General features: G+C 37.4%; 4 protein-coding genes across 8 annotated transcripts in view; 2 read left to right on the top strand and 2 right to left on the bottom strand.

Annotated features, from left to right (window-relative positions):
• The first annotated feature begins 11015 nt into the window (after window positions 1-11015).
• itgb8 (integrin, beta 8) lies at window positions 11016-38629 on the top strand. Of its 2 annotated transcripts, none has more exons than XM_079879718.1 (15): window positions 11016-11785; window positions 13044-13126; window positions 14791-14962; window positions 16243-16489; window positions 18356-18521; window positions 21768-21926; window positions 23474-23569; window positions 25084-25173; window positions 26390-26533; window positions 27284-27641; window positions 28761-28983; window positions 30457-30560; window positions 30693-30803; window positions 34956-35116; window positions 36472-38626. In XM_079879718.1, the coding sequence occupies exons 1-15, from the start codon at window positions 11692-11694 to the stop codon at window positions 36595-36597; spliced, it is 2334 nt and encodes a 777-aa protein (XP_079735844.1). In that variant the 5' UTR covers window positions 11016-11691; the 3' UTR covers window positions 36598-38626. The 2 variants fall into 2 exon arrangements, with proteins under 2 accessions (XP_079735844.1, XP_079735843.1); XM_079879717.1 differs by having other exon boundaries at window positions 11017-11785; window positions 13041-13126; window positions 36472-38629.
• A 3590-nt stretch (window positions 38630-42219) lies between these two features.
• Window positions 42220-44496, bottom strand: sp8a (sp8 transcription factor a). The gene is made up of 2 exons (XM_079877896.1): window positions 44421-44496; window positions 42220-43767 (listed from the first exon to the last, which is right to left on the bottom strand). The coding sequence occupies exons 1-2, from the start codon at window positions 44439-44441 to the stop codon at window positions 42559-42561; spliced, it is 1230 nt and encodes a 409-aa protein (XP_079734022.1). The 5' UTR covers window positions 44442-44496; the 3' UTR covers window positions 42220-42558.
• Window positions 44497-82394: 37898 nt separating this feature from the next.
• Window positions 82395-105994, top strand: sp4 (sp4 transcription factor). 4 transcript variants are annotated; one of them, XM_079878746.1, is made up of 6 exons: window positions 82395-82432; window positions 90674-90759; window positions 92475-93915; window positions 96535-96739; window positions 98298-98497; window positions 102994-105994. In XM_079878746.1, the coding sequence occupies exons 2-6, from the start codon at window positions 90691-90693 to the stop codon at window positions 103242-103244; spliced, it is 2166 nt and encodes a 721-aa protein (XP_079734872.1). In that variant the 5' UTR covers window positions 82395-82432; window positions 90674-90690; the 3' UTR covers window positions 103245-105994. The 4 variants fall into 4 exon arrangements, with proteins under 4 accessions (XP_079734872.1, XP_079734871.1, XP_079734870.1 ...); XM_079878745.1 differs by lacking the exon at window positions 82395-82432 and adding an exon at window positions 89750-90324; XM_079878744.1 differs by lacking the exon at window positions 82395-82432 and adding an exon at window positions 90355-90571.
• A 753-nt stretch (window positions 105995-106747) lies between these two features.
• Window positions 106748-107500, bottom strand: part of cdca7b (cell division cycle associated 7b) — a 10409-nt gene continuing 9656 nt past the window's right edge. The window contains exon 10 of the mRNA XM_079879499.1: window positions 106748-107113. Within this exon, the coding sequence (XP_079735625.1) occupies window positions 107092-107113 (22 nt within the window). The 3' untranslated portion in view covers window positions 106748-107091. The remainder of the gene's footprint in view (window positions 107114-107500) is intronic.

Genomic DNA, 107500 nt, shown 5'->3' with positions numbered 1-107500 from the left:
TGTATTGTTCCTGGAATAAATAAATCAATAAACTATATAGTAGTATCAACCACACTGAGAACCGTGTGATGTAGGGAAAATTTGCTGGAATTTCTATAAGTTGTTTTACGCACAGACATCTGACAGACATTTGAGTTATTAGCGGTAAAGTTCATGAAATGCCATGACTGTCCTGTCACTCACTTCACTCTTGAGTGACGCTGTGATTCCCCTTACTTTTGACTCGTCATTGTGAAAGACATCTAGTGGTCATTCAGCGCTCTTCACGCTCCAGCGCTCACTCCTGAAACATTCATAGGTGTCCAGGAAATGTGGGGAGCATTACAGGTGTAGGACAGGGATCATCTGCTACGTGCCTTTCTTTTTCTCTTTCAGAGGAAAGTCCCTCACACTCCTTCATGCGCATGCTGACACAGAAAACCCCTCAGTAAAACACACGGAGATGAAAACAACTAACCGTGTAATTCTTCCTCAGAACTTCGGTGAGATCAATGCTAAAAACACGTGTTGCCCATTTCCAGACAGAAGGTGACTGAATGTTTCATTTACCGAAGTTATCATCATAATCCACTTTATTTTGCAACGCGGAAGTAGCTGTTTTCTGTGATGTGCGAGACTTCCGATTCATCAGCATCTATAGTTGAAGGAATAGCTCACTGTAAGAATAACAACAATGAGCAGTAAACTGGAAAACTATTTCCGCTTCAAACCAGTGTGTATATAATTACGACTATTAAAATAATGACAAATACCAGTTTGCAATATCAAGCAGTATAATTAGGAAACCACATACAAAAAGTTTGGTCATAATGACACAAAGTCGAAACTATGACATAAGTATTGCTTAAAACGATAAAGTTAAAATAATTTCCCCTTTATCTCATAAATATGACTTAGTAGCCTATTTCATAATTAAGATTATTTTTAAGGTCTTATTTTGACGGTTCGTCTCCCTTATGTGGTGGAAATGGGTTTTGTACAGCTAAAACTGGAAGCCTCGGCTCACACATTCGCATTCATTAATTTACTTTATGAATAAGATGGATAAATTGTATCAATATAGTTCATGTTTTTAGAAATTAAACTATTCCCATGGTACTTTTCTAGATAGATTAAGGCCTGTGACTTATATATCCATATACAGCAGCAGATTATGTTGCTCATTTAAATCCTTTTGGACTCTGGAAGAGTTTGATCCTTTACCTTGGGTGTGTTCCTCAAAGAAATCAATATTTATATCTGAATTGTAACCACAGGCTCTAATCCTATGCCAACAGAATGTCTTCCGCCTCACTGTGGTGACTGTAAATTCCCAGTTTTGACTCAAAGTCTCTGGTTTCCTCCTATGAGAAAGGTACACATTACTGCAATCCCAGATCGGCCCACCCACCTCAGTTCTGTTTTCAGAGGTCAGTAAGGGAAACTTTAGAAAATTCAAGACTGAGATGTACATCTGATAATACAGTAGTACGTACTGTAATATATGATGTGCAAATGTACAAAAATGTACCTTTAGGGGTACAACAGCTTGTCACCGGGGCATTGCCCTTAAAGGGATATTTTTGTACCTTATTTACCAATAAAAGTTCATAGTAGTACCTTAAGGCTACATATTACTCTAAGGTACTAAAATGCACCTTTTAGGGGTAGATAAAGTATAAAGATATATGTATAAAGTATAAAGATATGTAAGATAAAGGTACTGCCCTAGTGACAAGCTGGCCTAAGGGTAATTTTTTTGTACATTTTTCCGACAGTGTACTGTTTATGATTCAAAATAGCCTTCACTTTTTCATTTTCTTTTAAACAAAAGCTCACACTCAAAGACTTGGCATTAACTCAGTAACTATTTAAAGGTGCAGTGCGTAATTTCTACACTATACGTGGCAAGAGCTGGAATAGCAAATTTGCCTTGATTTCTGAAGAAAATGTTGTTCAGTAAGATTTTTTATTTTGTATAAATGTTTTTGAGTCTCTTCTGCTCACCAAGGCATCAAAATACAGTGAAATACAGTAAAACAGTAATATTATGAAATATTATTACAGTTTAAAATAGCTGTTTTCTATTTGAATATATTGTAAAATAAAGTAATTTATTCCTGTGATCAAAGCTGAATTTTCAGCATCATTACTCCAGTCTTCAGTGTCACATGATCCTTCAGAAATCATTCTAATATGCTGATTTGCTGCTCAAGAAACATTTCAGATTATTTTCAATGTTGAAAACAGTTGCTACTGCTTCATATTTTTGTGGAAACCATGATTTTTTTTCAGGATTTTTTGCTGAATACAAAGTTCAAAAGAACAGCATTTTATTTGAAATAGAAATCTTAAATGTCTTCACTGTCACTTTTGATCAAAAGTATTAATGTCTTTCAAAAAATCCTTTAAGATGACTCAAGCCAATAATAGCAACAGCAGCAGTAATAGCAGCAGCAGCAGCAGCAGCAATAACAGCAGCAGCAGTAATAACAGCAGCAGTAGCAATAACAGCAGCAGCAGCAGCAGTAGCAGCAATAACAGCAGCAGTAGCAGTAATAGCAGCAGTAGCAGTAATAACAGCAGCAGTAGCAGCAATAACAGCAGCAGCAGCAATAACAGCAGCAGTAGCAGTAATAACAGCAGCAGTAGCAGTAATAGCAGCAGTAGCAGTAATAACAGCAGCAGTAGCAGCAATAACAGCAGCAGCAGCAATAACAGCAGCAGTAGCAGTAATAACAGCAGCAGTAGCAGTAATAACAGCAGCAGTAGCAGCAGTAGCAGCAATAACAGCAGCAGTAGCAGTAATAACAGCAGCAGTAGCAATAACAGCAGCAGTAGCAGCAATAACAGCAGCAGTAGCAATAACAGCAGCAGTAGCAGCAGTAGCAGTAATAACAGCAGCAGTAGCAGTAATAACAGCAGCAGTAGCAGCAGTAGCAGCAATAACAGCAGCAGTAGCAGCAATAACAGCAGCAGTAGCAGTAATAACAGCAGCAGTAGCAATAACAGCAGCAGCAGCAGTAGTAATAACAGCAGTAGCAGTAATAACAGCAGCAGTAGCAGCAATAACAGCAGCAGTAGCAGCAATAACAGCAGTAGCAGTAATAACAGCAGCAGTAGCAGCAGTAGCAGCAATAACAGCAGCAGTAGCAGCAATAACAGCAGCAGTAGCAGTAATAACAGCAGCAGTAGCAATAACAGCAGCAGTAGTAATAACAGCAGCAGCAGTAATAATATAATAATAATTATACGGCCTACGCTGTCCTCGTCAGCGTCCTCACCGTTAGGTCCACCAAACCTAGCTCCTGGAGCAAATTGTGAAACTCCTGAAACCCTCCGGAGGGTCTGGTGGACCCGAGTACAGCAACGATGTCCCCTACGCAGCTGTTTCTGCTCTCCAGAGCATATACGAGCGGTGACTCTCTCGATTAATGCTAATGCTCGATAAACATCTAAAAAAGATGGCCGCCAACGGGTTTCGAAACTTTTGCCTCCGTATTTCGCCTCTGACGCGCGGGACGTGCGTAAATTGTTTTTACGCGCGTCGATTTCGCTCTTGACGCGCGAATGAACACAAAGTGGTCACGCGTATAACTAGACGCGGCAGGCGCGAATTTAGACGCATATTCGCGTTTGGTGTGAACGCAGCATTAGAGGTTCTAAACCATTTTCATGTGACAGTGGCAGGTACACTTGTACATCGTCAGCGTAACAGTGAAACTTGATTAACAGCAGCAGCAGCAATAACAGCAGCAGCAGCAGTAGTAATAACAGCAGCAGTAGTAATAACAGCAGCAGCAGCAGTAGTAATAACAGCAGCAGCAGCAGTAATAACAGCAGCAGCAGCAGTAATAACAGCAGCAGCAGTAGTACTAACAGCAGCAGCAGCAATAACAGCAGCAGCAGCAGTAGTAATAACAGCAGCAGTAGTAATAACAGCAGCAGCAGCAGTAGTAATAACAGCAGCAGCAGCAGTAGTAATAACAGCAGCAGCAGTAGTACTAACAGCAGCAGCAGTAGTAATAACAGCAGCAGCAGCAGTAGTAATAACAGCAGCAGCAGTAGCAGTAATAACAGCAGCAGCAGTAGTAATAACAGCAGCAGTAGCAGTAATAACAGCAGCAGCAGAAGCAATAACAGCAGCAGTAGCAGTAATAACAGCAGCAGCAGTAATAACAGCAGCAGCAGTAGTAATAACAGCAGCAGTAGCAGTAATAACAGCAGCAGCAGAAGCAATAACAGCAGCAGTAGCAGTAATAACAGCAGCAGCAGCAATAACAGCAGCAGTAGCAGTAATAACAGCAGCAGCAGCAATAACAGCAGCAGCAGCAATAACAGCAGCAGTAGCAGTAATAACAGCAGCAGCAGCAATAACAGCAGCAGTAGCAGTAATAACAGCAGCAGCAGCAGCAATAACAGCAGCAGTAGCAGTAATAACAGCAGCAGCAGAAGCAATAACAGCAGCAGTAGCAGTAATAACAGCAGCAGCAGCAATAACAGCAGCAGCAGCAATAACAGCAGCAGTAGCAGTAATAACAGCAGCAGCAGCAATAACAGCAGCAGCAGCAGTAGTAATAACAGTAGCAGCAGCAGCAATAACAGCAGCAGTAGCAGCAGTAGCAATAACAGCAGCAGTAGCAGTAATAACAGCAGCAGCAGCAGTAATAACAGCAGCAGTAGCAGTAATAACAGCAGCAGCAGCAATAACAGCAGCAGCAGCAATAACAGCAGCAGTAGCAGTAATAACAGCAGCAGCAGCAATAACAGCAGCAGCAGCAGTAGTAATAACAGCAGCAGCAGCAGCAATAACAGCAGCAGTAGCAGTAATAACAGCAGCAGCAGCAGTAGTAATAACAGCAGCAGCAGCAGCAATAACAGCAGCAGTAGCAGTAATAACAGCAGCAGCAGCAATAACAGCAGCAGTAGCAGTAATAACAGCAGCAGCAGCAGTATAAAAAACTGAATGAGAAAGTTAGCAAAATGTTCTTGTAATATATTTTTGTTAGCTGGGAAAGAACATTAAAAAATGTACACAGTCTGACCGCACAGGCCTCATGCTGTACAATCTGACAATCAACAATCAAAAATGACAGAAAAAAAAAAAAAGGTCTATCTCAGCATGTGTTTTAAACTGTCTGCTGCCTGTCCTGCTGTTTGCATTCTGGTAAGAAACAACAACCAACAAGGAAATAAATGTAAATGTCACTGATTTTTCATTATGGATCAGCATTATTTGCCTCAGACTTTGTTTAATTAGTTTAGGGGAATTCTGTCAATGAAAGCCTACGCGTCTGACTCAGTTCACTTGTTGTTCTTCCGTCGTGTGGTCAGTCTGAAGCTCTGAGGACTCACAACCTGTTCTGAGGCGTCACATCTCTCTGTGGTTCACAAGATTATACACCATACAAGGTTACATCAGCAGAAATTCTTCAACCTCTGGAAGATGAATGCAAACCTAAAGCTTAACCCACTAATTTTACGTCATAATGTGGCAACCGTGTTCCACAATTATAATGAAATGACAGCGATTCCACATAGCGTAGAGTGGTTGACCACTCACAGCCCACGCTGGTGATGTGACGGTATGCGCTTGAAAGAACAGCGGAGTGGGAGCGGAAGGAGATTGTTTGTTTTATTTGGCCTGTTGGTGAAGTCCAGCATGTGGTTAACTCTGACTGCTAGCTATAGGCTATAAGCATGCTAAATCCCTCACCACAAAACACTTGTGCAATGGATACAGTGGGGATTTTGTGTGATGTTAGATATGGTAAAGACACAGAGAATATGAAAAACAACCTAAAGATGTATTTATACACTGTAAAAAATACATAAATATGATCAGTAAGTCATGGCAACTTGTTTTTACATTTAAATAATCAAAATAATTTTCAACTTAGTTATATGAGATTAAACTCAATTTTTCGAATACAAGTAAAAGTAATACAAGTAAATGACTTGTACAGGCAAGTTGATTGGTGAAATGTTTAGATAGATAGATAGATACTGTAGATAAAATCTCCAGATGCATTAATGAGAATATACATGAAAAACATGCTTAATCGTCATGAAAATAATGATACAATGCGGAAAAAAAAAATTCCTAGTGGTACTCAAAACAGGCTTAGTTTGCTCTGTGCAAAATAAAATTGGCTTATGGGGTGAAGTGTGAGATTCACTCATCTGTTGCTCTGTGTCTATATGCAGTGTTGTTTAGACCATGTGACGATGCATTAATCAATCAGTAATGAAGAATCAGTGCGTGGGTGTTTCCATTTTCAGATCTATAAATATGTCGGGGTTTAGTTGGTTTCACAGTGTGATAAACAGAACAATCTAGAGGGGAAATTCGGTACATGTTCCCCTTTCAAAAGGTTTGTGGAAAGGTTTGCGAATGGCATTTAACATTTAAGGCCACATACAGCTCAAAATGTCACAAAGAATCCTCTAGTTTGTGCAAAGTATTTCAGATCTACTAGATGAATGGCTAATTCTTTGTGATGTGCGCATTGGTTTTCAATTCCGATCCTGGAATTACAAAACAAGCATGTATAATGTATATCTATAAAGTGCATTTATATAAATATTAAGTTATTATTCATTTTAATAATAGAAATTGCCATATAATGAACATGCAAAATTTAGTAATAAATGTATGTTCCTATGTTTGATATGCAAATAAAAGTAATTTGGTTATATTGATAAAATACACATCTGATATAAACAAATTACATTTATTTTCATATTTAACATCGCAACAGACATTTGTCCCACTTATCACTCAGTTTATGAAAATTTATGTAATTTTGTTTAAATCAGATGTTTTATATAAAAAGCCCATCCAAATTATGTTTATTTTCATATTAAACATTGCAACTTACATTTATCACTCAGTTTAGCCATTTTAAATATGACAATTAATATTAACTAAATTAATAATAACTTAATATTTATATAAATACACTGAACAAAATTATAAACGCAACACTTTTGTTTTTGCCCCCATTCTTCACGAGCTGAACTCAAAGATCTAAGACTTTTTCTATGTACACAAAAGGCCTATTTCTCTCAAATATTGTTCACAGATCTGTCTAAATCTGTATTGGACCCCCCCCCCCCCACACACACACACACACATTTTAGAGTGGCCTTTTATTGTGGCCAGCCTAAGGCACACCTGTGCAATGATCATGCTGTCTAATCAGCATCTTGATATGCCACACCTGTGAGGTGGATGAATTATCTCGGCAGAGGAGAAGTGCTCACTAACACAGATTTAGACAGATCTGTGAACAATATTTGAGAGAAATAGGCCTTTTGTGTACATAGAAAAAGTCTTAGATCTTTGAGTTCAGCTCATGAAAAATGGGGGCAAAAACAAAAGTGTTGCGTTTATAATTTTGTTCAGTGTACAGTACATAGTTCTGCCATGTAACTCTAGATGGCGCAGGCTGATCGGCCCTTACTGTAACTCAATCAGCATGCAATCGCATCATTCTCTATAGGGCACAGCTGATTGGTTGCTGCTGTATCAGTAGCCAATGACCTCGCTGCTCAACCTTCAAGTACTTGGTCAGCATTTGCCTTAGCAGTGCAGCTTCAGAAACCCTCCACCTTCCCCAGCTCCACCTGTATAGATCTGCTACGGGTAATTCATGTATGCTTTATTGTACAGTTGCAGCTTGTCTTACTTGTGTGTCAAGTATGTATTGGCAGTAGCAAGTACGGGATCTGTTTGTACTGGACTTTTTTGAATGTCTGAAAACAGTCTCATCTTAGTAAGATAAGTCAACATTGAAACAGTTTTTTTAATCTTTAAGTTTGTATCATTAGATATTCGAGCTAGTTGAAACCCGATACTTGCATTAAAAGTGTAATCCTGCATTTTCTCTATAAAAGAAAATCCAGTCATTGGCGTGCAATGACTTCGTGGCCCGTGAAAGAAAGGACACATTTGAAGGAGCCTTCGAATTGGGACAGCCTTGACCCATTCGGCCTTCAAATGCAGCTTTCAAAGGATGCAGCAAATGAATTGGGACGCAGCTTAAAAACTACAGAACACCACTCAGAACATTGTGGCTTTTGCACTTTTTGCTTAAAGACAGAAAAAGCTTGACATAAGAAGCCTGTATCGTCTGCTGGTTCTTTTTAAGCAAGTGTTTATGCGTTAACCTGTAGCGTTTTCCTTTTGACCTGCTCTGTGCAGAACGAACCCTGATTGATGACTGCAGGAGCCAGTTAGGAACCCGCGGATTAGAGCCGTCACTGCCGTGACCTCTGATGGGTCCGCCATGTGAGGTATGGCAGGTGACCTTTGACCTCACTCATTTTTACTTCGTTCCAAAACTCAGCAAGGCACTTTGCTGTCTGAGTATTGGACCTTAGCATGTTGATAATACTAATAAAAATAAGCACAAAAATGCATAACCCACATAAAATATCAGGTAAAATAGTCTATACTTAGCGATATAGTTTTCTGTTCTAAATGAAGAATCAAAGTATCTGTTATGATGCTTTAAAACGCTAGGTAGGCAGCTCGCTAGGTTTCGGAACAGAGCATGTGCAAGGTGATTTATGGAAATCATCATGCCAAAGAGCGTTTTACAGCATGCACAGCAAGTGAAATATTGAAGTTGTCATTTGCCTTTTAAGGGTTTAACCAAAACATGTCACGGCAGAGAAAATAACCATGATGCTATCCAGAGGCCTGTTTGTTTGGGAGTTTGACAGAAAGCCCCGTTGGGTCAGCGGGTAGCCGGAGCGGAGAGACCCATGGTCAAAGCAGGGGAATGTGATATATTGTGGCAGGAAGATTAAACCAGACCATCATGGCCTCAAGCCCAACCGACCAGCAAAACAAACAAAGGCCAGGGAAGAACATGCCATGGGGGAGGATGAGAAACACGCCGAAATCTTACAATCACATCCAATGCACTGCCTGCCGTTCTTAGTACTGTCCACATTTTAGAATAATGAAAGTCGTCGAAAGTAGTATTGGACTTACAAACCTAATGGTCAAGCATTTAATAGCTTTTATGTCGAAAAGTAGTCATTAAAAGGAGTCGGTCAACCAAAAATTTATATTCCGGCATTATTTATTTGCTTGCATGTTGATTTAAACCCAAATGCTGTTTTGTTTGTTTGTTTTTCAGTGGAAGAGCAGATTAATTGATGCCAATGTCTCAATGCTGCATTATTTAACAAAAAAGTAAAAATTGAAAAATGTACAAAAAAAACTCTTATTCAGCAAGGATACATTAAATTTATCAAAAGTGACATTGATCAAAATAAAGACATTTATAATGTAATAAATTATGTTCTTTTTAACTTTCTATTCATCAAAAATCCTGATAAAAGACTTCTTACAAAAACATTAGAAATGTTTGAACGGTAATGTATATTTTCTTAAATATATATTTTTATATTTATTCAACATATTGAAATATATATATATATATATATTTAATTGTGCTGTTAAAGTGTTTTTTGTCCTATTGTATTGAGCTTGACCACCGGCTGTTCCACAAAAAAAAAAAAAAAAAGAGTAAATAAATAAATACCAGCATATTTTGGAACAACATGTGGGCGACATGTGGGAGTTTTTTTTTTTTTTTTTTTTTTTTTTAAGGTCAGGTGATATAGCAACAGGATTACGAAAAACATGACTGTTACCGTATATCTCCCCATGTGTTTGGGAAAAGTTTAACACAAAACCTAATTAAAGTTTATGAAGTGTCACCTTTTCCTAGTAAAAGTCACAAACACAACTCCAACTCTTTTCTTAGCATCAGTCTCATGACCTACATTACAGCATAATCACAGTGGAGTCAGACCACACAGTGATTTACCGTCCTTTCACTTTCTCTCTGTGACAGTCACTCCATCCCTCCACTGGGACGCGTCCTTTGGACCCGGTCCCGTAATATGCTTCCACTGAGCTGTTATCTGGAGAATAGGAGACACTATTGTCCTCCTCCTCCACCCTTGGTGAAACACTCATTTTGGCCTGGAGAGATGGGCTGTTGTTGTCCCAATTTTTCACAGTGTGTTGTGTATAACTGAACTACACAGTCGTGGTTGTGCTCAATAAATGTCTGAAAATGAAGTCTGATTCGAATTCATGAATATGTTTTAACTACAGTCTTACTGACACATCTAATTTGAAGTGTATTCGTTGCTCGTAATAGACTGCGATGTGCTTCTGGAGAGACATCAGCAAAAAGCCTTTTTCTTAAAGGAATAGTACACTCATGAAAATTTCAGTAATCGTTTACCTGTATGTCATTCCAAAAACCATATGATTTGTTTTGTTTTTATTCATGCTGAAAGTGAATGAGGAAAAAAAATGTCAAAGTCAAATAGCGACAAAATGTTTGTGCACTACTCATAAACCATATGATAGTTTGCATGATGAACAGACCCAAATTTAAGTACACAAATGTTCAAAAGTTTGGAGTCAGACATATTTATGGAATGAAATGAACACTTTTATTCAACAAGGATGCATTAACTGGACACAGTAAAGACATTTATAACGTTACAAAAGATTTCTGTTTAAAATTTTGAACTTTCTATTGTGTTTTCAACATTGATAATAATCATAAATGTTTCTTGAGCAGCAAATCATCATATTAGGATGATTTCTGAAGGATCATGTGACACTGAAGACTGGAGTAATTTGATCACAGGAATAAATTACATCTTAAAATATAATCCAAAGAGAAAACGGTATTATGAATCACAATATTACTGCTTAAACTAAACTTTTTGATCAAATAAATGCAGCCTTTGTGAGCAGAAGAGACTCTTTCAAAAACATCAGAAAGTCTTACTTTTGAAATAATGATGGCAAATCAAAATTAATTTGACATCAGTGACCAAGCATCACTGATGTCAAACTTTAATGTCTATTTTTGTCATTATTGAAGCATGAAAACTCCAGTTGCAATTCGTTTTCACAAGAACAGTGTGTAAGGGTTTGAAATAGCATGAGGGAGAATAATAAATGACAGAATGTTCATTTCTATGTGAAAGATCCCTTTCCTTTCTTTGTGCCATGTCCTCAACATATCTTAAATTCCTCACTGACAAAGCATTAATACAAGCCCCAGTTTGACTGCCCCTGCCAGGGTTTTCTCAACAACCTCTCATTCGTATACAGAAGAAAAGTCCAAGTGGAGGGAACATTAAAATTCCTGCTCCTCCTCTGGTACAGTAGCCTGATCTCAGATCAGTGTATCGTTACCGTAGCGCTGTGCCTGAGTCAGTGAGGTGGGCGTTCATCTCCACTATCGAAATCACGGCAATGAACAACAATGAATGCAGTTTCTTGCGTCGCCGAACACCTTTAAGGAATGACGCGCGGACGATGACCTTTGCCCGTCGACATAAGAGGACTCCGCAGATGCAGATGCCAGACGCGGAGCGAGCGTCACCTGCGCGGCCGATGCGTGTCCGATGCGTAAAAGCGCACAATGAACACAAGCTGCGCGCTCTGCGGTTCCGCCGCGCTTAATCTGAATCTGGAAATGTGAAAGGCTGTGGATTAGGAGGTTGTCGGGTGATGCGAATCGCCCTCCTTTGTTCAGGCAGATGAGGGGCTGACGTGTTCCCGGGGGATTTTCAGTCGCGGTTCAAACCTTGAGACGCTGGCGAGTCGGTCACACACACACACAACACACACACACACACACACGCTCACTCAATGCTGCTATGACTTCCTGCATGCGTCCGTACTGTGATCTGTTTGCTCTTCGCATGCTGCTGCTCGTCTCGGTGCTGATACTGCTCGTGAGGTCCGATTCGGGTGAGTTTGCCTGTCGATCGTAATCCTTTCTCTGGACGTGCAGTGTGTTTCATTGTCTTTGCCCTGTCATGGTTTAGTCAGATGCATCTTAAGATCATGAACTCAATGAATGGGAATATCAGTGTTTACACATGGGGCAAGTTGTCACGCGGTTCTCAGCTCAGTAACTTGAGTCAAAACTGTATGTTCGTTTTAAAGTGTCTTTACTTAAAAACATTTATTTGTTACTGAAATTGTCCATTTTAGGTCGTTTGTTTGGTAGCAAGAGGTGAAACACACTATTCAGGCATGAGTCAAGTGTGTAGGGTACTGGAGTTAGAAAGACTGTCACAAGAACATGAAATGTCAAGTTTATTCATCAGTTTCTCTGTTGTTGTTGTTGTTGCTTCTCCCATTTATGCTGTTTCACATTGTTGCACTATATAGTCTATAATACATTTTAAATTCAGATATAATGAGGAAAATATTTTTTTGCGTTCAAAAGTCATATTTTAAACACAGGTAACCAGCTAACAGTGAATGTTCCCTAACATTCTGGCAAGGTTCTCTAAAAGTTATGAACAAACGTTCTTCCAGTAACGTTAATATAACGTTCATTCAGAGCTGTCTGGTCTTTAATAATGTTTTTAAAATGTTAGCACTAAAACATTATCTATACGTCGTTCATGGAAGGTTTTGGTAACACTTTATTTTAAGGTGACATAGTTACACGTTACTACTACATGCAATTACTATAGTAATAACAGTAAATTATGCATAATGACAAGTAACTAACCCTAAACCAAACCCTAACCGTAACTCTATAGTAAGTATATAAATATACTACATATAAGTATAATGTAGTTAATTTATATTACTCAGTACTTATTTGAGTAACTACAATGTAACTACGTCACCTTAAAATAAAGTGTAACAAATGTTTTTTTTCTAAAATGTTTCAGTTGGACATCCGTCTAACACTTTTTAAATATTACCACTTGTTTCAGAACGTTCAGAGAACATTCAAATGTAACGTTCCCATAACGTTTGCAGAATTTACTGTTCCGTAACATTCACGCAACCTAGAAAAAACGTTCATATCTGATCGTTAACGTTAGCACAATGTTCTTAGAACATATTTTTGTTCCAATTGGAACATCTTGTCTGATGCTGTATTGGGAACCACTAGAAAAGGAAGGTTGTATACAGAATGGCACAAAGGCCCGCTGAAGATCTGAACTCTTGCTCATTCATGTGTAAATGTGTCTGTGTTCAGCAGATAACCGGTGCCTGTCTGCCCTCGCCTCCACATGTGAAGACTGCCTGAGACGCGGCCCTGAATGCGCATGGTGCTCTCAGGAGGTAGAGTCTGTGTGTGTGTGTGTGTGTGTGTGTGTGTGTGTGAGAGAGAGAGCTGCTTTTGTTGTATCTCGGCACACTGCTCGAGTTTTAAGTGTGTGAAGCGCTTGTCTGTTAGTCTGTTAGCGATAACACACCAGAGCCCTAATACCCAGAATGCTTCGAGAGCTTAGGTGATCGTGGGAACCCATAAAATAGAAATGCAGAAACCGCTGATATGGGCATGAATGTATTGATATGGCAATGATTGGTTACAAGGTAGTGTGTGACGTCAGAAACACCAGCGATTTCAAAGCGTGTTTTTGAGACTGTCTTTGGTTCACTGCAGTTTTAAGGAGGAAATACTCAGCAATGCTGTCGACTTATGAATTTACACATGGTTTGTCTTAAAGCATATTAAAAACCCCACATAGACACATAAACAACATTAAAAACTGGATTTTCCGTCACCACAGGGGGACTTTAAGAAATGAATGAACAAATGCTGAGCAATTACAACTGTTAGTTTAACACAGTGTTGTTAATGCTAATTGAAATAAAGCTGAAATATGATATTTTTAAAATACATATTAGGCGAAAAACTTAAGATTTTAAAATTTGAAAGGTTGCTTTGGCAAGTAAATGAAATAAGTCAGTTTAATATGAAGTAGTAAAATTATTAAAACCAAAACCAATAAAATTAAAGCTATATAAAATTACCAAAAAAATTCAATATAAATAAATAAATAAATAAAAATAAAGTACTAAAAACTTAAATAAATATAAATTAAATGAAAGCTAAATAGATCTGACAAAATCTAATAAAACTGACAAAAGCACATAAAACAATTACTAAAATGTAAAGTAAAATTAAAATGTAAAGCTAGTTTAAAATATTAATAAATACATTATAGTTTTTGAATACTACTAAAAGAACACTGTTTTTGTTTTATATATATATATATAATAAACATATATAGCAAAATGAACAAATTAATGAATAAAATAAATGAAAATAAATCAAATTATATGTACAATTTTGAAAAAATAGTAATAATAAAAAATAATTCATTAATAAATAAAATAGTGCTGTCAAATCTATTGCATCTAACATAAAAGTTTGTAAATATATAATGTGTGTGTGTGTGTGTGTGTATATATACTGTATAGATATACATTCACACATATTATTTATGTTAGATGCAATTAATCTCGATTAATTGATTTGAAGGCACTTAAATAAACGTAAACATTTATAATCAGAGGAAAACTAATTAAAACTTATCAACAGAACCATTCAAAAAAAATAATCTTATATTGTTTCACGAATCTCAAATCTTTTAATAAACAGAAAGATTTGAGAAGCGAGTCTACCTCAATCAAAGGAAATGTGAGAGTTTTGTCTATTAAAGTATGGTTGTGTCAGTTTATAGAGCTTTAACCGACATGTTTATTGTCTCGGGACAAACACTTAATTGAAATGCTTTCTTTGTGGTTACGAAATGAAGTTGATTAAGCGGCTGCGGCGCTCGGCACCAGTCAGAATAATCCCTGACCCACGTCTCAACAGCAGTCTCTGAGCCAAAGAGCTTTCAGTAATGCCACCCTACACAACAGTGCCCTGTTCCTCGAAGCTCAGGCGTCTGCAGTGACCCTTGACCTCTCTGATGGCTTGTTTACCCTGACAGAGGTTTCTGGACGGGGCGCATGTAAGCCAGCGATGCGGATCTGTGTCCGACCTGCGAGTCAGGGGTTGTGAAGAGGAGTTTATCGAGAACCCGAATGTGAAAGTGGAGGTGAACGCCACTATCAGCAGCTCACAGGTGTCGCCGAGAGAGATTTCCATACACCTACGGCCAGGTAACCAAGTGTGCCAGGATAAACCACTAAACTGATCCACAAATGCCCTAGAAAACACAATTTCCACAATACTGGGAAAAAACTGATATTGCGATATTATATATTGCAATATGAAAAAATACAGGGAGTTTCACCAGATGACTTGAATAGCTTTGGAAAGAATGAATCATTCTAGAAATATTGCTGTGATTTTGTTGGGGAGAACAACTGCATATGTTTTTAATTAAAAAAAAGAAAAAGAGTTGAATACTCTGAATACCCCAAAATGAAAATCATCCTTTTTGGGGTGAACTGTCCCTTTAAGTGTTAAATCCTTTCAGGGCTGAACAGTGTTGGAAATTCTTGAAACATGTGGGTGATCATACTTTGGTTTAAATCTTTCCAAGAATTCAAATCAAACCATAACGTGAACATGAACAGAATGAAAAAATAATAATTGAGTTTTCATTGGCCACGATTACCACACTGACCAATTCTATAAATTATGACTATAAAACAACATTCAAAAATAAAATAAAAATGACTATAATAATTGTGATTATTATTAAATATATTAAAATAAGAAATATGTTGTAATACTATTATACGGTAAAATAAAATAAATGTTCCTTTACTGTAAAATTACAATACTAATGCTAAAGTCTTGAGGTCTTCATTTTCAAACGGTATACCAATAAGCTTTTATTTTGACGGGTTGCCGGCAAATAAATGAATGCGCCGCCGGTTTCACTGTATGTTCATTTACACGCATGCAGCTCACAGTAAATGTGTAACGATGCAGGGTTGAATCAAAGGAGGAAGCAGGATCCACGTGCAGCAGCTTTATTAGATCAACTCAAAACTAGACGGACAGACTTAGACTAGGGAACAGGATTCAGGAACATTACAAAGTCAAGAACCCACAAACACTGAAACAAGACACAGGGTTTAAATACAGAGACTAACAAGATAACAAGGGGGCGTGGCTAATCAGAAACACCTGGGGAGCCTAATAAACAAGAAGAACTACAAGGGACTATGAAACATGGTACAGGACAGGAAATGACAGAAGTCCACACAACAAAATGAACTACACGTGTAAACCGACAGCACATATATTTATACTTTTTTAAATCGCAGCTTGTGCACTGAAACATATCAATTTTAATTCCATAAATCATGTAGCCCTACCAAGAACACCCTAGCAAACCTAAAACAGCTTAGAAACCATATAACAACAGGCTAACATAAATGTAAAATAGTGATGATGATGATGATGATGATGTCATTTCCTGTCTTAGGCAGCGAGGCCAGCTTTGTGATTGAGGTGCATCAGTTGGAACGGTACCCTGTGGATCTGTACTATCTAGTGGACGTCTCGGCGTCCATGCAGGAGCACCTGGACCGCTTGAAGACCGAGGGTCTGGCTCTGTCTCTCCAGATGAAGGAGCACTCCAGCGACTTCAGGGTGGGCTTCGGCTCTTTCGTGGATAAACCGGTGTCTCCGTACATCGACGTGCACCCCTCCAAACTCCTGAACCCTTGCAGGTGAACAACCACCAGGAAACAAGAGTCACGAGTCTCATTAGAATAGTGGAGCGGCTAAGTGATATAATCGTTCAGTTTATGATACAAGCGTGAAAATTGGCATGAGCAGTCTCCATGGGTCACTTGATAAGAAAATTGTCCGAGCCACTTGAAATTTCAAGATTTTTCATTTTTCAATATGGCTGACACCTTAGTCACTAATTGCTCCACTAAGGTGGTGGCCATCTTGAAAAATGGCCACCATCTTGAAATTTCCAGGAGCTGTAGGTGGCTTATTGTCAAGTGACCCACAGAGACTGCTCATGCCAATTTTCATGCTTGTATCACCAAATAAACCACTATATCACTTAACTGCTTAACTAAGGTGTCGGCCATCTTGAAAAATGGCCGCCATCTTGAAATTTCAAGTGGCTCGGACAATTTTCTTGTCAAGTGACCCATGGAGACTGCTCATGCCAATTTTCACGCTTGTATCATAAACTGAACGATTCTGCCAAACATAAGCACTTAGCCGCTCCACTAGAATGAACTCAATATTTTTAAAATTGTTTTTAATAATTACATTTATTTAAACATATTTAAAAACATTTTAATTCGTTAAAAAATAATTTAGCCATTTCTACTAGTCAGCAGTGAGATATACACTTACTGTAGGTCAATGTTCTACTCGCGTGCGTCTATTTTTTATTTTTGAAAGGGATTTTAGGATAAACATGTGAGTTGAGTCCTTGAGATCTTTTGTAAATATTATTGCTCTGTATCGCTCGCGGTTTAGCAGTTTATAAAAAAGATTATTTTAACAAATTGTAAATCTTGTGAAACCTTTTTGTTGCCTTTTTATGAAGGACTCTTTCTTGACCTTGATAATGACTTTGTGAAATGGCACTGCGAACTGAAAGATCCAAAATATTCAAGCAATATATCTGATTTCCTTTCAGTTTCAGCTGAGGATTTACTTTCTGTTTGAGTATTTAATTGTTGAGAAATGTTTGAGCTCAGTTGATCTCAGTGTTATTTTACTCAGTATTATAGTATTTATTCATATTTTGAATTGCTTTTTATATTTTTATTTTAATGTAAAATAGTTTTAATAATTTTTTGTTTTAGTAATTTGTGCTTTTGTCATTTTTATTAGTTTTTGTTTTTAGAAAAATATTTTTAAATTCATTTGTAGGATTTATATGTATTTTAGTTTTAGAAAGTTTAGAACTTAATATTATTATTTACTTTTATTTATTATATTATTATTTTTATTTATTTTAGTGTTTTAATAGTGTTGTGATTTTGTCAGTTTTATTAGGTTTTGTTTTTAAATATTTCTATTTAGCTTTCATTTATATTTATTTTAGTTGTTTGTTTTAGTACTTATTTATGTTTTATTTTTTGTAATTTTATGTGCTTTATTTTTCTATATAGCTTTAATGTATTTTTATTTTAGTACTTATTTTATTTCAGTTAGTTCACAAGGCAAAATTTCAACGTTTTTTTTAAGTTTAAGTTTTTCCGTCCATTATTTATATTTTATTTCAGCTTTATTTCAATGACTGAAAATTATTTTAAGTTATTAATTACCACACTGATTGATCTCTTCTGTAACTCTAGAGGAGACACACGGCAGGGTTCTTTTCCTAAAAGCAGGAGACCAAGTCTCAGTTTCAACTCTGAGAAACAATATATTGAGATATTAATGAGATCTGATCTGTGATTTGTCTTTCCTATGGGAAGCTCCAGAGGTCTCTTAGCTGATCCCAGGAGTCTAAATCCAGCCGGGGTGTCCCGGACTGCATTCCGTAGTGATCTCATTCTGACTAGTGTGGGAATATGGTGTGGATGACATGTAATCTCTCTCTCCCTCTCTGGTCGTAGGGATTATGAGGTCCACTGCAGGCCCGCTCACGGATTCATCCACATCCTCCCCGTCACGGAGAACATGACAGAGTTCACACGGGTCATTCAGGAGCAGAGGATCTCTGGGAACATGGACACACCCGAGGGCGGCTTTGATGCCATGCTGCAGGCCACAGTTTGCCAGGTAAACCCACCTGAGGGTGCTTTATATACTATGCACTTAAACTTATGTACTCAACTGTTTTGTGTATGAATTTTATACATTTTTCGTCATTAAACATCAGAGTCTTATAGCCCCTCCCCCTCCGTAACGGTCTGGCTGGAAACAAAGATGCCGTGATGCCAAACCCCCTTATGGAAGAAGAAAGCCGACGTGTTTACCAAGGGGATTTATGAGCGCTTACCAGGATCAACTAAACGCTACTTTAAGTGTTAGATGGTTGTGAGCTATTGCCAGTTGCATCGGTCTATGAGGGTTTGCAGCATTTTGCCAAAGTGGGTGTTTGCCAAAGTTTCTGTGGTTGCTAGGGTTTTCTGGATGGTTGCTAAGTCAAAAGTCCACCCTCAAATCTATTGTGACCAAGTGTGCCGCACAAGTCCTGAAACGTGAGGCCAAAGCATTTGGATCGCCCCCTGCTGGCTGGCTCAGTATAGGTCAAAAACCCCGCCCTCTCCATGTAATCGAATGGGACGTGAGCCAAACTAAAAAATCCAATAATATTTCAAATATTTTTTTTCAAAAGATGGTTTCTGTAATTTTTAGCAGTTCTCATCACGCAGATGTATGTTCAAGTGCCCGTTAGGTGCCCAATAAGTTTGGGTTTAGTTAGTTATTTGATGCTATAGAAACAGGGCGTAATGCCATGATTGACAGCTGTGCTAGCGAATGAGTCTGGTGGAGTGGGAGTGTGGGCGGGACCTTGAGACCGTGGCTCCGCCTCCTCAGGATCACGACTGCGCAGACTCGGGCTCTGAACTACATAGTCTGTTTCTAGGATATTCTGGCTTTATTTTTCTGCAGTGGAAGGAAATGGATACGCACTGTCCATCTTTTTTACAGTCTATGATTGTGACTGATATTATAAATGTATTTATTTTTTAGTGTTTATTTATTTTTATTAATGGTGATTGCTTGGTGGTTCCTTACTGGCTCAAGTCAAAAGAGCCCACCCTGTATGTATTTTTTATTTATAATTTTGTCATTATTTATTATTCCTTATTTATTATTATGATTGTTTTTGTTTTTTGTATGATTGTTATTATTTTATTTTATTTTGTTAAAAAAGATTGTTAAGATTATTGTTATTTATTTATTTATTTAGTAATTTTTTGTATTTAAATTTTTTTTTTTTATAATATATTAGCATTTTTTGTTGTTGTTGTTGTTGTTGTTGTTGTTAATGGTGATTATTTGGTGTTTCCTTACTGGCTCAAGTCAAAAGAGTCCTCAAGTCTAATAGGAGTGATATTATGATATTATAGTTTGTTTATTTATTTTTATGTTTATTTTTTATTTTTTTTTTTTTATTTTTTTTTAAATAATACATCCGTAATTATTTTAAGTTTTAATGTGGTGGTTGCTAAGTGGTTCCTTACCTTAGTCCACCCTCAAGTCTATTATATTATAATATATTATATTATATAACATAACATAACATAACATAACATTACATTATATTATATATTTATTTATTTATTTTACTATTAATTTATTTTATTTGAGTATTTATTTATTATTATTATTATTAGCATGTTTTATTATCCTCCAAGTGTAGTTTTAAATCATCAAAGTAGCAGCACTCTTTCCTCAAGACTGATGATTTGAGAAATGATTAATGTAGCGCAGGGCGATTCACATGTTTGACACAGTTAGTTGAAGTCTTTGCATGCCTTAGCAGAGACTCCACTAATGATTTAACCAGTCCGCTCTCTTCGCTTCTGTGTTTGTGCATGCATGATTTTTTTCTAAAGCCTGAAAAACTGGCATGACTGTTCCTGTGTCATCAGAAACATATTTTCTCCTGCGGTTGCTCCGGAGACTGCATGTCTCAGGTCATTACGCCTGGCTTTGCCTGGGAATGGGAACAATGCCTGAAGAGCCTACGGAAATACAGCGAGAGAAAACAGCGCATTCATGAAGCACGGAGCCGAAGAGCTGAATCAGCCACATCTCTGTCTCATCGGCCTGTTTGCAGAGGGTGATGTCATCTCCGAGTCACGGGAGGGGAGTTCCTCTTCAGAGGCTGTGTGTAGTGAAGCAGAGGACGATCAACAAAGCCTCCAACTGTTGGGATCTTTCCCGTGAAGTACAGTGTGATCTGACAAATGGGCTTGAAAGCTTCTGCTGTGGAAAACGACCTTGAATGGGTTTCAGTCTTCATGATGTCCCTCTCAGGCACCCATGCCTCCCTGAAGCCAGAAACTGAAACCAGCATGCATGAGAAAGATGTTGTCTTTGGCACAGAGAGCTCTGACCTTGAAACTGATGGTTCTCAGGTGGAATATTCAGAATGTTGTTTTGCATGAGTTACACAGACTTCTCACTGTTCAGTAACTAGCGGTTGTAACTTTACAAAGCTGTTCCTGTTGGCATCTCAGCGTGAGCGTGTGTGTTTTTAGCCAAACATTACTCATCCTGGCAGCTAAACCTCAACTGGTGCAGTTTGTCTATTAGTAACACAGGCTCAAGTCAAACAAGAGTCAAACTAGATCACTCTTGTGATAGTTTATTTATTTATTTATTTTTAGCATTTATTTTTTTGTTTGTATTAATTAGATTTTTAATATTTATTTATTTGTTTTATTGTTTGTTTTATTTTTTAGTATTTATTTATTTGATTGATTGATTTTTATATATATATTTATTGTTTATTTGTTTTATTTTTATTTAATTTATTTTTATTTCTATTGATTAATGAACTAATTTATTATTCTATTAATAGTATTTATTTATTGCATGTTTTATCATCTACTATTTATTTATTTGTATTATTTTATTATTATTTATTTATTTATTTATTTATTTATTTTAGTTTTACATTTTTATTTTCATTTATTCTATTTTTAGTATTTATTTTTATTTATTTGATTTGTTTTTAGTTTTATTTGATTTGTTTTTAGTATTCATTTTTTATTTGTGTATTGTTGTTTTATTTATTTGTATTTATTATTTATTTATTTATTTGCATGTTTTATCATCTCCCGAGCAAAATGATAAATCAGCAAAGTAACTCTTCTCCTCAGGACGTGATTTAAGGGATGATTAATTCGAGCATTACTCACCCTGCCAGCTTAACGCTCAACTGATGCAGTTTGTCATGTATTAGTAACACAGCGTAGATGGATGGTATATGATGTAATCCTCTGCTGAGTGTACTTCATACCAAACACACACTCAAGCAGATTTGTAAACCTTGATTCATTTCTGCAGAAAGACATCGGATGGCGACCTGAAGCGAAGCGTCTGCTGTTGGTTATGACAGACCAACCTTCTCATCTGGCTCTGGACAGTAAACTGGCCGGTATCGTGGTTCCTCATGATGGCCACTGCCACCTAGAGGATAATATCTACTCTCAAACCACTAGCATGGTAAGAAAAACGACAGCACTTGACACACACAAAACACCAGATGCAAAACTGGTGCTTATACAGATGTATAACGTGTCCAAAACCAGTTCCATCTCTGGATTACCTCAAAAAATTCCTTTTTTTTTTTGCGATATCGGTCCATAAAAAAAGGGGTAAATACTACTTATGTAGTACTTATGTTTGTATGTGTGTTTGTAATGTACAGTGCTATGCATAAGTTTAGATACCCATGCTAAAGTTGACTAAAAAGAGGAATAAAAAATCATCTTTTGGAAATTGAACTTAATGCCTTAATTAAAAAAATTAGGAAAAATCCAACCTTTAAGGACACCAATTTTCTTTGTGAATGAATAATGTATCGTAAATAAATAAATGTTCTTCCTTAAAATACAGGGTGCATAAGTCTGGACACCCCTATGTTAAATTCCCATAGAGGCAGGCAGATTTTTATTTTTAAAGGCCAGTTACTTCATGGATCCAGGATACTATGCATCCTGATAAAGTTCCCTTGGCCTTTGGAATTAAAATAGCCCCACATCATCACATAGCCTTCACCATACCTAGAGATTGGCATGGGGTACTTTCCATAAGATCATCTCTCAATGCAAATCAAACCAGCTATTAGGCTAACTGAAATAAAACCATGCCAGTCTCTAGGTGTGGTGAAGGCTATGTGATGATGTGGGGCTATTTTAATTCCAAAGGCCAAGGGAACTTTATCAGGATGCATAGTATCCTGGATCCATGAAGTAACTGGCCTTTAAAAAAAAAAATCTGCCTGCCTCTATGGGAATTTAACATATTAAACTTATGCACCCTGTATTTTAAGGAAGAACATTTATTTATTTACGATACATTATTCATTCACAAAGAAAATTGGTGTCCTTAAAGGTTGGATTTTTCCGAATTTTTTTAATTAAGGCTTAAGTTCAATTTCCAAAAGATGATTTTTTATTCCTCTTTTTAGTCAACTTTAGCATGGGTATCTAAACTTATGCATAGCACTGTATGTAAGATGATAAGAAATGTTTCTTGAGCATCAAAGCATCATATTAGAATGATTTCTGAAGGATCATGTGACACTGAAGACTGGAGTAATGATGCTGAAAATTCAGCTTTGATCACAGGAATAAATTATATTTTATTATATATTAACATAGGTCTTTTAAATTGTAATAATATTTCACAATATTACTGTTTTTACTGTATTTTTGATCAAATAAATGTAGCCTTTTTGACCAGAAGAGACTTTACAAACCTTTTGAGCATTGCATTACCACAGTACCGTCCAAAAAACATAATCATATTTTTGTTGATATATACTATGATTATAAGCATATTCATATGCTATTTTAAAGAAAGAATATTTTTGTAAATAGTTTTGGCCTGTTTACATTTGTATGATGATTTACCAGAGGAAAATGTCACCACTGATGTATTTTCTGAAATTGCACACATATTTGGCTCCACACTGCTTCTCTCAGCACCAGAATCTGTCATTTCTCAACAAGCAATAAGCAGATTTGTGTTGCTGTCGTTGTTTTTAGGAGCACCCAACAATCGGTCAACTGGCAGAGAAACTCCTGGAGAACAACGTTTACTCCATCTTTGCGGTGGACCAGGTGCAATATCAGTGGTATGAGGTAATTCCTCTCCCACACCATGAGTTTGGGTGTCGCCTTTTACAGAAATCAATCTATTTTGAAACAGTGATTTCTAGAATGCAGTCACTGATTTATAGGAACACACACAGTGACTTTTTGCTCAATCAGTGATTATAGTGCTTTAACAAATCTATTTAACAAGTGGTTTAACAAATCTGTAACACTTTTCAATAAGTGTTTAAAGGGGGGGTATAATGCCCTTTTCAATGCCTTTAGTGTCCCCAGAGTGTGTGTGTGAAGTTTTAGCTCAAAATACCCCACAGATATGTTTATATAGCATGTTAAAATTGTCACTTTTTGAGGGTGAGCAAAAACGCACCATTTGTGTCTGTCTCTTTAAATGCAAATGAGCTGCTGCTCCCGGCACAGGGGGCGGAGCTTCAAGAGCTCGTGTCCATTTACCTCACACACACATGCACTGAACATTTCAAAAACTTTTAGCCTTTTATGTTCAAACCGGAGTCAGACAATGATGGAGAGACTCAAGAAGAAGTGACAACATGTAGAAGCAACAGGACATTTCTGATTGGTTAGCTGATGAATTTATGTAGCTTATGTGTAGTTATCTTCTAGTCATTGATTAGCATATTCTGTCTTGATAATCTATAAATCGTGTTCAGGGGGTGGGGTTTATGTAAATTTTAGGGTTGGTGATGTCACTAACCCGGGAGGAATGTGGTGTAGTCTCTACCAGCCGTTTGTTGTAGTCCTTAAAAAGTGATTTCTTTAAAAGCAAATATCTCCATTCTCCCTTTGCTTTGAACTTTGAGCGTTGTAACTTTGCAGATGTTGATTATGATCAAACAGCAACATTACACACTAACTAAAGTTAGAAAAGTCAAATCATAATCAACCACCCCTTTAACTTAAACACATTTGATTGGTTCAAGAAATCAACTGGAGATCCACCGATATGAACATTTTGGCCGATAACCAATAATTCTTTATATTTGAAAGCCGATAGCCGATATATCGGCCGATAAATCTAAATCAAAATTTTTATCGTTAAAAGAGGCTCGTTAAAAAAAGTCTCACGATTAAAAGCCATGTTCCAAACTATGTTCTCATTGTAATTTTATTTAACGTATATGACAGACATGTTGCACTGAACTGTATTTTCCTCTTTTGAAGTGATTCCAATCATATTTCAAGCAATTCAAAGCCATCATGACGAACAGTGTGCATCTGAAGAGTCTCGGCTGAAGGAAATAATACATTATTTATCAGCTTTAATATCGGGCTGATATCGATAACATTAAAAATGATCATATATCGGCCGATACCGATGTGGTGGGCGATGTATCGTGCGTCCCTAAAGTCAACAGATCTCATCTCTCAACACTTGCTGTAAATAGAAACCTTTCAAATTGGAACGAGAGCCTTTGAAAGCAGCGTCTCCTCTGTACTTTTGACAACCCTACCGGAGGAATGAGTCTGCGTTATATTTCTGTAGCGTTGTATTTCAAAACGACCTAATCTTTTCCTCTGAACAGGATCTACTGGACCTGATTCCTGGAAGTTATGTGGGCCGACTGTCTCCCAAAGCATCTAATCTTAAAGACTTAGTAGTTCATGCCTACAAGGTAAACAACATTACTTTCTCTTTCACTTGATAAACACTTTATTCCCTCCATCCACTCAAGGACAATTAGATGATAAGTGCAAAAGTTCCCGAACATTTCGAAACGCTCACAGTGGGGCTTTCAGTTTATTCCAGTACAGTTTCAGTTCAGCAGGAAAAACACCGGCCAGAATCTGTTCCGGCAAGCTTTTAAAGACTTTTAATGCACAACAATGCATTGTCCTCCAAAAAATCCACTGATCCCAGCGAACAGAAGCCTGCTTTATAAGCGGCCTCTGGTTACCGGGCCAAAAATGCTGCGAGCTCCAATCAGAGAGCAGCTCAAAGCTGCTATTTTTAGCCTGTCCTTTTCCCCGTGAACCTGCTTATACAAGACCGATCATACACTCCTAAAAAAGCTCCTTTATTGGTATTAAGATCCTTTAACATTCATGGAATCTTTCCGTTCCACAAAAGGTTCTTTATACTGGATGAAGGTTCTTTAGATTGTTCTTCACACTAAGAAAAATTGGTTCTTTTAAGCCCTATTCGCACGGGATAAGTATTACCAGGTGACCTCTAGTCATTTGTAATAATTGCGGAGGTTGTCTGGGCCATGTCTGTAATTTGTAAAGTAAAAATCCCCCCGCAAATGACCTACCATATTTCGGCGAGCTGTGATCTCTGTGATTTGGCGGGGTCGTATGTCATTTTTTCAAGGTTTTTGTTTCCTGTGCGCTTTTTTATCCATCTTTCGTGAAGAATAAAGGCTGCGTCGGAGTGTTTTGATAGTATTTTGGGTGCTGGGTCGTATCGCTATACACCATACAACTATACAATTTGCTGAATGATTAGATGGAGATGGATGACATGTATAGCAGCATGCGGTAAGCAACAAGCTAGACCTATAATAACGACAAGACATTTCCAAGCAATAGTCTACTGATATTATATCCGGGAGATAAGTCAGTAAATTCGAGTAAAGTCACAGGCTTCACTGATCCCGTGCGAATGCGCCACATGAAATTCAGATGTGGGGGGGTCATTTCTAAATCACACGAGGTCCTCAGATAATACTAATCCAGTGCGAATAGGGCTTTAGAAGCTGTTCTTTGGGGAACCAACAATGGTTCTTCTATGTGAAGCAAACCCCCTTTCAAACCTTTACTTATAAGAGTGTTGTTTGAGACAATGAGGTCTTTCTGAGCCTCTCTCCAACTCTCCTGTTTCTCCTGCAGAAGCTGCTGTCCGATGTGGAAGTGCAGATCGGGGTGGAGGACGGACAAGCTCACCGGTTCTGGGTCAACGTCACAACCCTTTGCCCCGACGGATCCTCTGTTTCTGGAAACACTAAATGTTCCAGCGTTCAGCCTAAACAAACAGTACGACTGTAGATACATCTGTTTTCAGCACAGGGAACAGAGATGCTGCGTTTGATATCAGAAATGCTCCAATTCGAAGAATAGTTCAGCCAAAAATATTATTTACTCACCCTCGGTTTGCACAAACCATTTTTTTTTTTAAATTAAATTAAAAATATATATATTTTCATGCAAAACCATAAAAGTAGTATATACTACTGTATACACACTACAGTGTTTTTTAACAAAAGAAATGAATACTTTTATTGTAGTGAGGATGCATTAAACTTGATCAAAAGTGACACCAAAACATTTTATATTGTTACAAAAGATTCTATTTCAGATAAATGCTGTTCTTTGGAACCTCCTATTCATCAAAGAATCCTGAAAAACAAAACGTATCACTGTTTCCACAGAGATCTGAAACAACAGCACAGCTGTTTTCAACACTGATAATAATCAGAAATATTTCTTGAGCAGCAAATCATCATATTGGAATGATTTCTGTAGGATCATGTGACACTGAAGACTGAAAATTCAGCTTTGATCACAGGAATACATTCAATTTTAACATATGAAAACGGTTATTTTAAACTGTATTCATATTTCACAGTATTACTGTTGATATTCATGGTGTTCTTTAGAGTAGCACACTCATCGGTTTCACACTCAAAGTTTCAGAATGAGATATTTTATAAACAGAGCTCTGTTATTGTTGCCAAACGTTATCTGTTATCTGTGCGTCAGTAGTTTTTGTCTGTTCTTGTCAAGGTTTTCTTCAAGGTGACGGTTGGGATGAGCTCCTGCCCGGCGTCCGGTGGAGATCAGGAGGTTCTGATGTCCGTGAGGCCTGTGGGATTCAACGAGTCCGTGACCGTGCGGGTCCGTCAGGTCTGTGGGTGCGGCTGCGCTGAGAGGAACCGTTGTCATGACGACCCGAATCCCTCGCCCTGTCCCGCAGAGGCCGACGCTTGCAGAGAGGACGGAACCAAACCCGTCTGCAGCGGGAGAGGGACTTGTAAATGCGGGACGTGTGTGTGCGATTCCAGCAGATTCGGAAACATCTACGGAAAGTTCTGTGAGATGGACGACTTCTCATGTCCGTACGAGAGAGGCCTGGTGTGTGGAGGTGAGCGCTGACATATGTGTAGAATATATAGATAGATATCAAATTTGGAATATTAAAAAGTACTCTCTTAACTACGGGTGATCAGAATCTTATATGATATTATTTTGGATTGTGTTATATTATATTGATTTACACACACATACACACACACACACACACACACACACTATATCTATATACAATGATAATAAATCATCATATTAGAATGATTTCTGAAGGATCATGTGACACTGTAGACTGGAGTAATGATGGTAAAAAAAAGATTATATTTTAAAGTATATTAAAATAGAAAAATAACATGTTTAGGAGGTGAGTGGAGGAGAGGTATAATTTTAAGAAGTAAAAATTATACTCTCCTCCACTCAGCTCCAAAACATGTTATTAAAATGTTTTAAAATTTTTGTATAAAATATTATTTTTTTATATTTTATTATATTATAACTGTTATAATACATACAGTGTATATATATATAGCAATTATAGTATAATATCATATCATATCATATAAAACTGTTATATTCTATCCAAAAATTTTAATTACCAAATGATTAATTAACATATATATATATAAAAAAAAAAAATCCAAACTTTATATAATATAACGTATCTTGGAGGTGAGTGGAGGCGAGTATAATTTTTTACATTTTTTACCAAAAAATTATATATATTATAAAATATGAAATTTTTCATTTTAAATCTGATTAAAAAATGTTTTAGAACTTTATATAAACATTTTTATATTATATTACTATTGTTTAATGTTTTATATATATATATATATATATATATATATATATATATATATATATATATTGGATTTTATTTTACAAAGAATATAAAATATTAATTTGGTTATTCATTTTTTGAATAAAATATGACATTTTTATATCTAATAAAAATAAAATAAAATTTTATATATAATATTGTAAAATGTAATTTTGAGGTTTAATAAAAGGTGAATATATTAAACAATCAATTGGTAATGCCATGATTTTTGGATAATAATAATTGTATTTATCCTAAAAATGTATACTGTTTTAAATAACAAAAGAAAAATCTCTGGAATGGACACATATCTACTGGTATCATGTATTGTGTTTTTTATTCTTCTCCGTTCAGGGCACGGACGGTGTGTTTCGGGTGAATGTGTCTGTCTCTCTGGCTGGACGGGCGAGACCTGCGCCTGTCCCGTCTCCACAGAGACCTGCGTGTCAGACGATGGCTTGATTTGCAGCGACCGGGGAAAGTGTGTGTGTGGCAAGTGTGTATGTGACGACTCGCGGCGATCTGGAACGTTCTGTGAGAAGTGTCCCATCTGCTACAGCTCCTGTCAATCTCACTGGTAACCACTGCTACTCTTTTGTTGAAGAACACCGTCACTGATTGGTTACAACACCTGTCAATCACATAATTAATCACTCGCTAAAGATCTATGGCAGTATTTACCCGTTTTAAAGGGTCTTTGCATTCTATTCACTTTCATTCAAGCGCATGTAAAAGCAGGAATGTAAGCAAATGCATAGAAGTTTTGTCTTCCGCTGCATGCAAAAGTTGAACTCAGACCTGGGAATTTTAAAGCAAAAAGATGTTTAACCAAAAGGGGATGTACTTGTCACAGATTTAACTCTTAGCTCAAGACAGCAGGTACTACTTTTGAATCTGAATTTTTAACCTTTAAAAAAAGTATGTTCTATATAGTATGAGTGTGTGTAGTGTGAATGTAATCCGGATTTACTACATCCGCCATGTTGTTATTATCATGTGACCGACCAGCGTCAGTTGCGTCGCTTCACTGTCATTCATAAATCCTCTCCTGTGGCCTCATGGGATAGTAACGTGTCCATCGTATGCACACTTCAGAATCCCACCGGAAGAAGAAGGTCATCCGGAGACTTTTCGTCTACTGTTTTTCTGAATACTATGTATTCGGGCATACTATCCTTTTGGCGTACTGTTTTTCGCGTACTATATAGTGGGAAAGTACTCGATTTCGGACGCAGCGAAACTTTAAATCATGCTATAGTAAGTATGCAATAAGTATGCAAAATGATAACAGAACTGAAATTGCACATGCAATGTGAAGAGGTTGTGTAACATATTACTTTATTGTTGAATACAGCATTCTGTTGTTTCACATACAACTCTTAGTATAAATAGTATACAGTAAATGTAGTATGCAGTATACACTTGTATGCCATTTCTGGACATAGCCAGATAGTTGATCATGCTGAACTTTAAAGGGTTAGTTCACCCAAACATATGAATTCTGTCAGTAATTACTCTCCCTCATGTTGTTCCAACCCCGTAAGACTTTCGTTCATCTTCAGAATCAAATTAAGATATTTCTGATGAAATCTGAGAGCTGTCTCGCTCCTCCTTAGGCTTCTGTTATTGAAACTTGCCGGCCCAGAAAAGTTAGTAAAGACAATGTTTAAAATAGTCCAAGTGACTACAGTGGCTCAACCATGAGTTTATCAAGTGACGAGAATACTTTTTGTGCACAAAAAAACATCACAAACTTTATTCAACTCCTCATGTTCCTCTGTGTGGGTCTGAGTGAGTTCACGTAGTGTAACAGCGCAGCGCTTCTGGGTTGTACGTCAGAACGTAGGCTCACTATTGGCCGACGCTGGTCATGTGTAAGATTTAAGAAATGTACTTGTTTGTCTTTCACAGCCAATAGCAAACAGTCTTGTGGCTTAATGAACACATGCAACCTGTCATGATGAATCTCCTCTCTCTCTCTCTCTCTCTCTCTCTCTCTCTCTCTCTCTCTCTCTCTCTCTCTCTCTCTCTCTCTCTCTCTCTCTCTCAGGAACTGTGTGAACTGTCACCTGTCTAATGGTCTTGGATCGGACGGTTTCCAGCTTTGTAATCACAGCTGCGCTCCATCGGTCGACTATGTGGACGACATCACAGGTAGATCCACACAAGTGAAACACCACGAATCACTGCGTAGCTGAAGCTCGAGCGCAGAGAGAAACTGTTTGACGTGAACTTTATGTGCTAAATGGCCTGTTGTGTGTCTGAATGAACGGTGTTGTTATTCAGAGCTGGTCCGGGGGAAATACTGCCTGTATCCCAGCAGTGATAAGTGTCAGTACCGCTTTCTCATGGACTTGGCTTCAGATCGACCTCAGCTGCACATTAGTCGACATCCTGGTGAGGAAATGAATTCTTCTCTTCATCTTCTCTTCCTCCTCCTCCGCCTTTCCCTGCTCCACCTCTGTTTGACAGTCCTGAAAAATGAGAAATTATATTTTGCTTACAGAATATGAAACCTATTTAAGCACCATTTGTGACACATTTTCAGCACATTTTCCCCACAAAAATTTTAATTACTGGAATGTGTACAGATGTTTTAGTTTTGAGGGTTTTTTGTACTTGCCATTGCTGATTCTCTTTCGATTCTTATATATATTATGTACACTCACCTAAAGGATTATTAGGAACACCTGCTCAATTTCTCATTAATGCAATTATCTAATCAACCAATCACATGGCAGTTGCTTCAATGCATTTAGGGGTGTGGTCCTGGTCAAGACAATCTCCTGAACTCCAAACTGAATGTCAGAATGGGAAAGAAAGGTGATTTAAGCAATTTTGAGCGTGGCATGGTTGTTGGTGCCAGACGGGCCGGTCTGAGTATTTCACAATCTGCTCAGTTACTGGGATTTTCACGCACAACCATTTCTAGGGTTTACAAAGAATGGTGTGAAAATGGAAAAACATCCAGTATGCGGCAGTCCTGTGGGCGAAAATGCCTTGTTGATGCAAGAGGTCAGAGGAGAATGGGCCGACTGATTCAAGCTGATAGAAGAGCAACTTTGACTGAAATAACCACTCGTTACAACCGAGGTATGCAGCAAAGCATTTGTGAAGCCACAACACGCACAACCTTGAGGCGGATGGGCTACAACAGCAGAAGACCCCACCGGGTACCACTCATCTCCACTACAAATAGGAAAAAGAGGCTACAATTTGCACGAGCTCACCAAAATTGGACAGTTGAAGACTGGAAAAATGTTGCCTGGTCTGATGAGTCTCGATTTCTGTTGAGACATTGAGATGGTAGAGTCAGAATTTGGCGTAAACAGAATGAGAACATGGATCCATCATGCCTTCTTACCACTGTGCAGGCTGGTGGTGTTGGTGTAATGGTGTGGGGGATGTTTTCTTGGGACACTTTAGGCCCCTTAGTGACAATTGGGCATTGTTTAAATGCCACGGCCTACCTGAGCATTGTTTCTGACCATGTCCATCCCTTTATGACCACCATGTACCCATCCTCTGATGGCTACTTCAAGCAGGATAATGCACCATGTCACAAAGCTCAAATCATTTCAAATTGGTTTCTTGAACATGACAATGAGTTCACTGTACTAAAATGGCCCCCACAGTCACCAGATCTCAACCCAATAGAGCATCTTTGGGATGTGGTGGAACAGGAGCTTCGTGCCCTGGATGTGCATCCCACAAATCTCCATCAACTGCAAGATGCTATCCTATCAATATGGGCCAACATTTCTAAAGAATGCTTTCAGCACCTTGTTGAATCAATGCCACGTAGAATTAAGGCAGTTCTGAAGGCGAAAGGGGGTCAAACACAGTATTAGTATGGTGTTCCTAATAATCCTTTAGGTGAGTGTATATGTACTGTATATATATATGTATTTGTGTGTATATAGACACACACACACACACAGACACACACACATTTTATTCCTATTTTTGGATAAAATAATTGCGTGGAGGTGGGTATAATTTTTACATTTTTATACATTTTAATATAATGACATTTTAAATATTAATATTAAATTTGGAAATAATAATCATATAAGTTTGATATATTAAATATTGTGTCCAGGTGTTTTAGTTTTGAGTTTTTTTTGTAATTCTTATTACTGTAATATAATAATACATTATTGTGATTTTTAATTGTAGTGAATTGTAAGTTTTATTTTATTTTATTTTATTTTATTCCATTCCACCTCCTCTGTGCTGTTTTATTCTCCGAGAGGACATTGTATTGCTCGTTTCTCTTTCATACTTTTCTTTGAAGTCTAAACTTTTTCTCAGATGTTCCTCCTTAAATTCATTTGTCGAAATAACAACAATATGTTCATGAATATGAGTCAGAGGAGAGCAGCTCCTCGGATCATTTGTTCATTTGAAATGTTTGAGTTCATATCGAGATCTGATTTGGTCACAGACCTTGGGATCTTGGCAAATCTGAGAACTGTTTGAGATCTCTTCTGAAACTCTAGATGAATGTGAGAGTGTGAGATTACTGTGGTCTTTCTTTCAGGAGAAACACTTCTGATCTCATTAGAAAAACGACTGAAATGTTAAATCCATGATTACTTTAAAAAATATTAATTGCAGTGATGAAATTGTGTCAAGCGGATAAAGAGATTCGGGGAAAAGGTTTGTTTAGGACAAAATAATCCAGTACTTCATTCATAACCTAAACATCAGCCAGATGTTTCTGTTGCTTGCAGTTACAACATCAACAACAGCTGGAAAAGAAGCTCCCTCAGGCCTCACACTGATCACTGAACCAGCTGGACATGCAGGGCTTTACACTGCCCGAACACGCAGCCAATATATAGATCCCGTCTTCCGCTTCCAGTACCAAATCCAGTAGGTTTGGCTCGGATCCAGTCCGGCCCAAACACAAAGGAGATAAAGTTGCATACTGACATTTCTGCAGGTTTCCATGGAGATCTGGAAGCAGAGCTGAATGCAGGTCCACACACACACACACAATGGCTCATGCTGTTTCCAAGAAACAGTGAGGGGGCGTGGGGTGTGTCCCAAACGCCATTGGAGTGAGTGACTTTATAAGAGAGAATGTGCACTGTCAGGAGACCAAAACAACCCGCTGGAGCGAAAAAACACAATCGAGATCTCTTTAATATCTCTATTGGTTTGCCTAGACAATAATAATGAAATTAAGCCTCCTATTTAGGGCTGTCAAAGTGGCTGAATAGCTCAATTTAAACTTTATACTTAAATGTTACTAATATTCAGTTTTTTTAAAAGGCATAATCTCAGTTAGGTAAAAGCTTTTGGCTTGAGGCCACCAGAGGGCGCAATCATTATGACTCTACAAAAAAAAGCGCAAAACGTTTAAACTAACGTTTATAAATCAAATATAATTTAGTAAATTGCATAAACAATTATGAACAAAACAGCATCATGTATTTATGCATAGTTTAATACAAAGAGCTGAAGCGCCTATCACAAAGAGTACAGTTTTGACCAGGAAACGTTACCTAAAAATAAAAAAAATAAAAAATCTGTAGTTTTTAGTATGGGAAAACAAAAGACACATCATTTATTTATTTTTTCAGATTTTTTAAAATGACTTTTTAAGAGATATAACCATTTAAATGTAATTTTTACTCTTGTGAACTGTGGCTTTACACATATAATTATGCTGGTTTTTTTTAATTATTGTTATTTTATACATCTATTAGTTAGATTTGTCTCAAAATTACTTCTGTAAAATACATTTAGCCTCTTTCCCATATCTCACACACACTTTTAGGGCAAAGTTTTTCCTGTAAATTTGAATATGCATAGGCTACTTAAGGGCGATTACTGATAATCATAAGTATAAAGATAAATAATCATAATATAATATAGTTCTTCTATGTAAGATAAAATAATCGTTCTAATTCTATGTGAATTGATAAGTCCTCACCACAACTAACGGATAAGGAACGATATCATTTTGAGAACGACTTTTTCCAGCTGACGAACGATTAAAAAACATTAACAGCCAATCAGAATCCACCCTGCTATAAAGAGATCTATCATTAAAGGGGCAGACGACAAAACTGCAGCACACTTGGAATAAACAAACGTTTATATTTATATTTCTGCTGTTGTTGGACGCTACTATAGTTACTATAGTTATTGTATCGTCTTGTGCTTCTCAGATGTGTCTTCTAAGAAAAAGACTCCAGATGTCAATCTAAAACAGTTCTCAGATTTGTCAAAATGGCAGATTTTTTTAAAGGTTTAAAGGGTGTGTGACTCAAAAGTTTGAAAACCTCTGTACGGTATAGAGTACGGTACGGTAGTACGGTATGCCGACTGAAAAAGAAGTGTGTATACGCCGTATACCCTGCACTACACCAGTGTCTATACCTATATAACTACTGTGTGTCTAACTATTGACTGACGACTCCAGAAAACTCTATATAGCAATATCAGTTCCTGCGGGATCCGTGATCAGCGAGATCCAGTCATGTGAAGACTGTAGGCCTTTCTGTCATTTATAGATCCGTGTCTGTCGTCTAACAGTGTGTGTTTGGAGTCGGCGCTACTTTAAGACCTTCCTCAGCGCCTTCCTGCTGACCGTCACGCTGGGGATCGGCATGATGGCCGCGGTGCGACAGCTTCTGAGAACCAGAGACCACTGGTGCCAGTCCAGCCCTGAACAACCGTTCGACGACGACCATAAGGTAATGTGTGTGTGTGTGTGTGTGTGTGTGTGTGTGTGTGTGTGTGTGTGTGTGTGTGTGTGTGTGTGTGTGAGAGAGAGATAGACATCTGTTCAACACACACAGGTCTACTGTATCATGACCTCTGAACTCCGGTTAACATCGAAGTTACCACAATGATTTTATTTTTAAATTGAATTAAAAACATTTTTTTTTTGCAAAGGGCGTAAAATTGAAATGACTAATATGTGTTTGCTGTAGGCTATTTTGTATAAAAAGAAAAAAAGTCGCACAGCAAAACAGAAAATAGACGTTTTGTTTCAGTCTTTCACTAAAGTATGGCCATTTATGAGAGTGAGTGTGTGTGTGTGTGTGTGTGTGTGTGTGTGTGTGTGTGTGTGTGTGTGTGTGATGGGTGCGTTTAGGGGTCGGGTTAGTGTGTGTGTGTGTGTGTGTGTGTGTGTGTGTGTGTGATGGGTGCGTTTAGGGGTCAGGTTAGTGTGTGTGTGTGTGTGTGTGTGTGTGTGTGTGTGTGTGTGTGATGGGTGGGTTTAGGGGTCGGGTTAGTGTGTGTGTGTGTGTGTGTGTGTGTGTGTGTGTGTGTGTGTGTGATGGGTGGGTTTAGGGGTCGGGTTAGTGTATGTGTGTGTGTGTGTGTGTGTGTGTGTGTGTGTGTGTGTGTGTGTGTGTGTGTGTGTGTGTGTGTGTGATGGTTGGATTTAGGGGTCGGGTTAGTGTATGTGTGTGTGTGTGTGTGTGTGATGGGTTGGTTTGTACAGTATAAAAACCATTATGTCAATGGAAAGTCCCTATATAAAACATGAAAACACAACATTTAGATATTGTTTAGATATTATTACAGTATTTATTATTATTACAATGTTATAATTTCAGCTTTCATTTAATTTTAGTTTGTTTTTGTTATGATTTTCTCATTTGTATTACATTTTTTTGATAAAAACTCGCCAAGGTTGCATTTACTTGATCAAAAATACAGTAAAAACTGTCAAATATTATTACAATTTAAAGGAACAGTTTTCTATGTGAATATATAGTAAAATGTAATATATTCCTGTGATCAAAGCTGAATTTGTCACATGATCCTTCAGAAATCATTCTAATATGATGATTTGCTGCTCAAGAAACATTTCTGATCAGTGTTGAAAACAGTTGCTTCATATTTTTGTGTAATCCGTGATACATTTTTGTGTTTCAGGATTATTTGATGAGTAAAAAAAAAAAAGTCTTTACTGTAACTTTTGACCAATTTAATGCATCCTTGCTGAATAAAGTTATTAATTTCTTTGAAAGCTAGTGTGTGCTGCATGACTAACAATATCAAAGTGATCTCGGTGTTGCTTCATGTCTGAATCCAGGATCCATCATTCGTCCCCTCGACCAATGAGAAGACGATAACCTACAGGAGGGACCGCCTGCCGAACCACCCGGTGGAGATGCACTCGCACCTTCCCAAGATGCCCCTGGGCGACGTCTGGCAGTGACCGGGGTCAAAGGTCACGCATCAAACCAAGCACTACCTGAAGGAAAACGCAATCTTTCTCTTTAAGCACTTACTTCACGAGAGCAACATACCGCGTGTGGGTTTTCCGAGGGTGTTTTTTTCACGTTAAGGAGTTTCCTTTTCATTCCGTTTCTAATTTATTAAGTTGAATGGCATTAGCTTTCTCTCGTCCTGAAGCCACACGGGATAAAGATGTAAAGAGATGGTACGTAAATGTGGTTTAGACGCGTTCACCTCAATAGACTCGGCCAGTTATCTGTGGAGTTCTCCGGTCTGTTTCAGATCATCTCTGTTTGTTTGTTTGTATGTGTGTGTCTGTAAGTGGATGTGAGAGTGTGTGTGCGCGATATTTTTGTCAATACACTACAGACTCTGGCTGTGTTCAGAATTAGCATACTATCTCACTGCAGTACGCATGCAGAAAATACACAGAAGACTTGATGCGTTTGAGATTACGCGAAGTGCACTATCCCACAATGCAACGGGCTCGACATTTCCAGTATGATGAAGGACTTGAATTTGACATCTCTTTCTTGATGCGTTATTTGGACTACAAAAATACTTTTTAAACTAAAAATGCAACATTATTTATTTCTGAAATTGCATGCATTGTATGCTTTGTAGTAAAATGCATGCAAAGTTGTGAGGTCATGTGACCCCAGTGTTGCATACTGATTGAATGTTCTTTTGCATACTTTTTGCAAATGTTTTTAAAATGCATTTCTCATAGTATGCTTTAAACAGTATGCCAGTGTTTAATTCTCAACATAGTTGCAGCATCTGAAATCTCATTCTATATGGTAGGCGAAAGATACACACACACACACACACTTGTGGTTTGGCCACTTGAGAGCGTGTGCACGTGACAGGACGTAAGTGTGCAAGACAAAAATGTCAAAGCGCGGTACACTTAACACACACTAAAAACATATTTTTAGCGGATGGGAAGTAATTAGCCTACTTATTAAAAAAAGTACCTACTCAAGAGAGTAAAAACCTACTAGTGTACCTATATTGAATAAGTACTTCACGACCGCTAAAAATATGTTCTATGAGTGTGTGTAGTGTGTATGTAATACATTTGCCATGTTGTTATTATCATGTGACCCACCAGATTCAGTTACGTCGCTTCACTGTCATTCAGAAATCCTCTCCTGTGGCCTCATGGGATAGTAAAGTGTCCATCGTATGCACACTTCAGGTCACCCGGATACTTTTTGCCTCCTCTTTTATGAGGACTGTGAATTCAGACATACTTCTTTTGTCACATACTGTTTTTTTGCCCACTATACAGTGAGGAAGTATGTGATTTGGGACACAGCCAGTGGTTCGGAAAGCCCTGTCCTGCTGACTGGGATTAGACTGCCACCTAGTGTTCAGCTTACGCTTAACCATTCCTAACAATTTTGTGAGTAGCTGTGGGATTTTATTATTATTATTATTATTTTTTTGTAGATTGTGAACATGAAATTCAGGTTTATTGTGCGTGTTATTATTTAAGCAGAGATCTCAGAACAGTAAATTATTTTTCTGCACTATTCCCAGCTCAAATTATGCTGCGTAATTCCCTGGTACGACTGGAGTTTAAGGACGTTTCTTCCTACACTAGTTTACTGTATTGAGTGTTAATTATTTACCTGCTGGTGGGTATTTTATAGTGTGTTGTCGTGTACTACTGAGGCTCCGTTTCGTCCTCGACCAACGGACCCATAATGCAGCGCGGTCACCATAGCATTCCTGTGGCTCTAATAAATTCAGATTTAACACAGTGTTTACATTGGTAGAATTAAGCAGATATTTATTTGTAGTTGTCACTTTTTTTTTGTTAGAAATAAATGCTTTGTTGGATTGTTTTGTATAGTGAGAACAGATCCTGGTACAGCAATACAGTGTGTACGTGTAAAAACTGCACATTTCTGACTGATTGTGTCACACCAGCCTTGATTGTTATGCTTTGTAGTTGGTTTCATAAAAAAAAGAATATCAATAAAAATCATAACAAAGTTCTTCAGTAAAATTGTGTCGTAATTAAAGTGTATTATACATTTATAACATTTGGATTATAATTATTCATACTGTAAAGGCAGGATAATTATAACAGTACATCAAATAAAATGAAATGTATTCAGTTTAGTTGCATGTTATTGTGACCTAAATAATATTGAGAGTTTTTTTAGGTTTTAAATCCTCACTGAAAAAAATGATTCGTTGAATTTAATCAATTTTTTTATGGTAAGTGGTTGCACACTATTGATTTTAGCTACATTTAAACAAATGCATTAAGTTGAACTAAAATGGATGAAGTTCAACTCAATGCATTTGTTTAAATGTAGCTAAAATCAATAGTGTGCAACCACTTACCATAAAAATTTTTATTAAATTCAACGAATCATTTTTTTCAGCTGTTTTTCTCTGTTGTGCTGGAATAAAGTCAGTTGGCGGGATAAGATTAATAAAGTCTCGTAATATTGTTCCTAACGTTTTTCATTTGTGTTCTGGAAGGTGAGCTGGTATGGCAAGCCGTTTTAACTTTTATTCGTTCACAGGAGAGGAATTCTTGATATCAACAATTCAATTTTCACCATTTAAAATTCTAAATCTTGATATCAGAAATTTGATTTCTATACTAGTAAAAATGTGAATTCTTGATATCAGCAGTAAAATCAACACTCGCAGAAATAAGAGCTCTTCATATCAAAAATTAAATTTCAACTAGTAAAAGCTGTAATTCTTGATATCTAATTGTATTTTCACTAGTTAAGTGTCACCATAGGCTGCTATTCTAATTCAGTTGTCAAGAATTGATTTCTTACTAGTTGAAATTCCAAATACAATTCTTATAGTAAAAAATTCATAATTTACATCAATAATTACATGGTTACAAGTGCAAATAAATTCCTGAAAATATATTCTGATGTCAATATAATTTCAGATATCTAAGATGGCTTTCTTACTAGTAACAATCACATTAATGATATCAGAAATTAACACTGTCAAGCAATCAAATTATTGAAAAAATAAAAAATTAAGATTTTTACTAGCAATTCAATTGTTAATATCAAGAACAGAAATTTGCACTGACTAGTAACCAACAATTATGATTTTTACTAGCAAGAATTGGAAAAAATTGGAATTTTAACTAGTAAGAAATCACTTCTTGATGGCAACAACTGAATGTGAATAGCAGCCTATGGTGGACGGAAGGCCAAAACGGACAGAAAACGATGCGTTAGTGTGTACAGGTGACATTAACTAGTGAAAATACAATTTCAAGAATTATAGTTTTTAGTTGAAATTTGATTCTTCACACCAAAAATTCGTATTTCTGCGAGTGATGAAGTAATTGTTGATATCAAGAAGTCGCATAGTGGAAATGTTACTAGCAAAAATCTAATTTTAACTAGTGAAAATGTATCTATAATTCATTTTCTGGGATTAAATAAAAGCAAAGCCGGCTTGGCATAGAGCTGGAGCGCTTTGCTGCAGTTCCTTCAGTGAACACTGAGCGGCGCCAGGTACTCGCGCCACCGCACCGGAAACAGCGGGTTAGAAGTCGAACTGTGATGTTTGGCATTATTTACATGTGTGATTTTATTATGTTATGACTGAGAGAATATATTCTGAGATAGTCACTTCCAAATACGCAGTTTCCGCCAATCTCATTTAAAATCATTTCAGATCATGATCATTTAAAAAGAAATAATAGTGCGTCATAAAAAATTAATAGGCTATAGGCTAATTGAAAAAAAAAAAAAAATTTTGCCTATGTTTATTTGTTCTTAAAAACGCAGCGCACATCCGTCACTATGAGTGTCTATTCAAAACCACTAATGAGACGTGATTGTATTTTACCCAGGCTATACAAGTTCATTTCTGTTTATTCTATTATTCTATTCTATTATTAAATGATCAGATTCTTATACAGCAAGGGACGTCATCTTTAGTTGATACAGGGTTTAATAGCGTTGATATGTGCGCATGTCAAAACGCTTACATATAACAATGTTATATATAGCCTATAGCCAATGTTTTTTCTAAAAATGTATATAGGCTAATATATTTTCTAAAACATTGTCTATTATTATAGCTAGGCTATAAGTAGTATTAATGTTAGTGTTATTATCAACCCACTTCCCTCAGAAACAGTCCATATGCAAGTCAAATGTGACTTTATTACCTCAAAGTAAACGGTCAGTATATACAAACACATGCTCAATTAAATAATAATACAACAAAAGAGAAACAAACCGATCGAGTTGATTCGATCCTGAAATTATAAATATAGATTCAAAGTGCGACTCTGATAGACTTCAAAGCACAAAATCAAACTCGATGATAAATAGAGTTTCAAGACAGTCCTATGTACAATTTCACTTTGCATTGAGAAGAGTTCAGATTCACTGTCATAGATATCAAACTGCACGAGGAAAGTAAGACCAATGAACAGAAATCTCCGAATTACGCGTGCATTTCAAAATCAAGGAGCACAAAATGAAACTGGCAAATACAGAGTGATAAGACAAATTGTGCGGCTGTTGAGAAATAAAATCCTTGATTTTCTTATTTAGCTAATAAAGTGCCTCAATAGACATGGAGAATCTGTATATGGCAAATGCAGCGCAAATATGAAAGTTCAGCAGTGTATTACGAGGTTATTTTCATCACTGTATCCATAAAGAACACCTGAGAGAGACCTTCTGCTGATTTACAGTCAAATATGATCAAACAAACTTAACATAGATCGATAAAACCCACTGGCCTTTTGCATGATTTAGTCCATTGCGCGTCCACATGTGACGCTCTTCAAAATAAAGGCTTGAAGACATTATAGTTCACCAGAAAACGCAATAACAACCACTTCTGCAGAGTTTACTCTAATAAAACAAAGGTTCTGGCGGTTCCATGTCCTCCCGGGACCCAGGAATAGACTTTTGTCCTTTAGTGATTTTTCTTTTCTGGAGTTTTAAGTGTGGATGTCCTGTAAGAGCACATTCAGGGCTTTACAGAGATATCAAATGTTTGAAGGTTTCACCATCACAACAACTTCTCCTCGGTCTTTAAAAATGACTGACATTCATTTAGTGATCACATTCAGCAATTGTTTGTCGTAAATCAAATTCTCAGGAAAATGTTATGGGGTTTCTAATCAAAATATGACTTTCTGTTACAACACAGGGTTGATTTCACACACGTCCACTGTAGAGACACCAGGACTTGTTTATCAGGCATTCTGGGAGACACAACAAGTGAATAAGGAAAGAAATTATATAATATTAATATAAAATATTAGATATTATTATGAAAATGTTGCCTATTATTATTACGCTTCTTTTTTCATTACATGTTGCCCCAAGAACACATTAAAATGCAAATTAGATAGATAAAGTGTATTGAATGGGACTATGCAGTTATGGCCATTTTACCCACATATTGCATAAAGCAAAATGGTGTATAAATTCATTCCGTTATATTTTTAAAAATAAAAAAAAATCCTACAAAGATTTTTGGGTGAATGAAAAAAAATCCCATTGTTTTTGCCTATATGTCATTTTATCTCTTGCCACAGAGGTCATAGCATAAAATAAGAATAATAATAAAAAAAAATCATTTGTTTCTTATGCTCTAAACAATGTAATGACTAAATAAATTCAAAAAACTTTTTCTGGGTGTCAGGAGGAAGAAGAACCTTTAACATCCACGGAACCTTTACAGTGGAAACAAATGTTTTGTAGAGTTTAAAATTAAGAAGAACATTGTGGAACCTATTTTTAAAGAATGATATATTTCTTTGGATATCATTTCTCCAGGTCAGTGTTTCGGGGTTCTTTAATCACCAGTTTACCTATTTCGAATGAATTTGACAGTAAAGAGTTTTTTTTAAAAACATGTCTTGGCTCTGATTGGAACCTTTATCTTCAAGAACGCGTGTGTATGGTTGTTTTCAGAGGCCGTTCTGCACGGGTTCTGTGGTGTGGATGATCTCCGGGGACTGGCAGGCCGGGCTGCCCGGTACACTCTGTTCGCTGTCGGTATCGCTGCCCTTTTTAACCCCGGTTGACCCGGGCTCGCAGGCGCTGTGCGTTTTCACGTGTTTACTGAGATGGTCGCTGCGCATGAAGCGCTTGTTGCACACAGGACAGGCGAATCTCTTTTCCCCGGTGTGTGTGCGTAAATGCCGCTGGAGCTCGTCGGACCTGGTGAAGCGCTTCCCACAGAACAGCCAGTTACAGACGAACGGCCTCTCGCCGGTGTGCCAGCGCAAATGCGCTTTGAGGTGAGAAGTCTTTCCGTATACTTTCCCGCAGCCCGGGATGTGGCAACTGTGGAGGCCCTTCCTGCGCAGACTGGCCCCCGCGGGCCCTAACCTCTCCGCCTCGTGGCAGTTCGGACAGTCGCAGGTGGCTCTGCCCGAGTAGCGCCTGGTGGATGAGCGTGGTGACCCGGCGAGCGGTAACACCGGGGACCCGGATAAAACTGCGCTCGTGGCACCGGGACTGGTTTCTGGGTAGGTGGCGGATAAAACCGGTTTGAATCCGTCCATCAGGTGCTGCCCACCAGTAAGAAGATGCGGAGATGGACTGGTACTGAATGCGGAGTGAGTTATGGTGGAATAGTCTGAGTTGTACCCGCTCAGGGGCGAATGTAAAGAGGTCTGGAGCGCGGCGCCGTTCGCGCTTTGAACATCAATCCAGCCGGTGCCCATATCCCACCAGGAGGACCCGCTACCGGTGCCCACGTCCCCGGCGGAGATGCCACCATGCGCGGATTTGAACCAAGTCTCATACGGGTGCGCGACGCTCATCCTCGGGTAAATCCCCTGCAGGGTGTCCACTTTTGAGATGAACACCGACTGCGCGCTCGGGTCCGGGGAACTGTTCGCGACTGAAGTCTGAAACACGGGATAATCGTTTCCAAACGGACTGGTGGATGTGTTCGAGCCCGTTAGTGAGAACCCGCTGTTGGCGCTGAATGTCTCGTTCCGCTGCGCGCCGAACGGGGAGAGAGAACAGCTGCTGGGCGCCGCGCGCTTCCACGGGTGAAAACCTCCTTTTCCAAACGAGCCGCTGTCCGAGGAGGGACTCGAGCTCCCGATTTTGTTACAGGTTGCTGCTAACATGGCCAGTGGAGTGGATCCAACCCTCGGTTCCTCCTGTGACCATTAAAAAACGCATGGTTTACGAGACAAATCATGAACCTTGCCGCATTGCATATACTCTGAAATTTGTCAAAAAACAGAGTTGCAATGCAGCCCATTTTACACATATTGATGCAATAAACTTTTCTACGATAATAATAGGCTAATAATGCAATCAAAATATAACTTTTTTTTTTTTTTTTGCTTTAAATGCTTGCGATAATTTGTTCTTCGAAAGCAAAGAGCTGCAATAGTTTATTAAACTTTTCAGAATCTGCTATTCTTTTCATTAAATTAAAGGGGAACTTTTTCATTCAAACCACCCGAGGACGCAGAAACAAAAACACCAATCTGAAGAGCATATCCCGAAACATCAAGAACTGTTCAATCTCCGGAAATGAAATGTTGTTTTCGCTAATTTTGTAAACAGTAAAGTATCGAATAAAAAGGCGAATAAGCAAATATTCGTTTCAATAGACAGTTTAAGAACTTTAGGATATGCTATAGTGCAATCCGAATGTAACTTTCATTACGCAAGATTACGCACAAGATTACTAATGTAACCTTACATCAAATAAACTTTATATCATCTTAGATTGCTCTCATTTCAGTTGAAAATCCCAGACACTCTAAATATCGCAGGACGCGAGAGATGTAGCCACACTCACCCCAAGAAGTGAAGTTGCCATCACCTGTGAAAGGTCTTCACATTTATAAGTCTCTCGGCTGTTTTGGAGACTTTTACCGCCCACCGCTGCACAAATGCGTTCGGCTCGAGCTTTGAAGATCCACCAGATCGCGCTCGACCAATCAGATCAGCGGAAACTCTTGGGAGTGCTGCGTTCGGTGATGATGTCATCGGCGGAGCTCTCGGTGACGTGTTGCGCTGGGAATTGTTTACAAGTGGGAAGGGCGGGCGGGTGAACCTTTCGTGGACCTTTTTTTTAGGCTAATTGTTGGGGATACCCATGTAAGGATAACTAATATTTTATGCTAATGAGATGCATGTGGGTGTTTCTTCATATTTTATTTCGCTGCGCAAAATTCAACACTAATATGAAATTGATATTATATTTCATACTAATATGAAATATATAAACAGTGCAGGATTATTTTTTGCCTTAGATGTGTGTTTTTATGAGGGCGTGGCGGGGTTGAAGTGGGAGTTGCACGTGCTGGAGCAGCAGCTTCACACACAAGAGGAGATGAACTTCATGCACGAGCTCAATCCTCTTTCATCTCATTCACTGCAGAGATTCACGCGCACTCGATCCACAGGCATTCCTGCACTGCTTGACCTCACTCACTCCAGCTTATGGGAAACACCGTTTGAAATGATATTAATCACAAGTGTTGCAACATATTTAAAGTGCAACGGATGCAAAAAGTCTAAGATTACCAGTTGGCCAATGCGTCTATTTTGTAACGCTATTCTTTTCTAATGCATTCATTGCAAATTATACAATTTGAGTGCGAAGAAATTAATTTGAGAATAATTATTTGGTTTGCTTTAATTACAGTAGAACTTGAGAATCACTGCATGATTTGAGGTCATAAAGAGCATTTGGGGTTTTAATGAAAGCAAGAAAACCAAAGCAGTTGGTCACAGATTTACTTAATTTGATTAGTTATCTTGAAATATATATTTTTAAAACTTTTTTTGCTTTAACTTTCAAATTTTATTTTATATTTAATTTTTTTCAAAATTAGATTTTGAATCCTAGATATGCGGTGGACAGGAAACGAAATGCGCAAAAGTGATAAAACAGTAACAGTGTTTCACGCGCGCGCGCTCGGAGGGGAACACATTATCATGCAGTGCACGTGCGCATCATGCGTTTAATTTGACTTTCAAATTTAATAAAGAGGTGAGCTTTAATCACACGTGATTTTATTTGTTTGATATTAATGTTCGATCATTACAGGGCAGCGGGGGAAAGTTAATTAGTACAAATCAGGCGCGGGATCAATTCAGTTTTCAGATCAGAATTAGAACAACTCATTTGGTTTTATATAGGCTAATATAATCAGACATAGCTACTATTTTAGTATAGGTTTCTCTTAATTTGCTCATCTTTATTTATACACTTCTAATTGGTTGTTTAATTTTCTCTTACAGTGTTTTTAATTTCTAGAAATGCGACCTATTCATTTATATAAATAAATTAACGAAATAGTTTTCATATGAGAAATTTACTTTATTATACAATTGTATTTTAAGTAGTCTATACAGGATAAATGGCCATACTTTAGTGAAAGACTGAAACAAAACGTCTATTTTCTGTTTTGCTGTGCGACTTTTTTTTCTTCTTATACAAAATAGCCTACAGCAAACACATATTAGTCATTTCAATTTTACGCCCTTTGCAAAAAAAAATGTTTTTAATTCAATTTATAAAATAAAATCATTGTGGTAACTTCGAAGTTAACCGGAGTTCAGAGGTCATGATACAGTAGACCTGCACATATGTGTGTGTTGAACAGATGTCTCTCTCTCTCTCTCTCTCTCTCTCTCTCTCTCTCTCTCTCTCTCTCTCAATTTCAATTTCAATTTAATTTCAATTTCAATTTCATGTTGCTTTATTGGCATGACAAAAAAAATGCATCTGTGTTGCCAAAGCATAAGAACAAATATAAACAACAACAAGGAGTTAATACATCTGATATAGTACAAGTAAACAGGACAATTATGATGTAGATGCAGATACTAAACACATTCTGTGCATGTCCCTCAAAGGGTACATTGAAACAATAATATATATATATATATATATATATATATACACACATACACATACACATACATATATATATATATACACAAACATACATACATACATATACACATATATATATGTACATAAAAAAAGAAGAGAATACAGACAAACAAGATAATAACAAAAAAAAAAAAATATATATATATAAATATACATATATATAATACATAACTTGTATAAATACCTCTTAAACAATTTTCTATTAATTTTCTCTCTCTCTCTCTCTCTCTCTCTCTCTCTCTCTCTCTCTCTCTCTCTCTCTCTCTCTCTCTCTCTCTCTCTCTCTCTCTCTCTCTCCGCATTCTTTCCCACACGTATATGTGCAGAAATCTCGTGAAGAACCTGTTCTCATAATAAGCGCGTTAACACGGACCATCGAGCACCGACAAAACGCACCGACCGAGAGAGAGGGGGAAGAATAGTGGGGGGCTTTAATTGTTTGCTTGTTGGTTGTTGAGAGAACATAAAATATCTCTTCAGAAATGCACAGAGAACCCTTTTAATATCCTGCAATTACATGCATGGCAATTAAGGCCAATCATGAGAAATCAAATTCCATTTTGCATTTCTGGATCCGCAGATAACAAGAACACTTCTGATTGCAAGAACACTTCTCGCTGGAATTTGCTTTGAGATTTTATTTTCAGGTATGGTTTTCCTCTAAGAATTTTTTCTTTCTCTTTTTATTCTAGTAAATGAAGAAATGAAACTCCCCTTCCCAGAATGAATCTGCACAGTCACGTTTTTATGATAGCCTACATTTATCTGTTTCATGAGCTTTTTAACAATGCCATCCTCACTTTACTGGACATTGTTGACATTATTGCGATATTTTGGACCTACATGCTTTTATGACACTTTGTCTGAACAGGGCCTGTCTGTCAGTCAGTGTGTGTGCGCGAGGGCATGTGCATGCGTGAGTGTGTGTGTACATGTGTGTATGTGTGAGTGCGTGCGTGTGTGTGTATTGTTAAACAGGTTAGGCAGCTGTGTGAACACTGTACGAGTTTACACAACCATGAGTTTGCATGCTGTAGTCACACTTTGGATACAAATTTGACTCCATGGAGCAAGTTAAGCTTAAATCTCTCTGTCAAGTATTTTTAATGATGTCATCTTTTGCGAAAAAACATAAATAAATAAAAAGAAAAATTAAAAATGTTTTCCTTAAATGTTTACGTTTTATCTCAGGTTTAATAGTTTATGAGTTGGTCTTTATTGTTCATGAATCACTTTATATGAAAATAATAGGAAGTAGCAGTATGTCTTTAATTAGAAGCCATGCATGTAAATGTGTGTCTTTGTATATTTGTGTGTGTATGTGTGTGTTTATCTGAGCAGGATTGACAGTTTCCTCTTATTATCCTCTGAAGAGGGAGTGTTTCGTCCTGAGGACATGCTGGCGGAAGTTATTCGCTGTCTGTCATCATGTCATCATGAGAGTGTGTGAGAAGTTTGTGAGATGCAGAAAAGAGTTAGTAACAAGAAACTCTCTGATCGTATTCACAATGCAAATATAACATGACTTTAAATGTCAAATAGGAGACATTAGGCAGAATATATGCTGCTCTTTTCCATACACTCTTATAATAAAGGTTCATCAATGCCATAGAAGAACTATTTTTGGTTCCCTAAAAGAACCTTTCAGTGAACAGTAAAATAACCCTTTTTTCTTAGTGTTAAGAACATCTTAATAATCTGAAGAACCTCACTTTAAAGAACCATTTGTGCATTGGAAAGGACTGGATGTTAAAGTTTCATTTAGAATCGAGAATCTTTATTTCTAAGAGTGTGTATAAATATTTGAGTATATAAGACACAAATGAGATTCATGGGGAAGATTTCATGAATAATGTCTTGCATTTGGTCTGTTCCACACACAAAGCCATTTTATTACTCTGGAAGTCTTTGTTGATGGTGTTTTTGGAGCTTGAGTGTCTGTCCTCTTTCAGTCTTTGTTTGGAAAACAGCAGATGCCTGAAATTTCCTTCTGTGGTTTCGATACAACGTGAGGGTGAGTAACACTTTAAGTACAGTCCAGTGTTATAGTATCATTAAGAGACTATAGTTTTTATTTATATTTGAATTATTATTATTTTTTATAAAGTTGTTGTCTTTTTTGTTTTTGAATATTTTATTATAGTTAATAATGTTCAATAAATGTCTTTTTTATATTTTATTTCAGTTAAAGTTTATTTTATTTCAAGTAACAAAAATGTGTTTTTTATGATTTTAGTTATCTACACTGGAAAAAAAGTCAAATGTATTTAATTTTTCTTTTGCAAGTTTTTGCACGCACATTTGTTACGTAAATTTCACACATCGAAATGAGAAACATCTACTTAACTAAGATAAGTCAAATTAACAAAGAAAATAAGTGACCAGTTAAAATTTGAGGAATTTCTACTTAGTTGAAGTTTACTTTGCAATACTCTGTTTCAAGTATACTTTACTCAAACACTGTAACACTGAATTAAGTCATGCTTTTAAAGAGTATGAGTAGAACATCTAAGTAAATAATACAGTAAAAATTTTGTGACAACATTTCTACATAATATAAATATTGTGGTATATACTTGGTACACAATACACAATAACGGTAACATTCCTTGGATCATTTTTGAGCATGAATGTGTCATTTTGAGTAGAAAATGAACTCCAGATGTCACAAAACAGCAAGTTCCTAAACCTAACAACAAAAGCAATGATAAAACAGTGTAAATACAGCTGGAAAATGCAACCTTAATTATTCATGTCCCAGTGCATGATGGGAACACCAGTATCAGAAAGTTGAGTAGGTTTTACTTAATTTTAACGGTGAGATTAACTTAACATTTCTACAAGCTTAAATTGAGTACAAATATAGAATTTACTTTGTTTTTAAAGTACTTATTCAGGTAAACTACAATTTTATTTTTTTGTATTATACTTTTTTTTTTATCAGTGTAGAGTAACCCTGGTAGAGTCTGAAGCGCCGCTATCATTAGATCAGATGAGAAGTCTGTCTCGCTCTGATCATCCACTAGAAGGCCAAAGACGATTGTTCATTAGAGCTCAGACCTGCAGATTTCCCAGAGGAATCCGTCTCTCTCTCTATTAGGTTGATTTGTCGTACGCTAAACACACTCTGCATTGTTTTTAATCAACCTCTTGTCCATCAGCAGACGTGATAATTTATGGCAAATCGACAGAAAAGACGGAGACGGATTTTGCGAGCATTCCGGAGTCCTCGAGGTCGCAGAGGTCAGGCATCATCATCGTGTGTCTTCCTGAGTGAATTCTGGGTAATGTAATTAGTGTGGTGGAGAGGTCTAGACTCTAATCGTCTAAGTTCATTTATGTACATATGTAAATTTACATGATATTGCGTGATTACAGAGATAACGAGGAAAATGGTTTTGTCTGATATATATAGTATAGTATAGTATATATAGTTCAGTAATTTCACTTAAATGACAATTAATAGGTCATTTTCATTGCCATTTAAGTGAAATTACTGAACTTAAATATACAAGCTTGATAAAAATGATCATTCTAGAAGAAAATTTCAGATGGCACTTAGTATATATATATATATATATATATATATATATATATATACTGCTGACTTAGCAGAAATAATTTGAATTTGATTTATGATTTTTCTTTCCCATGCATACTTCCTGGTGTACAAATGTTCTACTTTTTTAGCATTTTTACAGTAGTTTTTGGTAAACGGTAAACAGCGCCCAAGTCTCTGAATAGTGGTCTGCTGTAGGGCCCGATCCTGAGTGAATCCAAGAGAGAAAAAGACAGATCCCCAGGGAATCATAGAGATGACAGGTTGAATTATGGGTCAGCCGAGACAATCACATCCCCCATCATAACATGATCATCTAAATCAGAAGCCCTGATAGCACTTTGAGTCAACAACTGCCTGCGTCCTTCCACGATGCTAAAGTATGTGTTCACAAGGCTTGTGGAATTATTATAGGTTTGTGTGTGATTCTGTCCATGAGGCTGTAGTGTATCATATGTGCTCTGGTTTAATCAAAGCTCTCTCACCAGCCTCTTATTGACAATCATTCTGTGGGTGTTGTAAGCAGTTGCTGTCCAAGGTTAAATGAAATTGCAGTACGTCAGATTTTCTTTGTGAACTGAGCAAAAGTGAAAGATGGATAGATGGGTAGAGAGAGAGAGGGAATGGCAATAGATAGAGAAAGTGAATCTTCCTCTAGCCAGTGATGGATGTGAACGCTGATCAACACAAGAGCGCCATTAAGTCGTTCATCAAGGCATAATTTAAACGGTCACCACATCTGCAGTTTGCAAACATAGAGTGCACATGTATGTTTGTTAGTGTGTGTTGTGTGTGTGTGTGTGTGTGTGTGTGTGTGTGTGTGTGTGTGTGTGTGTGTGTGTATGTGTGTGTGTGTGTGTGTGTGTGTGTGTGTGTGTGTGTGTTGTGTGTAATAAGGAGCAACCAATAAATTTTCAGATCCACTGTATCATTGGATATAAATAGCCAGTATTATGTAACAGGATTAGGCTATGCATATTATGGCTGCTTTTGCAACAGTCTGCAATAATTCTGAAGCATCACTAAGTTGTAGTGGTTTAATGTACTGGATTTACTTAACATTAAGCACCAAATTTTGCAAGTTTAATCCAGTGTATTAACAACACATTTGGTAAAAATCACAACGTTTAAAACTAAACAGGCGTTTCTGTCATATAACTGAGTCACGTAAATAATTACATGAAAGTAGCCTAGTTGTTTTTATCGCTGTTGCGTTCGCTAACGATCGTAGCGGAAAGCGCTCGCGAGGTCTGTTGCTATGGATACAGCCCTACGCTAAAGCAATTTCTTATCGCGACATTTATTTATTTTTTTATTTTTTTGCCAGCAAGCGCTCTGGAAATCTAGTAATTTTTTGTGAAACGTTGAATAGCCTACGTAAGAATATGCTCTTTAAATATTTTGTATGTAGCCTAATAAGTTAAGTAGATCATTTACCGTTGTTCAGCGAAATTTCAAGTCAATTAGGCCTACGTCACATAGGAAATAGCGCGTGCCAACGAAAGACTTCCCCTCACAGATTTCGCCCGGGGTTCAGTTATTCACGCGAATTTTCCACGTTGACAAATAGAAAGCTGCTTGAAAGTTAATTGTTTGAGCTGACTGAGATACATCGCGACACCATTGACTAGGTAAAGAAACTGAAATCCGCCGAAATTTCGCTCTTGAACGCCTAAATAGCATAAACCCCGAGGCTCAGTATCAGGTAAGACTGCTCTTAAAACAAACAACTGATACAAAACTAAGATAAGACTGACAAGATAAGAATCTGGTTTTGTCTTACAGACTTCCTGATGGAGCAGATATCATGTGGATGCAGGAAATGAAGTCATCAAACATATAGGTTATGGAATATATTTACTGCAGTTAAGTAAAATTTATTGTTTAATATTAATGAACAGCCAGTTTACAATACTGTAGGAAGGTGACAAAATGCAGAAGTTAATGAGTACACTTACAGATGTCAGAATCCATCACACATTTTACTGATCTCAGAACTGTTATTTATGTATACGTAAATAACTGTTTCTTCTATAGAAGGTGCATCAAAATTCCATAAGGTTCTCAATGCCAAACAGATCTCAGCTTTGTTGACAGTGTTATTTACATATCGATAAGCTGTTATCTCATTGACACCTCAAAAAACACTTTCAGATTCATGGCGGTAGCCCTTTTGTTTTCTCACAATCTTAATTAAAGGTAATTGAGAGGATGAGTTGCATTGAGTCTTATTGATTTGATACAAGCTTCCCTCAGAGCTGAGAGACAGTTGCAGTTTGTTATTTATTCTCGTTTGGATGGATGATTTTATGGTCTGACTGATGGAAGGATGGATTAATAGGCTGATTGAAACAGTTTTTCCTGTCACATTCATCACCTCGTTTTACAGTAACATCAATGGTGGGTTGTTCATGCGTACTGTAGCTAGACACGTCCTTCTGTCACGTTCCTTCACCAATAAATTCCACCTGAGGTCAGCAGACGAGGTCGCAGGGGAAGACTTAAACACGTCTAAATTAGCTGAAGCCTTTTATGTCTCTTTATTTGTCCTCAGGGATGTGCGGTCTGGTTAGGACAGTGTTTAGGACAGTAGTGGACAGTAAGTGGACGACGGTCCCTGTGGGATCTTTTCACCCATTAATACAACCTCTCCTCTCCTCCTTTACCCCAGTGACCTCTAGGTAATAAAACTATATTATCTGTCAGCAGAATGAAGGAGGGGGGCAATTAGCGGCTTTTGTCCCAATGTCGTGTTTAGAGACGAACCCCGAGAGGTTAAAGTCTCTGATTAAAGACCCAAATGAAGAAGACTCTGTCCTGGTCCCCCTCCTACCGCTGCCTGGTGGTCGCATGCAGGTTTTAACGTCCGATTGTTTATACCACCCGGCTGTGTTTATCAGGAGGGGTTAAATGACATAAGTGGGTTAATCCATGAAAGCCCTGTGCTTTTTCACATATGTTCTTTGTCGGCGTGGCCTGTGAAGAACTCAGTATTAGCCTCATTCAGCTCACAACGGTGAAAGGAAATGCTTATGAATAGAAGCGATTCTCACACTAAAGAAGAGAATGCGCTATCTGAAACCCTGATATTAGCTGCTTCTGTGGTTAATCCTCTCTAAGTGTGCGAGAGAGAAAACCACAGCTTCTCAGGTGAATGTTCTGGCACAGGTCGACAGCTTTGTTTCTCTCATTTCATTTCTTCTGAATTCAGGTCGTTCTGTTGTTGTGGAAACTTTGTTTTTTCTACTCTTTAGGCCCTTTCTCACCAAGAATGAAAAAACTATAACGATAACTTATTAATTATATAAGCACACACCAACGCACAGTATTGTTCTGTTTATCTATCTATCTATCTATCTATCTATCTATCTATCTATCTATCTATCTATCTATCTATCTATCTATCTATCTATCTATCTATCTATCTATCTGTCTGTCTGTCTGTCTGAGATGAGTTTTGTTATTAACATGCACTGAATGGTAATTAATTGCTTGTGTTAGACTTTTATTTGGTGCGTTTACTTCAGATAATATTTTTATAGTTAGCTGGAAGTAACATCCCAGTTTATGTGTGTGTGAACTGTTTTTTATAGGCTTTTGTGTTTGTCTGTCTTCCAGGAAGATGAAGAGATAGAAAAACAGAGATGAGAGATAAGGTGAAAAGACTGAGTGTCTCCATTGTTACCTTGGATTGAGGAGGATTAGATAGTGTGTGAATGTAAATCTTGTCAGTCAGAAGTTGTTGTTGCATTGAGTGTGTGTGTGTGTGTGTGTGTGTTTGTGATGGAGATCTGGCTTGATAAAGATCTGGCTCTCCTGCTCACCAATGCCTTTCATAAATAAAGAAGTGGACAGCAGCACTTTAGTTAACATGTGCCACGTTGGCGCCCTTGACTTCCACTTCAGAAAATTGTTGCCCCATCAGACTGCAGGCAGAGAAAGCTGACAGGTAATGGTTAACGTGATAACTGCTCCGATTTCATCAACTGTCTGCTCTATCTCTGTCTCGCCATCTCATTGTGGGTGTGCTGTTTGGGGGGAAACTCTCAGAAAGATTACTCGCAGCACAAGAAATCAGATGAAAACCGTGCTCGCTTCTCTGATGGAGGAGAAAAAGAGAGATATTTAGACATCACCCATCACGGAACGAAAGATGAAACGATGCCGTCCAATCTGGCAAAGCAATCGCACTCGCCTCGCCGTTCCCATATTTTTAGTAGTGTAGTAAAATAGATAGCATCAAACCACTGTATTTAACCACGATTTATGGTACTGGTCAAAATCTGTGTGCATGTCAAGTTTACTAGCACAAGTGTGAGTGACAGCTGCTCCATCGCCATGGCAGCAGAATCTCGTGGTGCTGATGCTGGGCTGCGTGGTTGTCATGGCACCTGGAGGAACACTCAACTTTTCAAGCAGGAATGCTAAAATTGAAAGGTGTCTAAACTGTTATTATGTGCTATTTGGTGGTTGAACGTGTGCATCAAAGCGTGAAGAGAAAAAAAAAAAAACCACAGGGGGAAAAAGCAGATAGGATGTGACGGATAACCCTCAAGCCTTTCAGCCATGCTAAATCCATCACACCATATACAATAATGATATTAAAATGATACATTTTGGCAGTGTTCATTATGGTTTTGATTGTTGTAATCTTTCTGAAAGAGCCCTGACCAAATGCATGGTGAATTTAATTAAATTTTTGTACAATGAAAAAATAGCTATGAAAAAAAAAGTATCACGTTTCCACTTAAGTATGAAGCAGCACGACTGTTTTTTCAACATTGATAATAATCATAAATGTTTCTTAATCAAATCATCATATCAGTATGATTTCTGAAGGATCATGTGACACTGAAGATTGCAGTAATGATGCTGAAAATTCAGCTTTGATCACAGGAATAAATTACAATTTACCATATATTCACATAGAAAGCAACTATTTTAGATTGTAATAATATTTCAGATGTTTAATTGTATTTTTGATCAAATAAATGCAGCTTTGGTGAGCAGAAGAGACTTCTTTCAAAAACTGTTTTCTATCCCTAATCCCTTTATCCTGTAAATTGTACCTTCCAAACTATGTTGAAGGTTGAATAAATTATAGGCGGTTGAAGAAACCTGTGATGATTTTAAGCAGAAGTGTAGTGATGTACAGCTAAAGAGACGCTTAGATTTCCTCTCCGGGAGAAAAGCACTTTGGCAGATTCATGACAGATTCCACACAGTGATTATTGCATTAGAAACACTCTGATAGAATCACATAAAACATGTCATTTTAAGAACATGCAGAAAAATGTCAAGAGGGTAAAAGAGACGCTGAATGACAGTGTGTGTGTGTGTGTGTGTGTGTGTGTGTGTGTGTTTTCAGGGAAAACAGCTGTGGGAACCTTATAACGCGTTAAGTATTTCAGAGCTTTCAGATGGTGAAATTGGGCGTATAATCTCTCTGGCACACTTTTTTATTTCACCGGCGTGTGGATTGGACTCATCACAGAACATCTGGTCTGGCTTGATTAACACTCGCTCGCTTCCAAACGACTGATCAGATACGACCTACCAAAGGTTTGTTGGACACAGTCATAATTTCGTTTTCATGATCATTTTCACCATATCGCTGACCTTTGTTTTCGCCATGCACCTGTTTATATATAAATGCCCTCTGTTGTGGGTTAGCTAACACTTGTGGGCTTTTAAAATCTTTTTAATCTCAGATTAAAGCCACTTTTAACTGTGGGACAAGCTTAATTTTGAAAATGAGCTAGTGCAGCTTTTAACCTACAAAGTGCTCCATGCCTAAATACTTACAAGGGTAAAATATGAAGAGTAAGGGGGGAAATTGTTAAGATAGACCACAATTACCTCAAAAATTAAGAGTGAAAAGCCCATTACCTATTGTTATGAATATGATCTTCACCTCTGCCATAGCTCTCAAATCTCATATGCATATTTAAAGTGCTGCACCTGACATGCTGAATTTGAATATGCACATATATGCAGATGAGTATGAGGAAAGAAATTCAGTTGAATTTGTGCGACTTCGGAAAACTTGATAAATAAAAAGTGTGTGAAGTTGAATGAAGAGAATTTATGATTTTCGTTTAAAGGGGTGGTTGATTATGATTTCACTTTTTTAACTTTAGTTAGTGAGTAATGTTCCTGTTTGAGCATAAACAACATCTGCAAAGTTACAACGCTCAAAGTTCAAAGCAAAGGGAGATATTTGCTTTTAAAGAAATCGCTTTTTAAGGACTACAACAAACGGCTGGTAGAGACTACACCACATTCCTCCCGGGTTAGTGACATCCCCAACCCTAGAATTTACATAAACTCCGCCCCCTGAACACGATTTATAGATTATCATGTCAGAATATGCTAATCAATGACTAGAAGATAACTACACATAAGCTTCATAAATTCACCAACTAACCATTCAGAAATGTCCTGTTGCTTCTACATGTTGTCACTTCTTCTTGAGTCTCTCCATCATTGTCTGACTCCGGTTTGAACATAAAAGGATAAACGTTTTGGAAATTTTCATTGCATGTCTGTGTGAGTGCAAGCTCTTGAAGCTCCGCCCCCTGTGCCGGTAGCAGCAGCTCATTTGGATTTAAAGGAACAGACACCCTCAAAAAGTGACAATTTTAACATGCTATATAAAAATATAGTGGGGTATTTTGAGCTAAAACTTCACATACACACTCTGGGGACATCAGAGAATTATTTTACATCTCGTGAAAAGGGCATTATAGCACCCCTTTAATATAATATGCACTTTTTTGAACGTATTGGCCTACTGAAGGGTTAAAGCAGAACACAGAGAGAAAAGTTGAGTGTAGAAGAGGGACAGAGAAACTTCTGATCATGGTCATTTTGCTTTTTTTGAGTGACGTCAAAACTACAAACTCTGGAAAATGTCAGAGCAATTGCCATACATTCAGTACCAAAGGTATTCTGGGTAATTTCAGTTGTTGTTCCCTGTCCATATCCATACATACATCCATTTGCACAGATCCAGAGGCATCTCTCACTGTCTGTCTTTCTTCCCCATCGGCTGTTGACTTTTTCCCTGTGACATTTGAGGGCCATGTGTGTCTAGAAGTCTGATATTTTCAACTCTGTGTCATTTGTTCTCCATGTGGGTCTAAAAGCACACAAATTGCATCAAAAATTGCACACAAATTGCATCAGATTGCCAACATGTTGAAAAGGTAAATTGCTTGCAAATCTTTTTAGAGCGCTGACCAGCTCCCCGGTGTGGTGGAAGTTCTGGTCTAATTGGTCACTGGCTCTGCATTGTGTGCCCGTAATGAGAGCAAGAGAGCACTTACTGGACTGGACACTTATGCCTTTGTCCAATAGATTTAATCTTTCATATCTGGATGTTATTTATTTCTTGGGTTAGAGTTGCTTTTCCTGCAGTGGAACCATTTACTGTAAGTCTGATTGGTGGCAGCCAGAGTTCATTATGATTATATGCACATATCTGAAACATCTGAATGACATAGATGGTCTTTTTAAAGAAATATTCTTGGTTGTAGATCTGTCTGTCTGTCTGTCTATCTATCTCTATATATCTCTATCTATCTATCTCTGTCTGTCTATCTGTCCATCCATCCATCCATCCATCCATGCATCCATCCATCCATTCATCGCTTCTTCTCACCAAGGCTGCATTTATTTGAGCAAAAATACAGTAAAACAATAATATTCTGAAATATTATGACTATCTATAATAACTGTTTTAAATATATATTAAAATCAAATTTATTCCAGTGATCAAAGCTGAATTTTACTCCAGTTTTCAGTGTCACATGATCCTTCAGAAATCATTCTAATATGATGATTTGATGCTCAAGAAGCATGTCTGATTATTATCAATGTGGTGCTGCTTCATATTTTTGTGAATCAAACGGACAGAATTTATTTAAAATCTGATTTTAAAACACTGTTTAAAAGTATTTACTGTAAATTTTGATCAATTCAATGCATCCTGAATCATCCAGACAACTCAATTTAATTCTGAATGGCACACAATCCTAGACTATACCACATTTTACTTTTATACCGTTCTATATTTTTTCCACCTGTTCAGCATCTATCCGTATTTCTTCTTATTACCTCACTGTGACGAAGCGGGTCGGTTTCTCATCACTCGACAGACGTCAATGATTGATGTGTAATTCAATTGTATGCCAACAGTTTGTGGAGGGTTTTTCTTCTCATGTGCGCAAAGAGACATCCATATAGAGATGATTTCAAAGTTGTGTGTGATTTCAAATGTGTAGTCTAACATTGGCTTTACTTTTTATTTCTCATCTCGAGGAGACGAATTCACTTTCTTCTCATGAGCACTCAGATCACATCTGATGTGTTTCGTGTTTAAACGCACGGTTCTGTCTGTGAGTCTGTGTGTTGTTGGAGCTGAATTGATGGTTTAAAGCAGCTCAGAGTAATCTAACCTCAGAACAGGTCGTTTTTATCTGTCCGTCACCATGTGATTTCATCACAGCACAGCTCAGACACACGACAGTGCACATCTATGCATGTGTGTGTGTTCTCGGTGAATCCCAGTTAATCCATTTATCTTTGCCATACTTAAGTTTTCTGCCAGACTCTGAAGTTGTTCTACATCATTAGTGAGACACGCATGTCCCTCGAGAAGTGTGTCTCACTCTCGCTCACCAGACTGATGACATTACATATACAGGTCAAGAGGTCACAACACAAAATCAGTGATATTGCATTTTAGATCATTTCTCACCTTTATAAGCATGTGCCACTGCCAGTTATGAATGAAATAATCAGTGAATCAGCATAAACTGACCAAAAACTGCCCAGAATGCAATAGAAATGACAGCTGAACTTGTTGTCTTTATTTCTGAGCATAAGGCCTTGTTGTTCCAGGTTGTGGTCAGTAGTTTGGTTTCTGAAGGGATAAAGAGACCCCAGGGCAGAGCAATTCAAAGGCCACTTGAAGTACTGAATCAAATGAAAGAGGAGAGACAGTGGTTCTGGAATGGCGGTCCACTCGCAGATCTCGGTCTCTCTGGGAGGGCGGGCCGGCAGGTGGCTGTCATGTCTCTAATTGGCCTCTGTGGTGTGAAATTGTGTTCATTATGTGCAGGAGAACTGCACAAGAACCCCTGGGAGCACTGAGAGAAAGAGAGCGAGAGAGCATTCATGAGAGAGCGTGTTTGAGGAACTGATTCAAAGCAAGTTATCGTTAGATTGCCAGTCACACAATTGAAGGAGAAAGGAAAATGTGAAACTTTTTAGCTCACCATTTAGAATTATTTTTACCTTCACTTCTAAAACATTAGAGAATAAAAATACATTTTATAATTTTATCAACTTTATCTTTATTTTTCAATTACTTGTGCTATTTTCAACAAGTGCTTCGTAAGTAAGCCGCTTGTAAACATGCTTGATCAAAAATACAGTAAAAATATTACTGTAATATTATGAAATATTATTATAATTTAAACGGACGGTTTTCTATTGTAATATATTGTAAAATGTAATTCCTGTGATTAAAGCTGAATTTTCAGCATCATTACTCCAGTCTTCAGTGTCACATGATCCTTCAGAAATCACTCTAATATGATGATTTGATGCTCAAGAAACATTTACAATTATTATCAATGCTGAAAACAGTTGCTTCATATTTTTGTGGAATCTGTGATACCCCTTTTTCAGGATTTGATGATTAGGAAGTTTAATAGAGCAGCATTTATTTGAAATAGAATTTTTTTTGTAAGTTTTATGGTACACTTTATTTCGATGGTCACTTAGTACTTAAGTAACTTTGCAACTACATGTTAATTAACTCTCATTAGAGTATTAGATATAGTCGTCTAGATAGATTAGTCTGCATAATATCTGCTAACGTTTTTTTGACGCTCCTCCAACTGACATTATACTGACTATAAGTAACTTTGCAACTACATGTCAACTTATTGTACTAACCTGAACCCTAACCTAACAGTCTAGTAATACTCTAACAAGAGTTAGTTGACGTACTGTAGTTGCAAAGTTAGTTATAGCTAGAGTGTTTAAAGTGGATAATCCAAATAAAGTATAACTTGTACTTTTGAACAATTTAATGCATCCTTACTGAAGAAAAGTTGCTTTGGATAAACGCATCTGCGAAATGAACAAATGTAAACATGATGTGAGGGTGTTCGCAACCTATTTATTTCAACATCTTTTATGATATTTAATTATATTGTTTTATCATTTCAGACCTTTTGACTTGATTGGACACTCCAGAATAATTGAGGGAAGCGGCTGAAAAATAAGAGGGCTTGATGACGTCAGCTGAAGAGGAAAGTAGTTTCAGAGGCAAGCAAAATTTGATTTGTGGAGTGCTTTGCACAATACAGATACTTTCATTTGAGGGATTCATACACAACTATTAAGGTGAAAACATTCACTAATTAAGATCATATATTGTCCATTTATCACTGCCCTTCAGAAGCTACATGAGAGGTTTCCCTGAAGATAAAATAAGTACAATTTACCCCGATCATCCTAAATATGACTACACCCCTGGCTTTTAATGCATATTTTGCAAGTGGTATGTAATGCTGCGTTCACAGCATGCCTACCTTACATATCGAGATGACAACACGTGATGTTCTGTCCAGAGCTGTTCACGTCCTTTTAGTTTTATGTTGTTTTATGTTGACTTAGTGAAGTAATATTAGCCGTTCTTCCAACGTCTGACTAACTCTGCGTTCCATTCAGAACATTTCAGAATTCCCACCATCAAGGTGTTCCATTGTTCGGAAGATGATGTATATGTTAATACTATACTGTTAAATATGCAGGTGTTTGATTGTCAATAAAAATAGATCGTCTAGCAATGGAATTGCACTGGATAAATAACGCTGTGCAACACTAGCATTTGTTCTGCAGGTGTACGATAGACAGCTGGGATTTCTCAGGACGTCTTATTCACTGATGCGGCGCCTGTCAGGAAGTTTTTATGCAGTACTTCACAAATATCACATACAGCAGCTTTCATTTATGAACTGTTTTTGTTCTGTGCTTGATTGCATGTTGAGCTGCAATTAAAGCTGCATCACTACTAAAATCAAGACATGTGCAAAAGAATTTATGCATTAGCTTAATGTTAATAATATTTGTATTAATATTTATTTTATAAGTATTGTTTTATATATATATATATATACAGGGCTTGACATTTTCAGCAGTGGCATGAACTCTACTAGCCAATTTGGCGGGTTGAATTTTATATATAATATATATTTTTAAATTGAAGTCTTTTAAAAAAAAAACACCTAAAATAATAAACTAAGTACAATGTAGTGTTGTCAAAAACATATCAATACTGAAATATCTAAAATGGTTCCAATACTCATTTACCGCAGAATAGATAGATGAAACCAGCTGCGCTTTCTCTCTCTCATGATCTCTCCGACAGAGAGTGACACACAAACCCGCCTCCACTCACTCACTCGTTTCGTTTGCCCTGGATGAATAACATTGGTGTTACAGGCTTGAATTTCGGCGTGGGAATGCGCGTATTTTTACTCATTCTTGCAGATTTTGTGCTCACACTCAAAGTGCGGCACATAAAGTCGCCTCTCAGTACTAAATTGAGTTCTTTTTCACTGCTTATTGCACTTAAACAGTCAAATACACACAAAATAATGTCAAAATGTCACTCTTGGCGAGTATTCACGTAAACACAGTCAGTTATGTTTTAAGGGAACGTAAACCGTTGAGAAAGAAAACGCATGTGTAACAGTATAGTGGATCTGTGCGTCAGGTCTTAAAGTGACAGTAGCCTAATATTCCTGCTGCCAAATTATGAGATAATATTAAAAAATATCTATACGGGAGTTTTCTCCCATGATATCAATGTCAAAATTGTGTCCAGTGAAAAAAAAAAGAAAAAAAAATTATATATATATATATATAGTTTATTTATTTTCCCTTGGTGAAGTGTTTTGCTTAAAGTGCACTTTGATTTAATTTTTTTTCTATATAATGCAATGACGTTCATAAGGGTTTAAATACTTATTTCGTGGCCTCTGAATAATGTTTATTAATGCTTTGGCTTAGTGAAGGTCCTAGCCTGTGTTGAGAGAGAAACAGAGAGCGCATGGAGAGGGAGGCGTGACGGGTAAATGTTCCACATCACTGCAGTTTCCATGGCTCGCGGGTCAGGCTGTTGGGGCACTCTCTGTTTGCTCTCTGGGCTTTAAGATTCTTCAGTTTGAATGGTGTGTGCCTTAAATGACTACCTAACTCCATTGGCGGACTCCAGAAGTCACCTCCTCTCTCTCTCCAGTTCACTTTTATTCGTCTTTTTCATCCGTCTGTGGTGATATCAGAGGCTCTCTGTGATGCTTGCCAGGGTTGGAGAGGTTTCTGCCACCCCGGGCAGTGCTGGACAGGAAGTGATGCGGCGGATTATCTGGAATAGAGAGAGAGAAGGAAATGGACACAAAGAAAGCTGGGAGGGACTGTGAAGGATTAGGACGTTGTTTTGATGCTTCGCCATTTATGTAGAGACTGGATGGATGGAGAAGTGAAGGCAAAGCTCTCTGGCCGGGCTCATAGGGTGCAGCCTGAATGAACCGAACCGCTCGTAATGGGCACAAATTGTCCCTGTGCTGTGTGACTAAACGGTGGAGTTTAGAGCCGTATGGAGGGCTTTTGTTCGGGGGCGGTAATGAGTCAAAAGCCCTCAGGGGGTCAATAAAAAGAAGGAGGGGGTTGTTGTAAAAGAAGCCAGGGAAGAGAATTTATCAATCACTCTTCTCTCTTCTTGTCCTGCATGGGATGAATGAAAATCTGTTGCTGAAGTCCTTAGAGTCCTTAGTGTCGAGTGCGTCCATTCATCACCTGCGACGGGGGTGAGGGGCTTCATTTCCAAGGGGTGAAACAGGCATCCGCTAAACCGCCGAATCCGATTATCACTAAAACTCAGCACTTAGTGTTTGTTAATTAAAGATACTTGACACCGAGCCGTGTAGTGCGCTTCAATGATTACAATGGGAGTTATAATAGTGCCATACTCTGGAAGATGGTCGGCCAAATTGCTCATTCACTATTTGGATTTTTTTTTAAATCTCATTTTACTTATTCATCTGACCAATCACAAATAGGTCATGTTTAGGCTATGCTGGTTATGTGAATGTAAAATGTTTTATGTAAATGTTTTATAATTCAAACCCATTCACATGAAGTGAAACTGTATCTTGGTAACGCTTTTGCATATCAAAATGAAACTTACTATGTGACCTTGGGAACATAGTTTAGTGAAACACCACCTACTGGTCAAAGATTGCAAATGAATATTAAATCTCAGAAAAAAAAAAACTATTGGGCGATCATTTTAAAAATTTGAGTAATGATGCTGAAAATTCAGCTTTGATCACAGTAATAAATTACAATTTACAACATATTCACATAGACAGCAGTCATTTTAAATTGAAATAATATTTCACAATATTACTTTCTTTTTTTATCAAATAAATGCAGCCTTGGTGAGCAAAAATATTAAAAAGATAGATAGATAGAGAGAGAGAGAGAGAGAGAGAGAGAGAGAGAGAGAGAGAGAGAGAGAGAGAGATAGATAGATAGATAGATAGATAGATAGATGGATAGATGGATAGATTGACACACAACCATTCAAAAGTTTGGGATCTATATATACAGTTAGGTAATCTGCTGAGAAAATCATCTTCTTTAATTGATAACTAACTATAGTTACCATGGTAAATGTTTGTAAGGGTCTGCACACACGTGAATGGAGCGGTATCTCTGATGAAGAGCTCCTGTTGTCCCGCACTGAAAGATCCCAGCGCTCCTCTGAGGGACAGCTGTTAGAGCCCAGCCGACTGTTCATATGGATATGTATGTTAATGAACAGCGGAGAGAGAATGAATCTGCTTCACTGCTGCTCAACAAAGGGACGCGGTCAGGCCAGTCCCGAGGACAGGGGGTTTCCAGCAGACGCATTACTGTCTCCTTATTAGCAAAACACAGTTAATGTGTCCAAATCTGCGAGTTCATGTTGATTCTTACGTGAGGTTTGTCTCTTGAGGTTTAGATGCTGATTGTGTCTAATTCAATTAGCCGACGGTGTTAAGTAATCCAGGTCTCTATTTAGCTTAAGTGTCTCCTGAGATTTTCTAGGATGAGGAATTACAGCATTTGTCTCTTAAACACCAAAAGATTAAACAAATCAGATTCAAAATGAAAGCAAAAGCGCCCTTAAAAACATCAAACGATGCTGAGATTTTATTTTCAGGGATTGTTGCAAACCATGCATGCGGTTTTCATCCGACGAAGCCCATTTTCGATTAGATTCAAGCTAATAGATGCCTCAGTAAATTTGTTAAATGGACCAGAAAAATGCTACAGCGATTTTATGCTAATTAGAAGTCGGCTAATTGTTAATAGATTGCAAAAAGCATCAAGTAAGGATGAATGTTTTTCTCAGCGGTTTTCAGGTGAAATGAATTTTAGATTGATTCTCTTCTTTTTTTTTAACTTAAACTGGACTTTATGAATATTTGTGCTTGTAAACAATGCACTAAACGCTTGGTTTGTTTGTAATTATGCATTTAGCAACAGGCTGCATGTGAAGCCGGCTGATTGTTAATAGATTTGCAAAAAGAATAAGAATGCATATTTTTTTCTCTGTGGTTTTCAGGTGAAATCAATTTTTGATTGATTCTTTTTGAACTTTAACTGATCCCTACATGCATTAAACATATATGTGCATTTAAACAATGCACTAAACGGTGGTTTGCTTGTTATTGTGCGTTTAGCAACAGGTAATGAGATGCTGCATATACGAGTCCAGAGGAAGATGTATGTGGTTCCTGTAGAAATTAGCTTCATGGTTGCTCTTGGATTCAGATGCCAGCATGGGGCACAGGACACTATTGCGTCTCCTCTGTCAGCAGCGCTCGACCACAATGGTGTAGATTTGTGTGGCTGTGTGCCCTCCTCACACGGAGACAGCGGCCCCCCGTGAGGCCAGCTGTGAGGGGTTAATGACAGCTGATCCGCCCCACTGGGGGCCCGGGGCCTTTGTGTGTCTGAATCCACAGTTCACTCCCAGGAAGGAAGCCAAGCAGGAGAAATGGAAGATGAACAATGTTTGGATTTCGCTGCTCAAAGTGCTGCGTTTTGTGTCTCTGAGCAATCATATTAATCATAAGTAATCATATTTAAAGGTGCACTTGTAACGTGTTAAGATTGAAATAGCAGCGTATCTTTATTTAAGCAAAATGGGAGAAACACAAGGAAACAGTGTGCAAGGAACAAACAACACCAGACAATGAGCACAGAGAACTGAAGGCGTTAAATACACAAGGTAGCGAACTCGATGAGAAACAGGTGTGCTCGATAATCAATAAGGAATAATATAACAAGCGGGAACAAAGGAAACAGCAAACAAAGAGAAGCAAACTAAAAGTCCTTGAAAACGAAACAGGCAAAACGTGACAGTCTGCTGTTCAAAAGATTTTTAAAGACATTTATTATGTCACAACAAATAAATGCACTTTCTATTCATCAAAAAATACTGACAAAAAAAAGAAATTTATATATACATTGATAATAATCAGAAATGTTTCTTGAGCATCTAATCATCATATTAGAGTGATTTCTGAAGGATCATGTGACACTGAAGACTGGAGTGATGATGCTAAAATATATTAAAATAGAAAAAAAGATCATATTTCAAAATATTACTGTTTCTACTGTATTTTCGATCCGATAAATGCAGCCTTGGTGAGGATCAGACATTAAAACCTTTAAAAGTGTATGTGTAAATAAATAATACTGATAAAGACTGTAAGAGGAACTTGATGTCAGAAAAATCTAAATATAATTTAAAAAAGAAAGGAAGTGTTTGAATATAATGTACAACAGGCATAAAGCATTTTATTAAACAAATAAATAAAAATCAGTAAAAGCAAAACGTTTGCAGAATGGTATTGAAAATAAAAAATATATATATTCCACATTAGGTTTCTTTCAAATTCATTCATATTGCTTATGGATTGTATAAAGTGTTATTTTAAACATCATGCACTATGCAAGAACTTTTAAGCTCTAATGTACGGCATTGTCACATGACTGCATTATGTACAGTGATGTTAAATTCAGCATCCAGATCTCACCTCAGAAATATATATGGTTATTGTACATCTTAAGTTTTGTCCATCTGACCGAATAACAATCCATGAAACTGATTGTGGCTGATATAACTTTTGGTTTATTTTAAGTTGAGAGCATTGCGGGATACACCTTTTTTTTTTTTGGTGATTTTTGCCTTTATTGTGATAGGATAGTATACAGTGGACAGGAAGCGAGATGGGAGAGAGACGGGACGGGATCGGGAAAGGTCCACGAGCCAGGATTCGAACTCGGGTCACCCGAAGCACAACGGCGCCATATGTCAGCGTGCTGCCCATGAGGCTATCGGTGCCGACTCAACACCTTTTGTAAAAGGTTGCAAGTCATCCAGGAATTATGTTGCTGCATGTAATATTTTCATCAAAATTCATCCATTAAAAGTGTAACTTGTGGAAGTCGAAAAATACCTCATATTTAAAGGTGTAACTTTTTTTTTTTTAAATGGAAGTGGGAAAAGACTTTCAATCCATGTCCTGTCTTAAATCATGCTACTTTACTTTTTTAATGACTCTACAGACTGGAATTTCCCGCTTTAAATGGCCGTTTGAAGTGATTTGATTAGTTCCAGCTAATAGTTTGAAGAAGTTTGATCAAACCTCAAACTATTTCTCATTTGGCTAACTCTCTCTCTCTCTCTCTCTCTCTCTCTCTCTCTCTCTCTCTCTCTCTCTCTCTCTGCAGTATTCTTTCCTCTGGTGTGCTCAGTGAAGTTATGGTTTCTGCTGTAGCTCGGTGTCGGGGAGGTTATTGATGGCAGAATGAATGGAAGAGTCGCTGGCGACCTGCATGTATAGATGTGGATTTATCGCTCTGGATCCCTCCAACAATTTCATCAAAAGCCCATTGGCCTGTAGCGTTTCTCCCGTGATAAATCAGCCCGGGGCGCGGAGCGGATGAGAGACAGATGAGCGACTGGAGCAAAGGTTATGGTCCATCCCTCACGCCAACACAAATGCAACTCACACTCAGATTTATGAAGAGAATCAAACCTCTTCACATTTTACTGGAGATCACTGACACACTTACAAAAAAATTACTACAGATAATATTACTTCTGTAAAATGAGAATGAAGTTAATATGGCGTCACCTGTGAACTGTGTAAGAAACGTACACTACTGTTCAAAAGTTTGGGGTCAGACTGACAGAGTAATGACTATTTTAATTATAATAATATGTTATATTATTTTTATAAAAAAAATCTATTAAATAAATGCACTAGTTCATAAGAGACTTTTTTCAGAAATCTTTAAGAAATCTTACCAACCCCAAACTATATTTTATTTTATTTATTTTTATTTATTTTATATGTTCTTTGCATTTTTTCTTCTTTTTGAAAGTGAAATTGCAGTATTGCACCATTCAGAAATGAATTGAGATGCCTTTAAAATTCCAATTTAATTGTCAAAAGAGACTGTCAAAAGAAACCTTAAATTTTAGTTTGACAAAGTTTTGAAAAAAAAAAAAAATTGTTTTGTTAGTTTAATAGACTATAAATCAATATATGGTTGAAATGCCACCTGAATAAGTTATATTGTTCATCATAATAATAAAAAAAGGACTTTTGTGGAGTAGGTTGAAAGAATACTTAATTTCCCAGAATGCACTGTGGGTAGGATGTGGGTGTGGCCAATTTGATTTTGTTCCGTTCAAATTCACACTCATGAACTGAAATTCATGGCCGATTCTTCAGTTCTGAATGTTGCACAATATTTTGCACATGTTTTGTCCCATATGTGGCCTCATTGTCGTTCATCTTATCAAAAGTGTCGTTTCCCAGGATTTTCTGTGTCATACGGGTGTGTTCACACTTGTAGTTCGGTTCTCTTGGTTCTTTTATTCCTGACCAAAAAAAAAAAAAAAAAAAGAGATACATTTAGTCCTGGTTTTCCATTTTTCCATTTTTAACACCGAACCTGAAGATACAAAACAGAAAAAAACTTATGACATATATTTTCCGACAGAACTTACCAAATATCCAAAAGAATGCTTTGAACTGAGTGCGCTTGTTTTATGTGCGTATATGACAGTATTTTTACCAGCTGAGAACTCGTGAAGAGCTTATAAAATGTGTAAAGAAGTCAAAACAGCCGCAGGAATCCCTCCATTACGCACAAACGAAGATCTACTGCAAGGAGACGCGTGTCTGACGTCTGTACCGTTACTGTAACTGTAATCATCAACAAAGCTCGTATGATGAGAAGAACCAGGTGTGCTCGAGCGTTCAGTCCTTTTTAGGGCACATCTTGTGACATCACATCCTGTTTTTGGTTCGTTTAGATGTCTTTGGTCCATATTGCATTCATATTTTAGTCGATCCGCACCAGAATTCGGTCCGAAACACACCTCTCCAGGTCCGCTTTTTTGGGTTCAGATGGCAGCGTTCACACTTATTGAAATGAGCCACACTAACAGAGCAATCGCACCAGAGTTCGTTTTAACCCAACCAAACATGCCAAGTGTGAACACACCCTGAGAAACTCTGGGAAGGGATGGGATGAACTGGACTGAAGAGAGAGAGAGAGAGAGAGAGAGAGAGCGGATGGGGTGTTTGATGAGAGAGTGTGAGCTGCCGTTGATTTACTGTCTGTGTGTGTGTTTGAAGTGGTGGGCTGTAATCGGCCCCCGGGTTTCTCCCTGTGATCAGAGCGAACTCAAGAGATGGTAAACACACGCCTGGAGTAATCACACATCAAATATTGACACAACTACTCTACACACACACTTTATTTCAAAACACCAGCCGTTCACAGACTGACCAACAACAGAGAAGCTGCAAATGAAGTCTTTCACTTTAGTCTCTTGCTCCTCTGATGCTTCTCCACCAGTAATCTCACATGTGAGTTTAATAGGAGATCTCAGCAATGTCTCAAACTGTGCTCAGTTTACCAAGTAAGCGAAGTCTGCGATCAAATTACAGAGATCTCAGTATGAACTCAAACATTTCTCATCAAATTCTTCCAATAGCAAAAAGTGATCCATGTAATTGAAAAAGTTAAGTTATGTGAACTTGACAATTCCACTTTCCAACTTAATTTTTTCAATTATGCATTAATAATTTTAAGGCAACAGGTTTCCTCACTTTTTTTTAAATTGTCAACTGATCACTTTTTACAGTGTATCCATCCACATTATTGTTGTTATAGCATGATATGTCAATCTTTTTTTTTTCTCCCGATTATTGAGAGGAAGAGACAAAGTTGAGACAAAGTTTTAGCTTGATTTTTGTCATCATGCACTGCAAAAAATACAAAAAAAAATGTATTATTAAAAGTATTTTTGTGCCAATATCTACATAAATGTTTTCTGAGAATATATCTTAAATATGAGTTTCATCTAACTTAAAATACAATATTTTCTCTTATTTGAATATAAAAATGCTTATTAAGTTAAGATTAAACAAGTGAAAAACTCTTATATTAATGAAAACAAATCTTAATATCTTATGCAATGATCTTAAAGCAAATTGGTCTTGTTTTAAGGATTTTAAGGATCATAAAACTATTTAAAAACTGATATTTTGCAGTGCATGGAAGAAGCTTGTTGTTGTTGTGACTAGATCGACTAGTCGTCCAACAGTATTAGTTGATAAGTGAGGTAAATTAGTTTTAGATTTGTTTCTTATTTATACATTTTTGATCATTTTAGTCACATCTGCTGTTCTACACGTTGCATCCCTGACCCTGCCATACCGATTCAATCGCTGCGTTTGCACGCAGAACATTGCAGTAAAATCTCACACAAGTGAAGTACATTTGCGCTCGTTCAGTTACGTAAATGCTACTGAACAAAGACATTCTCATGCATAAACGGACCTCAAAGGTGCAGACGAAACTCTCAGTAATGCACACACAGGTCGAGCGCTGCCCTTAAAGTCAACCGGAGCTGGACTCTATATGACTGCAGAAGAATGCAGGCGTTTGAAGTGTGTTTTATGTGTGTGTGAGAGATGAAACGCGTCCGGCAGTGAGGTTAGTGCCTGTGGCCACTGCAGACAGACTGCAGAAGAGCTGGCGTCAGGACGCTTGTGCTCAACCACCGTCGGGCAAGCCAACTCCTGTACGCCACTTAACTCAGGAGGAGGGGTTTTCCTCTTTCCTTCTCTCCGTGTCTCACGCTGCCTTTATCTCAGAGGAGATCTTTATTATATGCACTGCACCTACCACTTACTGCTCCTGTAAAATCTCTTTCCTGTGCTGTCCTTCTCTCAAACACACACACACACACACACACACACAAACACAGACAGAGTCATAGGCCCTGTCCCATATGGCACAACTCATGTGCACTTGCGCTTTTGTGGACTTATAATGGTGTGTGTCCGTTAAGTCCACAGTACCATAGGGTGTCCCATTTGTCATTTTAGGTTTCAGAAGTGTGCTTGTGAGCGGCCGATATGTGCAGTCTTAAAAATAAAGCTTCCTAAAGGGGGTTTTCACAGTGAGGTGATGGAGGAAAAATGTTTGGTTCCCCAAAGAAGCATTCAGTGAAAATGTTTTAACTGTGGTGGAGTGTAGAGGTGTTTCTATTCAGGATCTGCTTTATGTCAGAGATTTGACTGACTTTAATCAACTTGGTCGGTTTGATCCTTTTCAAAATGTTGCTTGACCATGACAGTAGTTCTCCTGAAAGAGAAAAATGACTGTAGAAGAAGAAGTTTAACACAAATGCCTACTTAAGCGCACATTGAGGCCAGAATGAGAATTCAACATGCATGCATAATGCATAATCACAAGACAAAACAAACTTATTGATTTTTTTAATATCTCAGTTGCCTATTAAAGCTCATGAGAGCCACATTGACTTGCTCACAGTGTCTCGTGTAAAATGTGTCACTTTGATTCAGGGTTATTATAGTTAACCAAAACTAAAACCCCATAAAAATGCTTTTTACTTCAAATAAAAGTCAAAGTTAACTTAAGTAAAATAAATGATTAAAAAACATATTGTATTTTTAGCTAGATGCCAAAGCAATATTTCTCATTTTCATTTAGTTTAACTTACTACTCAAACTAAAACTGAAATGAAAATTATTAAAAACTATATAGACATACTTTAAAAAAAACACTAACCAATAAAAATTACAAAAACAGAACAACATTTCTAAAACAATGACTAAAACAGAAAATACAAAAATATAAACTCATTCAAAATATTTTTCTTAATGAATCTAAAACAACACTGCTTTGAATGACAGTCAAAAATAGATAAATATTTAGGCCTACATTTAAGATTTATGTATTTGAATTGCATATAAAATTTGAATTACACAGTTTTATCATAAACAAACTAATAAACTTAATGTGATGCATATTTGTCAGTTATAAAAATGATCTGCATTAAAAAAAAACATGGCATAGTTTATTATCTATTAATAAAATACATTTTCAATTTTTTAAATATTTTCAAAATAGATTTATTCAAATAGTTTAGAACCCGCATAAATCCGTTCATTGTTAAAACAATTAAAGGTATTCAGTTTTAGCACGGGTATAATGTCTAGATATGCCAAACTTCAAGTATAAATGAGGTTGAAATTATTGATGATAAATATATAAACCAGGTTATTGTGTATTTAAAACACATTCAGTTTGTTACAGAAATCGTACGTGTTTCCTACCTGTTTAATTTATGTGAGATTGACAAATATGCATCTCATTTAGTTTATTACTTTGTTTTTTAATACAGATGCATGGATGCAGTTCAAATACATAAATCTTAATCTTAGGCCTAAATATTTTTCGAGTGCAGTTAATAAATCTTTGAGATCAAAGATGGACTACATATTCACGTGTTCATTTGTGACTCTTTTCTTGTCTTGTGAGTCTTCAGGGCAGTGAGTGACCCCGGTGTGACCTCTCGTCTGTGCTCTAATCTGTCGGTTTCATCTCAGGACAAACCGTCTGAGAGGTCAGATCATGCTCAGGCCTTCAGGGAAGCAAATTACCTGAGATACACAGAATATTCCCGTCTCTACTGTCCCAGACCCGGTGACAGGCCTCTCGCTCTCGCCCTCGTTCTTCTGCGTATCACCATGAATGTTATTGTGTTCCCTGCAGAGGATCGCTGGTTTATGTTCACATCAGGCAGAAGCTTTTATCCAAACAATCTTAAAGTTAGTTGAGCTGGTAAACTGGTGAACTGGTGATTTATTATCATTTCTAGCCTGGATGGTCCATCACATTTCACCCCAAAAAGTAAAAAGAAGGAAGTTTATTGTCCAATTCTCACTATTAGTTGCTTATTAGCATGCATATTATTTGAATATTGGCTGTTTATTAGTACTTATAAAGCACATATTAATGCCTTATTCTGCATGATTATATTCTACATCCCTTAATCTATCCAACACCTAAATTTAACAACTTACTAACTATTAATAAGCTTATTAGTAAGTATTAATAAGTTTATTGAGGCATATAGTTAATAGTGAATATGTTCCCCAAACTAAAAGTGTGACCAGATTATTTATTTATTTATTTTGTATTGTGACACTATTTTTTATGACAACACATTAGATGTTTTATTCAGACTTTATTGTATAATATATAATGTAATATAATAATATTTTATATGATGGAAATTAAGCTTTTTTAAAATTAAGACCTTTAAGAGTCGTTGTTTTTTTGCACTGTAACATTATTCTCATTGGGACAGTTTTCAGTGGTCTTATTAATTAATTAATTAATTAATAATATGATTTACTAAGAAATTATTTACATTCAATATTATTTAATATTATTATTAAAATATTTTTATTATATAAAAATATATTACATTTATTTTTGTTAACAACAAATGCTATATATATATATAATTTTACTGTCACTTTTAATGTAAGTTTAATAGTTATAGATATAGACTTATTTTAATATATAGATATATACATACAGGTGAAACTCGAAAAATTTGAATATCGTGCAAAATTCCGTGTATTTCAGTAATTCAAATTAAAAGGTTTGAATATATACTATATATACTATATATACTAAATATATTTAGTATATAACTATATACATATGCATGATTATACTTTTCAGTGGGCCGACATTTCTGTATTTAAAATCCTTTTTTTTTATTGATTTCATGTAATATTCTAATTTTCTGAGATTTTGAATTTGTGGTTTTCATAAGCTGTAAGCCATAATCACCAAAATTATAACTTTTGCACGATATTCAAATTTTTCGAGTTTTACCTGTATGTATATAAATATATACAATAAATGTATCCCTTCTTTTGATATCTGGGTGAAACAGATTGACAGATTCACCCTTGGCACATTGTTCTACCTGGTTCCTCCTTCACAGTCCGGAAGAGTCCGGCATCAGTCTGACTTTGCGCAGGATGAAGGTTAAACGCCTACATGGTAAAGCATGAGCGTCAGATTGATAGAGAATGCGGAGTACGTCTGTAAACACGGTGTTCCTGGCGGATGATGACGTGAGGTATGAGGGATCACTGTCCATCTGTCAGAGAAAGACAGAGAGAAATGAGGCGCTTTAATACAGCGCTGGGAGAGTTACTCGGCACTTCTCTGAGGGTGTTTACGTGAACGCAAGATCAGAGAGAAGTCTGCCACTCTCTTCCTCTCCGGGTCTTTTGAAGTGGGTTGGGTTCAAATTACCGCAGTAAAATAAGTGTGAGTTTGACGGGCCCGTCCCGTCCGTCAGGCCGTGCAGCAGAAGGTGTCTGATGAAGAGCATGTAATTAGTCAATGCTTTTCTAGCCTTTAGCCTCACAATAGGCACTTAGCTTCTGAAAGGAGCTCATTGTTTTGGGATTGCACACTTGGCCAGATCTCTCCCACACCAGATTGGCTCTCATTGTAAGGAGACACCGAGAGTGGAAACGTACATTACAGGACCGGGTCCTGTGGCTCTCAGGGGCCGTTCACGCGACAGCGCTTTAATTAAAAATGATTCACTTTTTATGTGTTTTGGCCGTTCATTTACACGACAACAGTGTTTTGGGGGCCTAAAAAACACTAACTTTTGAAAATGGGTTTCAGAGTGCACGTTTCTGAAAATGATACCGTTATCATCTCTGTGTCAACAAAAAAGAAAACATGAATATGTGAAAACGGTGACACGTAGAAATCATCCGGAAAACCCTTGAAACCACTTAGCAACCTCCTAGAACCCCCTGGCAATCACTTAAGCCCAACAAACTACCTAGTAACCACCCAGAACTCCCTAGAAACCACTTAGCCACCACTAGAACACCTTAGCAATACCCTAGCAACCACCCAGAACTCCCTAGAAACCAATTTACAACCACTCAGAATTTTCTAGCAACCAGTTACACAAAAGAAACCTCAGAGTAACCACCTAGAACTCCTTAGCTTCCACGTAGCAACCACCCAAAATGCCGTAGAAACTACTTAGCAACCACCCACACCTTAGCAATAACTTATCAAAGCCCTAGCAACCACCCAAAACATTCTAGCAACCACTTAGCAATGTTCTAGCAACCACCTAAAACAACCTAGAAACCACTTATTAAAGCCCTAGCAACCACCTAAAACAACCTAGCAACCATTTAGCAATGCCCTAGCAACCACCTAGAACATCCTAGCAACCATTTAGCAATGCCCTAGCAACCACCTAGAACACCTTAGAACATTTGCGCTACTTAAAAATGTCTTCTTCATCGTCCTCTTCTTCTTCACAATTTCTGCAGTTGATATCAGATATCAGACAAAAAACTATGAATAAAACATATTTGAACATAGCGAGTCTGTTTTTTCCATTTTTCGTGGTTTTTTTTGACAATTCACTGAAATTTAGGATTTGTGTTTGGAAAACTTCCCACTGATTTTAGAATGTTTACAAACATGTCAATCCTAATATTTGCATGCTGAATTCTGATTGATCTTGACTATACATCTTTAGACCTAAAACTTTAACACTGTTCTTCCGTGGTTTCTTCAGGAGGTCTTGGTCTCTGACGGAGGGATGGCAGAGACTCTCACAGCCTCATCCGCTCTCGGCTCGTCCCGCTGTGGACACAGACTGTTCGGGCCGCTTCAGGTGCGTTTATTGCCCTCACCCGGGGCTAAAAGGTGTCCCGCGGTAAAGCTGCTAATGGGTGGCAAAGCTTTTACCTCCTGCTTTAGAGAGTTTTGTTGTTTGATCTTAAAATACCTCCTCTGATGAGGTCGCCGCGTGTGCTTAGATTGTCCTGGCGGGAGTAATGGAGCAAGATTGAGCCGCGTTCTCCCGAGCGACTGCTCTCTCGCCCTCCGCACGGCGCAACACTTCAGGCCTGTGATTTTCAGCTCATTTTGCTGATATGATTGAAAGTGGACGGTTTGCTGCACAAACGGTTTGGCTTCCATTTGTGAAGTTTGTTTTTGTATGGGAACACACACATTGAAGTGTTTGTGAGTTTAAATTTACATCAGATACCTGACAAACAGGTCTTCATGTGTATGGAAATAATTGTTGTGAAATGGACTGTTCTGACTCTGCATCTGTTCGGATGAGCCACTTTCAAAACACTTTTAAAGGCCCACTGAAGTGCTTTGAAATGCGCAGCATTATTCAATGTGTTGATGTCACTTCCATTGAAACAGGAAGAAGGGGCGGGGCATATCAAACAGCCCCTCCCCTTTTTTAAATAGCCAATAGCGTTTAGTTTCTATCACAGCTCGTCCAGAGCCGTTGAATTCAGTAAAGCCGCAGTTTCCAACTGATCTCTAACAGTTTCTCCTCATAATCTCCTCCATATCGCTTTAAAATACAGCATAATTCAAAAGGGTTCAAATCATTTTATGATCCGCTCTGTGTTTCGTGTCTCTGGACCGGAGCTGCGGCGGTTCGTGTGACACTAACGTGAAACCAGACTTCATTCGCCCCAATGGAAAGTTTATTTACACTGTCTGAATCGTTCCCTATCCCCTATATAGTGCACTGTGCGCCATTCAGCATGTAGAAAATAGTAAATGTGTGAACAAGTGACCGATTTCAGCGTCTGTTTATAATGAAGGGGGCGGAGCTTAAGATTCTAGAGAGCATTTGATTGGACAGAAAATCTGATGAGAAGCTGAAGTGCAGAGTGATGTCATCAAAACCATTGATCTGAGTGACTGTAAGTTTTGAATTGAATGCTTATATCTTTTGGAGCACTAGCTTATAGATAACAGTAAGGCAAACATATTCATACTAAAATAAAAATAAAAACTTCAATTTTGTTTTCATGGGGACTTTAAGTGTGACATCTTGACACAAACCTCCAGGAAAAGCAAGGTTGGGAATTTTGTAATCTTAAATCCTGACGATGTTTATGTGTTTGTGATGATGTGCGGGGGGATTTATCCTGGATAAATGACTCTATAACCTGTAACCAGTGTGTTTATGTGGTGGAGTCATATAAAGAAACTAGAGGATGCTGGGAAGTGCATTTACACTACAATGATGTGCTAAAAACATAAAAGATTTCCCTTTACATTTTTCGCGTACAGACGACAACATCGTCAGACCGATCCTCGTTCACACGGATCCGCGAAAACAATTAAAACCGCTGTATTATTCACGCCAGGCCAGTAGATGGCGATGCCACTTTGTAAAGAAACACACATGTCTATAGACTGAACACATGATACGCATGCGCATGGCGTCACTGTTTTCACAATTGTTTTTTTTTTTTAATGGTATCGTTTTCACAAACTTGCACTTTGAAACCCGTTTTTTAAAGTTTGCGTTTTCAGGCCCCCAAAACGCCATTGTCGTGTAAATGAACGGCCAAAACCCATAAAAGGTTTTCAGTTTTTAGTTGAAAAAACTGTGTTGTGTAAACGGCCCCTAAAGGCCAATTCACGGCGCTCATGTTTGTTGTGTTTTGTTGGAACAGTGTGTTACCCCTGTCTGCATCTCTTGGTGTTGGTCACTAATGTTCAGTCAGTGTTTGTCGGTGTCTGTTGGGGAAGTGTGAGCATGACACTTATTTTTCATAAAATTCTAAATCCAACAGCCAACTTGTTTGTCTGTGTGAATTGACTCTTCGCAGGGAGTTTGATTGACAGGTGATCTGACCAATCATAATCTGCCATCCGCCGAATTCGCCATTTTTGTCCGACAGAGCAGTCAGGAGAGTTAGTAGATTAATGTTGGAGGATTTGAACTTCAGTGTACTGACATCTTTCCGCAGTTAAAACAACATTCCTTCTGATGTTCATTCATGTTTATTTGATGCTATAAATGAACTAGAAGGAAGAGATGATCGGTTCACGAGCAGCTTTAACTGAGACTCGATCTGTCAGACACATTAAAGAGCCACAAAACGGTGTTTATAGTTTAAATTTCTTTAAAAACATTATCAAATATGAAAGTTGAGACTTTGTTTCATATCAAAAGTAACCTGGTCTGTCCTGTCTCATTGCCTCTCTGCTCCGCGATGTGTGTTTGAACATGGTGTGGTGTGAGAGAGGCGTGGCTTGTCGGACATAGCAACAGTCGCTAAAGGGGGCGGGTCTTTGCGAACGGTCAAATTGACCTTAAGACAGATAAATGATGTACCAGAAGGCATTGCAATATCAGCTTGAAACAAACTTCCTCTCACATTCTGGCATTCACACAGATCATTCTCAGTTGTTTTAATCATTTCTTTAGAAACACATTTCTTTTTCCCAACATGTTTTGTTCAACCTTCTTCAATGTTTGAATGCTTGAAGCAGGAAGGTTAAAGCAAAAATTATTAATAATGTCAAATATTATTGTAGATCACATTATTTACCATCAGTATTCTTGACAGTATTTTTACTGTAAAATTATCACTTGCATTGTTCTCCTCTAACATGGCCAATGTACAGTACATTAAAAAGTTGTTTTTTAAAAGAAATTAATACTTTTATTCAGCAAGGATGCATTGAGTTGTTCAAAGGTGACAGTTAAGACATTTATAATGTTACAAAAGTTTTTAGTTTTCACTAAAATATGAAGCAGCACGACTGTTTTCAACATTGATAATAATCATAAATGTTTCTTGAGCATCAAATCATCATATTAGGATGATTACTGAAGGATCATGTGACACTGAAGACTGGAGTAATGATGCTGAAAACTCAGCTTTGATCACAGGAATAAATTACATTTCACTATATATTCACATAGAAAACTGTTATTTTGAATTAAAATAATATTTCACAACATCACTGTTTTTACTGTATTTTTGATCAAATAAATGCAGCCTTAGTGAGCAGAAGAGACTTATTTTAAAACCATTTTAAAAATCTTAAACCGACCCCAAACTTTTAATGGAAGTCTACATGCAAACAGAAATACTAATGAAGACTGTAAGAGAAACTTGATGACAGAAAGATCAAAACATTATTTTAAAAGGATGAAATGTCACAGAATAAAGGGTTTGAACAGAAAGTACAATTACAAAGACAGAATGCAAAAAGCATTTTAATAAATAAGTGCATTTTAGTAAATGCAGAAATACAGGTATAATTCCACATATATATTCCACAGCACTTCTAAAGCAGGATACTTGTGCTCATGTTTACTGAAGCACTGGTACAAACTCAGTCTGCTTTCCACAGGAACCACAGTGCAGCCGCAGACAATTACTGCACTGAACACACACACACACACACACACACACACACACACACACACACACACACACACACACACACACACACACACACACACACACTCAAACACTCACACACACACACACACACTCACGCACGCACACACGCACGCACGCACGCACGCACGCACGCACGCACGCACGCACACACACACACACACACTCACTCACTCACTCACTCACTCACTCACTCACTCACTCACTCACTCAAACACACACACACACACACACACACACACACACACACACACACACACACACACACACACACACACACACACACACACACAAGCATGCCTCATATTCTCAGAACTCTACACACAAATCAAAACACACACACACAATGGGCAAAACCCCTCAATTCTCCTGCAAAATTAAACTTTACATTCAAAACAATGTTATTTCTTCTCAAAAAGGTATTTTGTTTTCAAATGACACACACAAACGATCACATGAATAGACATTTATAAGAACCAGTTGAACACTGACGTGCTCAATGTAAAACACTATGATGAATGTAAAACACTTCTTCTCCATTCACCATAATGACTTAGGCCTTTTTTTGGTTCAGTGTTACACTTACTACAGACAAATATGTAAAATATTTGAGAATATTGTTTTTATACTCAGAACACACAAATACACGGTAACAAATATATTTTATTTTTCCCACAAAAACAATGTACACAGTGTACATCCCAACCAACACAAAGTTGCACATACAGTCATCTACATACAAAACAACAGAAGAATTTACTGTATACAGTTACAGTAAAATAAATAAATCCAATGTTGGCATCCATTGCTCCATTGAAGAGCTGCCCTGTGGCCCTTTCATGCTAAAGCTCTGATTGCTAACTGTAAAACTGTGTGACGGGTGTTTGCCCATGAGATGAGTCAGTGTGCATATTTGAATGGCAGTGTGTTCCTTGTGAAATCAAGAGATTTTCGGCATGAAAATTGTGCCAAAAGCAGAGAATTGTGTGTAGTGTTTTGAAAAAGGTGTGTTTTAGAACTGGAATTTGAGTGTAAAGCAGGAATTGTGCTTGTAGTTTAGCAGAATTGGCTCAGGGGGTTGGTGAATGAGTTACATGTTGTGGTCATTGTGTCTCAAGTACCAGTATTTGTGTGTAAACAACTGAGAAAAACTGTAACACAGATTCTTCATTGTCACGTTAGGACTTCATGACGGTGTGTACAGTGCTGTTGCTCGATAAATCAAGAGACTGATTCCTGTGGTTAATGCATTTTAACACCTGTGTTCTCAGTTTTTCATGTCATGTCAGGACACAACAGGCTTCTTACATCACCTGCACTGATGCATTTACTGCACTGATGCGCTGAAAACAGGACACACTCCGGTCAAAACACGATGAAACCTGAGGGATTTGAGCAAGATTACTGCGAATCTTCTCTCCACTCCTGCGAAATCCATTCATGCACCTGTTGAAAGATCAGCTGCACTCGTGAAGTTTTGATGAATGTCTTTCTAGCAAATAAAGGGTTAAAAATGCTTGTGTTGGCCTGTCAACACCTTCCCGAGCGAGAACACACTCACTTTATGAACAAGAGTGTGGCGTGCCAAAAATCTCATTCACAGACAGTAAATCTGTCTTACCTTCAGCCGCAGGACAGAGAGACAGTGAGACGCCTGTCACACACACACACACACACACACACACACACACACACACACACACACACACACTCACACACACACACACACTCACACACACACACACACACACACACACACACACACACACACACACACACACACACACACACACACACACACACACACACACTCACTCACTCACTCACTCACTCACAGACACACACAAACACACTCACTCACAGACACACACTCTCACTCACTCACTCACTCACTCACTCACTCACTCACTCACTCACTCACTCACTCACTCACTCACTCACTCACTCACTCACTCACTCACTCACACACACACACACACACACACACATCAGTATGCTGCATGTCAACATCACCGAGAACTCATAATAGCTGTAACTGGGCTAAGAGTGGCATGTAGGACAGAAAAATCACACTGAGATCTCGATAATATCTCAAATGTTTCTCTGAGCAAAAAAAGGAAATGGAAAGTCATTTGGCTTCGGTTTCCTGATTTTCTCCTAAGAAAAAAAGGCCCAAGTAATCTCACATGCATCTCTATAGAGTTTAGAGACTTCTACAGTCTTGCTCTGATTTGCATAAAATATCAAAAGTCAGAGATCTCAATATGGACTCAAACTTTCCTCATCAAATTCCTGCAGGAAATTATATATATGTAGAGCCTATATGTATGTGTGTGTATATATATATATATAGAGAGAGAGAGAGAGAGAGAAGAGAAGAGAAGAGAAGAGAAGAGAAGAGAAGAGAAGAGAAGAGAAGAGAAGAGAAGAGAAGAGAAGAGAAGAGAAGAGAAGAGAAGAGAAGAGAAGAGAAGAGAAGAGTTGAGTTTCCTCCTCATCTGCCGCCCCCTGCTGGACACTTGACACACTACACTAAACTGAGCTGGAGGTTAGAGCTTAAGTCATATATAGAATTTTAGAATTTTATAAAATAATATTAACTCATTTTGTACTAATTGCATTTAGAATTAAACTTTGGAGTCATTTCTGTTCCACACTGTAGGCTGTTTTAGTTTTACAGTTGAGTCATTAGCACAGGGGTTTTCTATCGTTTAGATGCCACACACAGTGGACCCCCGAACATGACCATCCTCACGTGAGGGACATTTAAAAGGCATCTATCTTTTACAAAAAAAAAAAAAAAATATATATATATACATTGAAAAATGTATATTATTAATCTAAAATAAGTTTCTATTGTTACACACACACACACACACACACACACACACACACACACACACACACACACACACACACACACACACACACACATACTCACTTTATTTAATTGTAATCTAATTCTTATTTATTTATATTCATCAAATTTTTATTCATGTATTTTGAACTAATTTAATTTATTTAATAGATTAATAACAAATATTTTTTCGTATTTTATTTATTTATTTTAATCTTTACATTAATTTTAATAATTCATATATTTAATTTATTTATTTTCTTATTATTTATTGTTCATTTCTTTACAGTTTTTTTCTTTAGTTTTTTCCCCGGGCCCTGATCTGCACATCCAGGGTGACTCACAGAACCTACTAAGAAAAGAAGTGCTCCCTTTACAAATGCAAGCAATTACAAATTACTGTCTGCAAGTAACCGGAAGCAAATAAATAGCCAACAAATGATAAAATAGATTTGAGGTAGCATGCACAGTGTGTTCTTCCACGTTATTTTAAATGCTAATAAATAAAGCTATTTACAGAATATTATGTCAAAAAAAAAAAAAAATTTTGAAAAATTTACCTTCAACTTCACACAACCACCAGAGGGCATCAGTGGCAAACAGTGATGCAGAGAAACTACTGAAGAAGAAAAAGCAAACATCTTTCCTTTCAATCACAACATTCTTGCCTGCGCTAAGAATCATGGGAGCGAAGTGTCCATCAGTGGTAAATCATCCAATCTGAAGGGCCCTTTGAGCACTAACGCTAACTCATCTTTTTTATAACCTGTCAAAACCACATTTAAGACATTATGAGGACCCACAGAAACCCTGAAGTAAACGTATTAACAGAATAAACAGAAATATGATCCTAAAACATGTGTGAATGTGTTAGGTAGCGCTTTAGCATTTCAGAATCAGAGCAAACATTTCATTATAATGATTTCGCACAAACGTTTGAGACTGCAGGTGCGTCCCAGTTCACGTTCTCGTGCACTATTCTGTGACGTTTCGTAGTATTAATAGTGCAAGTTAATAGTGAAATTAATAGTGAAAATTACAAATTGAAAAAGTATGATGCACTTAATTAACAGAAAGTAACTACCAGACTCTGATGTTGATTGACAAAATAAGCATATAAAGTTCATAAAGTGCATAAGTGCTAGTGTGTCATTTAGGACACAGCTTGCATTTTTGTTTGGAAATCTATAAATAAACTGAAAATTGGAAGACAGAAACTTTATGGGATCTAATAAAGAATCTGCTCTATTTCTTGGTCAACAATCAAATTTCAGGTCAAGTCATCTTTATTTCTATATTTCTATGTTTCGAAGCAGCTTTACAGTGATAACAGGAAAATAACGAGTTCATTTGGCCTGTAAAACAGCCCTAAAACACAACAGTGAACAGTCATTAATCAGCTGAAATCAGTTCAGTTCAGCTATAAAGCAGCTTTTCATCAGCTAAACTGAGTTCTCATCCAATAATGTCAGTGTAGTCAAATCTGCTGAATATTAAGTGTAAATATTAATGTAACCATATTGTGTCAACAACGAGAACATCGTAATCATGTTTTGTTCATGTCCGCTCCAGTGCTGCTGTCAAGCTAAAGAATAACTCTTCTACAAGTTCCAGTCACCCAGAATACACTAGCAACCGCCTAGCAACACTATAGCAACCACCCAGAACTCCCTAGCAACCGCCTAGCAACCGCCCAGAATACCCTAGCAACCGCCTAGCAACACCATAGCAACCGCCTAGCAACACCATAGCAACCACCCAGAACTCCCTAGCAACCGCCTAGCAACCACCCAGAATACCCTAACAACCGCCTAGCAACACCATAGCAACCACTCAGAATACCCTAGCAACCACCTAACACAATAGCAACCACCCAGAACACCCTAACAACTGCCTTGCAACTCCCTAGCAACCACCCAGAATACCTTAGAAGCCGCCCAGAACACCATAGCAACCGCCTAGTAAAACCCTAGCAACCGTGCCAAATTTTGCCACTGCAAGCAATTTGTAATTTCATTTACTGACATATATACAACATAATATAAATAATAAGATTTTGACATAGAAGATCTAATCAGACCCAGTGGAGAAATAAGAGATAAAAGAAGATGGTGGCTGTAAAGACTGAGCCTTTCACAGATTGTAAGAAATAATTCAAATATTCCACGCACATGTACATGAATACTAGTATTGTATTAGTAAAGTAATTGCACTAAAGTTGTTATTGTTATCTAAGAAAATACCGTGTCTATATAAAAATATGCTGCAGGATCTTTTCTAACTTTTCATCATTCTCACATTTATCAGACAGAAACTTACAAATGAGGAACACTATTATGCAGTTAGTCAACAATATTAATAGGCTAGCTTTATTAGCTTAGGAAACAAACTCAGTGTGATGCTATAAGATATCGGATTGGATCAGATCTTGAAAAAAAGGATTCTGAAAACAGATTAGATCACAAAATCCAATCTTGGTTTTTATCTGATCAAATCATCAGTTTGTGTTGTTCAAAACTTCTTAGTATGATTGGAATAACTTTGATCTAAAAAAATTTATAATAATCAAGATTATGATCCCAGCAGAAGGGTGGATTTCAGGGACAAAAATGTAATAAAACTTTTGTATCATTTCACACACACACACACACACACACACACACACACACACACACACACACACACACACACACACACACACACATTTTTTATTTTGCTCTTGATTAGTTTTATTGATTGCTTTTATGAGAGAATACAAAAGCATTGTAAAGTTCCACCCCATCTCATATTTTGTCCCTCACCATGTCTCCGTAGAGCACTAATCCAGATTTGGTAATCTGAAAAAGTATCTGGATCAGGGTGATCCAATCCCATTTTGCATTGATAAACCGGTGTTGTGCCGAATTTCGACTCCCTGCTTAATTATTACCCCCCTCGTTAAAGTCAGTACCTGACTGCCGAATCATAACCCCTCCCCCACGACTAATCCTAAAACTACCAATAGGGGGGTAATAATTTGGCGGGGGTCAAAATTCGGCACAACACCGGCACAAAAGTAAGAGGGATTACCTAATCCTGGATAGCACAACATGGGATTTCCAACAACAATTTTCCAACAATTTCAAGCATGACTTAATTGATTTTTAGTGTTTGTATGAAGTTCTTAAATTCACATAGATTTCATTTCATTTTATTTATATAGCACAAATAAACACAACAGAAGTTGACCACTGTGCTTTACCAGGTAAAGTCCAGGAAACATGAAAGACGGAGCAAAATAAACCATTAACACATGATGTAATAAAAACATAATTGAGATTTAGCGAAATGCCCGGTCAGAAAGATAAAACTTTAGCTTAAATTTAAGCTCATGTAAAGAGGACAGGGATCTCGAGGATAAGGGGAGGCTATTCCATAAACAAATCAACTCAATGATTTTATCATGTCCTAACCAGTTAGGAGACATTAAAATAGGAGTAATATGTTCATGTTTGCGAACCCCAGTTAGGAATCTGGCTGCAGCGTTTTGAACCATTTGAAGCCTTGTAATGGGAAAACTGGGATATTCCTGCATATAAAGAATTACAGTAATCCAGGCGGGATAGAACGAAAGCATGTGTGAGTCTTTCAAGCTCTTTCGGTGATAGGAAAGACTTTCCTCTCTAGATAAAAGCTTCAGGTGAAAAAAGCTTGATTTAACTACTGTGTTTATGTGTTTATCCAGCTTAAGGGAGGAATCCAGAGTAACTCCCAGAGTTTTAAACTGTGGGTTTGATGTAGGAGTACAGGTTTGCAACATTAAAAGTGTTTTTTTTTTCCATTTCCGTACAGAGGGCCCGAACACAATAGCCTCAGTTTTTTTTATAATAGCCTTCAAAATTTGAGGACATCCAGAATTTTATGTTGTTTAAACAAGCAAATAAAGGGTTTCTTGGCCTTGTCTGTGCGCTTGAAAGGCACAGAGATTTGAGTATCGTCTGCATACGAGTGAAAAGTATGGAAGCTTGTTTCCGCCACTGAATAATAAATAAATAATAATAATTGCGACTTTTTATCTCACAATTCTGACTTTTTTTCTCACAATTGCGATATATCAAGTCAGAATTGAGAGAAATAAAGTCACAATTCTGAGAAATAAAGTCGCAATTGCGGGATATAAAATCACAATTCTGGGAAATAAAGTCGCAATTGCGGGATATAAAGTCGCAATTCTGAGAAATAAAGTTGCAATTGCGGGATATAAAGTCGCAATTCTGAGAAATAAAGTCGCAATTGGGAGATATAAAGTCAGAATTGCACGATATAAAGTCGCAATTGCGAGATATAAAGTCAGAATTGTGAGATATAAACTATTCTGTGGTAAAAAAAAAAAAATCTTTTTTTTCCTTAGAATTGGACTTTATATCTCACAATTCTGACTTTATATCTCACAATTCTGAGAAAAGATCTCAGAATTGCGAGATATAAACTCGCAATTGCGTGTTATAAAGTCAGAATTGCGTGATATAAAGTCGCAATTAAAAGTCAGAATTCTTACTTTATATCTCGCAATTCTGATTTTATAACAAGCAATTCTGACTTTATAACACGCAATTGCAACTTTATTTCACGCAATTCTGACTTTATATCTCGCAATTCTGACTTTATAACACGCAATTGCGACTTTATTTCACGCAATTCTGACTTTATATCTCGCAATTCTGAGAAATAAAGTCAGAATTGCGACATGTAAACTCGCAATTGTGAGATAAAAAGTCACAATTATCTTTTAAAATGTTTTATTCTGTGGTGGAAACAAGCTTCCATAGAAAAGACACTCTGTGCCTCCTAAAAATGTATCCTAGCGGTAACATGTGTAGTGAAAACAGAGTAGGGCCCAAAATGGAGCCTTGAGGAACGCCACAGGCAAGAGGAGCTACAGATGAAAAAAACAATAAGTAAAATGTAATTAATTTTTCTTTGGCAAGTTTTTGCACAAATATTTTTTAAAGTAAATTTCACACGCATATTTTTTTAAGTAAATTTCACACGCATATTTTTTTAAGTAAATTTCACACGCATATTTTTTTAAGTAAATTTCACACGCATATTTTTAAAGTAAATTTCACACGCATATTTTTTTAAGTAAATTTCACACGCATATTTTTAAAGTAAATTTCACACGCATATTTTTTTAAGTAAATTTCATTTATTTAGTTGAAGGTTCCTTTGCAATACATTTCACTTAAACAATATAATATTGAATTAATCCACACTTTTAAAGTATATGCTTTACTTAAAAATAAGTAATTAATACAATAGATATTGTGTAAGACAGCATATCTATTAGACATTAAGCGTCATGTGAACACAATACTTAGACAATACACAATGACGGGAACATTTGATGGATCGTTTTTGTGCTTGAATGTGTCATTTTGAGTAGAAAATTAACTCCAAATGTCACAAAATGGCACGTTACTAATCCTAACAACAAAAGCAATGATAAAACAGTGTAAATACAGCTGGAAAACAGTGAAAAATCAACCTCATTAATTACTCAAGGCCCAGTGCATGATGGGAACACCAGTATCAGAAAAGTTGAGTAATTTTACTTAACGTTATAACGTTGATATTTACGCTTTCATTTCTACACGCTTGAATTGAGTACTAATATAGACTTTACTTTTTTTTTTTATTCTTGCCTGAAATAACTTTTTCATGTGAATTACATTGTAGTATTTCATTCAAAATATACAAAATATCATTCAAAACTCTTAATAAAGCAGATTCAGTTCTTGTGGTTAATCCGAAAACCAGACTGGAATTTTTCAAGGACACTATTCGCATCAAGGAAACTCTGTAACTGCAGTAAACACAGTTTTCTCAAGGATCTTAGATATAAAAGATCAATTTGAAATGGGTCTAAAATTTAATAAATCAGTAGTGTCCATATTTGGCCTTTTCAATATTGGTTTGACCATGGCATGTTCGCAGAGAGCTGGAACAAAACCTGAGAGAAGGCATTTGTTTTATAAGATCCATGACCCAGCATTGTGAAATATCTTTACCTACAGGGTTAAAAACAGAGTTTCAAATATTTAACAAGATCCTAGGATTGTTTGAGTTTTTAGCTATTATCTCAGAAAAATAATGAGACTTAGCTGTTTTAACAGCTTTTTGGTATGATATTAAAGACTCCCGTAATATCTCATAGGACACCTGTAGCTTATCCTTTTCCCATCTGCGCTCTGCTCTTCTGCAAACTTGTCTTAAGTGGCGAGTGCTGCTATTCTGCCAAGGTTCAAATGTATTTTTCTGACATTTGAGTCTCAACGGTGCAACAGTGTCAAGAGCGTTGGTACACAGAGAATTAAATAAACTCGGTAGCTCATCAATATCTACTTAATTTGCTAGATGTTCAATAGAAAGCACTTGACATTGATTTTCATAGGAACTGAATCACATGAACAACATGATCCATAACGTTTCACAAATGTAGCTTTGTGAAAGTAGTACAGAGACTACTCTGTAGACCTGAATAAGTTGGCAAAAATAAAAAATAAATAAGCAAACAATTTCATCATTTTTTTTTATTTTTTTTTATTTTTAAGTTTTAAATTCAAAGTTTAAGTAAGCAGAATGGGCAGATTTTTATTTTAAATATATATTTTATATATCATACATATATGAATATATGTTATATTTTTATTTTGAATATATTTTTTATATTTATATTATACATATATGAATATATGTTATATTTTTATTTTGAATATATCTTTTATATTTATATTATACATATATGAATATATGTTAGATTTATATTTTGAATATATTCATTTCTCTTAAATTGAAATATTAGAGTAAGCTAAGCTAACTCATACATTTCATTTAAAATGATCATGTAATCTCAATTTAAATATTTGTATTGGTGAAAACTTGGCTAGCTTTAACTAGTAAATTCAGTGAATGATAACTTGCTAATTATCATATCTTGCTGAATAAGTACAGCAATATAGATGATTTACACCTGTTCTCCATGATGGTAACCCCCTAAAAAACCCAACATAAACTCTTCTAAATTAGCATGGCTAAACATAAACACTACTAAATTCCCCTCTTAGCATTGATCTTGCACACACACACACACACACACAAAAACAAACACATTACATAATACTTATTTTTAGCATTTACTCTCCCTTTAGATCATGGCAAAGCATGCTGGGAAATAGAAATCCTAGCCCAGTTTTAGTTCAATTTAAGTCTGTCTAAATTAAAAGAAACAAGTTCATGAGACTCAAAACAGTGAAACAATTCAGATTACTTAAAATGTGCTTTGTGAACTAAAAAGAAAAAGAAAGTTCTAGCTATATACTCATAAATGTTAATTTGATTGAACTAATTTGCTTAATTTAAGTTTACCCAACTCAGACAAATTCATTATTTTGAGCATTAGGGATTACAGTCACATTATATAATTGTAAAGCTAACAAGCTTCTTTTTTTGTTGTTAAATATTTAGCTATAAGCTATGCTGGTGCTATATTTATATAAAAGAATTGCCACATGGTTTAATATTGTTATGTATGCTAATCAATGAGATTCATGCATTTTTAAGTGTGACTGAAGTGTCTAAATACTTTTTGGGGCCTGTAAGGTCTTGCTACTGCAAATAAGCACACTGCAGTTATTCTAACGATGCGTTCATTTTATTTAACAGTCGTGATGGACTTCAGGGCGCGTATTTGCATTTGTATTTGTGTGTGTGTGTGTGTGTGTGTGCAGCCGAACTGGGCCGGTGTGGTTCGTGTTTCTCCACCCGTTTCCATTCGCCCAACCCCCACATACCACAAGAGCCCGCCCTTCTTCATTCCGAACAACCGAACATGATAACACCCCCTTACGAAACGTCACTCGCGCCGGAGCCGAGCATCATGGGAGTTGTAGTCCCCAGCCGTTAGAAGCCAACGGACGCTGCGCGCTTTTGGAACTACGAGCCCCAAACGTCACCACGCCCACAGACGGTCGCCATCCAATCTGAATATGTGGGAGGGGAGCATCCGCCCACAAAAGCCACAGCAATTTTAGTGTGCCTCAAATGCAATTGTGCATCAAAAAAGTGAATTTCGGGAAATGTCGTGAGTGTATTCCGCCGAATAATCTCATACAAATACTTCCGCGACAGATAAAAAAAGAGAGCGAAATAGCCAGGCATGCTGGTTTGGCATTCATAGATATTTAAATGGCAGTGGGTGGGCCCTCGCGCAGACGGAGCTCTCTGACAGACCTGCACATATATCCGCGGAGGGATATTAGTTAATTCCGGATCTAACAGCAGAGATAGGCCCGGTTTCAACGCACACGGGACCGCCGCTGCTCAACCCGATTCACGCGGACTCGCTTGGCATTTTGTGCTCCGTTATTGAAGGGTGTTTTTGCATTGGCACCGCCCTTCCTGGCGGGGTGGGTCCGTGCGTCAGAGCTGCGCCACAGTCCGCGGCCGCTGGAGCAAATAGGCCGTCCTTCTGCTGGGCTTGTTGCCTGCCTTCCACGGCGTCCGGCCTTTTTTCTCTTAAACAACTCCTCTCCGGGTTTTATTAATGCGGAATGAGTGGTACGTACCCTCCCCTCCTTATGCGTCTCCACCCCTTAATTCTCCATGCGTGCGTCTGTGCCATCCATCCATCGATGTCCCCCTACTTTTAAATGGGATCTGCTGTTTATTTGTGCCCATTGATCAGTTTTGGGTGTTGTGCAATGCTTGTAATGGATAGGAAACCTTGCTTCTGGAGATATTGGTGTGTTTATATGTCCTGGAGGCTTTTGCATTATAAAACCTGATCTTTGCATCATGCGTTTTGGTAATGCTGGATGCTTGACAAGTGTAATGTGGCATTGCATTTATTTGATTTGCAACTCCAAAATAGATGTTTGCTTTGGTTTTGACATTTGACTTTTTACAGATCAAAAGAAGGAAGCCATGGCCACAGATGAGGGGAAAGCCGGTGGAGGTGAAGGGGGTACGAAAGGGAAAAGTTCTGGATCACAGGTATCAGTAAAGTTTCAGTAAAGTGGTCTGTCATTTCTGCACTGAAAGCACTTCCTGATTATTGCAGGGCGCTTGGGTGCACAGTTACACGCACACACACACTGTTCCTGTCTTAACCTGTTATGCTGTGCAATTCTTTGATAAAACATTTGTGAACTGTGTTAGGTAACGCTTTTAATCTTTAGTCGGAACAAACATTTCATTATAATGATTTTGCACAAACATACAGTGGAGTCCAAAAGTCTGAGACTGTATTTCTGGTTTGAAATGTAGTTTAAACCCACGAACAAACTGAAAGATGCAAGACATTACGGCGTTAAATAAAGAATAAAGATGTAAGAATCTGCTCTATTTCTTGGTCACCAATCGACAGCAAAGACATGATAAACAAGTTTTGTTTATGTCATATATATATATATATATATATATATATATATATATATATATATATATATGCAAAAGATATTTTCAAATTCTTGTACATTTTTCACTCTCAAGTATATTTTTGAAAAATAATATAATATACATAAATAAATAAAATACTTTTATGGAAACAAAGAGTACATGATAATCATGTTTTGATAATGTAAACACTGCTGTTATAATACAAATAATAATTTAAACTAAAGTTTTTCATAAAAATATTTTCAAATTCTTGTACATTTTATTTCATTAATATAAGTTAGATTGAGTATGTATATAAATTAATAATATATATATATATATAAAGTATAAGAAATCTAATTTTTGTGACAACAGAACATGTTTTGTAATGTCAGCTCAAGTATTGCTGTAATTAAAGCAATAATAATTATATAAATAATATAAGCAAGAGATATTTTCAAATTCTTTTACATTTTTCACTCAAGTTTTTTAAAAAATAATATAAGATAATGTTATATAATGTACATAAATAAGAAATATATTTCATGTAATCAAAACATAATCATGTTTTGTTAATGTCAGCACTGCTGTTATAATAATAATATAATATTATTAATATAAGCAAAAATATTTTTAAATTCTTGTATATTTTCACTAAAATATATTTATTTCATTAATATAAGTAAGATTGTATATATATATATATATATATATATATATATATATATGTATGTATATCTATCTATCTATATATCTATATCTATATATATCTATATCAATATATATCAATATATATATCTATATATATATATATATATATATTAGTATTAATAAGTATAAATAAGAAATTTTTTTTTTTTGACAACACAGAACATGGAAATCATGTTTTGTAATGTCAGCTCCAGTGTTGCTGTAAATATAAATATAAAGCAATAATATAAATAATATAAGCAAAAGACATTTTCCAATTCTTTCCAATTCATTTATCACACAAGTATATTTAATTTGTAAAAGTAATATATATATATATATATATATATATGAAATATATTATTTGTTATGGAATTTTTTTAGAAGTATTTTCATTAGTGTTTACAGACTTTTGCAACCCACTGTACATTAAAAATGTGTTAGTATAATATGAATAAGTTGGTTTTAACAGAAAAGCCTTTTTGTCATGAAGAGTTTGTTTCTCGAGCCTTTGATCGGGAAGTGAAGAGACTGTGGTTCACACACCCACTTACTCTTCCTGTGAACCCGCCCACATCTGCTGACTCTGACATCTCACTGTGTGTGTGTGTGTGTGTTTGTGTGTGTGTGTGTGTGTGTAGGATGCACAACCGTCTCCTCTCGCATTGCTCGCAGCGACGTGCAGTAAAATAGGAGGTGTTGGCAGCGAGGGTCAGGCGAACACACAGCAGCAGATAATAATCGACCCGAACCAGGGTCTTCTTCAGCTCCAGAACCCCACGCAGCAGCTCGAGCTCGTTCCCGCACAGTTGACAGGAAACGGCTGGCAGATCATCGCAACTTCCCCTGCAACTGCAACCAAGGACAACGTTGGTACTAACGTCATCACCAATGAAGGCGCCGCGGGGAGAAAGATCAAGGCCGTCGGCTCGAATAACTCCCCTGGCGCACAGCAACAGCAACAGTTTCAGATCATCCAGGTGCAGAATCTGCCGAACTCGTCGGGTGGGATTCAGTATCAGGTCATCCCGCACCTTCAGACCGCGGACGGACAGCAGATCCAAATAAGCCCCAGTAACCCCGCAGCTTTAAGCGTTCAGCCCGAACAGATCCAGCTCATTCCCACCGGAAACAACCAAGCTATTTTGGCCACTCCCCAAAGGACGGGATCCACCAGCATTGTCACTCAAAACCAGACGATCCCGCTTCAAATCAGGCCGTCGTTTCCTCTGCAACTGCAGACCATTCAGGGTACGCAAACGCCTATGGTGACCACGTTACCCATTAACCTTGGCGGTGTGACTTTGGCTCTGCCGGTTATCAATAACGTAGCGGGAGCGGGAGGTTCGGTTCAACTGGTCCAATCAGCCGACGGAAGTATTTCCAATGGAAACCAGCTGATCGCGACGACTGTCACTAGCGCAGCCGAATCCAGTGGAGTTACAACCTGCACGACGACTGCGACGGGCACCGATTCTGTCGTCGTGACCTCTACGGATGGCATGACGTTATCCTCGGCGTCCGTCGGAGCTCCCGAAACCCAGAAGGACAGTCAGTCGGGTGATGCAGACGCGCAGAACTTGGCCCAATCCAACGGCCTCCAACCTGCATCCGATCAGACTGGCCAAATCCAGCAATTTCAAATCGTGGGGCATCCGGTTCTCCAGCAGATCCAGATCCAGTCGCCCCAGCAGCAGCAGTTAGTCCAGGGCTCCATACAGATCCAGCCCGGCCAGACTTTACAGCCGCTGCAGCAGAACCTCCAGCTTCAGGCCTTCCAGAACCCCACGCAGGTTCTGATCCGGACGCCCACGCTCACCCCGTCAGGGCAGATCAGCTGGCAGACCGTCCAGGTCCAGAATGCAGGGATGCCCCAGCAGCTGACGCTCGCCCCCATGGCGTCGAACGCAGGCGGCGGGACCTACGCTCAGATCGCCCCGCTGACGCTCGGAGGCTCGCCCATCACGCTCACCGCGGCCCAGCTGCCCTCCGGCACCGGCGTGCAGACGGTGAACATCGCAGGTTTGGGCACGGCTGGAGTCCAGGTGCAGGGCGTCCCGCTCACCATCACCGGCGTGCAAGGTAAGGCCCCCGCGTCATGTGACACCTGTTGAATATTGGTGTATGATATTTGTGTATAATAGGCTATGTGACATCAGGAGTGTTTTGATTAATAATTATATTTGTGTATAATATTTCTGTATAAAATGTGAAATCAGGAGTGTTTTGATTAATAATTGGATTAATAATTATATTTGTGTATAATATTTCTGTATAAAATGTGAAATCAGGAGTGTTTTGATTAATAATTGGATTAATAATTATATTTGTGTATAATATTTCTGTATAAAATGTGAAATCAGGAGTGTTTTGATTAATAATTGGATTAATAATTATATTTGTGTATAATATTTCTGTATAAAATGTGAAATCAGGAGTGTTTTGATTAATAATTGGATTAATAATTATATTGTAATAATATTTAAGTTATTTATTTGAAATTTATCAATTTTCATTTACATTTAAGTTGGAGAATAAAAAAAAAAACGTTTCCACCCCAAAAACAAAGGGAAAACCACATATATATATATAACATATATGTAACGCAGCATCTAACACACAAGCAAATGAAACTTGTTTTAGGACAGTTTTTTTTTGCATATATGATAACAAAGCATATTTTCCCTTAAGAATAATTTATATTTATTTTTGTATTATTTTTTTGCATTACAGTAATACAAAATTAAGTAAAATAAAATTCGGGGTGGGGGTGTGCTCTAATTGTCAAGGTAAGACCTGCCCACCTGTGGAGCCGCGTGTCATGTGACACCTTTTGAAAACAGTATTTGTTAATATTTGTGTATAATATGTGAAATCAAGAGTGTTTTGATTAATAAGTGGATTAATAATTATATTGTAATAATATTTAAGTTATTTATTTGAAATTTATACATTTTCATTTACATTTAAGTTGGAGAATATCATTAAAAAAAAAAACGTTTCCACCCCAAAAACAAAGGGAAAACCATATATATAACATATATGTAACGCAACATCTAACACACAAGCAAATGAAACCTGTTTTAGGACAGGTTTTTTTTGCATATATGATAACAAAGCATATTTTCCCTTAAGAATAATTGATATTTATTATTTTTTGCATTACAGTAATAAAAAATTAAATTAAATAAAATTTGGGATGGGGGTGTGCTCTAATTGTCAAGGTAAGACCCGCCCACCTGTGGAGCCGCGTGTCATGTGACACCTTTTGAAAACAGTATTTGTTAATATTTGTGTATAATATGTGAAATCAGGAGTGTTTTGATTAATAAGTGGATTAATAATTATATTATAATTAATAATAATTAATATTTAAGCTATTTATTTGGAATTTATCGATTTTCATTTAAATTTACGTTGGAGAATCTTATTAAAACAAAATGTTTCCACCACAAAAATAAAGGAAAAAACATACATTTAACATATATGTAATGCAACATCTGTATGATATTTGTGTTATGATTGAGTGTTTTGATTAATAAATACAGTAGTCAACATTTGAAGTGGATCAAAAAAGTTCATCAAAGTTGTCCTAAGACAAGAACGGGTATTGTTCAAAATTCATGTATAACTTTGATGAAAGGTTTTGATCCACCTTAAATGTTGACTACTGAATTTAAGCTATTTATTTGGAATTTTTACATTTTAATTTAAATTTAAGTTGGAGAACCTCATTAAAAAAAAAAAACGCTTCCACCCCAAACACCAAAAATAAAAATGAAAAATAAATAAAATATATTCCCAATTTGAATTAAAACAAACAAACATGTAATGCTTGCACAAATTAAACCTGTTTTTTGCATATATGATAACAAAGCATGTTTTCCCTTAAGAATAATTGATAATTATTTATTTATTATTTTTTGCACTACAGTAATAAAAAACTAAAATAAAATTTGGGGTGGGGTGGGGGTGTGCTCTAACTGTCATAAAAAACAAACATTAAAGCAAAACATTTTTTAATAAAAAAAAAGGCCTAATTCAATTTTCAAAAATACAATTTCATTGTTCCTATGCTTTTAGGGTAAATATGATCTGGAAATGATTCACGAGCACAAATCAATAAGTTTTGCGATAATTATCAATATGCTTTTAAACATGTATCCAAAAATGAAAATATTTTACTTTTAACTTTGAAGATATTTATACTTTTGACCATATGTGAACTGTTTTTGATGTTTAATTTGAAAATTACAGACTCTGTAAACTGGTGGAACAGTAGCATGAAATGCAGTGGTGTGTTTTTCCATAGTCTCTTTATTACTCATGAAGTAAAACGGCAAATTAAGGCAATTATATTTTATAAGTCAGAGTCTGAATGCTGTTTCCAAATCCTCTATACAGTGTCAGATTTCGGACTCTTTGTTACTGCCCTTTGCATGTTTGGTTCCACCCTGGAAAAGAAAGTCTCGACAGATTTCTCCTGGAAGTGTGTTTTACTCGGGTATCACTGGAACCACCGAGACTCACTCATTTTAGGACACTTGCTTTTTAAGGTCTAAATGAAATCCAACGCTTCCTTTTTCACTATTTCCCAAAACTTGCAAGAGTTATTCGTATCCATTGATGTTTAGAACAGTTCTTGCAATCAAGCGTTCACAGAGTGATTTAATCAGTAGTACTGTTTGTAAACTCCCACAGGTCAGCAGCAGGGTCAAGATGGGGTCAAAGTTCAGTCCACCCCAGTGACGGTCACTGTGGGCAACATCAGCAGCACGACCCTGAACGCAGTGAGCCCAGACCAGATGGGGCAGGTCCAAAGCCCATCGGACCAGGAGGGTCAGCCCAGCAAGAGGCTGCGCAGGGTGGCCTGCTCCTGCCCGAACTGCAGGGATGGAGAGGGGAGGTACGGAAGACAATCAAAACTGGGAACAAGGAAAGGAGTGTAAAATGAGAGGGTTAAAGGGTAACTCTCGCCAAAATGCAACCTAGGCTCTTTTTGTTAATCTACCCGAGGCAAACTTCCGTTTAAAAGCATAATTAGGATGGAAACGCCACTTTTAAGATTGACCGTATCTTCGTTTTCGGTCAAATTGCCTTTTGCATGGGAGTAAATAGGACACTTCTATGATTGCATCGAAATCGCTATTTTTAAAACACTAAGAAGGCTTGACACAACATGAAACTTTGCTGGAAGTGTCACCAGAGGCTCTACACATGAACTCCAGCATTGAGAACATTGTGTGTGTACACAGAGTTTACTAAAAATAAAGATTTTGAACAACTCACTGGAGCTGTGTCCGCCGGCATTTTGACAGTCAAAAATAGTCGATCTCCGAATGCAACGTAACCGGGAGGAGAGGAAAGATGGAAAGCTCCTAAAGCTCAGTTCCATATAAATTCCTGGATAATTTGTTGTTTTGTCGTTAGTGAAAATCAATATTGACCTTGTATTTGAAAAAGGATCCTCATATAAGAAGCAATACTAAAATTCAGAGTCAGTTCATTCACATTCGGAGATCGACTATTTTTGACTGTCAAAATGCCGGCGGCCGGAAACAACAGCGACAGTGAGTTGTTCAAAACCTTTCTTTCTAGTAAACTCTGTGTACACACACAATGTTCTCAATGCTGGAGTTCATGTGTAGAGCCTCTGGTGACACTTCCAGCAAAGTTTCATGTTGTGTCGAGCCTTCTTAGTGTTTTAAAAATAGTGATTTTGATGCTATCATAGTCATGCCCCAAACACTGCCATTCAAAAGGCAATTTGACCCGAAAACGAAAATACGGTCAAACTTAAAAGTGGCATTTCCATCCTAATTATGCTTTTAAACGAAAGTTTGCCTCGAGTAGAATAGCAAAAAGACCCTAGGTTGCATTTTGGCGAGAGTTATGCTTTAAAGCAGAGGAACCAAAAGAGATTAAACGGGAGGATTAAAAGAGTTTGAGTGGAAGGTTTTTACCACTCACAGAAAATGTAAAATGTATTTTTTTTGGTAACACTTTACAATAAGGTTCATTAGTTAACTACCTTAGTTAACATGAACTAAGAATGAACAATACTTCTACAGCATTAATTCATCTTTGTTAATATTAATTTCAACATTTACTAATACATTATTAAAATCAAAGGTTGTATTTGTTAACATTAGTTAATGCACCGTGAACTAACATGAACACACACTGAACTGCTGTATTTTTTTTAACTAACATTAACAAAGATTAATAAATACTGTAACAAATGTATTGCTCATTGTTAGTTAATACATTGACTAATGTTAACTAATGAACCTTATTGTAAAGTGTTACCATTTTTTTTAGTCTTATCTACTTATCTACAAAAATGCACGCACAAATCTCAAGAGCCTTTTTTAATGGATAAAAAAGTACTTTAATGTTTTTGTGGGTTTTGACAAGGTAAAGCATTTTTGAGCATCAAAAAATGTATTCCTCTGTTGGGACAGAAACAACAGTGACCCCTCCAAGAAGAAACAGCACGTGTGTCACATGGAGGGTTGCGGGAAGGTGTACGGCAAGACGTCTCACCTGAGGGCTCACCTGCGCTGGCATACGGGAGAGAGACCGTTCGTCTGCAACTGGATCTTCTGCGGGAAACGCTTCACCAGGAGTGACGAGCTACAGCGGCATCGCAGGACGCACACAGGTGCGCAAACAATCACACACAGGCTGAAACACACTTCTGCACACACATGCACACACAGGCTGAAGCACACAACAGGACAAAAAACATTCACAGGAAACTACAGGCTATATTTCTCATTACTCGTCTGCCATCTTATATGGTCATATTTTTTAACTTTTCGTTTTTCACAACTCGTCTGAGCTCTTATTGCCCTGTTCACACCTGGTATTAAGATGCGTTTTGGTCGATCGGATCACAAGTGGACGACTCTAAATACAGGTGTAAACGCGGCCTAAAACGCTTTGAGCTTGTCCACTTTCAGAGGTAGTGGAGAACACGTTCAACCGGATTGCTTTCGTAGTGTAAACGCTCATGTGATCGAATGTGTTCAAACTAGGGCTGCACGATTATGACAAAAATCATAATTGTCGATTATTCCCTTGAAATTGTAATTGCGATTATTAATTACGATTATCACAATTTACATCGAATGATGTTTTGAATAGTTTGGTCATGGGACCCGCATTTCCTCATGGTCATCAAGCTGCGACCCACCTTTTTAGGAATTATATAGGCCTATTATAATACATTTGTTTATACAAAAATTGTTGACACAAGTACTGTCCCCCATTACTTAACATACAAATAAATTGTAAGAATATGACTAATACTGATAAATAAACAGTAGGCCTACGAGGTTAAGCTATTAAATAGCAGTCCCAAACTAGTTTTTGTTAATACAATCTTGGTGTGAGCCACCACAGTCATATAAAAATATACGAAATAACCAATAAGTGGCATTTTGGGGTTATGGAAACAACAGTTAGGCTACCATGGTGATACACAACACTTACAAGAACTGTTGAAGAAACATGGAAGCTGCTCCTGATAAATAGAATGAACATTATGCCTGCATGCAAAACACATGACGTACCAATAACGTGATTTATTGATATTTTACTTTTATTTTATTACTAATTTACAACGTTGCATGCTCGTATTTCTTTTGCGCTTTAGAGAAGTGATATAGCGTGCGCTGGCGCATTTGTGCGTGCAATTAAATAGTGCAAGCTACGAGCACAGTATAAGGATGACAGGACATAAAACAAGTTATGAAAATAACGATAAAATAATGACACTGACATATAGCCTGACAACATCTCAATTGACCGCAGATACTAAATCTGGAAAACGCGTTTTTTTCTCATTTAAAACGAAACGACGTTGCATGCTTGTTTATTTTCTGCAATATAGTGACGCGATATACAGCGCGCTCCGCCGCATTTGCGCGTGCATTTGAAGAGTGCGCGCTACCGCAGTGTATAGCGGCTCACAGGACAGGAAAGTCAGTTTTTCTGAGGTGAGAGACTTTTTATTTCAGCGTACACTTACGTCTCTGGTAGTTCCTATTGTGCTGGGTTCTCTGAAGTAGTCGTGATTCGCCTCTCACAACGTAACATGCTCTAAACACACCACGCAGAATAATGTAAGCTGCTTTTTTTTTCTTTTTTTTTTGCAATCGCGGCTTTGAACGATTACGTAATTGTGACATCCGTAATCGTAATCGCGATTAGAAATTCGATTAATTGTGCAGCCCTAGTTCAAACAGCCATAAAAGGCCGTCTACTCTCCGTCTACTGAACTAATGTGTAAACATTATGGGAAGAGCTCTAGCCAGACGGGATTTAAACTTTGTCGGCTGGAGACCCAAGTTTGGTTTGAAGATGAAAAACGTACCAAGCACAATGTTCTCCCACCATTCCTGATTTCTAACACACACTCACTGCGTTCGGCTGGTCTTGCGTCTGTCAGGGCAGAAACGAAAGCTGATGCTCCCCGTATGTTTTTCCGTCATCTCCGGTCGTGTTCATATGTAAATTGTAAAGTTATTTTGTCCATTAGATCGAAAGATCTGAAAAAGCCTATCCATTTACCCTCCCCTCAAAGAAATCAGGACAGAAGTGTTTGAAAGTGGACAAAAGAGACAGATTAAACACCTGGGGCCTCATTTATAAAACTGTGCGTAGGATCCTTACTAAAAGTGTACGTGCGCCTGAAAGACAAAAATGACGTACGCAAAAAAATATTCAGACTTATAAAACCGTGCGTACGCCAGAACCTGCGCAGAATTCACTTTATAAATCCCAGTCAGCGGAAGATTGTGCGCACATGCGTCTCCACCCGAAATAACCATATATGGAGCTTACAACGCCTAGTTTTACTATGCATATCCTCATCTGCATATCATTTGCATATGATTATTCATCCACGTGATAACGTTTAACGGTACAAGACACATTACATTAATAAAAATCATGTACTTGCCTATCCTTGTCTTGTTTTTGAATACATAAATCAAATAGTGTAAAATACATTTCATCTTTTCCACTGGCCGAATAGTATTTTTAAAGGGTTACTTCAGGATTTAGCATTAAGCTTTGTATTAGTAGAAAACCTGTAGTATTTTTGAATTACCATGCTTTCCACCCTCATATCCCCCTGAGACAAGAGATTTATGTATTTTTTGTCTGAAAAAATCCTCCGATGACGCAAAAATCGTCATTTTGCGTCATCGGAGGATTTTCTGGACAGAGGCTAAAGACTACAGCCAGTAGAAGGCGTTGTTCCGCATGTTTTCAGCCCGCCCATACAGGGTGGGATCTCACTCACAGAATGTACACAGTGTCAGCCTCTTTCTTTGGAAGCTAAGCTAGCAGGCTCTTGTTCTGTGGAGAAAGCTGAATAGTAGGAGAAAGCTGAGTAAGTAACCATCCTCTTTTTCCCGGACTTGTCCGGCGGGCGAGATCGTTCAAAATGTCCGGGATTCAGCTTTAGCTTTCTGCGGTCGCCATTCATTGTTTACATGCACACATTTCAATCTAACTGAATTCATTCCGATTGGTGAATCTGAATGTAGTGTTTACATGAACGCTAAACAAGTGATCGGTTGATGTGCGTTTTACCATTGCTAAGAAAAATTCCCGCTCCTCCGTGAGAGATGCGAGACCCGGCGCGTCTCAGTAATCACGCCACCGGCCTCGCGCTGTTCTCCCGCGGCCGTCAGCCTCGTCCTGCTCGCCACAGTAAACATGATGAATGGCGACTGTAGAACGCAAAAGCCGAATCCCGGACATTTTGGACGATCTCTAAATCCCTCGCAAACTCATCACGTAGGCTAGCTTTGTTGTTTTCATCTGCGCACTCTTACCGGTAGGCGTGGCCTCCTGAGACAGCGAAGCAAGTGCATTCTGGGAGTTGTTGTCTTTCATCCACATAAGCCAAAAATACATTTTCTGGCTTTTCTCAGTCTAGAAAGCTCCAAATTCAAAAATTTCTTCACATTTCTTCTATTTAAATGACCTATTTTAAATACACATTCATCTTCCCAGAGGTGAAGTATCCCTTTAATTGATTTATATTTTTAATGGAAACAGATAGGCCTTCTTGGGCATTATTTGCACGAAACTATTTTCTCAGACAATCTTGTATTATCATGATAAGCAATTATCTATGTGGTTAAAACATTAAAGGAGAACTCCGGTCAATTTTAACATTAAGCTCATTTTTTTGTAAATTTGGAGTGCTGTCAGTACAGAGAACAACGACAAAAATCGGTGTTGCCTACACCGTGTTATCCTCTTTTTAAAATTTGCACCCTGTTGACTTCAATGGGGCAAGTTTTAAACCTGCTTTTAGCCTCTTTACATCCTTGATGTGTCATTACAAGTGCACAGGTCATGTGAGTGATTCCTTCAGAGTGAACACGGTGAATCTGACTGCAGTAGATGTGAAAGATATGAATAAAAATGATGTTTATTCAGCCAGCGCACACACCTGTATTTACATCCTGTTTTGGTCGAAGGCCACAGTAATCGATTGTCGAGTTCACGCGCGTGATCATAGGTACTAAACCAATGCGCGTGAACTCGACAATCGACTACTGTGGACTTCGACCGAAAACAGGATGTACGCATGGTCAAGAGCATCCTTACGGTGCGCACTTATTTACGGCAAGTTTATTTTTTATAAATCCCGATATGTGCGTGGAAAAATGCGTACGCATATATTTTACATATTTACGTTTATACATCAGGCCCCAGGTGTAAACGGGAATGTGTCTCTCTCATCAACTTGTGATCCGATCAACCAAAACGCATCTTAATTCCATGTGTAAACAGGGCCTAAGATGACTTTTAGATTAATTTATTCTGGTATTTGCCTTATTCGTGACGCATACAGCACATGCTTACAATTTGGCCAAAGCAAGGTATTTTAGCAGGCAGCATAATGTTGCTTCCTTCCGGAAAAACATTTGCATCGCAAGCACGAATATGAGGCCTTAAAATGCTGGGAAGGCAGCTCAGTAACAGCTGATATGAAACTGGTTTATGCTTACAGTTTATTTCTCATTTGTCATAATATCAATGTATATTGGCAATGAGCCACCCTGATCTAAAGCTATCTGTTTTTTCTTGCTCTGATCTGAATAAACCAACGACTGTCTCCGTCCCGATCAGGTGAGAAGAGGTTCGAGTGTCCGGAATGTTCCAAGAGGTTCATGCGCAGCGACCACCTTTCAAAGCACATCAAAACCCACCAGAACAAAAAAGGTGGGGCGGCACTTACCATCATCACCACAGATGAAATGGAGGAAGAGGTGGACGAGGTCCTGGGCTCGCCGAGGATCGTCACCGTGGCGTCGCTCTCGCAGGATTCGAACCCGGCCACGCCCACGACTTCAAACAATTTAGAGGAGGAGTTCGAGTAGTTTTCCCTCCGAATATTATCGTCTAAAAAGCACCACGATATTGTTTGTTCTTTTGTTGATATGTTGATTTGTTTATGTTCTTCATTCTTTTTCTATTGACGATGGACAGCTGTTTGAGCGTACTCGATTTTTCATATGGAAGTTTAATACTATCAAATAATCTAAAGAATAATCTAAAGGAAATATGGAAATAGTATGAGCTGTTAAGAGACATAACATGCGCGTTGAACGAAGACGCTTCGAGTAGCACAAGAAGTACTAAAGTTCCCAGACGCTCCTGAAGATGTCGCTATGCACAAAAATGATATTTATCTGTTTTCATAGTGGTTACGGATTAAATATACAGTCGGGGATGAGAATCTTGGAGCTTCACGCATTGGTCTGTGGTTTTGCGTACGATCAGGCTAGAAAGATGAGCAGCGAACAGACCTTTAGTACACGTTTAGAGCCTCAGCACAAGCTTGAAGAGCGACGGCGTCTGTGATTGGAGCGCGTTGCAGAGCGTCAGCCAATCACAGCCTCGCGTACAGAAGACGTATGATTCAGCGTGTGTTGATTATCAGCAGTCAAACTTTTATGTAGGAGAAATGAGATTATAGAGACGGACTATATAAAGAAAAGCACATTAGATTTACAAATAATGCATTCCAGTTACGATTTCTTTAGAAAAAAAAGAGAAAGGAAAAGAAGTAGAAGAAAAAAAAAAAACAATCTAGCTTTCTAAGACATGCTATGTTAAATGAAGGCAATACTATAAAGACAATCTTTGTAAAACCATGTTTACATTACTGAGGGGTAGAAAAGGTTTAAGAAAAACACCTAGAGAAGTTCTCTCTTATCTCAAGTCATATAAACTGTACTCTGATGCCTTAAAAACACTGCAGTACCACTACGTTACGGCTGGGTAGGGGGACGTGGCGCTTCGACTGTGTTTTCAAACACATTCGACCATAGGTGACCGCGTTAATCTTTTTATACACAATGGCGAACACTGTGGCCAGGGAACGAGCGCGATGATCCGCTTCAGCCCAGGTAAAGATCCTCCCGACCCGTTAATGTGTCCTCCTGTCGCCCGATGACTTTAGTGCGCTCTCCAAAGAGATCTGACCCTGTTACGTGCGCCCAATCCCCTCCAAACCCTCCCTTTGGACCGGTACGGGACGTCTCCAGGTCACGGAAACCATGAAGCCACTTAGATGAGTTTGATGTTCAGAAATCTGTGGTGTGGCGTTCTTCTTCGTGAGGTTTATGTTCTCCCGCTCTCGTTTAGTTTGGTTTGTTTTCATTTCAAACCCATTTTTGGCTCTCACACAACACGAGTACATGCCACCTGTGTGAGTGTGTTTGTGTGTCTAATTTATTATTTATCCTTCTATTAGTATTTGCTAATGTGTATTGTGCGCTGTTAATGCAGTTATGACGTGCTGCATGGTTCATTTCCTCTAACGAGCTCTATTTAGTAACGATTTGCTATTTCTAAACGTGGTCCTTTTAGAAGTAAAACCATGGCTTTTAATTTATCTGAAGTTTCCCACCATGACGTGTTTCAAATGGAGAAAAAAAAAAGTTTAAAAAGAAATGGTTGAAACCAAACAATTATAAATAGATGTTTTTGGTAATATTTTCTGTGGCGAGCGATTTTCTTTAATCTTTTCTAGTGACACCTCATTTGTAAATCATTTTTCTAAGATGTTCCTTTGTCCTCATGGCATTTGATAATGAATTTTTTTGCCAGGTTAGCCTGAAAGGCTGCAGTTTATTGATATTTTTAAAATAACTTTGTACAAACGTGTTATGTTAATGGGTAAAAAAAACAAAAAAGAGGAAAAAGAAAAAAATCTTTGCCTGCATAACACTTGAAATTAAAGTGAGTAATTCTGTCTTAAATATTCCATGTCTATGTCCAATTCTTTATTTCAGTCTGTGGTTTTATTCACATGAGCTTTGACCGAATGTAACCTGACTTGCAGTCTTCCTTTCTTGGTAACACTTCAATCACACCACACCAGGGTTAATATTAGCTAACTAAATAATTTCTTAGTTAATGTTAAATTCAGCGTTTACTAATACATTATTATGTTAGGACTTGAGCTAACATGATGGACGATTGTATTTTAAAGCAACAAGACCCAAGAAGCTGTGGTTATTTCATAGCCAGAAAGGTTTCGTAAGATAATTCTAATAATAATAATGCTTTCGCTAAGCAATGTAGTTACTAGCAATGTTTAGCTGAATGCTTGCCAAGAAACACACGATAATAAAGCAGTTATTCCGACGTAATGACGTCACAAGTGCGAGTATTCGAATTTCGAACTCAATATATTCGGCTTCGAACGCGGCTCGAGTACTCAGGATCAAGGACAGTACCTCCATTTTGTAATTATTGACTAGCATTAGCAAAGATGAATAAATAGTCTAACAAATGTACTGCTTTTTAATTTATTAGCTGAAAAAGTGTTACCTGTTAATTAATAAGTCGGTTAAGTTAATAATGTTACTAGTGCTTTTATTTTGTATTAGACATTTGAATAAACTCGATTCAAAAACAGTTGTTTTAGCTAAAGTACGGCATGTCACGCAGCGCTGATTGACAGGTCATGTGACGCTATACCGATGCCATTCTGAATCTGATCACCAACACCTGAAGTTCGTCTCTGAGGACGAGTGGTGAAGTCGGTGACAGGAGGGCAGGAGTGAGGAGGATGATGATGATGATGATGTGTGGAGGTGGTTTCATGTGGGCAGGTGGGCGGATCTCTTTTGTTCTTTTCTTCATTTGATTGACAGCTCTGTACCTGCAGTGCGCCAGAAAAGGGGAGCTTTTATCCACTTCAACAGCTGCTGTGTGTGTGTGTGTGTGTGTGTGTGTGTGTGTCATACACTCACTCAGTCTGCATCGAGACAGTAGCCTGTCTCTCTACAAAAAATGTTCATGACATGTCTCACCTGGTTTATGTTAATATTTCATACTGTAGGATAAACAGATAATGAGATTCATAGATTCTCTGGTTGGCAATTCATGCCTCTCAGCTCTCAGCATATAGACAGGTTTAAAAAAAACAAAACAAATTCCATCCATCCATAACAGATGAAAATGTTGAATAGCCAAAGAAGGGCTTTAAAAAATGTTTTTTTTTTAAATGAAAACTTTAAATTTAACTTAGGATTTGGCCATTCATTTTGATGAATAGATTCATATGTTGTATATCTGTGCTTAATATAATTTGTCCATTACATGTCAATTTTAGGCAAATATATGCTTATGATATTTAATGTAGGAAGTAAGGCTTTGGATGCCATCTATTATACACTTTACTCCATTCATATACACTCAAACTAAACCAGAGAGACAGGAAACAGACAGAATTTATATATATATATATATAGAGTTTGTGCCAAAATTAAAACAAAATAGGTTTCTTATCTTCTCTTTATCATTAAACATCATGAATTTGTTTCAAAAACTGAAATACTTAATTTCACAACATAAAAAAAGACCATGTAAAATGTGAAATAAAAGGACCTTTATTAAAACTAATTTCCAAAAAGTTTTCAGAGAGAAATTGTGCAAATAAGAGAACGTTCAGTAATGTTACAAGCTTTTATGATGTCTCTGTTTTATATGCAAGAGAACAGTGCGATTCATAAAATCAAAAATAAAATCAGAAAAAGCTCAGCATAACATCGTGAAGTATAAGAGAAACTCCTGATTTGCATATCTGTGCTGAACACATGTTAAACCGTCAGTGTTTCCATGCCAAACTTTAAAAGTGTCAGGAGTAAAACGTGGAGCAGATTCAGATCTGATCAGTGCGTCTCCTTCACACGGAGGCCAGACGATCCCGCCTCACTCGATGTCCTTCTGTAGACTTCAAGCAGAAACACCAAGCAACATTAAAATCCTTCAGACTCATTGTCACTATCATCTGCTAACAGTGTTCTCTGCTATCTACTGTCATCACTGTTATCTGGAGCGACACATCAGACTAATGCTGATGCATAGAGGAAGATAATGATCAAACCACCATGATGAAGTCAGTATGAAACTGCATTCACATTTGACTTCTGCATTGTGAAAGGTCTCAAAGTGAAACAGGATATTCAATGAGGAGAAACAGATGTACAGCAGCGCTTGATTTCATCTATCAGGAATAAACTGCATGGTGAAAAGCAAGAGACTTTTTACAAAAATCTGAAATACTGATAAACCAGACTTTCCCAAAATGGGGTTAATGAGGGAACTGCAAGTGGTTTAA

Source organism: Squalius cephalus (genome assembly GCF_949319135.1).
Source record: "Squalius cephalus genome assembly, chromosome: 8".
Lineage (NCBI taxonomy): Eukaryota > Metazoa > Chordata > Actinopteri > Cypriniformes > Leuciscidae > Squalius > Squalius cephalus.
This window is presented reverse-complemented; position numbering and strand designations above follow the sequence as displayed.

What these genes read in the sequence shown, in the direction of transcription:
- sp8a (XM_079877896.1), bottom strand. Translation starts at nt 44,441, where the DNA reads ATGGCAACTTCACTTCTTGGG. An exon ending in TGGCAACTTCACTTCTTGGG is followed by an intron (nt 43,768 to 44,420) that starts GTGAGTGTGGCT and finishes TAATGGTCACAG; the next exon opens with GAGGAACCGAGGGTTGGATC.
- itgb8 (XM_079879717.1), top strand. Translation starts at nt 11,692, where the DNA reads ATGACTTCCTGCATGCGTCCGTACTGTGATCTGTTTGCTCTTCGCATG. An exon ending in AGCTCCTGTCAATCTCACTG is followed by an intron (nt 28,984 to 30,456) that starts GTAACCACTGCT and finishes TCTCTCTCTCAG; the next exon opens with GAACTGTGTGAACTGTCACC. An exon ending in CGTTCGACGACGACCATAAG is followed by an intron (nt 35,117 to 36,471) that starts GTAATGTGTGTG and finishes GTCTGAATCCAG; the next exon opens with GATCCATCATTCGTCCCCTC.
- sp4 (XM_079878743.1), top strand. An exon ending in GGAAAAGTTCTGGATCACAG is followed by an intron (nt 90,760 to 92,474) that starts GTATCAGTAAAG and finishes GTGTGTGTGTAG; the next exon opens with GATGCACAACCGTCTCCTCT. An exon ending in CACCATCACCGGCGTGCAAG is followed by an intron (nt 93,916 to 96,534) that starts GTAAGGCCCCCG and finishes AAACTCCCACAG; the next exon opens with GTCAGCAGCAGGGTCAAGAT.